The 128,171-nt window shown below is 38.9% G+C and overlaps 9 protein-coding genes and 1 long non-coding RNA gene across 25 annotated transcripts; 5 read left to right on the top strand and 5 right to left on the bottom strand.

Annotated features, from left to right (window-relative positions):
* Positions 1 to 15,909: 15,909 nt before the first annotated feature.
* Positions 15,910 to 21,814, bottom strand: LOC139637134 (uncharacterized). The gene is made up of 2 exons (XR_011694542.1): positions 21,241 to 21,814; positions 15,910 to 20,307 (listed from the first exon to the last, which is right to left on the bottom strand). It is a non-coding gene; the product is annotated as an uncharacterized lncRNA (long non-coding RNA).
* rnf24 (ring finger protein 24) lies at positions 18,297 to 50,130 on the top strand. Of its 5 annotated transcripts, XM_071505685.1 has the most exons (7): positions 30,426 to 30,534; positions 31,135 to 31,324; positions 33,460 to 33,609; positions 37,401 to 37,443; positions 38,250 to 38,291; positions 44,126 to 44,205; positions 45,694 to 50,130. In XM_071505685.1, exons 3-7 carry the CDS (start codon positions 33,467 to 33,469, stop codon positions 45,833 to 45,835), a joined length of 450 nt encoding a protein of 149 aa, XP_071361786.1. In that variant the 5' UTR covers positions 30,426 to 30,534; positions 31,135 to 31,324; positions 33,460 to 33,466; the 3' UTR covers positions 45,836 to 50,130. The 5 variants fall into 5 exon arrangements, with proteins under 5 accessions (XP_071361785.1, XP_071361784.1, XP_071361783.1 ...); XM_071505684.1 differs by lacking the exons at positions 30,426 to 30,534; positions 31,135 to 31,324 and adding an exon at positions 18,297 to 18,872; XM_071505683.1 differs by lacking the exons at positions 30,426 to 30,534; positions 31,135 to 31,324 and adding an exon at positions 18,910 to 19,606.
* An 11,085-nt stretch (positions 50,131 to 61,215) lies between these two features.
* Positions 61,216 to 63,443, bottom strand: ccdc86 (coiled-coil domain containing 86). The gene is made up of 4 exons (XM_071504856.1): positions 62,823 to 63,443; positions 62,319 to 62,448; positions 62,114 to 62,188; positions 61,216 to 61,392 (listed from the first exon to the last, which is right to left on the bottom strand). Exons 1-4 carry the CDS (start codon positions 63,329 to 63,331, stop codon positions 61,249 to 61,251), a joined length of 858 nt encoding a protein of 285 aa, XP_071360957.1. The 5' UTR covers positions 63,332 to 63,443; the 3' UTR covers positions 61,216 to 61,248.
* Positions 63,444 to 63,760: 317 nt separating this feature from the next.
* Positions 63,761 to 70,345, top strand: glb1 (galactosidase, beta 1). Its single transcript, XM_071504855.1, has 16 exons — positions 63,761 to 63,974; positions 64,514 to 64,683; positions 65,280 to 65,430; positions 65,813 to 65,873; positions 65,956 to 66,050; positions 66,141 to 66,321; positions 66,705 to 66,763; positions 66,861 to 66,982; positions 67,571 to 67,611; positions 67,722 to 67,834; positions 67,995 to 68,069; positions 68,225 to 68,314; positions 68,429 to 68,542; positions 68,826 to 68,957; positions 69,215 to 69,454; positions 69,573 to 70,345. The coding sequence occupies exons 1-16, from the start codon at positions 63,912 to 63,914 to the stop codon at positions 69,825 to 69,827; spliced, it is 1,962 nt and encodes a 653-aa protein (XP_071360956.1). The 5' UTR covers positions 63,761 to 63,911; the 3' UTR covers positions 69,828 to 70,345.
* Positions 70,346 to 71,082: 737 nt separating this feature from the next.
* cldnd1b (claudin domain containing 1b) lies at positions 71,083 to 76,550 on the top strand. 3 transcript variants are annotated; one of them, XM_071503275.1, is made up of 5 exons: positions 71,083 to 71,236; positions 71,679 to 71,967; positions 73,006 to 73,113; positions 73,385 to 73,522; positions 74,993 to 76,550. In XM_071503275.1, the coding sequence occupies exons 2-5, from the start codon at positions 71,682 to 71,684 to the stop codon at positions 75,211 to 75,213; spliced, it is 753 nt and encodes a 250-aa protein (XP_071359376.1). In that variant the 5' UTR covers positions 71,083 to 71,236; positions 71,679 to 71,681; the 3' UTR covers positions 75,214 to 76,550. The 3 variants fall into 3 exon arrangements, with proteins under 3 accessions (XP_071359376.1, XP_071359375.1, XP_071359374.1); XM_071503274.1 differs by having other exon boundaries at positions 71,086 to 71,236; positions 71,648 to 71,967; XM_071503273.1 differs by having other exon boundaries at positions 71,087 to 71,236; positions 71,526 to 71,967.
* Positions 76,551 to 77,016: 466 nt separating this feature from the next.
* Positions 77,017 to 84,088, bottom strand: LOC139635799 (N-acyl-aromatic-L-amino acid amidohydrolase (carboxylate-forming) B-like). Of its 3 annotated transcripts, none has more exons than XM_071503272.1 (7): positions 84,066 to 84,088; positions 80,906 to 81,129; positions 80,573 to 80,765; positions 78,887 to 78,980; positions 78,665 to 78,772; positions 78,194 to 78,306; positions 77,017 to 77,640 (listed from the first exon to the last, which is right to left on the bottom strand). In XM_071503272.1, exons 2-7 carry the CDS (start codon positions 81,127 to 81,129, stop codon positions 77,446 to 77,448), a joined length of 927 nt encoding a protein of 308 aa, XP_071359373.1. In that variant the 5' UTR covers positions 84,066 to 84,088; the 3' UTR covers positions 77,017 to 77,445. The 3 variants fall into 3 exon arrangements, with proteins under 3 accessions (XP_071359373.1, XP_071359371.1, XP_071359372.1); XM_071503270.1 differs by lacking the exon at positions 84,066 to 84,088 and adding an exon at positions 82,745 to 83,074; XM_071503271.1 differs by lacking the exon at positions 84,066 to 84,088 and adding an exon at positions 82,951 to 82,975.
* On the bottom strand, positions 77,017 to 127,843 carry acsl1a (acyl-CoA synthetase long chain family member 1a). 7 transcript variants are annotated; one of them, XR_011694291.1, is made up of 22 exons: positions 127,745 to 127,843; positions 116,953 to 117,165; positions 116,077 to 116,191; positions 115,934 to 115,998; positions 115,742 to 115,843; positions 115,342 to 115,441; positions 115,049 to 115,224; positions 114,783 to 114,815; positions 114,533 to 114,584; positions 114,371 to 114,444; positions 113,362 to 113,439; positions 112,256 to 112,390; positions 111,949 to 112,083; positions 111,556 to 111,651; positions 111,386 to 111,458; positions 111,176 to 111,264; positions 110,547 to 110,663; positions 110,277 to 110,420; positions 110,040 to 110,141; positions 109,893 to 109,964; positions 108,197 to 109,407; positions 77,017 to 77,135 (listed from the first exon to the last, which is right to left on the bottom strand). XR_011694291.1 is itself a non-coding variant. In XM_071503265.1 (21 exons), the coding sequence occupies exons 2-21, from the start codon at positions 117,145 to 117,147 to the stop codon at positions 109,267 to 109,269; spliced, it is 2,094 nt and encodes a 697-aa protein (XP_071359366.1). In that variant the 5' UTR covers positions 117,148 to 117,165; positions 127,745 to 127,843; the 3' UTR covers positions 108,141 to 109,266. The 7 variants fall into 7 exon arrangements, 3 of the variants coding, with proteins under 3 accessions (XP_071359366.1, XP_071359365.1, XP_071359367.1); XR_011694289.1 differs by lacking the exon at positions 113,362 to 113,439 and adding an exon at positions 113,221 to 113,298; XR_011694292.1 differs by lacking the exon at positions 127,745 to 127,843 and adding an exon at positions 119,915 to 120,032.
* tacr3l (tachykinin receptor 3-like) lies at positions 88,983 to 95,816 on the top strand. Its single transcript, XM_071504968.1, has 5 exons — positions 88,983 to 89,592; positions 90,355 to 90,543; positions 90,734 to 90,884; positions 93,952 to 94,148; positions 94,251 to 95,816. Exons 1-5 carry the CDS (start codon positions 89,225 to 89,227, stop codon positions 94,471 to 94,473), a joined length of 1,128 nt encoding a protein of 375 aa, XP_071361069.1. The 5' UTR covers positions 88,983 to 89,224; the 3' UTR covers positions 94,474 to 95,816.
* On the bottom strand, positions 95,872 to 99,160 carry LOC139636700 (ecto-ADP-ribosyltransferase 5). The gene is made up of 4 exons (XM_071504969.1): positions 99,041 to 99,160; positions 98,673 to 98,771; positions 97,855 to 98,564; positions 95,872 to 96,413 (listed from the first exon to the last, which is right to left on the bottom strand). The coding sequence occupies exons 2-4, from the start codon at positions 98,730 to 98,732 to the stop codon at positions 96,338 to 96,340; spliced, it is 846 nt and encodes a 281-aa protein (XP_071361070.1). The 5' UTR covers positions 98,733 to 98,771; positions 99,041 to 99,160; the 3' UTR covers positions 95,872 to 96,337.
* Positions 102,223 to 109,180, top strand: primpol (primase and polymerase (DNA-directed)). Of its 2 annotated transcripts, none has more exons than XM_071503268.1 (14): positions 102,223 to 102,476; positions 103,002 to 103,354; positions 103,483 to 103,577; positions 103,685 to 103,823; positions 104,952 to 105,099; positions 105,207 to 105,309; positions 105,402 to 105,550; positions 105,701 to 105,863; positions 105,955 to 106,052; positions 106,213 to 106,299; positions 106,805 to 106,913; positions 106,996 to 107,072; positions 107,186 to 107,232; positions 107,342 to 109,180. In XM_071503268.1, the coding sequence occupies exons 2-14, from the start codon at positions 103,181 to 103,183 to the stop codon at positions 107,573 to 107,575; spliced, it is 1,623 nt and encodes a 540-aa protein (XP_071359369.1). In that variant the 5' UTR covers positions 102,223 to 102,476; positions 103,002 to 103,180; the 3' UTR covers positions 107,576 to 109,180. The 2 variants fall into 2 exon arrangements, with proteins under 2 accessions (XP_071359369.1, XP_071359368.1); XM_071503267.1 differs by having other exon boundaries at positions 102,224 to 102,476; positions 105,399 to 105,550.
* Positions 127,844 to 128,171: the final 328 nt, after the last annotated feature.

The raw sequence follows: 128,171 nt of genomic DNA, 5'->3' as shown, positions 1-128,171 counted from the left end.
CGCCAGTGAATCAAAATGCTAAAAGAGTCATGATTTGTTAATATATTTCCAACAGTAAGTTGGGTACATATGTAAATGTAAAGTATATGAAATGGCAGTGGTAGTTTATGCGTTATATCAGGAGGATATGAAGTAAATATATAACACTAAGGAAGACGGAGTTAAGGTGAGAGGGGGAAAAACAATCCATGAATGAAAGATGATAACCAGAAATGTTGGAATACAACAGCAAATAGAGAAAGAGTTCTGTGCATAAGGTCCAAAAGTTTTGAACTTATTTTCTGATCATTTGTTTTTAATCAAATAACAATATTCAAGCTTTCAATTCAGTAAAAATGACAGTTTACTGTCCATATCTGTTTAACTAGTGATTTGTTATATTCAGTGGCAGTGTACTTGACAACTGAACACCACGAAGCAGCTAAATGAATGTATAGACACAGTTTGGATGAAATGAAGAGCTCTGAATAAATATTTAGCCTCCTTTGCTCAGATGCATGATACGTTTTAATTCTAAAATAATTGTTCCACTTTACCAAAGAAACTGTCCCACTCAACCAGAAAATTACACTTCCACAAAAGAGGGCGAGAGATAGAGTTTATGTAGATACAGCTTATTTATATGTGAAGTTAATAACGTGTAAATATTATGTCACATATGAAATATGAAATGAACATGGTTTTTATAATTAAATTATTAAGAGTTGTTATTGCTCTTGTTATTACCTGAGATGAAAGACGTATTATGATCTTTTATTTCAGTAAAATAACCATCACAATGTAAAGACAAGTCCTGCATTTAAAATTCTACTCAAGCACAAGTACAGAAATATTATTAGCAAATTTAATTCAAAACATTAAAGTACTCATTACGCAGTAAAATGGCCCATATCACATTATTGCATTATTATCTTTACACATATATTACTGTGTAAGCAACATTGCTGGTTGAGGCTGATCTAACTGCTTTATATGGGTAGTTTCATTTACAACAAGGCATCACATTTTAAAAGCTGATTATATTTTCTGGAGGTCAAATGGTCAAAGCAAATAGTAGCTGTAGCTATAAAATAAATGGATTAAAAAGTGTAATATTTCCCTCTGAACTGTTTCGGAGTCACAGTGTAAAGTAACATAAAATAGAAATACTGAAGTCGGTACAAGTACTTTAAAAAAAAAAAAAACCACACTCCATGAGTAATTATACTTAGTTACCTTCCGCCACTGGTGATTCCACACTATCCTGTGAGTGCAGTCCTTGTGATACTGATTATCGCTAATGCTGTAGTCCAGAATATTACAATAAAGGCAGAATGCAGAATTTTCTCAAATCATTGCTGTCAAGTGTATTTTAAAAAATGCACAACATGTACAGCCTAAAATGCATCATTAATTGGATTACCATAATAATTATCATTGAAAAAACTACAACCAACTACAACCTCACGTCCATCCTGCAACTGCAACAAAACCACAAATTGTAATCGAGATAAATAATATATCAATCATCAAACATAACAATCAGAATTGTTTCGATGGTGGGTGAAATAAAAGTGTTAATGGTGTCTGTGCAATGACAAGACACGGTGTTTTAAATTGATGATGCTGCCTGTGGTGGATTTGTTTCATGTTGTCGAGCAGGAAATCCCTTGGGAAGCAGGCAGTGTTTGTTTAGGTGGGTTGACCCTTTAACTTCTCCAAAAGGCCACCCCCAGCTGTTTTGTCTACAGGTCCAAGCCCATAAATCAACAGGAAGTCATGTGGATGATTCAGTGGTGCGGTGCACCTCTCGGATGTCATCAGCATTTGTCTGTGTTCGGGCCAATAATCGCTGAAGTTCATCTTGCAGGTTGCCTCCCTTCCTGTTCTGAGCTTTGTCTGTGCTTTGTTAAGAAGCGGGGAAGTTTGTCAGACAATCATTTGAATAATCAGCAGAAAGTGACACAATCTGCTAAAGAAACTAAAGCTCTTTTCATTCAAGTGAAACCAAGTAACAAGAGTGACAATACAGAAATAAATAACTGTGCCATAATGCTATTGTTACTGGAACAGAAAATTAAGACACAGAGGGTGTGTTCCTAGGATTGTTTCTGGGGAGTATAGCTCTTTAATTTACATGAAAATTGAATAGAGAAAAATCGTCACAAAATGTAACTGAACAGTTAAATGAATAAATATTATGTGAAATATTAGAATGATCAAACGTTTTTACAGACAGGCTACCTGTAACTGGCCAAAAATTTCTTAACAGAAAGCTTGAACTCATGACCTCGGTGTCTCTGCGAGCTCACAGCCTATAGCCCTGACATACACAATACATAAAGCCTTTTGAAATTATTCCGTTTCTCAGTTTTCACATGCATCTTGAAATCTGCCAGTACCGTTTTGAAGCAGTGGAAATCCTCTTTACTTTCTGCCGGCAAGCGCACTGTATCATACCTGACGTCTGATTTATTCTACAACAACTGAAAAAAGCAAAAGCACTGGAGGCAGATTAATTTGATTGAATTCAAGGAAATAAAATCATTGCAGTCACGCATTGCAAGACACAGCAGCAAATGACTTAGCTTAACTTGACTACATAATCTATTTGATGTCATTGTCCTGCTGGAAAATGAGCTCTTTTTCAGCTGGAGGACAGAGCAGTGGGTCTCTTTGATCAGCGGATCATTGATTTATGAAAACATATGACTTTTCCGCCAGGACGACTGACTTTTGGTCTCATGGCGATCAAGGAAGCATCTTCTCATATAACCACATAGGAATTTAAAGTCAAATTAAAAAAAAATTTAATATTCCCCTTCCAATAGTGAAAGTCTGATATTGTTTGGCTCATGTTAGAGTTTAGATTTGTTTTGCCAGTGAAGAAGTGGTGTGGAAACTGTAGCTCTCCCCATGAGGCCACAGTTTTCACCTTTCATCTTGTCCTTTACTAGCTGGGGTAGAGCGCTCAGTGGCTTCAGCTGGCTTTGTATTTTAGGTTGTATGGTCACTACACTGGTCTTTAAATGACGGGGGTTACTTTAGGTCAGCTTGATTGTCACGTTTTAGATGAAATAGTTTGGTTCCCTAAAATCTTTCCAGTGTGGACTCCTCCTCTTCCCTCGAAACCCTCAGTTAGGCTGTTGTTTGGAATAAAGATAAGATGATCAGGCACACGGTGTACCAACTTGGAGTGATGGCTGGGTTTCATGCATGTTTAAGAAAGAATGAAGTTATAACATTCTTGTCTTCACATTAGGTGCACCATTATAACAGGACACGTCTAAACAGGTGCTGTCTCGGCCTGCTGTTTGATCGGAGTTAAAAAGCACAAACAAACCGCTAAGTAAAAGCTACCTTTATTTGCACTCTTATGGGCTACAAACCTCCCCCTCTCCTGCCAATTCAGCTTTTATTTGTTACCAAACTAACTGCCAGCCATTCCAGTGAAAGCATATACAACCTTAAATACTGCTACTCACTGACATGAGTATTGTTACTGTATGAAAAAGTGTAGCTTTAAACAAGGCAGGTGGTGACTGACTGACACAACTTTTCCCTCGGTGCTTACCATTGCTCAATGAGCAGGTCATTTCTTATTTCAGCTGACTTCAGTCATGATACAACATACTCACAAGTTGGTAGAGTTTTGTTTATTTACTATAAACCCACACAGGTGGCATCAGCACAGTGTTATCACCGTAAGTTAAGTAAAAACACATGTATGTAGCTTGGAGCTTAATATTTTGGGAGGGTAATGAAGCATATTATTTTACTTCTACTTGACACCAGGATATCATGTTAGTGTGCCCTGCAGTCATGTGGCCTGAAAGGTGCACAACCCTCAGTACTTGAAAACTGGAAGTGCTCAATGCATTTAGTGGAATACACTGAGGGAAAACACCTTAAGAAACTTGTGTAACAGAGCTACCTGTGTTCATAGAACCAAAGTCGCAGTTTGTCACTGCAATTATTCTCAGGAGCCTTTCCTATTAAAAAGAGACCATAAGCTTCTGGGGCAAAGTATTATTGCTTTATCTGCCTGCTGTAAATCCTGACAAACCATTGCAACAGGTCAGACAGATAAAAAAAAAAGCTTTTTGTAAGCATGTCCAGCATATAACATTCAATAAAAGACAAGGCATCAACCACAACGCTACTGTAGAGATCTCTGCTACACCTGCCCATGCTGCCGTGTTACTCCTGTGTTTATAGATGGGGAAATTGTTGTCTTCCTGAGAACCTGCATGGAAACTTCAATGTACTGAAATTATAGTGCTCAGAGCTCAGTCTTGTGCAATAAATGCACAACTAAACACACCCTATGTACGTAACATACAAGCACTTACATAGTCAAATCAATGTATCATTGCCCGAACATTTGTATATGAACTGACACTTTGAAGTAACTTTTTAAGCCAAAGCAACACAAAACTTTGCAATTTTATCTTATCTCCTACAGCACAATAAGGCATTCAGTGTGCTTCACAGAAGACATGAATACACGTTCAGACAAAATGTAAAAGAGACACAGGGCAATATGAAAATAATATATGAATGATACTTTTATTGTAGTCTGAATTAATACAATAAAATTGATGATGATGATGATGAAAAATAAGCTTAAAAGAAACAAAGCAGAAGAATAAAAAGGCACAGTGTAGAGGAAGTTATAAATAGATACCTCCAAATTTTATGATTAAAAAAATGAAGTGTAAACAATATATACATCAGTATTTTCCTCACTGTGTAAAAATAGAGTATTTGCATTGATGAGATTATTGTTTTGACATGGAGTGGAGCCATACTGTGCTCACTGAAGCTAAAATTGTAAGGGCACAGCAGCACATCCTGCTACAAGATACATCAACCCAGGTTAAACAATCAGCCAGTCTTTTATTGACAGGATTATGCAATCACAAGACTGCTATGTCCTCTCTATGTTACTGGTGCCCTTGGATCACGTGATTCTTTTGCTATCTTAATTACGTTACAGGGTGTCCTGGCCGAGGTGACGTGATTAGCACGTGAATATGCATGTGTCTGCTGCATAATTAAAGTTCAGAGGAATGCTGGCGTGGGATTGGTGAAGCAGTTGGATCATGAGAAAGGCCTCTCTGTCTGTTGGTCTACCAAGGCACAGAGACCTCACATTGTGAGTCTGGCCAGCGTTGGGTTACTGTATTGTCCATCGTTTTCCCACCTCCCTTTCACTCTCCTGCACAGCCACGCACCAGAGAGGGGGAAGAAAGTGGCTTTTCATTGATGGGTCAGTTGGAGCATGCACAGGAACTCAGTGAGGAGGGGAGTCAGTCAGCTGCTACAACTGCCTTTCATGATCCTCAGCCATTCCCCAGCAACAAGCAACCTGCATGAATGCTGCAGAGTGACTCATTACCTCCAACACTACCACGAAGCAGTGAGGAGGGTGCAAAGGGCCAATCAGAGTGGAGTCATTAATGGCAGTTTTATTGTTATAGTGTTACCTGCTTTGGTCAGACTTCAAGGTCCTGTATGAGTGGGAAAGTACATCCACTACTGAACTTCAGGGAGTCAGCGGCAGAGTTCAATGCAGGGCATTTTGGACAATAAGCATTTGAACTTATGTGAGAGGAATGGATATTGTCTGAAGCAATTAAAACCTTTAAAAGCTGAATTTCATGTTGTTGAAACTTAAGTGTATCTCCATTAAGTGGATTAAAGTATTTTAGATATATTGAGGTCATGAGTCCAAATCCAAGTGCCCCTTCACTAAAGCCAACCTCCTCAGTTACTGTTGCTTTTATGAGCTCTAGCTAACTGAGTAAGCTTAACATTAGCTCCATGAGTTGGTTGAAAACACTGCCTCCAGTTAACTTGTTTTCAAATAGTAATATTATAAAAGGGGTTTTAAATATGAACCTGATGGCTATATGCGTGATATGGTGCTAAAAGACTCAGGCTACAGGTACAAGAAAAAAGGTCATGATTGCTGGTTTATAATCAAATGTCAAATGTCAAAAACATGAGAATAAAGAACCTCATTGCTCTTGTATCATGTTGTTGAATGTAGAATCTGACTCTTCTTCCTGGTTACGAAACCCCCCAAGGCCCCGGTGGTGTGGCCCCAGCTAACAGATACTTAAAACAACAGTTATTCCTAATATCTCTGCATATTTTGGGAATTTGAAGAGAAGTCACACAAACTAGTGTCATTTTTGCTGTTGAATGATTACGACTAAGCCATTGAAATGTTAACTCTAGCCGATAAGACATTTTTTAAATATGTTTTTCACATCACATTCATGAAAGGTGCTCTGTGAGGAGGGTAGATCTTTTACTTGATGGTAACTGTATCTGAGTGAGTCATTTGTGAAGTCATTTCATCACCATTGAGGAAGTGAGACATCTGTGAGAATTTAAGTGTGTAAGTGTTAATAAGAGCAAACAAACAGCACATTATAATATTCAAGACATTTCACTAGCATTTCAAGATAGCATTTTCCCCTCTTATCCCTCCATTTCTGTGCCCCTTACTCTATTTCCCTCCCTTTTGTGTACACTGTCACACCACCGGTTGCGCAACAGGTCTTGGCCAGAGGTCTGAGTTTTCTGTTGTTATAGTGTAACAAGGAGCCCTGTCACAAAGTGTTTTGGCCAAATCCTCCCTGCTCCCTGAAACTGATTCACCCTCCACTCTCAAGTCTCTCTTTAAACGCACATGTTAACTGGTAAGCTGCCCCTTTCACAGAATAGCCCGAAGGACAAAGCAGCTTATCCTGGTATAAGGCTGAGTGGTGTTAATAATCTGCATACACAGAAGTGTAAAACATAAACTATAAACCATAAACTTGCCTCCCTCTTATGTTTTCTGTCATTCTTCAATGAAAAAGCCAATATGTTATTACCTCCACCAAGAAGGTTGTTTTATTTATTTGTCGGGATTACACAAAAAGCACTTATCTGATTTGGACCAAATTTGGTGGAGGAATTGTGCATAGGCAAGGGAAGAACCCACCAAATTTTGGGGCAGATCCGATTTCTCTGAAGTCTGCTGTATGTTGTTTTACATTGGCCTGGGTAGAGGTCTGCACTCTGAGTGCCCTTCTGGCTGGAATATGAGAATCATATGACAAGGACACAATTGAAAGAATTGTGCTGCTACTGTGCAAAAGTTTTACTTCAAAAAAGAACAAGTCTATGAAAGTAATGCCACTGTAATTCCAACACTGAGTCGGCCAAGATTATCTGTATAAGTAAATATTTTTGCCATGCTACCTTGATGTTCTGACTAAATTTAGCCTTACAGACCACTGCATTCCCATTCAAATTCAATTTAATGTGGAACAAACTATAGCCAAATACAAGAAAAAGCACGAGTTCCTTATAGATTAAATGACAATTTCAGTGATAAGTTCTGAAATGCTTCCTGCTACTGTGCACCGTGGCTTTAGAGACAAGTCAATATCTTATTTTTGTCAACTGCATCATTACTGGACCTTTTTAAAGAATTTAACAGGGCTTATATTGTTATTGTTATATTATTATTATTTATCTTTCTTTTCCTGTTCTCTGCACTGCCACTTTGTTGCTGTATTTCCCCACTGTGGGACTAATAAAGGCGATCTTATCTTATCTTATTTTACAAGCCGGAGGATTATAAGAGTTTCTACTGAAACCACATTAATCTCCTCTGTGATTTCAGTGGAAGAATAAATCAAAAGGACTTAAAGCAGAAAATGTTTTATCCTAGCAGACCAGATCAGTCTTTTGCACTTCAAGACAATAAGGACCACTCACAAGTTATGCAAATCTTGGTTTACTTCTGCCTCAAGGCTGGCTAAACATTTGATTTGAAATCAAACTCAGCGTATATGTTTATTTCTGAAAAGTATTTAATAGCCTAATAGAAAATCTGTTTGGAATTTTAGTAATCATCAACCACAGAAAAAAACAATGGGCTCCTTTCTGTTTTTACAAAGAGATAAATATCTAAATTATCCATATGAAAGCTGCAGTGTATCTTGATGGTTCCCTCCTCCCTTTACCCCTAAACCCCCTGGATGCCTCAGTGCTTTTTTTCTCTAATAAGACTGAGGTCACCCACTGAAAGTTATATCAGGCCCCATTTTTTAGCTTCTCTTTGTAATTTCCAAGGAAACCGGTTCTGTTTCCAAAGAATTTGAAAAGCAACAATTACGCCATAAATCACTGCTAACAACTAGGCCTACGCTTTCTGTGGCAATAGACTAAAATGGCTATGCAGTCGCTTATTGAGTGTGAACTATGTGGATCAACTAGTGGGTGGCTTTTTGTGTGATGTCCACTTAGTGCGGCGTTTAGCATGTGGTGTACCACAAGGATCTATTTTTGTACATTTTGAACTTCCTACATAGTTCACTGATGATTCTTACATCATGTAAAGACTAATGAGGGAATAGTGAGAGTCACTAAAAGCTTTCAACTTTCACTTTCTTTCATTCAGTGTAAAAGAAATCAAATTTGATTACATTTAAAGGACAAATATGTAAGGGGCACGGTTTGAGTAAAGTCAGTTTACCGTACCATTTTTGTCAACGGCCCTTGTTTAATTCTGCACAATTCTATGATTTATCCTCATTTGCTTTTCTGTGGGCCAAAAATATGACAAAAATTCACTTTTTTTTATTAATTTGCTCATTTCATTGTTATTTATAATTATTATTATTTAATAATATTTATAATATTTTATATTTTTATCTATATCTATATTTTTAACTCAAACATTTATAACTCAAACTTTGTCACTTTGTCAGTGTAAATCTGATGTCTTTTTGCCTGGATTCTTGTTTTATTCAGCATATTCAATTCCTTGGTCCATTTCCACTTCTCTATCTGAATCAGCGGAACAAAAGGCTGCAATCCTCCTTGTGCTGTGTTTTTTAACCAACTCTGTCTGGTTTGATGGAGGAAATAAACTTGCAGACAGGACAGAAAAGATTGCTAACAAAAGAAGGAACTTTTCAAGTCCAATCCTTCTGACTTTTATCCCAATCAACAAAATATTATTTTTAGCTTGAAGCTAGGAGTATATCATGTTTTTAACTCTTGTCTTCTCCATATGCACTCATCATATTTCAGCTAATGTTGTGGAAATTATTGAAACTCCCTTCTTTAAGATATTAAAAATGTACAAAAAGAAAAAAAAATAGCACAAAAAGTTGGTCTAGAAGTAGACCATGGGCATGTGGAGCAAAGACGGTCACTCGATTTTCTAGTCAAACTCTTATTTTTATATACACCACTTTCATCCATACAGTAAATACAGCTGTCAGTCAGCTTAGATTAACACAAGCACCGGAAACAATGGTAAACAAAGGTAACAAAGTTCTCCTACCAACATCTCTGCAGCTCATTAATTGACATATTTTAATGTGTCTCTCATCCACATAAAAAGCAGTGATAAAATGACATAGATTTACAGACTTATGTGCTGGACTATTTTTCACCAGGTTCACTTACTTCCTGGCGATGACAAGACTCCAGAGGAGTCTTTTTTTTTAAACATAAAGAGAGTACAGTCCTCATCGGTTTACATTAAAAATCTTTCTGCAAGCATGTAGATGATATTGAGAATCTGGATATCAGAAATTTGAAAAACTACACTTTGGTTTCTCCTTGAAAGTCTCAAATTTGAATACATTCTCTCATATCTCAGATGTTGGAGATGATTTAAGGCTACCTGGGAAGCACATGGCCACAATCTCCCCTTGTACTCTATTTCAATCACATCCACGCATTCTCAATTTGCTCAGTGGAGTCAAGAAAGTATGATGAGTTAGGACTACAAATAAAGACAGCTTGTAGGTGGTAGGAAGCAGATGAAGACAATCATGAAGCAGGAGGACCGTGATAACATATATCACTTCCTGCCTTAGCTTTGGCCTGAAGAACAAAAAAAAATGACGCATGATGACTACATTATTGTGCAAGCCCTTTGCTTTGTCTCATCCGGTGGTCCTACAGTGAGGATAACCCTCTGACCCAACCTATGCACATGTGGAGGTTATTTTAGAAGTCCAGGAAAGGGATGAGAGACCAACGCCTAATGCAGTCATGACCTGCAGCTATGGGTACTTTTTTGAATCACCAGTGACCGGAGGGGACAACACCTCTGGTCTTTTGGTATTACCGCTTCCCTAGACAATGAAAGGTTTGGAGCAGCAAAATGTGACATATAAACAAAGGGTAAAATGTTCAAATTATTTTAGTTAAAGCAACATTAATTGATTATTTTGGCCTCTTGGATGAGAGGAATAATCTGTAAACACAACGCTGACATGTTACCACTCTATAATGTTGATATGTTGAATATGTTGATTTGCCATTCATTTGGAGTCCTGTTTCTGGACACCCGATTAATTGTGGGTCTAATATTTACTCTCCTTTTGGCGTAGTTTTTGTTTCTACCAACTCCTAAGAGAAAACTACAATGTGGTTCTGGGATGCTAATGCTCATAAGTTAGCCACTCACTTTGTCTGCGTGCCACTTTTTCACACTAATGAAAGAAATATATCAATTAAAGAGCTGTCATTTCGGCTTACAAGATTTACCACAAATTGTACAACCGCTTTAAATATCATCCAAGCTTGTTGCCTTGTTTCCATTGCCTTGCTAACTGTCTATACAGGAAAATGACATCCCCATTACTAATCCTGCCTACAAAGCTCTGACTGGAACAGTAGGTTTATCACAGATTTCCACTGAAAACGGCTGCCTGCTCTTGCTGGAAACAAGCTTGCCTAGAACTTTAAAACAAAACCAAAAGAGTAAAGTTGAGGGCAGTGAGACGAAAAATACCGGCGCTGAGGAGACTGACTGTTGAGTCATGACTATGAGTGGGTGTTTTTATTACAAATTTCAATTAAAATGAAAACACTGGTTAGTGCACCTTTAAGTTTGAGTTGTTTAATGCTTTACTTTATGAAAACCATCACATGAAGCAAAGAAAACAGCCGCGCTGCTTCAGTTGCTACAGTTATACATGGCTCGCAGCAATCCTCCTCCGTAAGTTGCCCTATGCGAGCTCAGCAAACACACGATTGTTTCTATCTCGCCTGTGTTTGTCACTGGATACGCTGCCTTGTCACAGGCCACTCTGCTGTGTGTGTCTCGGTGGGAGAGCTGGGGGAGTTATGTGACCATCGACCTCTCCTGTTACAAAACATACACTGCAGCCCAACAGCCTTGCTGATTCTAAATGTCACACAGTCCACAGGAGACGCTGACTCTCTCACACATGTAAGATAATTTTCAATCTGAGGTGGCGGGCTTGTAAACAGTGAACAAAGTCTTGTCTGTGGCTGATCTGTAACAGGAGTTGATTTGTTGTGGAAAGAATGTGGACTCCTATCGGCCTCTGTGTTGAAGTTAGTTAATAACCTCAACAATGTTCTACTGTGATAAGAAACAGTGACATGTTGTATCTCAAAAAACTCATATACAATAAGAAAATACATCCAGTGCAGCGTTTTGAAATATATTTGAAAAAGGTCAACTAATTCACTGTTCTGATTCTACTATAGTTGTACACTGTCCTCTTCTCATTCAGTGTCAGGTTAGCTTGGAGCTCAAGTGATGGCTGTTGGCTTTATTTGTTGTTGCTACATAGCTTTAAGCCATATAGCTGATGTACATTATCATAACAATAAGGCTATGATAACTGATCAACTCAAGCAAACAGGGCATCAATCCTCTGTCTGAACCAAAGCAATGCTCTGCTTTTTCCAGACAGGCAACTCATACATATATGATACATAATATATGCAAGAAAATCACCTTTGATTATTTGTGATATCTGTAGTTGTATATTAAAAAATATAGCCTAAAAGGTGCAAAAAAAAGAGCCTTTTAAAAGCAGAAATCATACATGTTACTTGTTGCATACCAGTAACGTGAACACATAATACACACTAACTGTCAAACAACCATAATATCTAGTTCACATATCTAGGAAATTAGGGAAATGCCTTTACCTCAGTAATGCAACAGGATGTAATACAATATTGGTGCCAGAGTACTGTAGTTTCTTCTGTGCTTCATTTTCATAGCATACTGTATATGCAAAAGAATACAAGCATCTGTTTCTAATCTTTCATAATCTTTACTTTTTGTTTGTAGTAGGTCAAAAAAAGCTCCAGTAGTGCATGTTGTTCTCATCATTTCATCGGTCATCATTTCCAGTCAGTGTATACAGTGGCTTTACTCATGCAGTTGACTGAGATTTAGAATTCTTCTAATTGTGCAATGCACTTTGGTAAAAACTTATGTTTGTTTACATGAGGATAAATTTAGGCATGAACTACACACCCAAAGTGACATGTCATGGGCAGGGCAAGTTTATTTTTATTGTACCTTTGAAACACGTTTACACTTCAAAGTGAATATCAAACAATGAACTTAAAAATAAAATCCAATAACAGTAGAATTGAACAAAATAAATATATCTGAATAGAATATATTGGATATGAATATATTGGAATAGAAGTTAGAGCTCAGACAGCCAGTGCAATGATCTGAGAACCAGGATAATGAACGCTGTTTTCTTTGTCCCAGTAACTCTCTCAGCATATTGAGCTGAACTGTCTGAATGCTATGAGAGTCCTGGACACTAGTCCAGTACCTGTAACATAATCATGACATCTGACATAAACGTATTAAATCTGACTAAGTGGGTGTCATTTTCAGGAGACTATACCGGTATCCTAAAAAAAGTACCACTCTGGCCTCTACAGGTCAGCTCCATTAATACAAAGCACAATCCACATGAATCAACCTCTACAGCCTTCTTTTATCAAATAGAAAAGAATGCATATAAAACAGTGAAACAAAACAAAACAAATTCGCTGAAGACACAGAAATAAGAAATCCCTTCTTCGTCACCACTTTGTGGACTTTACATGTTAGGAAATCCTGAATTGGGATTATTTTTAAGGAAGTTCATAAATGAACCCCACATCTTGGGTCGGGGTCATGGTTTTCTGTGTAAAAACACAGAAACTGTATATTTTGCATGTAGATAACAAAATATACATTTTAAATAGTAATTATTAAAAAGTGAATAGAAGACATAATTATTAATTATTATATTATAATTATTATGTAATGCTTAATTAATTATTTTTTTAATAGTGTGTGTGTGTGTGTGTGTGTGTGTGTGTGTGTGTGTGTATTTTTATATAGTGGGATTGTGTTTTTATATGTAATTTTTCTTCATTGTCCTGCACTGATCTGCTGGAATTTAAAGTAAAATGATCAAACTCATATTATGCATTGTGATCACCACTAGAGGGTAGCAAATACATATTAGTGCATTAGCATGTCTTCGAAACAACAGCTCCACTAGAACATACATTGGCAGTCACTGTATCTCCATTCTGTGTTTCACAAATGCAATTTTAATGTGAACAGACAGTAAATTAGGTGTGTGGCATTTATTTAACCCTAGGAAGAGGAAAGGAAGTGAACAGTTTTGAGGTTTGATGTTTTGTCCTGTCAAAGCTACTTTTGCTTGCAGTAGTGTGCAAAAGCATTCGGACTTCTTTTAACTGAAATAGGTACTCACACTTCACTGAGAATGAAAAGCCAACTAACAAGCAACACGATAAACGTCGAAGACGTCAAAGTTTCAGTTTTGCTTTAAGGTAAAGTATGATATATAATAGATGTATGGTTTATAATGTGAGCTATCGATTGTATTACAGTAACTGCACTATGCCTTTTTGATTGTGTAATAGTGCTGTTACAGTAAGTGCTCCTGAGGAATACTCAGTCCCGCTTTTCACAATGAGTGCAGTATTCTCACAGTCTTGCTAAAACTCTATACGGGCTGTACAAACTAGGCAGGTTGTGCTAAACGACTGTCCAAAAAAAAAAAAAAAAAACATTTACTTTCCACAACATCTAAAACTTAATATTGACTCACTATTCCTCAGTCTTCTTTGTTTTACATATGTCACCTGTTCCACCACTAATAATCTTTATTACTCTATTAGGTGCAGTCCAAGTGAATGGGAGAGTGGACTTTTTAATCCCACTGTACATACATTAGTGTGTGTTTATTGTAATTCTGTTAGAATTGTGGGTAATAGTGTTTTTTCTAAAACCCTGAATATGTGGCTTTATAACCAACCTAACAGGTGTTGGCAGCATTCACGCAGTCATATCCTGCTCTCTGAAACAAGAGACAAGAGCCTATATCATTTTATTCATCAAAGAATTGGAAAAACAGGACTTTTCATATGGAGCTGCTGCACACATTATGTTTGATCCCAGTGAGGGAAAACTTTTGGAGCCTATCATTAGTTGCCTTGATTAGGCAGTTGTCCTTTTAGCGGTGCTAATGTTGGTGGAGAACATACACCGTCATCAGTTTTGCTTCTTCTGACCATTATTTTTTTGCCACTGAATTAAATTGCAGCATGTGCCTGAGAATGAACGGTTATATCTTTGACGTTTGTCAAAGAACAAATCATGTTTGCATCTTTTGTCCCATTTTATGATGTTATTTATGTTTTGTAGTGCTGACAAGAGAACAGCCTATTCTAGACTGTCTGAGCAAGGCACAGTGGTTAATCATGCAAGACAGTAGTGTATGTGCAGAAGTGGACATAATGGCCATCAACAGACTGAAGGAAGTGTAGCATGGTGATAATAAACCTCCTCTCTCCAATTCTTCTGAAATAATCCCTCCATTCAGTCAGTACCAAGCAGCAGCCTCCTCCTGCCGTCCCATGGAAGGGAAGGAGGACCAGTGCCAGTCTTGTACCTAGTTTGCAATCCTTCAATGGCCCTTTGTGGATGCTGCCATCCTTCCCTCCCGGCAGTCCATTCAGGAGTGTCACATGGCACTCGGACTCTGCGCCCATCTCACAATGCACCCCTGTCATTTGCACCTCATTGACATGCGCTCATAGTGATGTGCATTGGGGAATGGTCGTGTTCTTCCACCAGTTTCAAAGGAAATGAAGTGCCGGGCTGGGTGGCCAAAGTGTGGCTTCCTGGATACGGTATTCATATTTCTCAGGAGGAAGTGCTGAAACGTGTGAGTGTGTGTGTGTGTTGGGAGCTGGCAGTGAGTTTTAGCAAATGTGTCACACCAACCTCCCACACCTTTAGCTGTCAGGTACCATGAGAAAACGTTTGACTGATATTATAGTTATTGAACAACAGTAGTTTTAGAAACACCATAGATTTCAAGGCTGAATGAATGAATGTTAGTATGGAAAAAGTTATATTCAAATGATTGTGCTACATTTCCAGTAATGTGTGGAAACCCTTGCCTTTATGTGAGCGATATAGTAAAGTTATAAAATACAAGTGAAGTTCATCATGAATAAAGTACAGAAATTCAGTCTCATTATCAGGTTAAAGAAATTCATGATCTTAATGGGAAATGTACTGACAAGAAGATTCCCCATGAAAGGCCCCTCCAGAACAGGGGTTACTTCTACTGAATTCAGTTTTTAAGAAATATTGATAAATTGTCTGGATTTTCTTTTTAACCTAAATGCACTTGAATGACATCTAAAGAGCTGTGTGTGAGTCAAGCCAAGTGCTGCTCTATGTTGAAAAAAAATCAGAGGTAAGCTTGCAGCTCCCAGCTTCCTGTCAATTAGTGCTAATCTTGTTGAATGTGGTCTGATAAGTGATACTCAGTCTGCACAGTCTGCAACGTCAGAAGCTTTCACAATACAGTGGAACCACTGTGAATGAATGTAGTGAGATGTAACACTCTAATACAGTCTTCAGGTCACCTGACATTGAAGGTACTGACAACTAAGACGAGCTGGAGTCTGAATTGCCTATAAAATTCTCTTGAACTCAATATATATATTGAGTTTAAGGTAACATATATTGTTTAGTTTTTGAGTACAGGCTTATTTTAGTTCCATTCCCAGAAACAAGAACAAAACAACATTGCCTTTATTGTACAGTAATTGACAAAATAACTTGGAAAAACGTTCCTAAAAATAACTGTGATGTCAGAACATGTTTAATGAGGCAGTTGGGAGATATCACTGCTATGCCTGACTCTCTTTCTCAGGCCCTGTTGAAAGAGACAAGAATCAGCATCATCATCACATCATCGTCACTGAGAAAGACCCACAGCATTCAGTACACTACAGCAGGCAGGCATGGCTAGACAGGCTCGCTGCTATTTCAACGGCTACCCTTAAATACAAAGGTTTAATTTGGAACCTGTGGTGGTTCCGTTTGTTAAAAGAAATGAACTCTTATTCATTCTGTGTTTGGTGCTTGAAATAACACGTATTATTAAGCGCTTTAAACTCACATAGCCCTTAACAGTGATGTTTGATATTTAAGCCATTTTCCTCATCATCACAACCCACTTTAGTGCCTCTTTCACCTTTTAATAAGGCAACATTTCCATATTGTAACTAAATGAATTCATGATTAATTATCCTTTGCTTTGAGATACTTTATAGCTCAGCTGTGAGCCATTAATAAAAACTACTTTGGATCGTTTGGTTGTGAAAAACCCCTTTGGCTGGTATTTATATTTTATTTTGATAATGATGCAGTTATAAATGTTGGTATACCATAATTCATTCTAGTTTCTCATTTCTCCAATAAAACATCTACAACAAGTCTGCAGTTAAGTGATTACAGAAGGTCACTGGTTTCTTGCTTTCTAAAAAGCTGGCGTAAATTAAAGGAAGTTAAATTTTCAAGCTGTACATGAATGAAAGTGGTAATTAAAAAGATAAAGCATCACCCTGGAGAAAGATAAACACAAACTGCAATGAATTTTTAAAACCTGGCAATCTTAAACTTATTAAAAAAAAGCATTAGTGAATGACTGTAACCTTAAAGGTTAAAGTCATATTTAAGTGCTAACCTTTTATTTTTCAGTAGTGGCAAGTAAGTGCATTTACTAAAGTGCAACACTAAAGCACAGTTCTGGAGTACTTGTACTTCAGTAGAGTATATACATTTTATTCTATTTCATACTTTTGCCCCACTACCCTTCAGTAGAAAATATTATACTTTTTATTCCATTAGTATATTTTTACATACAGAACATATGATCAGTGAATAAAACATGTCTGTAAAAGATTACACTAACCTAACAGTATAGAAAAAAATGTAAAGCTTCAGCATGACCAGTTACAACAGTAAAATGCTACTTACACATTAATACATATTAATGATATTTTGATAAGAATATAACACTCTGAAAAGGGTAATTGTGTATACTTTTACTTTTTGATAAAATGCATTTTTCAACAATACCTCTGTAATACATTTTGCTGACAGTACTTGCTCGGTGATACCATGCCTATTCAAAATAAAAGAACAAACATAGGAATTTCACAATTGCAATTTTATAATCACAGTAATATAGGCTAATAACAATAATTAATGTAACTAAATAACTGAAACATAGACTGTTAAAAGCATTTGACTATGATCCTCTTCATAGTGGTGAAAATCGATTTAGTCACCCTTTTTGGGTTTGCCCAATCCTGGAGACATTTTTTGGAGAACGTAATTAGAGACACTATAAACGTTATTAAAGAGCCTTTTGTTTTGGTGTAGAATTTGTATTACTTGATATAATACCAACAGAAACCATGTCTAAGAATATTTATTTACTGAAAATCCTAATGATAATTACTTGAAACGCATCATGTCCACGCAGTCAAGCATAGAAAGGTATATGGAAGATTCAAACCATTAAGCTTATTACTTTTAAGTTAAAAGTACCGATACAACTGTAGAAAATTATTATATTGATAAGCAAATAAATGCTTGAATTTTCATTTGTAGAAATAGACAGAAATACAATAATTCAATAAATGAATGTGCATTGTAATAATATTTTTTCATATACACATACATTCTTATTACTACAATTTATCTACACAGCTAACAACATAAGCTAAAACACTTTCATATCTATATCTTGATATTTATGCCTATTGGTATCTTTCATTTTGATGAAATTGCCGTGTCTCTTAAATCTGTTTTTGTAACTTGTACAAATGATACTTTTCCTTTGTCATTTCTGTCTAGATTTGTGTTATATTGCGAGCTTTTATGTGTCGCCACGTTATTGTGGTTATTAAATATAGAGTATTGGCTGCTTTAATTTGGTTCATTGCAAGTTTATCTCATTGCATCACAGTTAAAGAGTATCGGTGGTGGTTCTTACTGGAACCATTATTTTGAAGGATCATTTGCGATCAGCTACGTGACCATGTGCAGCAGCAGCAGCACCACCACCACCCTCCTCCCTCTCTCTCTCTCTCCCTCTCTCTCTTACTAGCATCACTCCCCACGTACACGCTGTCCTCAAAACCATTACCCGCCTCGGCTGAGCCTGACTGGAAGGAGGTGGGATCTAGCTACTGGTGGTCGTGGGCTTGCCGACGTTTACGTGCGCACCGTGCAGATTGCCAACGACGGGGCTTTTTTTTTTTCCTGAGGAGGAGGGGGGGCGGGAGAGAGAGAAATCACGACGAGAAAAGCTCCTCTTGGGATCCCCTGCCTCCCTGCCAGCGACACACATTCACCCGCCGCTGTCATCTGCCCCTCTTCATTTATCGTCGTTTTCCTGCCTCTTGTCTCCCCACTCAGACCCAGCGAGCTTCCCGCTGACCACAACCGCCACCGCCATCCACACTGCAGGCTGGGGCTGTGTGATGAGGTCGCCCTGCCGCAGGGGTTTCGTTGTTACGTTAAGATAAGGCGGAATTTGTTGTCAGGATAGTCGTCGCTTTCAGTTTGGGTCGACTTGTCGCTTTCGAAAGCCTTCCAGCACCCCGAGTGTGTGAAAAAAATAAAAAATAAATAAATACAACAACACAGGCGAACGTAGCTACTACTGGGGCTGAGGGAATCGCTGGTGAGTGGACGGTTTTTATCTTTTTTATTAACCGTTAGCTTCTAACTGTTAACTGGTGTGTTTCATGTGCCGAACTTGCAACATAACATTGATGCTGTCAAGACCGGGCAAACGTGTAATTCATAAACTTCTTTAGCCTTTGAGTCGTTATGTATCATCAAAGACTTTTCAGAGGAATGTGTGAATGTGTGTGTTTACTTAACGGTGTTTAACATGACCTTCTTTATGTTCATTTGGTCCCTCTCAGGGATAGCGTTAAGTAACGCTATGTCATTCGCGGCTAAGGTTAGCCGTCAACGCTGCTAGCTACCGAGCCTACGCCCAGTAGTCTCCCGTCCTGTAATAATTCACAGTTACCCCACCGAGAATTGGTCAGTCGCCACGCAAAGATGCCAGGTTTCCATTGTGTAGGTAACGCTGGGCGAAATGATTAAAGTCAGCTCTCACAGCGCCCCATTAACCGACCAGAAATCAGCGGACTCAGTGATAACAATCGCTCATCAGAGTCATATCTGTGTTTTGCAGTGACATGCACAGAAAGTGCAGCTACTGCGGTTTAAACCTCAACACGCCTCGCAGTTAGTCAGACAGGGTTGACCCTTGTGAAAACGCATGGTAGGGAAACAGTGGGGCTTTCTCTGTGTTTCCGTCAACACTGACAGCATTGTGTGGGCTGTATCACGCCAGAGCTATAACACGCTAATCCTCGGTGGGCATCGTTGGCAGCAGTGCAGGTATGAGACCGTTTGGGTTGAATGTGTATGCATTCATCCACCTATGCGCATTGATCACTTTTGTACAGTTGTATATGGGATTGAAAATGAGTGCTCTGTGGTCTCTGGGATCCACATTGTATTGTTGCAGAACCATGCAGCCCTGATCATCATATTTTGTTGTACCCTGAGTAAGCAGCTGTCAAGTGGGGAAGATATGCGAGGTTCTTCCTCAAATTGTTAATCTTAATAGCATCTGTGGACAGAATATATGAAATCACAATATTAAACAACATGTTTTTCACCCTTCTTCTGCCATTTAATTGTCTAAGGGTATCATATGCCAAACAGATTGTAAAGCTGTCTATGGCAAATCTATGCCGTCTGATTTTTGACTGTGTTGAAAGGATTTTGCTGACTGGTTGCAGTCCTGCACTGAAGCATGTGGTGGACACCAGAAGTTCAAATTTATGGAACTGTCTGTGCTCTGACCTCTGACAACTATACTATTCATGGCCCTGTAGACATGACTGGACGTCCAGAATGGGGACTTCAGTTGACTAGTAGTTTAAGTGAACTTCCTGAGCTCTGTGATAAAACCCACCTTAAGATGCAAGTAGTACTGTTTATGAACCATGCAGTACTGAGGGTGCCAGAATGGTGACTTCTTACTGTGGAAGCAGCTGTCAGTAGCCTTAGACAATGTACAATGTCCCCAGATCCTTCAAGTATCCATAGAATGAGTGTGTTAAAATTACAGTTTTGAACAATTTATCTTTTACATTATAATCATTTGTTAATAATTTATATTTCTACTTCCTCTGTCATTTACACGGTATACAGATTTTTTTTGTGATTTGGGACTATATAAATAAAATTTGCTTTACCTGTTTTGAAAGGAGGTTATATGATTGAAATGTGGTTATATGACTGCACACTTTGTTTTGGACAGTGGGCTGCACTTCATAAAAGTTTAAATGTGTCTAGGCACAAACTTATGAGAGGGATATTCCATTAAAAACCCTGTACACATGACTGTACCTCCTTTCCAAAACGGAGGAAAACTCCTGACTTGTATCCCCTCTGAAAAAGCAAACAGCTTTGTTCATGTAGCTCTTTTCTAAACAGAAATTACAATATAAAGTACAACTCTCTTAGAAGAGAGATGGAAGCTTAAAATGACTGAACGCCACACTATACTTTTTTTCCCTGAAAACATGAATGATTAATAAATACTTTGGGTTTAACTGGTACAACCTCTTTGATGGAAATTAATCCGGAAGTCAATAATAAACACTAATTGAACTAACTAAAATGATTATGTCAGAATTTTGTCTCTGTTTTTCCCCATAAAATGCTTAAAATAAAGTGTTACAGAAAAGAGAGGCGAAAGTCACTCAAAAGCTGACAATGAATCACCCGAGGGTTGTCTGCCCACGTCGTAAAGCCAATGTGTTTATGACGCACTTGAAGACAGAGTGAAAAACTGGCCCTAAACTGGCCACATTTGATAATAGCACACATTTTCAGAGTCTCTCCTGGAAGACATTCACAGAGTTGTGCTCGGTACTACACATGAAAATGCCACAAGTAGTTGTATAACCAATAAAAAAGAGAGCTAAAGAGAGAAGTTCAAACCCAGTGCATATTCTCACCTGTGCACAGCTGGCCAATCACATCCTGATGTGGTTGTCAATGTCAGAATTGTCAGTTTTGTAAAATCAGTGGTTGGAGACAGCCCCCTCAATCCGACGTCAGAAAGGTGTCAAGCAGAGAGAGTTACTGAAGCTATCCGACCATCTGAGAAGTATTACTGACGCAGTATACTGGCCCCTGCAGTCAGTCAATCAGAACCTGTCACTGAAGGCTGCAAACAGCTCAGGGTGTTTCTGTAACAATAAGGCGCTGGTCTTCCTCTGACTTCACTGTTCTTTTAAAGCATTGTAAGCGTCGCAAATGTTCATCCTGATATTTAGAAGGCCTCTGGAAAAAGTCTTTAAATACTCTGAGGGTCCGCTGTGTTTCGTGACATCCAATATTAGCTAATACAAAAACACTCTCCTGTGAGTGAAGGGTTTATTTATACTAAAATAATCTTGCCGGTGAACAGCTTGTAAACACCCACTTCTAAAACCCTCTAGTCAATGACAGTTTAGGGAATGCAATTTCATACCGCCTGTGTGTTAATACCAGTTGTGTAATTTTCCATCAAACAGGAAATGTGCATTACTGAACACTCATGAGGTGTAGGGAGCTTACTTGGGGCCACATTGAGGGCAAAGGTTAGTCAAACACCACATTATATAACAGATTTAAGCATCCTCTTAAACATGTAGAGCCAGTCTAACGTTTCCCAAGTATATGTTTCTGATCCAGGAAAATGCAAGCTTGGTGCTTGCAGCACTGGAGATGTGGGTGATCCAAGAGTGCTCCTTTTGACTTCAGTACCCGCAGTGCTGACATATAATAAAAGTATATTATGCAGAATTTGTGGGGAAGAACCTAAGGGTGTTTGTTCTATTTGCAATTTCTGTTTCATCAGGATTTAGAGAACACTTTCACGTGCGTTAAATGCAAGCATGTACATGTGCAAGGACCATGTACATGTGCAAAGAATGTTGATCAATAAGTGGTCCCCTTCCACGTCATCTTGTGGCGCAGTTAGTGTCTAACTTTTGACATCGTGTACTTCTGTTTCTCGTAAGTTCCATCCACGATTCATCAGGTTGTTGCTCTTGGCCTCAGGCACAGGGCACTTTGCCATCTCAAACGCTCATTTCTCAAATGGTGTTATAAAAGTATTGCATTAGTGAAGTTGACAATAGGTTCACTGTGTTTGCGTAGTCGGTGTTCATAATGAAATAGAGACAATAGAATATTTCAGATTTAGTAAAAGTGTGTGAACTTGACACCTTTTCACATTTTGTTTTGTCTGCCTTCCACTATGTGTTTATTTCCTACAGTTCAATAGCAGATAACCCCAAGAACTGATATGACTTGAATTCAGGTTCAGGTTGTTTTCATGTTTCAGCTTGTCTTACTCACCCTCACATGACCACAGGTTTTATTTTTAGTGACTGTGACCCTGTACTTTGTAGACCAAGGGTCCTGTTTCTTTATAGTACATAGTGGTGGAAAGACATTGCATATGATGAGGCTTGTTACAATTTCAGTTTCATCCTGTTCAGCAATGTCACAGCAAGCAAATTTATTTCATTTTCAAATGAAATAACTCACCACTCTTGATTGAAATGTGTAAGTGTGTAAGTGTGTAAATGCGTAAGTGTGTTTTAGACAAAAATCAACATAAACAATGACATAAAAGAAGATTACGTTAAAAAGTAAGTTAAGCCTTGGCCGTCAGATGGCAACAGTTACTGAGGTGACATAGAGCATTGAGAGAAGAAAAAAAAAAAAAAAAACCTTCCAGAAAAATGTGGCACTGGATACGGGAGACAAGAGTGCTATGAGACAGCTGTGTGTGTCAGTTCCTCTTGTTTGTGTCAGCTTGTGTTTCTGTCAGAGTCCACTGAGGAAAGATGGGCTTCAAGGGGAGGGAGAAAGAGCAAATACAGAAAAGGTCACAACAGACTTTTTCATTTTGGTTCCTTTTTAGATGAGTTTGGTTGATGATTGGACCTCTCCTCCGCGTCAGTCAAATCATAGGCTTGTTAAGAGATTAATTACTTTTCTGTTTGCATTTATTTATGTTTAATTACCTTCTATTCAAAATTTGATGTCACCTTATTCATGACTTTTGTATCTTTTAGTGAGCTCTTAGCCTTTCTTTCTTATTCATTTTAACATCTCCAGGTCAGACACCATTCTATAGGCGATTAATTACTTGCCACAAAAAGCATAGATGGTTGTTGTTAATGAATCACATCAGATGTTTAGTTGGTTTCATCACACAAATCTATGTCTTGTAACAGCCTTACTTTGTTTTCAAAGTTTTACATAATTATAAGTGAAATACTTTTCTGATGTATTATAAATAAATTATTGATTCTTCAAAAACATTCACTTATTTTATTTCATTGTATTAATGAATAATACTTTTTTATAAAGTAGCTAACTGTCTTGAGTGTTGGTTACTAGTCAGTTAGCTTAGCATAGATAGCTAGAAGTTGGTCTGAAACTAAATTGCTTTGCTTTTGACTGTATTGTATTCACAGTTCAGAGTTAGGTCCTTTTACTCAGGGACTATGACACACTTCCATGTCACTGTGACTCAGCTTGATAACTTGTGCCTTTGATGCATGCAGTAAAGTGGTAAAGTAAAATGGCATCAGTAAACAAACAGCACAACACAAAACATTTGTTGCACTGGAAAATAGGCTTTTAAATGAATTACATTTCACTGTAAAATCATGATAACATGTACTATTTATCATATGCCAAGGTTTGATGCATGCTTTGGACAGCGCACGGAGTCCGATGTAAATCCGGTAATTGGAATTCTATCAGCAGCCGACATTAGGTTGACCTTGTCAGCTCTACTCAAGTCCAGTGCCTCCCACTTCTCCATAACTGGAGTTATAGTTACAGCGACCTACTTACTGTAGAACTTGGCCCAACTTTGGAAAACAAGTTTTGTGTAATGCATATTTCAAGGTTTGAACTGGAAACACAGTGGGCTTCGTTTAAAAAAAAAAAAAAAAAAAAGTAAGTCATCAATTTCATCTTCACTTCTCTCAGGAAGCAACATAATCCAACTCTGTGCACTGTCTTGCAGTTTAAACAGAAAAGTTTTTCAAAGCTCTCTACACCCCTAAATCCTAGGCCTGCATTTTGTATGCTTTGTGACTGATCTGTTTTTCCTTGCCTCTGGCTAAAAGGAGGATTTAACTAGTCACTCTTGTCATAAAACACAATAACTGGCGGCAATTATGTTTAGACGGATGGATCGGATAAGCAAGTGGCCACTATGCCACAACATCCCCCACTCAAATTGCTGAAAATCTGGTGTGTAGGTTCAGTATCATATGAATGTGGGCATTTCACTTACCACAGCCAGCACATTTTGAGGACTCTCTTGCTCTGCCTCTGAGGCGCTGGTGTTTGTTGCTGCCCTTTGGCATATTAAGTTTCAGATGTGCAAATCTCATGGCCAGCCGTGGCTGCTAGTGGAAATTTCCACTTCTCGTTCGGACAGCATCTTGCAAATGTGATGTTGTGGGCTTATTCACTAGAAAATCTTGAACAGAGCTAATGTTTTGGAGTTGTTTTAAAGGTGATATGATATGATATTTAAAAAGATGATAAAACTTGGAATTGTTAAAAAAGAAAATCATTAAAGAAACATGAAGTACATAAGTATAATGGAGAGGCCATTAGAAAAATAACGGACAATGGACAAGGGTACGTTTAGTTAACCTATTTAGGTTAAGCATCTGGCAAATTTCTCCTCAGATAAAAACCTTATTCCTCAGCAGCTGTCTGAAACTTAATTTATCGCATGATAAAATATTCAGAAGTCATTATAAGTCCATGTGATGTGTCTAACAATTGCTTAGTCATTATTGATTATGAGTGCAGTGTAGAAGAGTTGTGCATGTTCGTTATGTTTGATTAAGCTCCACAGTTATCACCGTTCGATGAATTAGTTATGTAATGGCTGAGCAAGGAGAAAGTGAGGGTTGTTCGGTCAGACGTTTAAGAATAATAATGAGCTGTCTGTTGAAAACATCAAGCTTGCTAATGAATTTTCTTCTCACCTGGTTAAACTGTTACTAGCTAACCACTAGTGGGGAGATGACTCACAGAACTGGTTTAGTTGATGTAAAAGGTAAAGGTCAAAGGTTTTGTTTGGAAAGGAAACTTGTATAAAACTACCTTGGGCAACTAATTATTATTTTCATTATTGATTAGGCTACAGATTAATTTTTCTACCAATCATGTGGCATATTTAAAAAAATGTGAAAAGTTGATGATATCAAAGGTCTTGTTTTGTCCGACCAACAGTTCAAAACCCAAACATATCCAATTTAATATAATGTTAGACAACATATGACAGCAAATGTTAACATTTCAGAGTCTGATAAAGCAATTATTAAAATAGTTAACAATAATTTTCTTTTGATAGACTAATTGATCAATAAATTAATTGTTGCAACACGATGTAGTTAGGCTACAAACTAAGTCTAGTCTTATTTAAATTAATTGGTCTTGCACACATTGTTTTTTTTATGCTCTGTATTTATTTAAATGATTTGATATCAAGCTGGTATCATATATGAAACTGAACTTGGATGTGAATGTATTTTTGAATTGATTTGAGGAAGTCTGCATACTTGTTTGACTTGGCATAAGTCAAATTGAAACCATTCTGTTACACAAATAAGTAATGACCTACTGGAAAAGGTATTTCGAGAAGTCTGTGGCTGTACGCTGAGTTCATAGATACTCAAACATACGAACAGTGAAACTATTACCAGCCAACAGAGGGAAAAGTGTAATACTGAGGCCTTGCCTTTGTTTCACTTACTTTGGGAGTGATGCTAACCCCAGTGGAGGCAAAGAGTTCCAACACATGGGGCACAGCAGCTCATAAAACTGTTCTGTGGAAGTTTCATTGGAAATGAAAAGCCTACTATCACCTTAAATTTCCCTTGAATCTGAATCTAGCTTGTGTGTCAGACTGTTTCTCAATCTCAGGTAGGGGAATGGCCTCTATTAAGTTCAGCGAACCCTAAAAGGGATAGAGTGTACACAAATATGAGGGATGAGGGATTTTTATGTACATTGTGTGCCTTGGTGCACTGGCTAAATAGTTTTACTTGCTGATTAGTGATTAGCTTTCTAGATATTTATTCGTAGGCTTCTTGGTGATGCCTAAAAGCTACCTCTGCATGCATTCGTGTAAGCGTAGCTGTCTTTCTTGTCCAGATGTACGTATAGCAGCATACTCCTTATGCATTATAGTTGTGATGAACAGTGGAAACTCTTCTTTTTCTGCGTTGTTCCCTGGTGATTCATACATTTTCTGTGTCAGTGCAAGCTAAATTTGTCATTTTAATTTGTCCGCCACAAAATATGTCATGAGATACTTCCCCTTAACTTAATAAAAATGGTTCTGGTATGGAAAGATTGTAATATGAAGACTTATGTGATCATTAACATGTCTTGAACAATGGCATGGTGTGCAGGTTTTTCTAGCCCATTTACATTTGTTTTTGTAGAAAACTGATGTAGTGTATGTGCACTTCCATTTTCAGTTTCTGAATTTGTCTGTTTTGATACTTCCAGTAGGAATGGAGTCAGACAGACCTTTGGATACAGCAGCTCAAAAAAGTGTCCTTTACAATGTCCGTATATTATGTCTCACACAAAGGTTGGGCTTGTAGCTCTAATTAGTGGACACACTGCCTTTGGCACATTTTTATTCTCTGTTTTTTTACAATTTGGGCAAACTGTAAAGGCTAACATTTTACCTCGTTAGGTTTCTCTTGGGTCGTTCAAATCCTCCCTCCCTTCTCTTTTGCCCTTTTTCTCTGCCCTTCATTTCACAGTAGTTGAAAATTAATAACACATTTTTTTTCTGTGCCATCAAACCACAGGAAACAGTGCACAATGAATATGAACTGTGACCTTCCCACTCACTCATTTCCCATGAATGTGATGTGCTGTGCATGGTCTTGTTGCTGGTTATGTAACTGGATGAGGCCATGTGAAAATGTCTGAATGAGATAGGCAGATGGTGGCAAAAAAAGATTGGGATGAGGAGAACAGATGCAAGTCACATCTGCCCTGTCTGATCAGAAGACACTGTATGTTGCCCAACCATCACATCCACTCTGAGTGCTGGATTATCCTCTACATGAGATGTGTTCACAATAACATCACATTTTTAACTGCTATACATTTTTAATGCCAGGCTTTACTTTTTTTTTTTGAAAAAATCGATCTGCATTTGTTATGTTTCTCCACTAAGTCATTCAGGGTCATTTTCCTGCATGTCTGTGATTGTTACACAGCAGTAACTACAGTAATTTACATACTGAATTGTTCAATGTCTTTTTACAGGCTTAATTCTTATTGGTGAATTCTTGTAATCCCTTTACTCTGGCAGTGTAGCAGTTCATGTGGGCTTACCTTGTAACAGACCCCTGTGTTTGACGATGTGACACCCCAAAAGGGTTTTTGTGGGTTGTTTACTGCGAAGGAATTGGATTTCTAGATTGCTTGATGTACCTAAGATCCTCTCGGTCAGCGAATCTTGATACCCTTGGGGTGTTGCACAGAGTGATGGGGACACAGAGAAGAGGACTTTTTAAAATCTGTCCTTTAATCTGATCTGTATTTGCATTCATTGGAATGGTTATTTCTTTTATTGAATTGCTGATAAAATAAATTAATAAAAAAATGCACTACTTTGGCTCTAAAGCAGCTGCCTCTCCCTGTTTGTAGTCACCACTCTGTGGTAGTGTCCCATTACCAGTAACACAGAAACGCTGGCAACCAGAAATCGATTACTGCAGATAAGAAGCACAGGAGTACAACAAAGTATAAAGTAAGTCAGTTAAAATGGACTCTGTATAAATGTTACACTGTCACATTTTTGGCTAGCCAGTGCCACATCTGTGAATGTCTGTGCCTGACTGACTAACTGAGTGATTGAAAGTTAAAGTTACTGCATTACACATGAATACAAATTCAACACTTCCTGTAACCATTTTCAAATAAAAACCCGCAAACGTTTCAGTGGACAAAACCCTTTATTTCTCTGTTGTTGCTGTTATTGCAGACATGCTGCAGCAACACTATTGTCTAATTTCTAGTTGCTGGCATTTCTGTTGTTTACATGCTATTCACATCAGCGAGTAGCCAATGGCTTCTCTTTCCCTTCCACTCTCGTGCTCTCTCTTGCTCGGTGTGTGGTATGTTTAGGTATTCCTCTGCCTCCTTTAGCGATAATATTCCATGTAATAAATGTAGTTTATTTGTTGAATTTATAAAAGTGGTAGAAATGTACATTATGCTTAACTGGTATGACAGGCACCAGGAGTTTATACCGCTCTGGTCTATATATCCCTGTCTCTGCTGAATTTTATCCTCAGTTGGAACAAAATTTACCCCCCACAGGCATCAGGTGTATATGTAGGTGTACATGCATTGGTATTTCAATGCATATATGCCGCTCCCAGGTGAGAACAGCACTGAAAACAACCAATAAATTCCACTGAGGCACTTTGCAACTGGTGGATACAACTGATAATTACAAATACACACTCAGTTGGCAGTTTATTAAGTACATTTAGCTAAAACTAATGTAGTTCAGTTTTTTTAAAACTGTTTCAGAGGGTCATTGATTCAACTGTATGATCATTTTGGAAGATGCAGTGTGTGATGCTGTTGAGGTGTATTGCATTATACAGAGAGGTGTTCTGTTACTTAGCCTACCTTCATATTAATGATCCACAGTCTATCCATAGCTGTCCCTGAAATTGTAAAGGAGGATTTATGTGGCTGGGTGGTACAGCAGCGAACCTGTAGTTACCCTGGGCGTAGGACCTCAGTTATAGTTCAGCACAAGCTTACCATTCAATAAGCAGCCTGGAAGAACCATGCCTCACTATTTAAAACTGATAATGTCTACATCTCAATGCAGACTTGCTTTTACACACCAAGGAATTAGCTGTTGCTAACTTGGATGGCTGTAGGAGCTGCAGCTGGAAGCTTCAGTGGAATTAATGATAATGATTTTATCATTATGGAAATAATCAGATATTGTCAAAAAGGCACACACATGTCTATATAAGGTCTCACAGCGGAGACATAAGATTGTGATGAGCCACAGATCTGGGGAAGGCTACAAAAAAATCTTCTGCATTGAAGGTTCCTAAGAGCACAGCTCTTCATGGTTCTTAAATGGAAGAGAGGTGGGACAACCAGGACTCTTCCTGGAAGTGGCTGCCCGGCCACACTGAGCAATCTGGGAAGAAGGGCCTTGGTAACAGAGATGACCAAGAGCCTGATGGTCACTCTGTCTGAGCTCCTGGAAAAACTTCCAGAAGAACAAACATCACTGAAGCACTCCACCAGTCTGAGCTTTATGGCAGAGTGGCAAACGGAAGCCCCTCCTCAGTGAAAGTTTTCAAAAAAAAAAACCCCAAACAAATATCTAATGGACTCCCAGACTGTGAGAAACAAGCTCTCTGGTCTGATGAAACCAAGATTGAACCGTTTGCCCTCAATTTTAACTGTGATGTTTGGAGGAAGCCAGACACAACGCTAAGTATTAGTTGTCTTTCTGGAAGTTTATCCCATCTCCACACAGGATCTCTGGAGCTCAGCCAGAGTGACCATCTGGATTGGTTTTTGCTCTGATATGCATTTTTAGCTGTGAGGCAAATAATCAAGAAGGCTGTGAGCTACATCTCCAGTATCATGGCAAGGGGTCTGAATACTTATGCCAGTGTGATATTTCAGTTTTTCCTTTTTGATAAATTTTCAAAAATTTTCAAAAATTCTGCTTTCGATTTGTCATTATGGGGTATTGGGTATAGATTGAGAGGGAAATGTATTTATTTATTTTTCCGGCATTAGCACAGCAACATGACAAAATGTGAAAAAAAATTGAAGGGGTCTGAACACCTTCTGAATGCACTGTATTTGCTATGGAAGATGGATTGTCAGTACTGGTCTGTTTCCAGAGATGTTAATGTGCCTGCAAAGCGTTTGCTCTGGAGCAGGTTTGTGTGTTCACACAAGCAGGGGGAGGTTGTCGTGGCTGTTAAAAAAGGGAGACACCATAAGGAGTTAGAGAGAGGAGAGAGTTTGGCATGGAGCCTTTATGAATGCAGCAAAGAAGGGCTATGGTCCATATCACTCAGCAGGACCCAATCCACTGACAAGGATCTCAAGGACACAGTTATGTCATTTTTCAAAGGCCTGTATGATAGATCTATACAGAGATTTCTGCTCTTCAGCATGAAGGCGCCACTTGGGTATGTGTATGTTATAAGTGTGTGTTTCTACATGAAAAAAATAATGATGTAGTTGTTAGTTGTCTTGTGAAGTCGACACCAGTCCTTGTTTTTGGACCAGCTTGAGAAAATTTAGCTTCAAGGTAAATTTAGTGTGGTAACAGGTTGTTGGCTAGTTTTTTATTCAACTGGAGCTTAAACTGTATAGTATTTACTCTATTTTGTCACTCTGTGACTTAGTAGTAATTGGTTTCATGTATCTCCAGAGGTGCTTGTTGGTTTTATGAAAGGCATGTAGGTCTGCAGCATGGTTTTGTGTTCAGATAAGCAGGGGGAGGTTGTGTGAGCTGTATTTGGAGGGAAAGACAGATAGAGAAGCAAGGCTTGAGTTTGGCATAGAGGCTTGAAATTAGGCAAAGAAGGACTATCAGAATTACATCATTGCATGATTTTATCAACAGCTGATTAAATGGTCAGCAGCAGTTAGATAGTTAGCTGTCGGAATCAGCACCTGAAAGGGCTCTTGCTGTTCTTGCTGCTCTTGTAGCTATTGTGATATAAAAAGATTGAATAATTCATCATCCTTGCTATACTACTGTCTTATTCTTGTCATCAAATCAGTTGTACTCATCTGTGGACACTACGCTGTTTGTATATGAAATATACTGGGTAATGCTTTGTTATCAACTGGTATTGTTAACAATAACAACAACAAGCAAGCAACAACGATAACAAGCTTCCGACTTGTTGAACTGGAACGCGGTCAACTTGACTGTGACGTCATTCCCAGCTCTGACATCCGACTTCCAAGGTAAATGGAACGCAGCATGTGTCACCTCATGGGAGCTGCTGGATAAAACTTTCATGGCAATCCTATTAGTTTGTGGGTTTAGTACCCTCTTGTTTGCTGTTTCTTGAAGGTAGCACACTAACTCCATCCCCTGTGTAAGCTATTTGTTCCATCAAAAGGGTAATCTTCAGTGTTGAACACAGTCTTCCAGCCTCCATTTGAACCTCATGGATGTGTTGCTGTTGCTTTTGACTGTTTAGTTTGGCCCCTGCATCGGCAAAACATGCCATTGATATTTGCTTTCAGTGCTTGCGACAGTGCACTCAATTTGCACAGGATAACACAATTTTGGGGGCATTTACCCCCATCCTTTTTCCTCTCCTGCATACCCGTGACTGCATATGTTCTGTACAGTGAGAGCCTTTTATATTTAAGAAGTAAAGAAATATAAAAACAAACTTATCAGGTGATACTAAAGTCATAGTGAGACACTGAAACATATGTTGGAAAGAGAACTTGAAGTTACTAATCCTGTCAGCCCTGGCTTCTGATATCATGAGCCAGGTGTGTTACCAAGAACACCATCCTTGTGTAAAACTAGAAAGATGTGAACATATCTTAAGTGGCATTTGACACTTTGCCAACCCCTTTAATAGGGAGGACGAGTGGCTCCGCATTGAGGCGCCCATCATGACTGCCTTTACTCTCCTCCCCTGTTAGCGATAGTGTGACATGTCCCTTATGTAAGTGAAAGCAAGGTTTTGAGTCACTGTGATACACATATGGTGTAATGATAAGCAGGAAAGGACTTTAATGGCCATGGCAAAACCTGCAAAACTTTCCACTACTGTCCAGTGGAGTGTAGTGGAATGAAACTCTTGGTGTTTGGGAAGGGGAGGGGCACAAGACAGGATCCAAAGGGAGCAAGTTATTCCTGTCCTCCCCTCCCCCTTCCCTCGGAGTAGGCGTAGACATGTCTAGTCATGTCCCCTTGATATATTGAGTAAGAGGGGTTGACCAATGGATCCTTGCTGGTGTGTCTTGGGTTTTATGCATCAGTTGTTCAGAACATTTTTTTAAGGTCTACCGACATAATGTGAGCAGATACATGTTAAAATGTAGCCTTTATAAACGTTATATATTTTTAAACAGTGTATTTTTAAATAATAAAAAACAACATTAAATGGCAACTTGTCTTCTTTGTGGAAAATAAGGAGAGCATACTAGCGAATTTGCGAAATGTCACTAGGTGATGTAATACGCTAATTAGCATATTAGCGTATTACGTCACGCTAATATGACGTAATCATCTAGTGTTTGCTGTCTGCCTAGTGTCAGCTGGTTTCAGCCCTATGTGTTTGTTTGTGTTCTCTCCTGCTCTCTGTGCTCACATATACAGTGTTTTATTTCAGCCAAATTCCCAATAAAGCTGTTCTCATTTACACATTTTTCTGTTTCTGCTGTCAGACAATGGAACACGTTTGAAATAGTGACTGAAATGCAGCCCATTAACACTACATGTTAACCAGCACTTACTTCCAAGCTGTTTCCAAGAAGCTCTATGCTGCTAAAATCCTGAATTTATAACCGCAACATAATTTCTCAAACTCACCAAGCACATATATTAAAGACGACTGTACTGTGATATTGTAAAATGATCACTTAGAGAGGAAGTCAGAGGCTCATTCACATCTTTGTCAGAGAGAGTGGACTCACTTTGCTCTTCCTCAAATGCCACTTGAGACAATTTCCTGTGTGCTCATGCCCATGGTTACTAATGCCCATTGGTCTTTTTTAAACTGTGAAATCCACAACAATGAAAAAGCAGCAAAAGTAAGCCAATTGTGTTTTCAGAATAATGTCAACAGAGATCTGACATCCGAAACATTTCAAACATTTTTGTCAAGTCATAAAAGGCAGAGCTCTAACAGTTAAAGTAAAACTAAACCGAAAATGAAACCAAACCCTTTAATGTGCTCCTGTAATACTGAAAATCAAGCCAATTTGAAATAGGAACTAATTACACTTGTTTCTGTTTTCAATTGTGTCATCTAATGCTGTTTCATTATTGGTCTAAGTTTTTCTCTGTCCACAGAGAATGTTGAGGTGTGGGGAAATTCTTATGCATTGTATTTCATTTGTCTCTCTCTATCCAGACTATCCATGAGCTCCGATTTCCCACACTACAGTTTCAGGATGCCAAATATAGGGTTCCAGAACCTTCCCCTTAATATCTACATTGTGGTGTTTGGGACAGCCATCTTTGTCTTCATCCTCAGCCTCCTCTTCTGCTGCTACTTAATAAGGTAACATCCATGTGCCTTTTAGCTTTGGATTTGGCTTCACTTGAAATTTGAATTGCGTATGATGTTGCTTTGTTGTGTGGGTTTGTGACAACAAGTGTCATACAGGTGTTTCCGAGGCTAGTCAACGTTGTCTATTCACTGGGAGCAACAAATCATGAATCTGGTGCAAGTGCAACACAGGTTGACCTTAGCTTTTAATGAACTGTGTGCGCCACATTATCCTGTTCATGCATAGCCACTTTCCAAAAAGCCAAAAAGGCCAGACTGGAAAACACAAATATATCTCTTTAAAGAAGCAAGTTTTTAGGCTGGCATATTGTCAATTTAACCCTCCACACTGCCACTGCACGCAACCAAAAATTTACTGCATGACTAAAACTGCTGTGCTGAAGCAATAACTGCACGCAAACCAGTTATCCTGAGAAACCAAAATAATCTGGAACACACATTATGACCCCCACAAATATAACAACATTGATTACAGACTGCAGACTGTTTCGATGGAGGGACCAGGTGCCTTGCAGATTTGTTTGTCCTGCACATTCAAATTAAAAAGCAAATTCTATTGTTGACCCACTCCTGTACGCTCACCTTTTTATACAGGTTTAAAATCTGACAGCCTGATTTAGAAGACCATAATAGCTTTGAACACAGTGTACCTCTTTTGAGTAGCAAACTGTCAGAGCCATTACTTATGTGAGACTTGAAAATAATAATGAGTAATACATGTTAATTCTCACAGATCTCATTATGCAATAGTCTTCATAACACATCCTTGTACATTTCAGGTCACTTTGGCTCATGAGTTATTTATTCAAAAGTGTCCTTGTGTACTGTTTCACTTGCTGGCTCTATTCATATTAATACATAAACAGGATACATTGTCAGATACCAATGTTTCATAATGTTAATGGTTTAATTCTAATGACAACTTTCTAGTAATGTAAAAAACACAGAAAGACCACAGTGAAGGTCAGTACTGAACATGTCTTCACTTGTTAAGTTCTTGAAATCTATGTAAAACAGTTAATGAAAAGCTAATAATCATGTAGTTTCTGTCCAACATACTGTATGGCACTTGTCGCTATGGCTTTTGGTTTAGCCTCAATTATAAAAGCTGTCTTTTTTTCCTTTTTAGAAATGTGTGTTTTTGTACATGTCTTGCTAATAGTCATTTCACAAAAGGGCGAAATGTTTCAACAGCACAGTTTGGAGATGGTAGCTACGATACAATAATTGGTGACTTGATAATCTGAATTGAAAAACAGTAATATGCTGAGATTCAAAGCTGCTTGTCTACATTATTATGATCATGGCACTTGGCGTCAAAGAAACTAGTTATAACACTTTTTTTCTTATAGCCACTTAACCTCCCAAATATCCTCACCACATTCCTACATTAATTAAATTTAATTCTGGATATTCATTAAATTTACATTTAGATGTTTAAATCTCTTGTTTGTAACAATTTATATTCATTTTGTTAAAACAACCTTTTTACGCATAAAGACTTGAATGCAATCCAATAATTATGTCCCCTGAAGGAAAAGTAAAGGTGGTTACTCGTCATTCCTTTGCCCCCATTTTTAACCCCACTGGTTGAATAGAATTGTCCTGGCTGCTGTTGCTGCAGGGGTTTTCTCCTGGCAGCGACAGACTGAACAGAAATAATGTCTAGCATCTTTTATCTAAGACAGTGAGAAGCAGCAGTTCTCAACAAAATTCACCCCTCGCCACCCTGTCATATCCTATCTTGCAGGGCAAATGGTAAGTTGGTTAACTACTACTGTGTTCCTACAATTCCTTCTAAATGTAAAGAGACATTCATGACTTTAACGTCAAGGTTGCCAGTTTACTAAAGGCAAAAAGAAGAGCAATTTTGCTCTATTAAAGGCATCTAAAGATGCAGTCTCCCAAAGGAAGTGGCCCAAGATGACATAAATCATATGTACCATCAGGCATACAGAATATACAGTTCAGTTCAAATTCATATTATATTGGTCTCAAAAATGAATAAGACTGACAGCTACATTTGATTTTTTTTTTTTTTTTTTTTCATTTAAAGGTCCCATATTGTATAAAGTGAGATTTTCATGTCTTGTTTGATTATAAAGCAGGTTAAGGTGCTATATTAATACTGTGAAAGTATCAAAGCTCTCGGTCCACAGACAAATGCACACAGCCCTTATTCAGAAACTGGGCCTTAAAACAAGCTGTAGGGACTTCTATAACTTTGTGATGTCACAACAAAGCAGTAACCGTTCTAGGCTTCAAATAAAACACCAGAAAAGTGTAAAATATGGGACCTTTAAACCTCAAAGACGACCTGAAAGGAGAAGTCCTACGGTTTTTATCCAGTAAGCATCCCTGCTCTTTTTTCACTGATAGGTGAATAAAAGGACAGAGGAATCTGCATGTTAAAGTTGACATGTGACAGGTCGTTATTTCAACAACAACAGACTTGCATACATGGTTTTACACAAAAATACTCAACCACCTCTATCAGTGAGTCCTCAGTCTTTCACAAACATATATATGAAATATGCAATGCAGTATGCAGAAGCAATTCCTACATCAATGAGATCATTCTACAGTGTATTCAGCACTGTATTTAATAATGTTTAATAATGTACAGTGTTCATGAATCATCAGCACAGTCAAAAAGTAGACCAAACCAACTGAATGTTCTACACTATAATGGTGGCTGACACACATATTTTACATTTTGAGTCGATAGTCTTGAGAGTCAAGGTCAATTTGGACACAATTTGGCTTTTCTGCTTGCTGTTCTCCTCACCCTGTTTGACAATGAGTCGAAGGCCATTTGGTAACCCCCACCAGCCTCCCACAGCCCACTCACCCATGACCCTGTCCCCTACCTACCCTTGGGAGTCTCTGCACCTTTACCTGCTGACCTCTTTCAAAATGTCAGTTTCTCTCCTAGACTGTGCTGCTTGTTTTACAGATCCCTCTCACTCTGCTGCGAGAGGTTAAGGTTACTTGTAATGGAGGTAAATCTTACAAACCTATGAATTTCTCCTATCTTTCTTACTCTTGTTTTCTTCCCTTTTTCTGCATATTTTATCCTCATTCTCAATACCTAGACTCTCTTCCGATCCAGTTCTCTTCCTGTCTTTTTTCACTGAGTTGTTTTGTTTTTGCTCATTTATAAGAGCAGTGTTTATGAGGAGTTACACCAAGAGTTTGATGTAAACCATAAACTTTGGTTGTATCTGTCGGTTCTCTCCTTCTAACTTGGTGTTTTGCGAGCCTTTGTAGAGTGCCTTAACCTACAGTAATGCTTGTTTAATGTCTGATCCAGTGTACTTTGGTTGATATTGTGAGTTGATATTTCACTGTAAGTTTAGTGTTTGTTTGGTCAAGAAACCAAGGTTTAAGGCATTTTAAGAAGATACCTGTTAATATGTAACTATCAAATTACTGAGCAAAACAAATATTTAACAGAGTTTCAGCATCATTGTATTATTATAGCTTCACTCTTTCTGTAACTGGTTAATCCAATTAATATTTATTCAGTAAGTGGTCTCATGATCACTTTGCCTTAAGTGTGGACTGAGAATTGCTTTTAAATGTTAACACCCATTTGGTACCACAGAGATACACTAGAATAGACTGATGTCAAAAGGCAAGTATTTATAAGGAAATGACATCCATGTTTGTCATTTGTGTCTCTTTTTCCAGGATGTATGGATAGTTTGTCTCTGTTGTTTAGTTAGCGGGAGAAGGTCACTTACTAATCAAAAAGATGTTTTGTCTTTACGTTTCCCTAGGTTACGGCACCAGGCGCACAAAGAGCTATATGCATACAAACAAGTAAGCACTCCAGTGACACACACACATACAGTGCAATTTGGAAATTTGAAATCATATGCAGAAATGTAGTGTGAGAGTTCTGTATATGTACTTGTGTGGAGAAAATCATGAAGATTCCCACTGCTTCCTAAATGTGCATTCAAGCTGGTGCATGAATTCATTTGCTGAATTTTCTGGCAGCTACAGGTATTTCCAGGGTTATGCTGTTCAATGGATTTAGCTCATTACAAAATACCATTACAACCGTAATATCAAAACTTCTGAAATTCACTTAAGCAAAGAGGAAGCAAGTGGCTCAGATAAGTTGGGGCTGAGCGTGTCAGCGGGGTATAGCCCGCAAAGCTCGTCAGAGGGAGTGATGGCGGGCATAACCATGACTGTCATTTCCTTCAATTATGTAATACCAGAATGCAAAACCACTCAGACATGTCAACGTTAAACACATGGGCACACACACACACACACACACACACACACACAAACTGATAGGAGGTGTTACAGTGATAACTAACTGTGTTACATGTCTCCCATTACTACCTGCTAGCTAAAAACATTAATTTTCTCAGGTCCTCTGTGAGTTATGTTATGTAACACACAAACACACACACACACACTTGTGTTTATGCAGCTATGTTATGGTAAATCTTGTCTTTGTGTCCTCTAGTAGCCTCACTGGTTGATTTTTCATAACACACTCATTTTTAGCTATTAAGTCTTTAGTGTATTTCCAGAGGAAGTGCTTTCTGTGACGGTGTTACAGCGTTGGTGTTAACTGGTGACTAATCTGTCCTCATTATCCCTCTTAGGTCATTCAGAAGGAAAAAGTCAAAGAGCTAAATTTGCATGAGGTAAGCACTCGTCGTTTTTGTTCAGTTATCAGTTGATGACACTTTAATACCAAAAATTGTTCCTTTTTAACAACAGGGAGTATCTAGTGGGCAGAACATTCTGTAATGTGACCTGACAAGTACACATTATACTGCTGTATCACCCAATTTTGGACTAACCAGTCATGTGTTATTCAGACTTAACAATGCTTCAGCCACAGTGTACGCCATCCTTTTCATATTTCTATCCTCTTGGTTGTGCAGTAATATGGAAGCCCATAATGCACTAGGCCCCTCAATTGATTTAAAATAAAGTGCTTATCCCTGGGATTCTGTCATGGCCATAATGGTTCTTAGCTTCAAAATGGATAATAAAACGTTCTGCAAAATGGTACAAACTACTGTTATGTAATGTGCATCAGGAACAAACATATATGCTTCTCCTGAACATCTCAGGACACATGATAGTGTGTGTGCAGTTCTTGACACCTCTGGGTTTTTGAGAATGTGTTTCTGAGTGTTTTGTGGTGTTGACTTGTATTGCAACAGTGATGACAGATACATCATCTGTCAACACTGAGCACATCTGTCTTGACACACTGTCATGTGAAAGCTAGCATCTTGTGGTTAAGTCATGACTGTCCTTCCTGCCATTATTACATAACGCTGTGTGCCGGCTCCGCTTGGTTGGAAAATTACAGCGAACAGCGTGTAGAGCAACAGCACTGGCTTTGCAGTAGAGAAATGATGGTCCCCAGCCAAGAGCACCATCCCTGTAACACTGCAGTGCAAATGAAATGTTAACAATAGCATCTTCGTGTGTGCTTTGGCATGGGGCTGAACACAGTTTATTGTCAGCAGCGTTGGAATTTCCCAGTGTCCCATCAGGCTTCAGGCTTTTATTGTTTATGTTATTCGAAACTGAGAGAAAGCATCAGAAGGTGTCATGTGAGTGAAGTCCATGACAGAATAACCAAGCTGTGTTTGTTTAAGTTCAATAACATACACACACACACACACACACACGCATATTAGCCTGGGTGGATGACCCAGTTTTGAAGACTCCCACACCAAAGGATCACATTGGAGACATGAATATAGATGGAGCTGCACAGATACAGTCTAAGCATTTTAATGGAATATCTAGGATAGGGGTGATAATATGGGGTCAGTTTACTGTTCAAGTCATGTTCAGGTTTGTTTGATGTGTAACTGGACCAGCTGTCCTAGATGAGAGCTCTTTTTTCTCTATGAGTTTGACTCCTATCTTCCTTTAACTCTCCCATATGTTGCATGTAAAGAATACTGTTGTAAAGAATCCACTTCATACGTTATGGCACCAAGGTTTACAGTAGCTGCCTGTGGTCACAATGTTCCCCAACATTTCACCAGCATTTTTTTTTTTTTTTTTTTTTTTGCAGTTACACATAAATGTACATTTGTGTAAACAGTTTCCACATGCAACAAATGCTCAACCCAGCCCTCTAATCACCAAGTACTTCTACTGTTTATAGGATGGCCTGGCAGTCACAATCTTATTGTAATTAGTGTCTGTTTTACTGAGGCAGCAACTCATTATGTAATCAGCTACTGGGACTAACTGCTATAATGATGAGAATGAAGGAGATCTTAAAAGGCACAGTCCAGTGGTGGGATTTGCCTTAGAACATTGACGTCATAAAATATGTGGTAATGCTGAAATAGAAATACTTTTTGATAAAGTTTTTCAATATTTACTAAGGCTGAATACACCACTCATTAAATAATTATATTTAAAAAAATCAGTATCCACTACAATTACATGTATTTATCTAATTATAGAAAGACTTGTGAAGCTAATGCAATATCTTTTAATAAACTTCCAATAGAGAGAAAAAGACTAAACTGGACTGATTAGAATGACACATAAAACATTGCACCCCAGTGGATATGAAGGTTGCAAAAGGACAAGATTGTGTAGTTAAATTTCTTGTAGCCTCAGAAAGTATTCAGATCCCCTTCTTTTTGTCACACTTGATTTAATTTTAAATGGATAAAATAGCAGTTTTCCATCAGTCTACTCTCAATAACACATAATAACAAGTAATGATAAGTATTCAGACAAATACAATCTGTGTTTGCTTCAATTATCCTTGAGATGTGTCTAGAAATTGATTGGATACCACCTGTGCCAAATGGAATTGATTGGACATAATTTGAAAGGCACACACATGTGTATCTAAGTTCCCACAATTCACAGGTCAGACTGTTGGTCTATTGTTGCACAGTGTCCATGTGTCAACATCACATAACCTATGGCATTTTGTATGTATAGAATTACCTGACTTGCAGGCCTGAGTTTCATAAATGTTCTCTGGACACAAATACAAGTGTGTGGAAGGACCCAAATGAAAGCAAACAGATGCAGATCTGTAAATGGAGAAAATGAGAAGCACTTGGCATTCATTTACTTGGTAATTGCTCTTTACGCAACAGAAAGTAATAAGAAAGTGGGTGGGACTGATGTGAAAGTGGTGCCAAGGTGCCAGGCAACGTGTCCTCATCACTAGAGATCCAGAGAGAAAGGACCTGTTGTTCTGAATTCAACCCCACGTAGGTTAACCAGTGCCTATTCTGGCCACAAATTGCCTTTGAGAATTATTCTGAGCCTTGGTTCTTCTCTCACTTTCACTCTAACTTTAATCTTGTTCTGTTGCTAAGCTTGTTTGGATCAAGCTTTTTGAAAATTGCATTATTTTGTGATTTATTCCTGCTCAAAGGTTGAGCAGAAATAAGTCACAAAATAGTACGTTCCACATATTTTGTGCTTGACAGAGGCACTATATTGATTTGTCTTTAGAGGAACGATAAATTGCGAAACATATTAGTCTTGACAGGCATAGGTTACGGTTTTTTCTTTGATCAAAACCATGATCTGTTTTTCCACCAAATGAAGTCCATGGTTTTTTTTAGCATAAGCTTACAGGATTAATTGACTTAATCAGGAAAAAAAGCGTTTCTGTCAAAAGTTGGCGAAGGGTGCTAGATCTCAACTGTGAGTGTGACACCGCAGACAAGGCAATGAAAAGAACAAAAACACTGATCTATTCACCAATAAAGAGACCAAAGCAGACATCTTAACAGAGGACTGTTCTGTGTCCAAAAATCCTCAGGATAGAAAACGAAGAGCCTGCATGCTGTTCTTTTCATCCTCACTCGTCCATTCACTCCCCATAAAGCAGAGCCGAGAAAAAGAAAATCTGTGTGGCTAAAAGGAGTAATAGTTGCAGAGTACGGCAGCCAAAACAGTTTGCCAAATTAAAATCCCTCTTTCCCCCTTTGGCTGGATGAAGTTTAGTGGTGGGAATGCTGTGTGATATTTGCCCTTTTTTTTCCTCCCAAATTAAAACGTCCAGTTCCTCATGCATATTGTAACATACTTTCCTTGTCATCACTGATCCTAGTACCTGTCTGGACAGGGTGTTGTCAGCTTTGTGCTACTTAAGTTATGTGTATGGTGTGGTCATCTACCCATTAGCCAGTGATTGGTTTCACTTGGAGGCTCACACTACTTCCCCCAAGTTTCCACCCCCACTGTCTATTTGCTGCAAACAAGGAGTCACTACTGGAGCGACGAGGATGAGAACAGTACAAGGCATGAGTAAGCAAGAGATACTAATAACAGGAATACAACAACCTGACACCCGTATGAGTTTCATTTATTTCCTGACATCAACATTTGTTACGAATAACCTCCAGTAAAATCTGGCTAAAGGTAATCAGTCTTGACAGGGAAACTAGCTGATCTCTAACAGCGATAGTCCGACTCCCTTCCATCATCACTTCCTTAATAAGCAGTTCTCAAATACCCTGTCCGTTGTCAGATCTGACAAATTGTCATCTTGCTATACTGATTCACTTTGTGCAGCCCTGGAGTAATTTCACTGAGGCAGTTAGAGTTGGCAGTGATGCGTTTGATGGAAGAGTCAGTTATAGTTTTTTAGATTATTGTTGACATGGTTGGGTTTGGCAGAATTGATTTTGACTACAAGGACAGCATTTAATTCTTTTTGTAACTGAAATCCTCGAGACTTGAAATGATAGCGTTTGAGAGTGAATGGATTGATCAACTTTGGAACCAAATCAGTTCTCTTGATGACAAAAGGTACAGAAATAAGGACCTGGTTGAGAATGAAATTTAAGACCTAATTTTTCAACAGCTTGAGTTATTTTTGTACCTCATGCATCATCCATCATGTATTCTTATAGCATTTGGTGTGACATGTCTTCCATTCATTTTTGGTGTTAAGACACAGAGACGTTGTTTGATACATTAGGTGGCAGGTAAAGACAGAAGCCCTGGCAGTTGACCTCTAGAAAGGGAAATTGAAGATAGTGTAGGACAACAAAGTTTGTAGTTTTAATTAACCTTTGTAAACCTGTAAAATAAATCAGATAAAGATTTGTATTTGTAGAAAAGATTTGTATTTGTTTAAAAAAAAAAAAAAAGGACTAATAATTTATATAAAATGGGTTTAATTTATGTGGTGATGCTGTAGAAAATAATGGTTTACATGTAACGTGTATGCAAATCCACCTGGGTTGTGGAAGAGCCCACGTTGTTGTCCATCTTGAAAATCTACTACATCTTTCAGGACCTGCAGTGGAAATGAAGGTACTGGAACCACCTGCCTTGTGATTGGACTCTGCTTTTTGTTTGGATTGTCATTGTCCAATCAGATTCGGGGTAAAAATTTGTACTTGTAACGCCAGCATCACACACTTTGAACTTTGAACTCTGTATTTGTTCACAGATGTTCACAGAAGCACTTAATTTTTTTCTCTGTGTAAATTCACCACTAAAATTTGTTCAGATTTTTTTCACAGTCTGTATTTTTTTTTTTTACAAATACAAATCTTTGCTACACATGTACAGACTGGAATTTCTGTTATTTAACAGGTTTACAAAGGTCAGTTCACTTTACCTACTCAAAATCTTTTTTGACCAAAATTTCAGCCCATAGACACAGGGCAGAGCAGTCACCCAGAATTTAATGTCGTGCCTGGCTTGTTTCAACCAATGATTTCAGGAAATGCTGGAGGAAGTGGGTGGCAAGAAGGATGTCTGCTTGGCTTGCCGTAACTGCAACCTGGACCTGGAAAAAAACACAAAAAATCAATGGATTGCCAAAACAATTACTAATACTAGCTAGCAGGTCACAACCTGTTCTTACTTGACCACGAGTGTTTAAAACAAAAGCAAACAACCACAACCTGTCCATCAGGATTTCCTCAGTGACCCTGGAAAGATCACCAGCCAGGGGTACTGGACTAAACTGACAAAAACTAGAACAGAAAGCCATGAATTAGAAAGCTTGGAAAAACCTATTATTCTCTTTTGTCTTCAGAGATTAGGCTTTAATATGCATCAGTTGTCTTAGGTTGGTTTGGATGTCCATTGTGGTGTGGTTTACTGTTATGGCGCTTAATTCTTTCTGTCTTTCTAACACTTGTACTTTGGAAACTCAGTCTTAAAGAAGTTGTTTTTTTAACTCCAGTAGAGTGATCTCTGATAGTTTTTTCTGTTGAAAAGAAAAAAAAAACATTGCCACTAAAATGTAGCCTCTAAGTCCCCAGTGTGAGTTAAGTCAGAGTTACATAAGAGCAGAGTTGGGCAGTTACTGCTCAGTTGTTTGTTTCAAAATTTTTGCAGATGTTGGCCAGTTGTCGTTTTCCATGTGGACTTGACCTTTGCTGTTTGGATAGTTTGTTTTCAATTCACCAAAAAAAAAAAACACCAGAGAACAGCCTACATATTCAAAGTTGTTGCATTTTCCCCCTCAGAAAATATATCTAACTGCCCCTCTGCCTTTCAGATATGTGCAGTGTGCTTGGAGGAGTTCAAACAGAAAGATGAACTGGGGATTTGTCCATGCAAACATGCCTTTCATAGGAAGTAAGTATAATGTTTTTTTAACACACACACACACACACACACAGAAAGAGAGTCAAGTACACACGGATCAGATTTCCATAACTAAAAAGTACATTTTCATGTATCTTTACCTGCTCTTAGACACCGTAACCCACAGTGAGGAGATGTAAGAGGAAATTGAAAAAACCAAGACAAATTTTTAGTGGCTAACATGAAAAAGTCATTGCACAGGTGGAGTGTGCGTTAGTGTTTAAGACAACAACAACAAACAGCTCTACATATATTTGTGCATAAAACTACAAAGTCAAGTGTGTATGAAGAGAGGAACTACACAGGACATGATAGATGCTTGAGCCAACTTTATCCCACACCTCCCCCCTTGCCCTGACCATTTCAACTGAGTTGTTTATATCAGCACGACACCTCCCTTGGCCTAGTTTTCTTCCCCCAGTTGCGGCAAGAGTGGTCACCATTCACTGAATCCGCTGTATAAACACTCCTTTTAGGGTGTGTGCAAGTAAAGCCATGTTGTTTTAAAGAGAAAACACACATTCCAAGCAAACCACTCCCAAATAAAAATTCAGCACTGAAGAGCTTGCTATCATTTCATACTTAGAAACATAGACAACAGTACATTCATGAATAATATATAATGAGTGCCTGTCATCGTGTCCATTTAATGCTCATTTCCCATGCTTTTGTAAGTCACTACTGAAGTGTGATGAACTTATATCAGTAGCTACATTACAACTTTGCTCTTATGAGCCTCATGCTAACTCACGCGTACTCACACAATCACAACAATTATTTGCATTATCGTTTAGTGTGTAGATTATTTTTTGACCCAAAGACTCCATTATTTTCTCTAGAATAACACCATGTTTTGCAAATTGGGCTTGAAAAAAAAAGTGACTCGAACTGATTGTCAGAACAGTTGTTCATTCAATTTCTGTCAGTTGATAGTTTCAGCTCTACATCCCTCTAATGTTAATTACTGTGGTTGTACAATGTAGGATGAAAACTTACTTATCGAGCTTCAGTGAGTCCTGTCCCTGAATAGCTGCCTTTTCTTAAGCCCATGTTTCAGTACTACTGTAGGAGATGAGAGGGAGAGCTGGAACCATTATGGACTACAAGGTTAAGGCTGCCTACAGGCAGCTCACGGGAGTGTATATGCCACTGATCATCATTAAATTGATCTTTCATATTAAATCTATGAAACATTCAGCTTCATGTCTTAGCATTCCTGACATACTGCACGTGTCAATACAATATGTTAATAAGCTGAATTTGATCAGAAAAATTATTTATTGCAAAATACGATGTTTCCTTCTTGGTTTGCACACATCACTAAGTGTAGTATGTGTCCTTACTGTGTACAGAGGCTAGAATAGTGACTTTGAATAACCTTTGAGACTCAAGCTAAACATGTTTACATGTTGGGTGTCCTCTGCTTATCTCTGTCGTCCTTGCCTTAACTCTATCCCCATTGCCCCTTCTTTCCCCCAGGTGCCTCATTAAGTGGTTGGAGGTGAGAAAAGTGTGCCCGCTGTGCAACATGCCCGTCTTGCAGCTCGCCCAGCAGGCTGGCAGCACAGATGCTGCTGTGCCAATACAGCAGCCTCTGCCTGGCATCGAGAACCTGGTGTAGCAGACTCAAACCCTCTCACACAGTACACTACAGACACACAAACACACATCCCAACATCCCATCACTCATGCTCTCACCTGTACAGGTACACTTTGGTATGAGTCTGTGGACAGACCGGAGAAAGTGGAGTCACTGTGCAGATGCTCACAAAAACAGTGACTCGGCAGCCATCGTCACCTCTGTTATCTTTGCATTGGTTCACAAAAGGATTTTTCTGATATCAGTTCCAACTGATAATCAGCTGTTTTCATGTTTTTCTTTTCGCGGACAATGAAGAAGAGTTGATCTAGAAGAAGTTTCCTTATTGGCCATGATGTGGTCGATAACTTTTTCACAACCAAAGCACTTTTCTGGGGACACCAGCTAAAGACCAGGATGAAAAAAAACACAAAAGCCAAGAACTAGAATACACTAAAATCAATTTTTTTTTCTTTTTTTTTTTTTTTTTTTTTTTAAACAAGCACTTTACGAGAAGTCAAACCTTAATTGCTTGTGATCGTAGTAGCAAGGTCATGTTTTATATTTTATCATTTACTATTATTTCTGTGCACAGTGCAAAGCCACATGGGTTTTCATTTTTGATTAGTAAACTTAAATTTTTAAAGTAAATATATCTATATATATATATCTCAAAGGGACAACAATGCTTGTGTCGGTAGATGTCAGGAAATTTGGACAATAATTTCTGTTCAAATTGCACACACACATACATGAGAAAATAACCTCTAAGCAACCTCAAGACTTTGTGTCTGACTAAATGTGAAAGGTTTGAATGTGCTGAAACACAGAATTTTACACACAAACATGAACACTAACACACTTTATATGAAGCCTATAAAATTTGTTCTCTCATCACCTGTTAGTCATTTCAATTCATAACAATGTTATTGTTGTTATTATCCTTTTTTTTTTATTACTCTGTCAATACAGAGTGGTGATACAGTGAACAAATTATATTTTCACTTAACAAATTTACTGGTTAACATACAAGTGATGTTAGGCAGACACAGGCTATACGCTGTCAACACAATTTCAAAATAACTACTTCAACTACTGTGATTATCTAAGTAGTATTCGTGGGTATAACCTGGTGCTTTGTCTATCAAACAATTTTACAGAGCAAACACCAGTAATAAGGCAATATTAAACAAAAATCTATAAAAACCATAAATGTTCCCATTGTATCTTGCTCTGCTGCTGCATCGTTTTGTTTTTATTGGAGCTGAGCTGTGTGAATGATACAATGGCTTAAGACACAAAGCAACAAATGTCAAACTGTTATTTTGATCTGTAATAAACTAGCATCACATATCCAGCGAGGAAATGATTGACAATTCAGTTTAGGAAGAGATCAGAATGAACTCCTACTTCAATTGTGCTGCGCACAGAGTTGCAGTTATCTTTGCTTCTACCCCAGTAGAGTATTTCTATTTATATATTTCTTTTATTTATTATAATTTCTTGGTACAGCTGCATTGAGTGAATGAGTTAACGGATTGACAGCTGCATCACAAGTACTGCTCTCAGCCTGTCATCAGCATATCCTTTGGTGAAGATACACACTACAAAAAACACACATACATGCACAGAGGGAGGGGCACAAACCCCGCCCCCCGCCCCCCTGCCTGGGCTGCCAGAGAGACAGTGGTCAGCAGGTTGTAATGAAGCAGCATTTTCATTCATACACACACACATACAGGGTAGTTCAGCTTTTTGGCCGCAGTATTCTGGTGCTTTCGCCTCTCTCTCTCTTTCTGTACGGTACAGGGTGCTTTTTGTGTTGTGTCACATACAGTAACTCTGAGCCCTGCTTTTGTGTACATGTTTTTTTTTTTTTTTTGTCCTCATCTCTTTTTAGCTGCATTTGGTAAATGTGTTGTGGGAAAATGTGCTGATGTAAAAGGGGGCTAAAAAAAAAAGCTGTGCTTTACAGTAATGGCCCTAAGATAAATAAGAGGTTATTGTTCACCTGTGATATGTATTGTCCAATGACAATCATACATTATCTTTAAAGGCACAATCCGTGATCCAAGTGTAAATAAAAGATAAGTCTGACTGTATAAAAAAAAAAACTGGAATCTGTCAGGACTAACGTGAATAAATACCTTAGACGTAATTTAAATCAAATTTTTGTAGTGTGTTCTGGTGCTGTAAAAGGCTTGTGTTGAAAAAATCAACAACTTAACAAGTTTATATTTGGAATTCTGATGAGAGAAAATTACACCAAAATCTCATCATCTCATCTCATCTTCAATTATCTTTGTGAGTACACAGTACATCAAATCTAAACATTAAAAAATTACAGATTGTGCCTTTAACAACACTATGTTTCCAGATACATTTTGTTCTCTAACACCAAACACTGTCATGGACAGAGTTTCACAGGTTCCCAATGCAATGCATTTCACCCTCTGTGGCAGAAAAGCATTGTTACTTTTACCTCTGCGGTTTGAATGTTTCATCTGTGTTGGATGTCTGTGCACACCCCACAGTGATGACCTTTGTGGTGGGGTCAGAGCATGCAGCAAGGTGAAAATCTCAACATTTAGATTAGAGCAAGAGCAGGATTTCTCTGCCCTGTGTGTAGTGTTTTAGTCAGTTGTTACATGCCCTAAAAGTCCTCATATATAATGCAGTGCTATGCTACCACATATGAGAAACTTATTAACACTTCAAGCTAAAATTCAAACAAACATGTTGTCCACATTAGCCTTATTTGAACAAAATCTGCCTCAATTACAAAAAAGACCAGGGCTTTGTAAATTGGCAATATCACAACCTCTTCACTCTACTGTGTATTGGATGATTTACTTTGTGATTGAAGTACATCATCTGACCTGCCACTGAAAAGGTTGTGGTTTTATGTTGAACAAAATATGCAACGTAAAGGCCTCCTTCAGTATGCTGTGTGATGTACTGTATTTGGTACCTTCTTACTTCTCAGTCTTTGGCTATGAAGATGTTACAAAATGAGACCCAACACCCTTGGTGATACATTATTACCCCAAACTTCACTGATTAAACTATACAATAGCAAGTACTTCTGCCACTGTCCCCAAAGTATGACGCATTTTGTAGCTTAGTGCTAATAACACAAGTCTTAAAGGTTTGTTCCTGCTAATTGTTTTGTCTTTGAATGTATGGTTTACGAGAGAAAGAAATGAAAAAGAGATTTAATGTGAAAGCATGCTATTTTGCATAGTCAAGTTGCCACTGATATCACCATTGTTAAACGTATGTAGAGAGTAGTGTCAGTAGTAGTGTATTTATACATAAGGTGCACAAGAAATGCTCCTTCATATAAACTAAATGGCAGCTGAACACTTCTGCCATTTGGCCATCTTAAGTGTTGTGTTTGATTGTAAACACTTTTAGCCTTTTCACCTGTACTTCCCTCTTTACCTCCTGTGTGCCGTCCTAATCCCAATTAAAACGAAGTGCCAACCCAGAATGAAGTGTTACGAATCAAAGTCCGAGCCAACAAGAAAGAAAAGAGAAGAGGGGAGATGCGCTGTTAGATTATGGCCAAAAAAAGAAAGGAAACTGAGCCAGTCATGAATATAGTAATAAATGGCTTCCCACCAGTGAAATCACCATTGACGTCAGTGCTGCTTCTGAATGGACTCCACTATAAATAGACAAGACACAATCAAATGAAATGCAGCAGTCAGTCAGAAACACCGCTTCACATCAAATATTTACTGATACTCAGAGTAGAGAATTTCTGAATGATGGCATCAGAAAGTCCTCCATATGATTAAGTGAGCATTTGAAAAAAACAAACAGAGAAAATTGGTACACTTTCCCTTATCGATGAGGGGTTTCACCATATTTCCATGGTTGGTTTTAGCGACCAGACCATTTAGGTTTTTCTATCACTGCCTCCCTCAAACGAACTTTCTTCTTGTTTGTACGGTGTTATTTGTTCCCCTGTGGCTCTCATAGTGTCCTTCCAATTCAAAAATTACTTCCCCCACTTTGTGCAAACAAACCCTCCCACCTTTACCAGTGTACCTGAGTACACCCTCTGCCCTCACCCCCATTTTCTGTTAACACTGATTATGTTTGTGGACTCTCACAGACATTGTTTGTAAAACTAAGAATTCTGCAGCAGAATATTTTTGGAGACAATTGCTGTACAGTATTTGTAAGCTCTATTTTTGTATATTGCTTTTTTGGAGAAAATAATATGCATTTTTCTTTTCTTGTTTTTGCTAATTTCATGTTTATTCATTTTAAGAAAATGTTGCATGTGACTGACTTGAACTGTAAATAAAATTTCCAGGTTTCGGAAAGATTTGAGTGTTTTTTTTTCCTTTCATACATTTTCTAAATGTCTTTTATCAAAACTGTCACCTTGATTATGATCCAAAGATAATACTTAACAGTGTGTTAAAGTGACTTAGGGTATAGGATTTTATTTTCATACTAGTGACCTCAAGGCCCCAAGTCCAGCACTCTACAAATACTGAATGATACATTTCATTTTTGATTTTGAATAACTTAAACGTGTTTAGAAATATACTTTTGCTTTGTCATCATGGGGTACTGCGTGTAGAATTAATTTCCAAAAAATGTAACTTAAACCATTTTAAATTTCAAACACAAGGTTGTAAAAAGTAAGGGGGTCTGAATACTTTATGAGGCCACCAGATTCACATATGGAGTCATCTCGGATAAACTCCCAAGATTAGCAAATATATTGCACTTGATAAAAAATTACTATGGCAATGTAGATATACAGTATCTTGGATGTTGTGGAATTGACCAGAGGGACAATTTACAATATTGAAACAATAGAGACATCTGGTGGTGATAACCTGAAGTTGAAGAGTGGTTCAACTACTGTTCAACATTATACCGTAAGCCTACAACTATAGATAGTCTACTGTATCATTTTCAGTAACTGCTTATTGTAGGGGGCATATTTCTCATGCAAAATCCTATATTATTGTTAGTACGCCACCTATACAGCAGTGCACTTCTATAGCACGTATAACACGCGTCACGATGGACAGGTAAAGAAAAGGATTGCAACCCTATGGTTGCAACCATGGATGCATTTCAAAATATTAGACGACACAGAAACACAAAAAATAATTTTGGTTTGTTTGGTTTTTTTCTTTCTTTTTTTCTTTTTCTTTTTTTTAATTTCATGCGCTCAATCCATCATTGTATTGAGCGCCAGCAGCACTGCCTCTTTTAATACCAAGAATTCAACTGCTGACATCTATGTTTTTATTCAGAAACACACCAAACTTGGAAAATTGGTAATGGGTTAAAAATGTTTTATGTTGTTCGTCGGACAAAATAATTGGTTTGAATGGTTAGAAGAGTCTTCGGGGATTCTGGAAATACCTTCAGAACAATGTGTATGTGTTTTAATGACTTCTGTGATCAGTAACTAACTTGAGAGACAAGCTGGGGCTATGGCTAATGTAAGATATCAGACCTCACCGAAATAAAACTAATAATCATCAGTTCATGTCAAATGCATACCTGTGTAAATATCAGTCTACAGACAATAATGCTAAGCTTGTTGGCTTAAAATAAATGTACACATAAATTTAGCTCTTTTTATATACAGTCTATGATTTAGCTCCATCACGGGATTTGAACTTCTGTTCTTCCACTCTTGTCTTTCCTGCCATAGCATTATGTGCCTCAAGTTATAAACTACTTTTTTTCTTTCTTTTTTTTTTTTTTTTTTTTTTGCAACAGTAGGACCAGCCCTATAATCTGGAGTGTGGCTGACTGACTGTCTGAGTGACGATAGTTCCTTATCACTGAGTTGGTGTTATTGGCGCAAGCAGGTTCTATTAAGGTGGTGTTTAAAGCAGTGTTGCCAGCTTTTTTTTCAAACAAACTGGGTATAAACCTGGTACATGACGGGACCATCTATTTTTGGGTACTTGGGGCTACACCTCTTGTTATGGGCAGTCTGCCTAGCTGCTCTGGTTTCCACTGCTTGGAAACTGCAGAGAAGTGGAGGAGAAGCTTCCGAAACACTGAGCCTCACCTCCATTGTAGTAAATAAACCACTGTCATTACATGTATCATGATTACTAAAGAAGGTAGAGGAATATGTAACATCATCACATTGAGCAGAGAGAGCAGAGAGAGGAAGGTAGAGAAAGTCACAGATAATGCTTCATACTAACCGCTATGACCAGTTCTACATATAAAACAGAGAAAGATAGACATTAAGACTTCCCTCGAATGAAAGTCTGTTACATTGTGGAGTTGGAGGTAAAATCCAGATTTATACATTTATAAATATAAGATAAATAAATTCTAATCCATCAATCTATTTTATTCAGGTTGCCCATGTCCAGGTTGCAATAATTCAATTAATTATATCATTTATTCTTATTCAGTGTCGGGAAGTACTAAAAAATGTAAGTAATAAGTAATTCATATGGGCAGGTATGATTCTGAAACAAATATTAAATTGCCCTCTACGGTATTAACTTGGTAGAAACCTTGGTTAAGCTCACTTCTTTATAACCCCACACCTCCAGTATTTATCTTGTACTCTTCTGCTCCAGCCAATGCTGCTATCAGATTTTGCACAGCTATTCTTCTGAAACCAAAAGGGCTCCATTCAGCTTTTTCCACATATGCAGTGGTACTCCCCAAGACCTGTAAAATGTGTGTGTAAAATATGTTGCCCATTCATTCAATGATCACTGACATACAGTAAGACATACTGTGCCTTTGCAGGTGGTTTCACACCCATTCACACCTTCATTCCTGTGACTAAGAGCTTCACATGACTTCCAAGTGACATCAGGGAGCCTTGGTGTAAAGATGGCTTGCTGTTACAAATATTTCATCTTAGCAGCATGTCTGCTTTAAATTATTGTCTCAATGTTTCCACATATTTTTCTATGATGTGTTTATGTGCTTTATGTTCTTATTCTGTTTTTGTCTAACTTCTGTGACTGATGTTTTCATTTTGTTTTTTTCTGAACCCAAGAACATGTTTCATTTTGAGTAACACTCTTGAGCCATTCTTTTAACGTGAGAGAGGTCACTTTGGCAAATAGTCTCGGTCTCAACAAGTCATTTTGATGTATGGTTACACACCTGGGATGTATTTAAGGTCATTAATCAGAACCCTTTCTCACTGCCTGATTACAAAGGAGGAAAAAATGGACATAAGAAGAAAACTAATTGTGGAAAATATCTGAATGAATGTGTAAATAACGCATTTTCCATGTAATTTCAACGAAAACTTGTCACACCGCGGTGAGGTCAAGTTGGGTTTTTGTCCTGTCTCCATGTCTTGTCTTGTCATTTCCTGTTTAATTTTTGAAAAGTAACTCTCCTCTTGTTTCAGGTCACTTGCCCTCCCTCGTGTGTCTTGGTCTGATTGTTTGAGTGTTTCCACCTGTCCTCGTTACCATGTGTATAAGAGTCTGCGTCTCCCTTTGTCTTGTGCCAGTGTGTCGTCTATGTCGATATCTGTATGCGATCATCCTAGCCTTCCACAGTCTAGTCGCAGGTCTGTAGCCTGTACCATGTGGTTTTTGTTCTAGTTTGTGGTTCTAGTTCCTCCTCGACGAGTGATTTTTTTTTTTTTGTTATTAGTCTCAAAGTGTAGTTCCTCCAGTTTTCAGGAGAGTTTTTGTTTGTTCGATTTCTTCTGTTATTTCTTTTGCCTGCCTCAGTTACTCGGTCTCGGAGGATTCGAGTCCGAGTCGGTAATAAAGACTTTTTGTGAAACTATCCTGCGCCTGCGTCCTGAGTCCTTGCCTGGTTGTGACAAAACTAATTGTTGTATTTGCACTGGATTTTTAGACAACAAATTAAGACAAAAGTTTACCAGAATACCACTCCAAAAATTGGAAACACTGGTACAGCTTTAGCCTGGGTGAAGTATCTGAAAACAGTCATTTCAACATAATTTTTAATAGGGAAAAAATGCCTGGTCAACTGGGCAGGAGGAGCCTTGAGAAATAGCAGTCATGAAAGAATTCCTGAAACAGTGGCAACGAAAAGACACAAACCTAATTGCTTTGAGCTTCACCAGACTTTTATTACAACATTTTTACACTTTGTATCATCTAGATTCTTTACACCTATCAACAGTAGTGCTTCATAATATGATTATTAGGTTATAGATTTTAACATAAATTAGATACTATGTGATTAACAATAAGTTTGTGAAAACAGATAAAGCCAGTAAAACCAAGTCACATCGTGAAGAAAAACTTGAAGAAAACAACGCCAAGGTAACAGAAAACCAGACTGCTGGTGTACATGATCCCAGCATGTGCATCAGCACTGTTAGTGGTGGTGGTGTTTGTCGAGTTGGTTGTTATCAGTGCTGTTGTTGATGCTGCTGCTGTTGTTGCACCAGCAGTCGTCGTTGCACCAGTGGTTGTTGTGGCACCAGCGGTCGTCGTGGCACCAGCAGTCGTCGTGGCACCAGCAGTTGTTGTTGCACCAGCAGTTGTTGTGGCACCAGCAGTCGTCGTGGCACCAGCGGTCGTTGTGGCAGCAGCAGTCGTCGTGGCACCAGCAGTCGTTGTGGCAGCAGCAGTCGTCGTGGCACCAGCAGTCGTCGTGGCACCAGCAGTTGTTGTTGCACCAGCAGTTGTTGTGGCACCAGCAGTCGTCGTGGCACCAGCGGTCGTTGTGGCAGCAGCGGTCGTCGTGGCACCAGCAGTTGTTGTGGCACCAGCAGTTGTCGTGGCAGCAGCAGTTGTTGTGGCACCAGCAGTCGTCGTGGCACCAGCAGTTGTTGTAGGTGGTGCAGTCGTCGTCTGGGCATTTGCTGATGCTAATAATCAATTAATAAAATGTCAATTTAAGAGAGGACTGTATCCCTTTCTCGAAAAATTGCAACTCTCTGTGACAGGTTTTACTCACCGATGATCAGCAATTGTATCAGAATGATCAGAAGCATTTTTTTCTTGTCGACTAAAAGAAAAATGTAAATGTTTCTTTCAAAATAAAATAGTTAAGCCATTTTCTACACAGTACTAAAATATAGGGGGAAAAATGTACTTACAATACTTCTCTGGGTTGTATTTCTGTCACCACCTTTAGCTGTGATGTTAAAGCTGCTTTCTCTTGTCTCAGTTTTAAATCAGTTCACTGTCAGATTTAACCCAACCTCTGAGTTTGTCACAGCCTTTATATGGTGAATGACAGACAAGAAAAATCACTTTGTTTACCTGTGCATTTTAAAACAAGTCAGATGATTCTGCTACAAGTGGAAAGATTTACAAAGCAAACAGGCTGGTGACACGCTGAAGGAGTTGTCCCGCCGCGTGACACAAAGACAGCAGTGTGTACATGACAATTTTGAATTATTTGTGCAAAGGCTGCTTAGGCAGTACTCCAACAATGAATGTGCCATGTAAAGTCCATGGAATGAGAATAAATGTGAGGAAAAAGCAGGGTGCCTTTGTATGCAACCTGCTCTCCAAGTTCACTCTGCTATTTTGGGTGAACACATAGGACTAGAACTATGTCTCTATGATTCATTCATTTATGTAGATTTTGCAGCATAAAGTTATGTGTCATGATCAATACCAATGTTGCTGGTCCACAGACAGTACCATTTCTGAACATTATTCAGAAGTTCTTATTCAGTTTGATTCTAGAGATGTTTGATACCATTTCTTCCTTCCTGATACCGATTACAAAAACTGAGCTCTCTATCTGCTGATTCAGAGTACCAATCTGATATTATTGCATTAAAAACATTTTTTAAGAGCTGTAAACTACTAACCATGTATGGATGTGATGTGATTGCTATCACTGGTGTGTGGCATGGGTCACAGTAAAGGTCACACGTTACCTTTTTACTATTGGGACTTGGCAGTGTAAAGTATTGCCAAATTGCTGACATTTTGATAACAGCTAATGTTACACTACTTATGGGAAATCAATTCTTCTTCATTGCCCTAAAACAACAGTTGCCAGTGGCTGCACAGTGCAACTTCCTGTGTAGGCCACAGTTTTAAAGTGGCAAAGAAGAATGGATTTCTGGGAAAACGGCCATTTTATCCAGGTGTGAATCTATAGAGTATATTAATAAATTATGTGCTATTGGATAGATGCATATGTGTGTACTCACTGATACCCAATCCAGTATTTTAGTCAGTATTGGAGGCATTTCCCATACTAGTGTCAGTATTGGAACAATTCTATTTGATTCATATGCTCATGTGGTAATTTCAGTCAACCTCATATGTAATAGAATAACTTTGAACACCTCAAATTAAAAGAAAGGAAAATTGAACTTCCATTTCTTTGCTGCTTAGGTGCAGTTTCTTTTCTTTTCTTTTTTATTTGTTTTACTTATTTGTGACTTTTAAAAATGAGAGTTGGAAAGTCAGGATTCAGTATTGCCAGTTACACAGCAACATTTATCTAAAGTTTGCTCATGTTCAGTCATACCAGTAGGCAACTGGTCATACCAGACCAAGTTAGAATGTAGCAGCAGAACCTTTGAACTGAACTGAATCAGGGTTCGTTTTATTGTTTATGAATTTAACTTTGTATATGTAAGACATAGATTGTGTTACTTCCTCTGTCAAAGTTAAATCTCATAGTCTTTTTTTTTTCAGATCAAATGTGTTGCACAGACCCAAACGACAATAGAAATGTGTTATGGCCAATGTTTGCACTGTAAATGCTGTGAACTGTAGACCAAACAGTCACTTGGTCCCATGACAAAAGCTCTTAAACCCCACCCCAAACTCCCACACATTTTAGATCTCAGATGAAACCATGAGACTGAATATTAGGGCTGCAACTCATCATAATTTTCATTATTGATTAATCTGCTGATTATGTTCTCAATTCATTGTTTTGTCATTAAAAGAAAAGAAAAAAGTGGAAATGCCCATCAGTTTCCCAAAGCCCAAACTGACACCTTAAAATAGCTTGTTTTGTCCCACAGTCCAAAACATGACTGAATTTATTAATTATTAAAATAGTTGCTGATTTATTTTCTGTGGATCGATTCATTTCTGAATCAGTTTTTTCAGTCGTTTGACACAACACACTTAAAAGAGAATGCAAAAGGACCACAAGTCTGTCTTTAAACAATATTCAAGGGCATCTGCGTCGCCAAACCCATTTTACTGGGGCACATGCCCCGGTATATATCTGCTGTGCCCCAGACAAATTTCCTGATCACATTTCAGAAACAGTGATGTCTTTGGCACTGTGGAATAACCGTATACGACCGAATCGCACCCATTCGTCTCTATTAAATTTCTGGCGGAATACTCATCACACAATTAACATATATATTTCACATGAAACCACATGACTTGGGCTTCCCAGCGGTGATAACCACTAGTTGCTGTGATAAATGGTTTAATTAACATCAATGAATTCACATCAAATTTAATCATATTTTGCATACAGCACTGCGTCCATCTCCACACCCATTCTTGTCGGCGCAATGCCTCACTAACTCCCACTGTCATGATATTTATGTTGCCAGATTCCAGACAATCCACACAAGTGTGAAAAGATATTTCATTTGCCATGCTTCCTATAGTGGCATTCATTCAAGAGCATGGCGAATTCAAAAACGCAAAATGTTTTTCCTTGATAAAAAAGTCTAATGTAAATATGCAAAATCAGGGGAATACTTTGTTTACTTTCAGATCATATCAGTTATACCATTGTGAAAGTCATAAAGTGACTTTTTTTTGTAAAGTTCCCTTCTGCAGTACTTGATTATTTTTAATGTGAAACATAAAAATAATAAAGAGGAATGCAAAAATTCAATGGCTGGAGTCAGTGGTTGCTATTATTTGCATACAGATATGCTTGCTACCTGTTGAGGTTCATGTTTATTTAAATAAATGCTGTCATACATTCATGAATGTATCTTTGAATTTTTACCTTCACCAGTGCTTTTGTCAGTATGAGTTTAGCTTTAAAAAAAAGATTTGTGTGTGTGTGTGTGTGTGTGTGTGTGTGTGTGTGTCCATCCACATGCAACTCTTAAGGATGTTGTTTAGGGTATAGTGCTACATTGCTATCTCTTTCTTTCTGAAGCCTTTGTAAATGAGAAATTCAGTTTCTTCATGTAAAAAAAAATGTGCTTGTTTTGAAAAGATTTGTCTTTGTCAGTGAGCACTGGAGGTCACCCTCTGAAAAAAAGCCAACAGAACTACATTGTCTGCAAAAACAAAAAATGCAATTCTGAGGTACCCAAAGTGGACACACTCCTTGCCTTGGCTGCACCTTGAGATCCTATCCATGAATATCATAAAGAGGATTGGAGACAAGAGGCAACCTTAGCACTGAGCAAAAATGTGTTTCTTTCTGCCAAGGATGCGGACACAGCTCTCACTTTGGTTGTACAAGAACCAAATGGCTTGTAGCAATGGGCCTGGTACCCCATACTCCCACAGTACCCCCCACAGAGCCCCTCGGGGACACTGGGACAAGCCTTCTCCAAGTCCGCAAAAAGCACATGTGGACTGGCTGGTCAAACTCCCATGACCCCCTCAGAACTCTCACAAGGGTAAAGAGCTGGTCCAATGTTCCACAGCCAGGACGGAATCCGCATTAATCTGAGGTTTGACAATCGGTTGGAGCCCCCTTTCCAGCACCTTGAGTAGATTTTCCCAGTGAGGCTGAGCAGTGTGAGCACACCCTCCAGTCCCCCTTTTTGAAAATAGGAACCACCACCACAGTCTGCCACTCCACAGGTACTGTACTGGACCTCCATGTGACATTGAAGAGCCATGTCAGCCATCACAGGCCGACATTGTCCAAAGCATTCAGCATCTCAGGGCGTATCTCATCCACACCCGGTGCCTTGTCACAGAGGAGCTTCTTAAGTACCTCAGCGACCTCTGCCAGGGCTATGGATGAGACTTCCCTCGAGTCTTCAGACTCTGCCTCTTCTGTGGAGGACGTGTCAGTCAGGAGTTGCACAATCAATTGCTATTTTTGCTACATCACGCATCTACTTCATCAAACTTTCCAGACACCTAGGGAATGGATATGTCCTTGCATTTATTCCTTTATTCACTGCCCGCAGTGTCTGCATTCTTCCTGGATCTTGTAGCTGATTTCACAAAGTCAGTGTATCCACAAGCTTAAAGTTCATCCTCCAGGTCTTTGGGTTCCCTCTGTTGGGCCTGGACATTTGTTGGCACATGATCAGCTCTGTGTTGCAAGGTTCAGATAACTCCTAGCTTGTGTTCCACTGGACCACCTACCAAGGCGTCTGCCTCGATGGCTTAAACCCAACTGGTCGAGGCATACAGCAACCCACCCTGAGCCCGGTTCTGTTAGAGATTTCTTCCTGTTAAAGGGGAGTTTTTCCACCCATCTGTCACCAAGTGCTTGCTCTTTGTGAGAACTGTTGGGTGTCTGTCTATAATAAAGTAAGTTCCTTGACCATGTTAAGTGCATTGACATAATGTGCTGTATATTATGATTTGGTGCTATACAAATACAATTGAATTGAATTGTTGCAGGGTTCTGATAACTCCTAGCGCGACCATTTCGAACGCTGGGCGCAGGGCACACTGGGATCGAGCTAGCTGCTTCCAGAGACAACCAGCTCGATGGCTGGGCACAGGGCCGACTGGGGTCAAGCTGCACGCCTCAGGAGGCAGCTAGCTTGACCCCACCTCCCTGTGCCTAACCCCTTTTGTGTTTTGTTTTTTTTCCTTACACTATTTTTGGGGTGAGATCCTGTGTTGTATAAGTATGTAGGACCCCCCGTCGTACTGGAAATAGGTGGTGTTCAGGCAGAGGTCCAGGAGTTCTCAGATCTGGTATGGGTTGAGGCTGGTTCTATTGTGAAGGGTGCTGTCACGTAGCAGGCGCTGCCTTACGGTTTCCACCACCTCCATAATTGGCATGTATGAGAACAAGTTTTGTGTGAAGGCTGTTCCCACTAAATTTTTAAGTTGGGTGAGTGAAATGGGATTTACAGTTCAGGTGATGCACGAGGAAGTGGAGCTCAGTTTCTCTCTGTGTACGTCAACTCACTTTCTCTGTTTCACCAACTTTGCCTTTGAGTCTTAATTCGTCTTTTGAAATTCTGAATCGATCTGTTGCTGCAGCATGCTGGTTTGTAAGACAGGAGTTTTGTGTGTTGAATATAATCTGGATCTCCTTCCAGGTCAACCTGGTTATGGTGCAGCATCATGAAGCAGGTCATTTCTGTGATAAGCAGCAGGATAAGGACTTGGCCATGTTCCACTTGGAATAGAGCGGCCCTGTGTGGGGAGCTGGAGGCTATTGTTGCCTTGGGATAGTGCTGTCTGGAGCAGCCTCATCACATACTGCTAGACATGGAGCTAGAGGCACCATGCATTGTTTATTTTGCCTTTTATTCCTCGGCTGCATTCTTATCTCATGTAGTCTGACATTTTTGTGTTGTTGGCAGGATAATGCAGGAAACAGGATGAAAGGTTTCAAGTATCTTATGCTGGCTTCCGAGGCTGGGGACAGATCGTCTATGATTATAGTGGCCAGAGCCTTTGATACCGGCGTCAATCTGTCATCTGACAGGTCAGTGAGGGTTGCTTTGAGTTGAAAGGATGATGAGTCCTGGTCCAATAGTCATGATAATACTGCCCCCTGGTGGGGTGAGTTTTAGGACAGGATAAATTTGAAGCGGAGGCATTTTCTTAGTTTCTTCTTTTAGTGTCTGAACCACTATTATACTCATACACAGTATTTATTTTTTAACATAAATACATGACATAAAGAAAGGAATTTAATAAGGATTCTTTGATTTCAGTTGTGTTTTACAGTAAATCTATTGTGACCTTAATAGAATCAGTTTTTATTTGTTTTTTGTAATTAATGAAAATTGTGAAGATGAGGGCAGTGTCACTCTAAAGTACTTCTGCCATTTATCAAGTGTATTTAAATGACACTATACCCAGAGCACCTAGACTTAAAATGGAAAAGAACTTGTTCCACTTTAACGCTATAGTTGAGCTAAAGGTATAAAAGTCGGCAAATCTTTGTCATACATTGCTTTACCTTGTGAGCAGCTTTCCTGGCCATCAATTAGCATGTTTGATGCACAGTAAGAATTAAAATGTTATTTCATGTAAGTGAAACAAGGTTGGTTGTATGTGATGTTTTAATAGCAAGATGACAGGGCAATACGGAAAACAATAATCGCAAAAGTTGACTTAACTGTTCTTAGACGATCACCTTAGTTCCCACCCGATCAGCAGCAATCATACGTACCGCGCAGCATGTTATATTTATTTATCTATTTTTACAAATTTAACTGTAATACTATGTCTGGATTTAGAAAACTTTTCTTGGCTTAATGTGTAAATAAGTCCTCTCAGAGAAACATGTCTGATTGTGGTCGTTGCATTTCAGACATGCAAATATAAGACTCTTACGCCAAATACTGAACAGATGCATTTTTATTATCTTAGTCTTTAGGTTAAATCTTTGTTGTTTGTTTGCCCTTTGGCTTTTACATTCTGCTTCTGTGACTTCTGCAGCAGAGCCAGTGTATCTCTCTTCTCTATTTTTCTGAGCTGCTTCTTCTTCATCCTCTTGATCTTTGTTGTGTTCCGGATCTGTGACACAAACAAGACAGGAGAAAATAAACAGGAGGTCAGATTACCAACAGAAAGACGGTGTGCTCATGTTTACTAATTATTCACTGTTTTTCATCTTCAGTATGTCCGTTTATAGCTTTGATTCTCACTTGGATTTGTAAAAAATGATGTGAAAAATTAAATCATACCTGACCTCTGTTATTTATGGTATTGAAAATGCATACTGTGCTCATTCTCATTTTTTGACAAGAAAAATCACAACATTGTTAAAGCAGCTTGTCACATTATTTACAAAGGTGATTGTTAAATTTAATTTAACAAGCATCTTATATACTCAGTACTAATTAGAGGTGTGCAGGTGACTAGTAGGTGACTCTTCCCTGTTTAGAGCTGATTGGCATGGTACATTCAGTCCCTTTTTTACATACCATTATCTCTTCACTACTTTACAGTAGTCTCTCAGCTGCCAGTGCTCTTTCTAGAAGCGGTATGAGTTTGTCATGCATCAAATCATCCCTGTGAATATTTAGCTTCCATTCATGGACCTGTGTTACCAGTCAAATGTAGCCTGCTGCTATATTGCTAAAATGATACAATATGAACCTTGTATAATAAAGTTTGTCTTTTACATTCTGTAGACGGTATGTAGAAAATCAGAGATGGTGTGTATCTGGGGGAAGGTCTCCCACAGTGTTTTGCCATTTGACTGAAAAAGCACTTGTATGAACTGTTGACATACCACTTGCACAATCTCCGCTTTGCGTTCATTCTCCGCACGCCGTTTCAAGTTGTCTTCTCTCCTTTTCCTCTTTTCCTAGCCAGGCAGGAAAAACAGAACAGGTCAAAGGGTGCAAGAGCTTTCATATTACAACGGTCAAACAGACCTGCATTACACAGATTTAGTTTAGTTTAGTTTCTCCTGCTTGGCCTGCAGTTTCATTTACCTCCTTCTGCTTGGCTTGCTCCTCTTTCAGCTGCAAAGAATACCGTTTCACCAGCTCCTTCTCTCGCTTGGCCTGCATCTTCTTTTCCCAAGAGGAGCACAACGGCTTATCTCTTACCAACGCAGAGAACCTGGCCAAAAGGGAAGAAACACACACATTTACCAGGTTAACTGATAATATAAGACTTTCTGAGTTTGAGTTTTTGTACCAATACCAAAATAATATAACATTTAAAAAAACAAAATAACACCAATCTCTCAATTTACTAAATTGAGAGATTTTGGTGAAGTAGCCAATTTTGAATACATGACAGTTATTGATACTTGCTGCTAGTGACCTAATGCTGTCAGCACCCAATAGTAATCCATATTCCGGCAGCAATTTTGCACAGTAAATGACTAAAAAGGGCTCTCAAACGCCAACAATCCTTGGATCTGACGCGTATAAATAATCTGACAACACCGAGGTTTGCGCACTGAATCCTGGCTCCATGTTTTAATTCACCTCTGCTTGCTGCGATCCTTCCACACTCTTCCAGATTTCGGTTTTCCCAGCGGAATGGCCGGATTCTGTGTCCCACTTGGAGCCAGACGAGGCTTCTTCTGTGGCGCGGTCTGTGAACTGACGGGGGCCGTCTCTGTCGGCGCAGGCCTGGGCGGATGAGCGTCTCCGCTGCCGGTAACGGCGTCTTTGCCTGCTGGCTCTGACACGGTACACGGCTCCGGCTCAGCAGGCATGCTGGGCTTCTCCTCGGGCAGACTCTCGGCTTTCCGCTCTGGCTCCTCCGTGTTTTTCTCTTCTACCGCCGGCAGCTCCTGCAGCACAGACCTCCTGGTCCTCCGGCTGGGAGTCCTCGCCGGCGCGTCAGAGCCCAGCAGTGCGGCAGGAGGACGCACTGTGCGCCCGCTGCGGGTCCGTCTGGTCTCGGGCGGCGGATCCACTACCCCCTCCTCCGTGTGCCCCACTTCAATAGCGCTCTTTTCTTCTGGAATAGCTTTCTGCCTCCTCGACATGTTTTCTAATGAAGTTGACAACACCACATTAGTCTGATAAACTTCCGTACCCACGTGTGACCACCGCCTGTGTGTGTGTTGACCGGTTTCCGATTCAATAACGGATGGTAAACAACTGGGGGAGCGCAGTACCGCCCCCCGCAGGCCTGGAGTGGGAACTGCAACCATAGCCTGTATATAGAAAGGCATGAACGATCTTTTCCCCCTTGCTGTTATTGGATCACTCGCCCATCGACTGCATTTATTTATTTATTTATTTTAATTTTACCGATTTCCATTTCTATTATATATTTTACTTCATTTTTTGTAGGTTTATCTGTTCCCTCGATTTATACTGTACCTATGCTATAAAGTGCACAACACTGACACCCACGGAAGCATTTTGACACTAACAATACAATAGTATCACATGACTTTACTTCCGCAACTCATGATGCCACACTCATTCAAAACAGCACAGTGCACTCAGGGAAGCAAGCACTGTGGCTGACCGTGTCCGAGGAGAAGCCGCTTGTAAAGTTGGACTGATAATTTCTTTTTGCGCTTGAAACGGGACAACAGGACGCGGGGAGAAGCCGTCATGTCCCCGCTCGGTGCAAGTACAATGCTCCTGCTGCTGCTGCTGCTGCTGTTTGGACAATCAGTGAGTACTTACAGGTTTTATACGCAGCTCTTAGCCCCACAGCCGCAGATGAGCCTTAAGAAAACAACAAACAAACAAAAAAACAAGAAAAAAAAATAGCTCCATCAAATAATATAAAAATAACTATATGCAAATAATAGTTGCAAATCAGATGTTCAGTTATTGTCAGTTGAATAAAGCAAACCGCATCTGTTGGTCAAACTTTTAACTATATGTGTTAATAACCGTGTTATATGGTCCACAGTACTTATCAGCCTTTTTAAAAAAAAACATCTTTAACGTCACAGTGTTTTCAAATATGTTGGCTTACTGTGGTTACTTACACTGACATGTTGGGCATAACTTTTACTAGACAGCCATGGCTGCCATGTTTGAGTGGCACATCATGAAATCAGCTGACATGTCAGCCCTGTGCCATAAAAATATGACATTTTGATCACACAAAGGAACACAATACAAACAGAGCTTTCTGCTAATGATGATCTCTGCAACACCTCTGAATGCAGTTTTGATTCAAATTGCACTGTGTCTCTCTGCAGCTCAGTGCACCTCGTTCATTCAGCGTCGATTACCAGGGTGACTGCTTCCGGAAAGATGGGGAAAAGTTTCGTTACATATCGGGAAGCATCCATTACAGCAGGATCCCCAGAGCCTACTGGAAAGACCGACTGCTCAAGATGTACATGGCAGGACTGAATGCCATCCAGACGTAGGTTCAACCTCATGTCTCGATCCCTGAAGGCTTTGCTCTGACTTTGGTCTTTTGTTTCAGTCTAAGACTGCTGTTTAGACTATGTCTAGTTATGTTGAGTTTGGGGATCTCTGAGCTGCACATCTAAAAACAGACCAGACTCTGAAAGGCCACATTAAGACTGGTATTAGCATATAATGGTGGTCAGATCTGAATAAACTGTACTGACATTGGTCTTTAAGTAAATCTGTATGTAACACTGCCCCTCTACACCTAACATAACGGTCGCACAAGATCAGCAGCAAAGACTTTGGACAGGTGCGATTCACATGGCCATTAAATCCTTGCAAGCAAAAATCCTGCATTAAAGAACAGTCTGCAGTATAAAGGTCCCACTATCTGGAATCATGCAGGCCTACAAGGCAATAAAGTAGTCTACATGTTTTTAATATATAAACCCTGGTCTCTTTGGAATCCAACATTGGTAGCTAGTGGATTATTCTGGTGAAGTCTGATTGCAATTTTTACAAAATATTGAAGAAAGAACATTATGGGGTTTTTTTTATTATTAAATCTATCAGCTTGATAATACTGACACTCGGTTCATCTTAAAGGTACATTCCCTGGAACTTCCATGAGGAGTCTCCTGGTCGGTACAATTTTAGCGGAGACAGGGATGTGGGACATTTCCTTCAGCTGGCCCAGGACATTGGTTTACTGGTCATCCTTCGGCCAGGACCATACATATGTGCAGAGTGGGACATGGTGAGTAAGGCAGTCAGAAAGTGTATAGAGCTTGGTGTTTAATGGCAGTCAAAGCCAATGAGGAAATATTGAGAATAATAACAGTTAGTTTAAAGTATCAGTGCTGCATTATACTGTTTTAACAAGAGCTAAGTCAAACATACCAAACATACCACTTCGTCTACAGTGACTTCAATTCTTTATCGGTGTTATACCATTTGTACAGAAGAATGAACGTAATTTAGAGGAAATGAAATGAATTGTATCTCAGTCATTTTTGTCCTCAGAGCCCAAAAGTATACAGGTCTTAAAAACTTCGTGATACAGGATGTTTTAAAGTCTAGTAATCACCTGAATTTACAGAAATACTTGTTGTCATTGTTTGCGTAACTGTGTCAAACAGGGTGGGCTGCCTGCCTGGCTTCTCAACAAGCAAAAAATTGTACTGCGGTCTTCAGATCCAGGTGAGAATCAAAGTTAAACAGGAGGTGTGACGAGCGGGTTGCATGCTGCAGTAAATACAGCATTTTTATTTGTGTTTTTCAGATTACATCGCGGCAGTAGATAAGTGGATGGGGAAGTTGCTGCCTATGATAAAGCCTTACCTGTATCAGAACGGTGGTCCTATCATCACTGTGCAGGTGAGTGAGTTTGTGTTTGTTGTTGTTCATTACGTATCATCGCACTGCTTTATTCATCATAGACCATAACGATGTGGCCTTGTTTGGTAGGTGGAGAATGAATATGGCAGTTACTTCGCTTGTGACTACAACTACCTGCGTCACCTGACCAAGCTTTTCCGGTCTCACCTGGGTGAGGAGGTGGTGCTCTTCACCACAGATGGGGCTGGGCTGAACTATCTGAAGTGTGGCTCAATACAAGATCTCTATGCCACTGTTGACTTTGGGCCTGGTACGTGACAGAAACATTTTTCTTCTAGAAATCTAAAAAATCCTCTTCACATGGGTGTGCTTTTGTTTATATGGGTGTTCTGCAGTTTATGGAAAATGCTGCACATACATTTACACTTGAGTTGGGACTGAAATGTTGACGGAAAAGACAAGGGAAACGTGTATTTCAGGTTACATGTTTTAATAGTGATGGTGCCTTTGTATGTTGGATATCATCTGGTAAGGCTGAATTGTGTAAGCAACATGAAATGAAATGCATTGTAGTTTTTTCAAACGTCAGCTTTCGGTTTTTTCTCTACATTGACTCATTTTCACATTTTATTTTTGTCAGAAGTGATGAGGAAGTTGCACAAATAAAGTACATGTGGTTGTTTGTTCTTCTAGGTGGAAATGTAACCGCTGCCTTTGAAGCGCAGAGACACGCTGAACCTCATGGACCTTTGGCAAGTATTTCCCTTGATGCATTTTGCAATCTCTGATTTTAACAACACACAGTAATTTTCTTCCAGCAGCTTATGGGGTTGCTTCTTTTATTGTCAGGTGAACTCTGAATATTACGCCGGTTGGCTAGACAACTGGGGGACACATCACTCCGTCGTGTCGTCCGCAGCAGTGGCCAAGTCCCTGAATGAGATTCTGGCCATGGGAGCAAATGTCAACCTGTGAGTCTTTAGATTCCTGGCTTTATCTGTGAGCTTATCAGCTAGTGCAAAAATGTAGTTAAGGTATATCTCCAAAATATACAAGATTATATTCCTCCATCCATTCTAACAAAGTGAACCCAAGTTCCTGCGATCTCTGCTGACATGGTTGCAGGCAGCTGGGTATTTTATTCATTCCAGCCCAGCCTAGCAGTCAAGTTCTTCCAGATAGAAGAGTTCAATTCAATCTCAATACATAGGAATATAAATCGCTCACCATGTCCTGTTGTTTGCTTGCTGGGGTTAGAGACAGCTTAGGTCTAAAAAAAAGAAAAAAAGCAGACATCTTGATATAGAAAGAAATATGGAATATTGATTGTTATCCTGGAATAAGGCATCTTGTATTTGTTTTTAAGTTTGGAACTTGATCCCACTGCCAGGTCAAGTAGACCCTTGATAAACTAAATATAATGTTAAATTATGTAATACCATAGTGTAGTTGTGCCCTGCCATCTCCCCTCCAGTGTGTTAACTGTAAAAATAAAGGAGAAAAGGGGCCCCATGTCTTTTGTTTGTAGTTTGAAGTGGTTCAACTGTCTCTCCTCACAGGTACATGTTCATAGGAGGAACAAACTTTGGATACTGGAATGGTGAGCGCACTTACACAGACTGGTTTGGTTCTTAGTGACTCAAAACAACTTGTTGTCACTTGTTGCAAAAAAAAGTTATTTACCCTCTTATTGCCTCTAAATACTCTCAGGTGCCAATGAACCATATAGTTCACAGCCCACGAGCTACGACTACGATGCCCCGCTCACAGAAGCGGGAGACCTCACAGACAAGTACTTTGCCATCCGAGAGGTGATCAAAATGGTACGTACACTCTTCTTTTGGACAGTTTGCCAGTGAACTTCAGGTTATTATAGGCGTTATTAACCAAAGAGTATAAAACATTTAATGTCATTAAATCATGTTTCTGAGCTTACATACAGTACATGTCTTCTAGAAGAACTAATGTGTCGTTCCACAATAGTACCGTAAGATACCAGAGGGACCGATTCCACCAACAACACCAAAGTATGCTTACGGGGCTGTCGGGATGAAGAAGGTAGGTCCTTGGCTGTCGTTGTGTTTCTATGAACTATTTGTATTTGAAGTTATTAAAGCCTTTGCTTTTTAAAACTTCTTCAAAGAATTACATATTGTTAATGCAACCCACCACTGAAAGAACCAACGTTAAAAAGCGACCCTCTCCCACCGCAGCTCCAGACCATATCAGATGCCTTAGAAAAACTGTCTTTCTCCGGCCCGGTCAAAAGCATGTATCCTCAGACTTTCACTGAGCTGAACCAGGTAGCCTTTACTTGTTTTATGTAGCAAAAAAAAAAACATACAGTTGATTTTTATTTTTCATGTTTATCAGTGATAATCATTGATCTTTATTTATTTTCCCCCTCTGTCCTTTAGGCTTTTGGTTATGTGCTTTACAGGACTACTCTACCGGTTACCTGCAGCACGCCAACTCCACTTTCATCCCCACTGAACGGAGTCCACGATAGAGCGTATGTGTCTGTGGATGGGGTGAGTCTGCCTTTGCATGTTTCTTTATCATATAATAAACACAAGTCCACACACCGTCCTTCTCATCACTGACTGTTAAACCTAAACACTATCCAAAATGTCTTTGTGGCACCGTCATCATTTTACTAACTTTAGGCATTTTTATTTAGACAAAGTTCTTGTGTGGTAGATTGTTTTAGACAACACAGAACACTGAACATGAAAAGTGCTTTGTGAAAAAAACATGTTACAAAAATTGTATAAATTTGAGGTCTGTCCACTTAACTGCTGATTTCTTCTCAAGGTGGCTGTAGGGATTCTTGAGAGGTATAAAGCCATAACGGTAAATGTGACCGGGAAGGCTGGCAGTCAGGTGGACATACTGGTGGAGAACATGGGCCGAATCAACTATGGGAGCGGGATCAATGACTTCAAGGTTTTTTTTTTCTCCACATGCTTTAAAGTTACTGTTTGTGTGTTGAATTATAGGTGTATGCTTAACTTTCACAAAGCTTCATTTGTGTTTTAATGTTTGAAATGAAACAAAATTCTATTATTCTGTGATGTAAAGTGCGAATACTTAATTACAAGCTGGTGGGATGAAGGTGTGAATAAAAAGTAACAGGTTATTTCCTAACTTACCACTTACTTGGTCTGGGCTCCCTCTCTGCTCTCCCTGTCTTTCTATGCAAGGGTTTGGTGTCCAACATGACTCTGGGGAGAGACACACTCACTGGCTGGACCATGTACAGTCTCAGTATTGATGAAGCAGTCAGCCGGGGCCTCCTTGGAGAAAAAGAGCGCAAACCAACAGCTCCTCCTCAGCCTGCTGCTCTTTCCCTTCCAGCCTTCTACGGGGGCAGCTTCATCATCCCGAATGGCATCCCAGACCTCCCTCAGGACACCTACATCAAACTGCCCAAATGGAGGAAGGCATGTGACCCATACACGATATTTATGCTTGTTTTGGTCATCTCAAGAGATTGAGATGTGTCCTTAAAAGCACATGAAAATCAACTACTTAATCTGTCTTTGAATTTGTGTTTTTCAGGGCCAGGTCTGGATTAATGGCTTCAATCTGGGACGTTACTGGCCGGCTCGAGGCCCTCAGGTGACACTTTTCGTTCCTGCAAACATCCTCAGCACAGCCGCACCCAACAATGTGACTGTCCTGGAGCTGGAAGAGGCTCCCTGCAGCTCGGGGCCATGCACTGTAGAGTTTACGAACACCCCCATCCTGAATGCAACAGTCACCTCTCATTACAAACAGCACAGGCGACTGTTTGCTAAAGACGACTTGTTGTGATAATACGGGAACTCACTGCTGCACAAAATGAATCAATTTGCACTATTCGCTGATGTACAGTCCCAAATCGGCACTTGTTGTGTGAGCTTGATTTAAAAAAAAAAAAAAAAAAAAAAAAAAGCCGGGGTATGAAAAGCTGATGAATAAGGGATTTGGCATCAACGATTGAATGTGTCTCCATGAAAAGTGAAGATATGTGTTTTTTGCCAAATAATATATTTTACAGTCACATAACCTGTGGGTGTCTCTACCTCACTGATTCTTCCTCTCTACACAAAGGGATTATTGCTAATTAAAGCTCTTCAAGGTGCACAGCAACCCATGTTTCAGAGAACATTTTATTTTTTATGTGAAAAACTCATCAGGGAAACATTCGATGTATCTACATTGTGTGACTGCTGATTTGTAACTTATATCCATTTTTAAATGATCTTGCATACAACCTTTTGCATGATTTTAATGCCTGTCAAGCAAATGCCTTTCATTACACAAAATAAAAATCCAGAAATGCTTGTGAAGTTAAGTCTTTTGACACGATTTTTCTTATATATATATTACTGGTATGTGCACTGTAATCTCCATATGTGGTCTTACATTTACTGTAAGACAAACACTTCCTTGATGTGAACTGATTAACTATTTTATTCAAAGGGGGAAAAGACAGAAAACTCACGATATTCCTCTAGACGTATATGAGCTTTATTTTATTTATTTTTTCATGAACATTTTGACTAACAGTTGAAGACAGTAATACTTTCTAAACTGAAAACAAATGCATGGCAATGCAAATAATGGGAAAATCTGCATATAATTATCACATCAAATTCAAGTCAACATTTAGAAACATAGATTTAGGAAAGAAGGTTCATCTTAAACAGAATAAGTCATCTTCACTTCAGCAGAGAGATAATAGGAAATGGAGCCTGTCTGATGCTGGATTTTTAACAATGAAACCAATACTAATATTTGAGAGTGATGTTATATCAGTGAATATATATGTTGCGAATCTGTTATTAATATAACATTACATAAACTTTCTGATGAAGTAGTAGTTTTATGTGTTGATTGATTAATTTATTGATGTAGCTGTAACAGTTAGCTACTAGTAATTATTATTATTATTATTATTATTATTATTATTCACAACATGCAGCAATATTTTCTTTGACCTCATTAGATGAACTAGCTGCCTGGTGGGCCTCACTTTGTACCAGAGGGTGGCGGTAACGGCAAAATGAAGCACAATGCTTGGATACTGAGCCTGTGTGTTTCCCAACCGGCCATCAAACCCAAGAAGAAGAAGAAAAAAAGAAAACTTAAGAACAGTGAAGAAGAGGGCGGAAGCCTTCTGGAAATTTAATGAACGCCGCCGTCCACGCTCATATTAGGGCGTATTGTCCAGCGATGAGGTAAAAGAAATACCTTAAATCAAATATTCAACCCTAAGCTCTCAGTTAAATGTTTCGGTAACTGTGCAGCTAGCTGTAGCTACCTATGGTTAGTGTAAGCTAGCTAGTACGATGCTAACTTTGTCATACAACCGAAGGTGAAGCTATCTTCCTTATTATAACCGGTATGAAACAACTAAAACAAACTCACTGTTGTATGTGAAACAGACGGCCAGCGGGCTTTAGTACAGCATTTGTTAATAAATGAGCTAAACATGAACCTGTGTGTGTTTATGGTTCTTCTCGGCAGGTTGTGAGGAGCGCCTCTTTGTTTGGGACATTCTCAAAATGCAGCACAAAAGCAAAACGATGAAATGAAATACAACGCTAGGATACTGTGACACTTTTTTTTTTTTTTTTTTTAATCATCAGTGACCTCTCAAAACGAGCTGTCTTCTTTTAGACCATGGTAGATAATCGGTACGCCACAGCTCTGGTCATCGGCTCAGTGCTGAGCCTGCTGGCCACAGTGTACCTGTCCGTGGCTGTGGGGACTCAGCAGTGGTATCAGTACAACAGTCCACCGGTTAAACATGAGGGCAGCAATGCCTCCGAGCTCAGAGACGAGTTCATCCATGGAGAGTTTGATGAGAAGACCTACAGTGACACCATGTTCCGGCTGAACGGCACTCTGGGATTGTGGTGGAGGTGCATCCTAGTGCCCAGTCAGTCGCACTGGTTTAAAGAGCCAGGTATGGACCCTTTCTGCAGTTTTGTCATTATAAGCTCTGGTTGTGATGACAGACATTCACCTTATCCACAGCCTTCTGTTTGAAATTCTATAACAGAAAATTAGAAATCATACTAAATATGAATTGCGGGGACATTTTCAAAGCTGAAATCTTTTTGGTAATCAAATAATTGCTTCAGTAAATTTCAAGCAAAAATTGTGGATACGTTTCAGGTTCCAGATTCTCAAATGGCAAGGTTTGCTGCTCCTTTTTCTCATATGTCCTATTAATGGCTTTTGGATGTGTTGGACGGCTGTCTGCAGACAAAACGTTGGACTGGTGAAAATGAAAATGGTGAAAATGTGATTGCCATTTTTTGCCACAATTCTTTTGACATTTTGTTGACCAAACCAGCGATAAAGCAAACATAATGGGACAATGGATGTTTTGAATGGCTTAATTAAAACACATGATCAGACGGAAATGGAGTATGATGATTTAAAACTGTTGAAAAAATTGTTTCGTCAAACTCTAAAATTATTCTAAGGGGAAAGTTATGAACATTATCCTTAAGATGGACACCATATGGATAAAATTTTCAATCATAGCCTTGTTATACACATTGCAGTTTAGTAAGTGTTATGGTGATTCAATTGATTCATTTTCAAATAACTCGATGTGAATGTCTGTTTCTGGCTGAATGAATTTTTTGGTAATGAAATACCCAAAATATCGAGATACTTAACAACCTTAAGGCAAAAAATCCTGTGAGCAGAAATGCTCATCACTCCTGCTCTTTGATGCATTGCATTACCTCCAACAACAATAAAAGTTGCTTCAGTATAAATATCAGAATCAGAATCAGTTTTATTGCCAAGTATGTTTTCACATACAAGGATTTTTTTCTGTGTATGTATATATATATATATATATATATATCAGTATATCATCATATTGCCCAGCTTAACATAATATCCTATATATAAGTAAACGATATTTAAACAGTATCACTGCACATGTCTTTAAGACAGCTGAGTGGGTTTTTTGCTCTCTCTTTAGATCCCAAGATGGAGACCCAGTGTGTGAGCTTCACTCTTCCTCAGCAGTTTACTCCAAAGTACAAATACCCTGGAAACCACAACACTGAGGAAGATCTGCTGAGAACATGTAAGTCTACCCTCTGAGATCACGTTTTAGCTTATCATGTCTCAGTATTCACCCGGTTGCTCCAGCCTTGAAGACCAACACAGATTTTTTTTTTTTATTAATTTATTTCTTGCTTTAAGTTGTTAAATCTACATCCAGCAAATGTCCGTTTACCTCAAACTGTGACCATCCTGCTCTGTTTCCTTCCCTTTACTGTCTTTACATGCACCTGCCATCTTTTTTGTACGTGGGTTTGAAGAGTTTAAGCTGTTATTATTGTCGGGTTGTGCAGATCTCTGGAGATGTCAGTTTCTCCTGCCCCTGGTGTCTCTGGCCTTGGTTTTCCTCAGCGGCCTCGTTGGGGTCTGCGCCTGCCTGTGCCGCAGCTTCACCCCCACCTTGGGTGTGGGGGTGCTCCATCTTCTAGCAGGTGAGAGAAATTCTGCGCATTACAAACCGTTATTCAAACTGTAGGCTGGTGTTGACCGACATGGTATCTCTCACGTCACCCATAGGTTTCTGAAGGGTTGGGTTTAGTCTTAGTACTCTCCACCATTTCAGCAGGTACATGAACAAGATAAGACAAGTTTAGGCAAACGTCAGCCTTCACCATGAACTGTGAGTCAGTCAAGCAGACTTCCTTGTAAACATACAGTACCGTGTTCGATGGTAGAATCTCCCATGGGGTATTTGAGAACAGATGGAGAGGTAGACCCGTTGCTTTGTGCTCTTTAACATAACTGCAGTTGACACAGATCTGCTGACAATAAAATGTGTTTGAAGCAGTAACAGCAGTTTGAAGCCTGTAGCATTCCCCTGTACATGGTACATATGTACATGGTAGGTGGGATGTGCCAACCGGGGGAGTGAATGTGATAAAATCTCAGCTGTTTTGGAGTGATGACATGTCAGTGGTGGAACAGATGGGACGGTGGCGTGTCCTCACACGTCGACTGTGATAATGCCTGTCAGGGAACTCCCAGCGAAAGGGTTCACAACCAGTGCTTCTTGTCACCAACGGTGTCACTGTCCGAAATTCGCTCTCCGACACCTTTCCAATGTTAAAACTTGGGGTTGCATCCAACGGTGTTGCGTCATACGTGTGCAACACTTTTAGTGACCTCTAGGAACGACTGTCTGAAAGTGAAAGTGTTTGCCAGCTTCTCACCCAAGCTTCAAGTGTGGCTGTTCGCAGCAGTTAGAAAGACTTTTGCTTTTCAATGCGGTTGACGACACGGCGTACAGACTAGTTCATTTTGAGCGTCCCCCTGCTCTAACGTGTCCAGCTGGTGATGATCAAACTTCAAACTAACTTCAGCCTGGTGTTTGATCAGCGGTGACACTTCTGTTTGTGAGGTGAGTTTTTATGAAAACGTTCACACCAGACTGTGACTGATTAGTCCATTTTCCTTTACTTTCCCTAACTGAGAAACCCTGAAGGTTTTCTTATTTTCCTGACATCATGATTTTTAACTGTGAAAGGAGCATACAATGTAATCAATCGATGGTTGTCACTTTCTATGGTGAATCAAACAGATCCTAATGCTTCTCATGTTTCTAAACAATCACTTTGTGGCCTTTGCTGTGTGACGTATCACCTCTGTACTCTTTCTTAGGTAGATTCATGTTAAGATTTCACAAAACTAATGATTTTATCTGACATTAGTTAGAGTGGTCTTCATTTGTGAGGAGGTGGAGTTCCTCTGCTATGATGCAGTGCGTGAATGAAACCTTGTGTGTTGTAAATATAAAATTAAAAGATAGGTTTGGGATTTTCTCAGCGAGTTTTCTTGAAGCTATAGTTCAGACTTTTTTTTTTTTTTTTTTTTTTAACCTGTGTTATTTGGACCCAACTTGATACAACATTTGAATTCATGCAGTTTCTACTTCTACTCATCAGGTCTGTGCTCTCTGGGCACTGTCTGCTGTTTCTTGGCGGGGGTGGATTTGCTACACCAGTACTCCGTACCACCAGATGGGGTGCATGGCTCGCTGGGCTGGTCCCTCTACCTCGCCCTCATCTCCTTCCCCCTGCAGATGATGGCAGCTGCTTTGTTCCTGTGGGCAGCCAGGAGTCACCGCAAGAACTACACCCGCATGACTGCGTACAGGGTCGCATAAAAGAATAGAGGGACAACTCCAACAACAGTGTGCAGTACCTTAAAACAGCCTACTGATCTGAGGACTTCGTCACACATCTTTTGTCTTATGAAAAGAGGTGAAGTGAATGAAGAGACTCTAACTCCTCCTCTGTAACAATACTTTAGATAGAAAAAGCAATTACATGGTATCACAGACCTAAAAGCTGAATAAACTAAACCAGATTGCAGCTAATCATCATAAGTGCTCATAAATAGTTGTAATATCCTTAAGTTTTGTTATCTCACCTTTGTTTTTGTTTTCTTAGCATCTTCAACCTGTATCTTACCCAAAGCATGTTCTTAATGTATTTTAACTCCCAGATATTAGGGATCATTTGTTATTTCGGGTGTTAACTGTGTTGCTGTGCAGTAATTCATTGCCTTCTTTTCGGTTGCCATTGCTTCTAAAGCCGCTCACCACATTGCCCTTAAATCAGTTATAAATGTGCACTGTCACAAATAACACACCTGCAGTTATCTAATCAGGATATCTTCGCTCTAAAAGTGCATGAAAAATACGAAATGAAACTATAGTTTTTATTTTTGGATGTTTTTTGTTCTGTTCTAATTTTGCATAGTCTTAAATATCGAGCCTTTACTGTGCATGCTTTTTAAGATGACATTTCCATCATCTGTGGTAATTTTTGATTTCTGTCTGTGGTATGGGTTGACTAAATGTCACTAAATGTCACTCACTAAAAATGAAACCACTCATCTTCCATTGTGACCCTCGTTTATAGACGTAATATTTATTGAAACTGTTAATTTGAATGTTAAAAAGACTAAATTGATTTGATGCCACTCGAGCAAACCCGTGACCTCTTTGTAATGTCTAAATTTTAATGTTTCAGCCCCAAATTATACCACTGCCTTTTCACTGTTTAAATCTAATGTATGTTAATCGCATAGTTAGCTCTGTGTTCCTTCAGAGCTCATTTTCAGCAGTTACTTGACTGACTGGTTTGACTGCCAAATATAGGTTTTGAATCAATAAAAGTCTTTCAGATGTTTGTTGGTGATACCTCAAAGTCAAGGAGACTTTGAAGAACAATAGAATTTGCAAAATCTTCATTGGTAAGTGCAAATCCTCCTGAATCTACATCTTTATACATTTGTGTGGAAAGTGATTGAAGTTACTACCTTTTTTGTGTGTGTCAAATTCCAAAATTTGCTCATTGTACCAGCACCAGAATACAGATTGTGATATTTTTGTATCACAATGATTTGTTACACTTCTGATGTGTGTACACTATGGCTTTTGTAAATGTTTATATGTATTATGAAACACACTGTATTAATAAATTTGACATTTACTCACTTCTGTAGTTATTTTTTTTAATTATCATTATCATTTTATGAAAAGAAGTCCTCACTGCACAGTTGATTATCATCAAACTGCAGCATTATATTAATATCTTTATACCATTGCAATAGTTTTACTTGCACATTTTATCCCTTTCATTATATGATGGAATGGAATAATGTTTATTTACAGTGTATTGTCTTGACCAATCAGTGCCAGTTTTAATCCACCAGTTTTAATTATGATCATTATCGAAATGATGATTCAGCCATTCTGTTGTATAGTTTAACATGCCAGACTAAATAACTGCTTTTAAGACACCTTGTTCTCTGTACTCTGCATAAGAATGCCTGAACATTCATTTCCTTTGACTGACAGCCACATTACCTTTACAGCGATTGTGCAGGCACATGAACATTCACTTTCTGTAAAATCCTAAGAACTTAAAAAGATCGGAGTGATGTCAAAACACACCGACTGTTTAAAGTGACCCATTTATTCAAACATGGTGTTTTGCATCATTGCCGCAGTGCAAAAAAGGTGAATGAACAATTAATACTAGTTAATATGCTGGAGATGGAGGATTGTAACTCCAGCACCTGAGCAGTATCATTTAGTCAAATATGTCAACAACAACAACCCGAGTGTCATACATGAGCTTCCTTTTAAGCCTCACAGAGGTTGTACTGTTGCACTGCTGCTTTATTGCATTGAATTGCAAGGAGGTAATCACGTTATTGTGTCCAGCACCTGCAGAATATTTAAAATTCATTGCATACATTTGTGTATTGCTTCATGAATCATTTGAGATGATTAAAAACATCATATACAAGTACTGTGCATATTATCTGTTAAATTGTAATTGGAAATCGCTACAGTGTATGTTGGTCTCATTGTGTCTCTCCACTCTCAGTCCTTCTTCACACTAACGGACGGGAAGGTCAGAGTGATCTTTCGAGCTAAATGGAAAGCAATCTTCTTCTCATAGTAGGCACATTCATTGACAAAGAAAGGGTAGAGTTCTTCTCCCTCGTGCTTCACCGTCTCCCCAGAAAATGACAGGAATATGGGGTCACCTGGTTGGAGGAGCTTGAAGTCATTATCCTGGAGGCAGACAGAGAACACTAACAGGTGAGTCATTATGCACCAAGGCAGCTTTTGAATGCATATGTGGCATTTAATGTTTCCCAAACGGGGTTCCTTGCTTTATGGATTTATGTTAGCATGTAAAGGGTTCAAATGGTGTGTACTATTGTTTCGAGGGGTAGTTCAACATTTTGGGAATACGGGTGTTTGCTTTATTGCCGAGTGTTAAATGAGAAGCAGCACCTCAAAAGTTTATTAATGAACATGCTTTATCTGTTTTTTTTTTTGTTTTTTTTTAATCCAAACAAATATGGAAGTAAAAACAACAATTTGTAGTTTTACAGGAGGTTATTTTCCAGACTTTTTCTTGGAGCCCCTGACAACCTCTCAATGATGACAAGGCTCCAGCTGCTTGCTTTAGCTTTCTGTTTGGTGTACTGATGTAAGAGTGGTATCAATCGTCTCATCTAACTCTTGACAAGAAAGCACATAAGCATATTACCTGAAATGTCAAACAGTTACTTTAAGTGAAGGCTTATGTGTGCATGCATCTCTCCCAGATGTCCTGTACCTGTAGCTGGGGGTGAATGGCAGCAGTAATCTCATTGGTCGTAGGATCCCTTGGGTAGTCTACGCTCTTCGTCAAAGCGTATGCTTCAACTTCACCTCCTTCAAAAGTGCTTCCTGTTGGCAGAGCACAGCAGTAATGCTGGTGCACTCCAGGAGGCTCACAGCTACACAGTTACAGAAGTCATTTAAAAAGTGCAACCAAATTTCAAGAAGGCATTTTATCACTCATCACATGTAGTGTCTTGCCATTTAGATAGTTGTAGTTTAAGTCGGCTTGGTTTTGAAATATCTGCTTCTTAGATTTGTCCTGGAATGTCAGTTGTCGTGGGGTGGAGGCACAAATCTCAGAGGTACAGATAATTTAAAACCTGAACCAAAATTATCTCCACGGTCAGATACCACTACAGGTAAGTGTGTGTGTATAATTAACGTGATCCTGCCTGTTAAATATCAGTGGTTGTTTGTTTCTTACCAGAGTTGAATAGCTGAAGCCATTCTATTGTGAGATCCACCGCCTCTTTCACCATGTTAAAGATATCGGCTCTGAGCACACCGTTGGGTTGAGGCCCGGCCTCAATTGCTGCAGAGAACAAGACGAACAATAGCAAAATGTAACGCTTTAATCAATTCACTAATTCAGACAAAAGAAATCCCTAACCTTTCTGCAGACACATTCAAATATACATACACCTACCAAAGCCATGCTTGCCCACTGACTCTAAGGAGTAAGCCTCAGAGATGGGTATATCCAGCTGGATTGCTCTCACAGGCACAGAGGTTATCTTGCTCTGGAAAGCAAATAGATCAACTATTTACAGCAGCATGCTTCAACACAACCCTGTGAGCTTTAAAGGGATAGTTTGGGTTATTTGACGTGGGCTTGTGTGAGGTGGTCGTGCATAGTCAGTGTATTACCTGCAGTAGATTCAGATCAGCATTTAAGAGGCATAACAGGGAACATGGCACACTAGCAGAGAGATGTGCCACTGTGCACAGGGGCCAGCAGAAAAAAACGTGTTTTAGACACTTTTAAAAGACGCACACAGAAACAAACCAATGTCCGTTTAAATGCACACATCATTTTGAATATTTTCAGCACCTTATCTTCCAGTCAAAACAGCACTTTCCTTTGGTACTGCATTTTTCTCAGCAACCGAACTAAACTACCGTATTTCTGCGCACCTATGACGTGCACTATATTACACCAGCCGCAGCTAAACTTCACTTTGTTTTGACAGGAAGATAAAGCACTGAAAATATTCTAAATGAAGCGTACATTTAAACAGATATTGGATTGTTTTGGTGGGCAACTTTTAAAAATATCTAAGACAGCACATCGCTCTGCTTGTCTAGACTGGCAGCACACTGATCTGAATATACTGCAGGTAATACACTGACTATGCATGACTACCTCACATTACCCCACTTCAAATAACCCGAACTGTCACTTTCACATGCAACACACAGCTTTATGGTGGAAGTGAGTGAAGAGCACATTAGCTTAGTGACAAAATAGTGGTACGTGGCAGTAAAATTACTGGGACAAAAATGACTTAAGCAGAAGCAAATAAAAATTTGTTTGGTCTGTCCACCACACAGTTTTTCCAGTTTTTTGGTTTATGACTAAATACCTGCACAACTAACTTCAACTGTACTTTTGTGCAAATTAGCAGTTGTTGGCATGTTAACACACTAAACTAAGAAGGTGAACATAATAAACATTATACCTGCTTAGCATCAACATGTCACCATTGTAATTGTGGCAATGTAAGCATGCTGGCATGAGCTTTAAGCTCACTGAGTAGCTCCAGAGAGCAGCCAGCATGTCCCGCTAAGCATATCCTGCAGGTCTTTAGTTTAGTTTAAGGGTTCCTTATCAAACACTTTTATATGTTTATGTAAAAAAAATATTTTATTTGAATTATTGTTAAAATAATCCACTGTTCAGGCTGTTGATCATTGTACATGCACTCCTACATTAACAAAAAAAACTTTCATCCATGTCTCACTTTTATTGTTACTACAGTGATTAATCTTATTCCTCCAAACCATCTCCACATGGTGTTTGTAACAACAGTTATTGTACAAAACTGACTTATTTCTCTTTTCATGTTTTCATGAGCACAAAGATCACACACTGACTTTCTTCATAATAATTAGTAAATTCTTAATGTTACAGGTAAATAAAATGCAGTAATGAATCGAACATATTTAAAGATAGACATCCATAATGAGACCTGCAGTCCCAGCACTTTTTGCTCTGTGTTCGTTGTATTACATGCATACTTTGGCGCCATTGCAGCCTAAATCAGAAAGCGGCATGTTGTGAAGTGAAATTGTATCCCTAAAATTGTGTCTCTTGAATCAGTGAAGCTTGTACCTGTATGTATTTGTAAATGTGCAGGGTGATCCAGTCTATGGAGTAAAAGATGAGGCACAGGCCCATGTTGGCAGTGGTGTTGTGGAGATCACAGAGCATATCCACAGCCTCTTCACTTCCTTTGGGTCCAAGCTGAGCATTCAACTCCTGGGCTCGCCTCAGCTCATACGGCGTTGAATCAGTTATGGGGGCACTGGAAGCCAGAACATATAGTAGTTAACAGTTAACAAGAGTAAGAGTTTACTCATAAACTAGCACTTTCCAGTTTCTCTTTAGAGTTAGAGGTATTGATCTGTTCTCTCAAAAAGTTTCTATAGAACTTTTTCAACTTACTTCAGCAAGGTGTCTGTGAAACAGCGGTTGAGATCTGTATCTGTGTATCTTTTGCAAGCATCCACAGCACGTGGGTTTGATAGGACAGTAAATACAGAGACAGATCCAGCTTCTACCTTCTGCTTCTGTACTTCTCTCACCATATACACTCCTGACATCTCATTTCCATGGGTGCCACCACAAATGGCTACACGGGACAGTGGCGGGAAAGAGACACACTCCATCTGTCAGCGGGGAAAAAAAGAGACAGTTGGGTTTCCTTTATGTTTCCCTTAAATGTCTTGCATTTAACCTTTCAGCAAGCCAGCAAGTTTAAAGGTAAAGGCAAAATTTCATGAAGTCTGCCAAAACCTGTTGACAATGGCAAACATGTTATACATAAACACGACAGATGAGAGTAATCTGTGACCTAATGTCAGGTTCTGGTCAGAAATTGGGGTGAAAAGGTCAAAAGTCATGGTGGATGAATGATGACAGTGAGTCATTTCATTTAATAAGTGACTTACTCAGGCTTAGACACATTAAAGGAGTTCTCAGAAGTCTCTAAATAAACATTGTGTAAAGGTGTAAACATAATAGAATTTAGGGGCTGTTAAAGCAGCTTTCCAGTTTGTAACACATCACTGCACAGTCACTGCAGCCTAATTTGTGAGTGAGCATGCGCCATTAAGAAAAAAAGAAAATCCCAAACACACATTTAAAAGCTGCTGCATAATAATGTTTCTTTTAACTTACAACGAGTTCCTGTTTAGTTCTAGAATTTGAATTGACTTCAAAGTCAAACAGTAAATGGAAAACACATTTTACATTTCTAAAATGAATGAAAGGAATTATAACTGACTGGGTTTGAATTCAACAGTATATTCAATAATCATATTAAACCTCCTATTTTTAAATAGCCAATGTAGATAAATATTTTTCAACCATTTGATTTTGGGGAAATAGGAAAACAAAACAAAGTTTTAGCCCGCTAACAGGATCCAAACGTTTTGATATCTTCATCATTACCTTCCCTCCTGTTTTTAACTGGGGGTAAATAGAACATTGTCCCAAACCTGGCAGTACTGGGAGAGTGTCTGCTGAAATTTATTTAATACTGTTTTTCCTTAGAGGCGTGTTTTGTCCCTGAGGCAGAAACAGGTCAAACAGGAAGACAGATACCTATTCAAGCTGTTCAAATACAGCAGAGTTTAATTATGTGGTACATAATGCATAGAAACTAATGGACACTATGCAGGGGTGCAGTTTCCCGAATAAAACTAAATGTGACAGTGATTGGACATAGCTGGATACCTTAGTTTGTTTTCTACGCTCATGGCCTGTAAAGAGTTATCAGTGGCTTTGTTTTTTCTCTCTCCAAGATTATTGCAGTGTAGTGTCACCGAAATAAATATTGGATCCATTTTTCACAAGCCACAGATCTTCCAAACATTCTAACATTAAAATGGCAAGAAAACCAAAACCAATTCTGTATTTGATGGGAAACCCCTAAAGACAAGCTAGAATGAACTCCTGCACATTGTCTGCATTAAGTCTGATTCAAAATGTAATGTGATGGAAATCATTCAATGGTGGGCTGAAAGTTAGACAGTCCCAGGTACAGCAGGCTGCCTTAATACAGAGGTTGACTACACAATCACAGATTTGAAAATATGGGCATTTATTTATTTGTCATGTCCTGCTGACAACATATGTTAGTTTCTTGCATAGAAGCGGAGTGCTGCTCAACTTACATGTTACAGCACAGCAAGAAAAACATTAACATGTCAATCCATTCCACCAAAAGAATGTGAACAAACTACAAGCAAGTAACAGTACTGAAGGCCGCCGGGGTCTTACCTTTCTGTCAAAACTCCCTGTTCTGCAACCACTGAACGTTAGCAACCTTTGAACTTAGACGGTAGGTGGTATCAGGGCGTAAGGTAGTATTTCATAACCTGCAATCGTAGCAATCTGGGCACACCACCAACTACTTTCCAGTCATAACCCTTTCACATACACAGGCATAAATGAAGGCAAAGTTGAGCAGAAACCAGACCACATACAGATGCAGACTGCTTTGATATACAGCTGGTCGTCCCACTTCTCTCTGTTTCTTGCTCTTTCCCGTGGCCCTCCTCTCTCTGTTTCTTGAGATCAAATTTCAAGCAGTTGGACACGATGTGATGTAACAGCAACTCGCTGTTTTCTACCAAACCAGCAGGAGCCGCTCTCAGTGCTCTGTGGGCTGTGGTGCAACTATGAGGTGTCACAACAAGAACAACAACAACAACAACAAAACTATGTGCTATGCTAATTGCTTCACTGAAGCTCTTCGGATATAGATGGCTGGAAAAGAATGAAATAGATGTAACTGATTTATGATTGACAATAATGATCTGTTGTTGTTGCTTTCAGGCGGGGGATGATTTAATGTTTCTGTGACCAAAGGGGGAAAAAAGGCTGCTAACTTCACATCTGGTTAAAGATCTAAATAATAAAGTGACAGGTTGATGCTCTACTTGAAATTTCATATTCACAGAGAAGTAAAAATAGTTGCACTCCTTTTTACACTCATACTGATGTAAATGTATGCATACCACAAGAAAGTCTAAGAGCAGTTTGAGTGTTGTTTACATTTACTTTGGGTTTAAAAGTTTGTTATTGAGTTAATATTCATATCAGATTCAAATATGTTGCTAAGGAGACCAGGCCAACACAGCAGCATAAAAAGTAGTAGACAAAGCATCAGAAACATTTACAATCTATGTCCTCTCTTGATGCTCAGCCTTGTACTTCCTCAACATAGCTCTCATCTCTCATGATTCGGGGCTTTCTCGTTCCAACCTTTGTCACTTGTGACCTTTCAAAGTGAAGCAGTGTCTACAGGTGACCCCTCATCACAGGTGTCAGAAATCTGTGAGTTACATGATTTCACCTCTAAACTTTTCATAGTATGTCATTTTAATAAAGGCTCAAGGCTTCAAGATTAAAACCATCCAATATTTCTCAAAAAACAAAGCTTAGAACAGACCAAAACTATTAATTTAAAATGATGTAGCAGAAAGTGTATTTCTTTTTTTCCTGTCTCGTCTCTCACGTGTATCCTTTGTTCCACTGGAGGGTTCCTGAACCATAGGTTGGGGATCACTAATCTAGTAAATGTTAAAATGTTAATTACCTTTCATGTCTTTCCCTTCCATATAAGCCTTCAGGTCTCCCCCATTTCTCTCTCTCTCTCTCTTTCTCTCTCTCTCTCTCTCTCTCTCTCTCCTTCAAGAGAAGTCCTAAACTCCATTTAGACGTGTAATCCTATCGGATTAGTCACTTCATCATAAGCTGGTTCCTCTCCCTCACTCGTTCATTCTCTTACTCAGTCTCTCATCCGTCTCCTTCTCTCATTTCAGTTCAATTCATTTGAATTATTTTCACTTCAATGTGAATTGAAAAAATACAAGAGAGGACAGATGTCTTTGTTCAACTGTCACTCTCTGTTGACCTTTGACCTCTTGATACTTGACATTCAGCTGGTGACAGTGCTTTTTTTCCCCTATTATTTTCTTATACAGTTACAATGAAGGTTACAGTACAAAAAACAGAACAAAAAACAGACCAAAAACTACATTTTACAGCTTTTGTCCCTTATTTTTATCCACAACTTCTGTTTAAGCTTTCAGTTTAAACATTCAATAATTTGTGAATGAGCAGTTGGAAGATTTCAGTCAAGGATGACAAAAAAAATTCCAGATCCAGTCACTCAGTAGGTTCAAAAAGTTAAAAAGCCTTTATTTGTAAGGGCTGAAACAAAGAAGCCAGCAGGTAATTATAGCTGCAATCCAAGACAGGTGTGTATGTATCGGATGTCTTTGGCCACTGGGGGCAACAGTCAAAACTGTAACATTTTCCTTCTGGCCTTCAGAGACATTTGAGGCAGATCCAGCATATAGGTAGTTACAAAAAGATAAATTTCACAATAGATACATGTTCCAGAAAAAATAAATATGGAATAAATATAGCTAATTAAGTATACTGAGTGCGTATCTTCAATAAATATGAATAAATTAGCCACATATCACAATTCATAGTAAAGATATGGAAAGTTTTGGACAACATGACTCAATAAGTGGATAGTCAATGGCAACCACTAGGTCTTTTCCATTCAGGGGCAACAGTCATAATTCACAGGTGACAGAGGAAAACCCGGATATTATTTTTGGAACTCTCCAAAGAAAATCATAAATCAAGGAAATCGCCCCTGTTAAAAAAGGCAGTCGTATTAAGCTATCCTGGGCTCAGTGAGGACAGGATTTCCCTGGTTTATAATTTTCTTTGGAGAGTTCCAAAAATAATAACAACAAGGGGAGGGATAAAGAGGTAGACACATTTTGGAAAGGATGACTTGACCTGACAAAAGGACTGAACACATTTAAGGTTCAAAAATAAAATATTACACAAGACAAAAAATAAAGAACTTGCTTTATTATTATAAAAGTAACTGAGCCGTCATATTATAATTTCTGATGAATTCCTGAAGTAATGCCTCTGACTGTATAATATCATAATGTATTTATAGCTCACATGACAAAAATAGCATTTGTTTTTTTGAAAATCTGTACAAAATCTTTTTTTGATTGTTGTGCTGTTGTGGAAGATGTAATCATATCTACTTTACTCAAAGTAAAAGTAGCAATACAACAATGTAAAAAATTCTCCAATACAAGTAAATGTCCTGCAATTAAAATTTATTTCAGTCAAATTTACTAAAGGCATAAAAAGTAAAACTAGTTCTAAAACTAATCAAACTAGTTTTATCACTATAAAACAGCTGTTGTGACTGAAATATTGTTATCTGACGTCATAAGATTGTTAATACTGGTGCATCAAGCAGCATTTTACTATTGCAGCTGATTGAAGTGGAGCTAGTTTTATTATCTTTAGCCCAGTGGTTTCCAACCAAGGCATTGGTCCACAAGATCAATGGCAGGGAATTCAAAGGGAAATAGTTTCCTCAGTGGGACTGCTTACTACACATCTGAAATCACTTCCGACAAAAGGCCCAAAATAAACTCTACTGTTTGTACGAGACAAAATGTTTAAAGATTAAACCAGTGGTCTAATGCCACACGGACTGGCATGCACAGACCATAGTGGAGTAGGAGGATAAAGTAACAGAAAATGCTTTAGTTGAAATATGCAACTAAAGCACATATACCTCAAAATTGTACAGTACTTGAGTAAATGTACTTTCCACCACAGATGCTGTAAGAGAGATCTTTTAAATTATGAAAAATATATTTAAATTAGTTTATTGTTGTTGCAGTGTAATGACATCCCTGCCCGCTGCTTCCTGGGATTTGCCATTAACTTTACAAACCAGCTAGCCGTACAGGGTTGCATGCCAGTCTGTTTTTCACGTGCAACAATAAAACTATGCAAATTTGAAACTTTTGCTGCTGATGAGCTGCCAGAGGAAGAGAAAACCATCCTATTAAGCAGCAGGGGCATCATGGGGAGCTTTGTTTAGACACATTTCCTATGAACAAATGTGATGCAGATGGAAAAAAAGGAATAAAATCTAAGCAGTCGTATCAAGTGTGTCATTTCAGGAGCTGGCAAAATGATTTCTATCCATGTTTGTACACGGTTAATGGTCTTGCTAAGGACGTAAAATGATTCAAAACATCTTTACTTTTCTCCGCAGGATTGTGTTGACTTGACTGCACAATTATATCAAACCCCTCTTGTCAGTCAATTTCACTGTTATTTGCTTTGCACAGATTAAAACTTCATCCTGTTTCACACAGATCAGACACCAGACAAAGACACACACTCATCTCCCCCGCTGTTACCCCCCTTGTGATTAAATGATACTTGAATTATTCATATAAAATAGAGGAAAAATAACTTTGGATGCAGCTAATGATGTTATCAGCTGTTCCTTAATAGCGTGTGACCTTTTTATGATGGAGGGCAGGGCGTGTTTAGAGTTTTGAGCTGTGACATTTGAGCTAGGGAGTGGCCCAAAATAAGGCGACCTCTGGGTAATGAGTTCTTGCTGGGAGGAAATAAACTTTTAGACCTTCCTGTGGTCTCTGTCACAGTGTGCACAGCTTGTCAGTGTTTGTGTGCTGTACGGAGAATGACCCATAAACTCGCGAATATTTTCATTGTTTTTAAACCCTACAGCCAGAACTGACAAGTGGCAGTGGTAACCAGCAGGAGTAAAACACATTAAATGGGTATTTTCTCTTTGAGACAGATGCCCTCACTGTCTTCAGTTTGAATTATAATTCTACTACTATCTGATTTGGGATATCTGTGTGATACTTTAACGACAGGATCCAGACTGATCTTGGTTCATTTTTTCTGATAATTAAAGCAAAGACATTTTTTTGTCTCTCATTTTGTTGTTGTTTTTTTTTTTATCAGTTTAACAAAGTATAAAGCTGCCAGGAACCCAAAATACAAAAATGTTCCTATGAAAATGAACAAGTCTTTAAAAAATATGACTATAAAACATTTCACATTCTGAAATATTGTTTCACTATTTGTGCACACAAATGCATCTTTTTTAGTCGGTTAACTTTTCAGTTATACTTGCTCTAGATTTTAAGGTCAAAATAGTGCTTCAATTCAATTCAATTCAATTTTATTTGTATAGCGCCAAATCATAATATACATTATCTCAAGGCACTTTACAGGGTACGGTCAAGACCTTACTTTGTTACAGAGAAAAACCCAACAGTTCCCACAAAGAGCAAGCGCTTGGCGACGGGGGGGAGGAAAAACTCCCTTTTAACAGGAAGAAACCTCCAACAGAACCGGGCTCAGGGTGGGCGGCCGTCTGCCTTGACCGGTTGGCTTTAGGAGGAGAAAAAAAGGGGGGTGGGGGGAGGAGAGAGGAGAAAAGAGAGAGAGAGAGAGAGACCAGGAACAGCTGTATAGGTATAGACTTGATATAGAGGTGTCGATTAAAGGAAAAACTTCTTTGAACAGCCTTGTTGGAACGGGGTCTAGAAGACAAGTCGATGGTTTAGATGAAGAAACTGTTGAAGTGAGCTCAGAGAGATCTAAAGGAGAGAGACAGTCAAAATATAAACCAGTGGACTCTGAGGCTGCTGAAGTGAACAGTACGTCTGAGTCAGCTGTGGGGAGGAGATGGTGAATTTTTTCTGAAGGGCTAAAGGAGCTTCCAAAGCTTTCCCACACTGAAAAATATATTTTGTTGGAAAATGTGTTCATTATTTTGTTTGCCTAATACTCACATTTAATCTTGACTGGCATTCAGACATTTTGACAAAATTTTATTTCTATTTTCCATTAATTTCCTAATTTCTGTGTTGTTTCAGTTATTGTTGAACTTTAATGGCAGTTTGAATTCCATCACCATGATGCGAATAAAATCAAATTTTTTATTAATCATGAGTGATATAGTAATTCATGAATGCATTATTCTTTATGCTTAAAGCTTTTCTTTTTGTGCCTCACACTTGCTTTTTATTAATTCAAATTTGCCCTCTTATCATGAGTCAGTTGTAGACAATTTTGACATGAAGAGGCCTCGCTAGATTACACTGATAAACACTGAGAAACAGCGAGCGAAAGACTTTTTCCTTATGTCCAACACTTAATGGTTTTGATCTGCGTCACTGAGCTTATGGTTACATAATACGGACAAACCTGCATAAAATCCTGAAGCTATAAGCTTTCCTTTTCATGTCAGTGCTATTAAGGATTAACTGTATCACACTCGGACTGATCCAAGGCTTCAGACAGCTCTAATGCAGGACATGATGGTTTCATCTCTGAACTGAAAAAGCATTATGAGGTCAAAGTCATTATTGGAACAGGAACAGAATCTAATATTCTCATAACTAAAATACACACCTGTTGATCAGGTGTGTATCTCAGGTTGAGGGATGAGGATGAATGAACTTGGATGCCATTGCCAATGGATGTTTTCTAATGAAACGTGATTTCAGATTTGTGAGCCAAAGCTGCTTAAAATCTCACATCTCATCATCTCATATGATAAGAACGGAATAAAGAATTCATTTTGTTTTATAACAGCTCTTACCAGCATTTGGTAATTTTATCTGATCAGCGATCGTATCAGGTTAAAAGATGAAAGTACCTGATAAACTGGTTTTATATATTTTTCTCCACTTCCTCTCTGGCAGTGATGGCAGGGAGTGGCCGCATCAGGACCATTCTCTCTGTCTCACTGGTCACATGTTAACACTCTTGCGCGTATACATGTTGCGCATCAGAGTTGCCAAACTGATTTATGTCGCCTTCCGGCAGCGGTCTGACACAGACCCGACTGAGGACACTTGAGGAATGGCCTCTGAACGGGTTGGGTCCAATTCAACCAGAAATCTGACCAACCAGTTCGTGCAGCCGGCGTGGCGCATCGCGCTGTGGTCGGTGGCTTACAGCACCGTGCTCGCAGTGGCCGTTTTCGGGAACTTGATCGTGATTTGGATCATTCTGGCGCACAAGCGGATGAGGACCGTGACCAACTACTTCCTGCTGAACTTGGCTTTCTCTGATGTGTCCATGGCTGCTTTCAACACGCTTATCAACTTCATCTACGCGGCTCATGGAGAGTGGTACTTTGGAGAGGTGTACTGCAGGTTTCACAACTTCTTCCCTGTCACTGCTGTGTTCGCCAGCATCTACTCCATGACTGCGATAGCCATCGACAGGTATGGCTGAGTGAGGAACTTCATATCGTACAGTGGGCACAGAAGTGTTTTTGGAAAGATTACTTTTTTAACATAATGCGATGATAACTTATATTTTCTTCTTTTATAATTTGGGTATGTTTATTTTGCTTATTTTAGGACAGCATGAATTACATGTTTGATGGTTTAGGTCACGTTTCATTTGAAGGTTGTGGCAGGGCTGTGAATGAACATTAAAGGATTTGTGACATCTGTTTATGTAAGATTAATTGCAGTATAGTATTGACTATTCATAAATTATATCATACTGGAAAAAGGGTTCTATATTATCTGTTATTTTTATGTTTTTATTTATGCGGTGAAGTCTTGTAAACTTGTAAACATGAAAAACTTGAATCAAATGCATCATTTTAAAATTTTAGCAGTCATTAATGTCACTTTATGAACCACAAGCTGAATGAAAAGTGACAGCTAGTGTAGGCTACTTGCAAGCATTCATGCATAAGATCCCTGAGCACATCTAAATAAAAAAATATTATTAGGAGGAGACAGTAATGTTTATACATCATATCAGTGCTGTGATTTCAAAAGACGTGACACATTTTATTGAACAGTTTTGAATTTGTCTTTAAACAGATATTCATCTGACAAATATAGTAAGTGAGTCACAGTCACCTATTCTGTAAAATGCCCACTGTGATAATGGCCATGTCTGTAAACCGCGTCTGCATTTGTTTGTATTAATTCACAGCCCATGACAGTGTTGTAACCTCTACCCTGTAGGTACATGGCCATCATCCATCCTCTGAAGCCTCGTCTGTCGGCAAAGGCCACTATGGGAGTCATCGTGTGTATCTGGAGTCTGGCCGTGGTTCTGGCCTTCCCTCTCTGCTACTTCTCCACCACCAAATCTCTGCCCCGCAGGACCCTCTGCTATGTGGCCTGGCCCCGCATGGCCAACGACCCCTTCATGTGAGAATACAGACACAGTGACTAGATCGTGTCAGGCTTCGTCATCATTATCATGGCAAAACTGGGCTATAATCTTGATTTTTGTATTAACATTTCACTGTGCATCATCTGATTGTGTCTATCCTGAACCCAAGATCATATTCTTCATTATATTAAAACATACTAATAATTTGTTTCCTCACTTGTGCAGGTATCATATCATAGTGACGGTTCTGGTCTACCTGCTGCCTTTAGTAGTGATGGGCATCACTTACACCATCGTGGGAGTGACTCTGTGGGGAGGGGAGATCCCTGGAGACTCGTCCGATAATTATCATGGGCAGCTCAGAGCCAAACGGAAGGTATGAACACCACATTTATTGAATGTATTTACACTTTCCGTGTTTATCTAGGTTGTGTTTTTGGAGTGGTAGGCGTGTACATATGGTTTTGCCTCAGATATAATGTATGAATCAAGGTAAGTTTTATGGTGTATACCTGGTAGATATAATAATATGTTTCTACTCACCTGGTAGTCAGTAAGACAGTTTGTGCTTGTCCGAGGACAGCCTTTGCTGATGGGACAGTATGAGTACAAGTGTGACTAAACATGTAGGCTGATCAAGGACTGAGGTTCAAACCCTTTTGTTGGAAAGCATCTGCCCACTGACAAAAGGAAAGTAGGAAAAGTAGAGCAAAAATAATCACAAAAAAGACCCACAAAGAGTTTTCAAGCTGGCTCCCTTCCTGCAGGAAATAAAGACAATAAATAACCTTAACATATCGCATAATAATAATTAAAAAAAAAACAAAAAACACTTCAATAGATTCTCTTGTTATTATTTCATTATAATCTCCCAGCAGCATGGACACCAGTCCACAACAGTAATAAGGGTCTATATGTTGGGAAAACCTCTGCTGTCTGGGGAAGAAGCGAGACATAAAATACAGGCAACTAAACCAATGTGACCATCAGTGTAACAAACAGTGTGGACGACTTACAGCTGAGACCAGTAAAATGTGTCGTGCAGTGGTGCAAAGCACATTAGTTCAGTACTGTGAAGGGAATTCACATTTTCCTATAATTCTAATTAATTCTTTATTATCTCCAAACCACACACAGAGCAAACTTAATCAGTGCAAGTACACTTCATGCTGTCATGTGGCAGTACGCACAGCTTGTTGTTCAGTTGCAGCTGCAGTGTAGATGACGAGGAAAGCACCCAGAGTCACTTGTTTCACTGTAGTTTGGCATCATCAGGCAGACTACGTACACAGTGAGTTTTGCAGCAGCCACTGTGTGGGTCAGGTTAAACAGGGATTAAGGTCATCATGGCTGTCATGACAAGCATCGATTGAGACGGCTCTGGGATTACTGCCAAAGAATACAATTTACCGATAAATATCAAATACTGCAGATAATTCAAAAATGACACAAGGGTTTTGCTGCAGAAGTTATAAGGTGACAAAAGATTTTACGATCTCATATCAACTAAACTCATATTTATCCCGTAAAATGACAGTGACAAAGTGAGTAAAAATGTACATTTCAAAAATAAAACTAATTTGAGAATAAATTTCAGCCCCAGACTTTTTTTTTTTTTGGTGCCACAAACACAAGCACACACATTCAGTAGATGGAAATAGAGACAGCAACAGGTGCAGTTTTGCCATTTATAATCTTTTAGAGGGCTTCATTGTTTTCATTCATTATCAGAGACTCAGATTTCTGGCAAAATTGAGCCGAGGAAGATCAAAAAGATTTATAAATATCGGGAAACAAAGGTACAAGCCAGTGTCAGGCTTGATTCAAAGGCTGACAATGACAAGATTCCATCTGGACTGGAGATAAGAGGAAGTCGCTCTCGCTGATGGTCTGATAGCCGCCTGCTTCTTTTGAACCCTCCACCGCTCTGCATTGTGCTGGAACATACTAATGAATTCTGTGGCTCTCTCATCTGTCCTACCTGGACCCTGCTGGCTCTGGTGTGTCATCACTGACCTTTCCCTCTCTTCATATGGCAGCCATTCTCATTGAATGGAGATGTCATTATGGTCACAATGAAGGGACACAGACAAAAAACTTGCAAGTTAAAGAGCAGCTGCAGCTTCAAAACATCCTATCTATCTATCTATCTATCTATCTATCTATCTATCTATCTATCTATCTATCTATCTATCTATCTATCTATCTATCTATATATATATATATATACACACATATATTATCACCTGACTCTGCAGCTCCTCTCCGCTTTACACACTGTTTTAGCATCTGTCAGCTCATTGCTTTGGTTTTACAGCCTGCAAAGGGGTGGAAGGGGTAAACAGAGTTTTAAATTAAATTTATGTTGAATTTGTCAGATGTCACGATTGTAAAATAAACATATTTATCAGTACAGCACAACATCTTGGGAATGACTCCTGTTTAACAAGTATTATTCATGAGATGCAGTTATGTCATAATGTGTTTATGTCTTACTCGCTCTGAAAAATATGTAAATGAGAACAACTACATAGTGAATTCATCTGAATTAAAACACAGTGTAAGTGTTCACAGAGCAGAAAGACTCTGAACACAGGTGTAGGAGAGTAACTGTGTGTAGCCTGGTCATAGATGGAGGCTGTGTGGCAGCAAAGTTAAGAGGCTATCTATTCATTCATTCATTCATTGCGCAACCGAAACAAACCTCGTCATTCATTATGACAGAAGGTTTTATGCTGTCTGCTAAGACAATGTCCTATTTCTCTCCACGTGACTCTCTACACACAGGTAGTGCTTACTATATATAATGTATAATGCTAACAAGGTGGTGATTTATTTCTGTCATAAAATTACAATGGCCAGACATTTCAGCCCTTATAATTGATATCAATGTGCTCCATTTTATGGAAAAAAACTAGAGAGAAAGTTTTGACACACCTTGGGTCATGAATGAAGATTTCTCATTGTCTTTTTTTATGCTATACTAACAGATGTGTTCAGAATAATGTTGTTAGCTCCTTCTACGTTCATTATTTTGATTGTGTTTGTTTTGAATATGGTGCCCAATGTTGTACCTTGTTACGTTAAAAAACTGACTGTGGTTGCAGTACTGTCTGCCAGAAATGTCTGTATGTAAAACAGCCTTTTTTCTTTCAGCAGACATTTGGATTTTCCAGAGGGTCACTAATAACATTAACAATGGCTTGATTATATTCAAATGTCCCAGTAAGTCATGACAGTGTGACAGTGAGCCAACATGTACAACAACAGGACCCTGGAGCTTGAGCAGCTAAATGGAATTCAGTCATCTTTAATTGTACTATATATCCCTGTGCTTTTATTGTGACATGTAAAAATGTCTTTCATGTTAAAAAAAAAAAAAAAAACCCATAGTAGTGCTCTCCTGCTGATAACTTTTGTATTTCTCTCTTTTCTCTTTGCAGGTGGTGAAGATGATGATCATTGTAGTTGTGACCTTTGCCCTCTGCTGGCTGCCCTATCATGTCTATTTCATTGTGACGGGTCTCAACAAGAGTCTGAGCAAGTGGAAGTACATCCAACAGGTTTACCTGTCAGTGCTGTGGCTGGCAATGAGCTCCACCATGTACAACCCCATCATCTACTGCTGCCTCAACAAGAGGTGAGTGCAAATACACCACAACCCAAAAATCACACATGTAAGGAAGCTTACTGTATATAAGCACAACAACATATTTACACATCAAGGTTTGATTTGGTGCAGGTTCCGTGCAGGTTTCAAGCAGGTTTTCCGCTGGTGTCCCTTTGTGCGATTCTCAAGCTATGATGAGTTACAGCTTCAAAATACAAGACTTCGCCCGGGTCACCAGAGCAGCATGTGCACCCTCTCTCGGGTGGACACCAGCATCCTCAGCAAAGACAAGAGCACTTGTTCTCGTGGAAATAGGTCAGGGCTCAACTCTGAGCCCAGTAATAAAGACAGTTAGTTGTCTCCACTGAACACACTCCAGGTGATGGTCACTGGGTTTTTTCACACTTTATCATGAGTTGACAGATGCTGATTTAAGTGTTTTTTATTTACTCATAGAGCTGATAAATATTAATCAACTCAGATGGGTGTGGTGAAATCTGGGAATAGTGTTAATCTTTACACTACAACAGCAGTTTTCAGACTGTGAGCGTCCCCAAGGGGAACACAGGAGAGTTCAAGTTATGTCTTAGAGCACATTTCATCTACACGTGTCGGAAAAATGTTTCCTACTGTACTTAAGTTTGAAACCAGTAAACCAGCAATTGGGCCTTGTGTAAAGCTGATTTTAGCTCTTTTTTGCCTCTGCAGTGTCTCTGAGTGAGGAATGTCAGCAGTGATAAAGATTCTTCATCACTTTATTAAATATTTGATTAATACAATTGAATCTTTCTCAGTTTTGAGAAATTATTTTTTTGTATTGCTGTGTTGTATATCTTTTGACATGCCTTTCTTTGATTTGAAAATTCATTTTAGAGCTTTGTTTGTTTCTTATTATAAAAATGCTACTGTTCATCAGTCAGAAATCTTATTTTGTTGTTTTTTTGTATATAAGTGGGCTTATTTGTGTAAATAGAGAAAATGATGTGAGGCAATTTTACAAAATCCAAAAAAAGAGTTCAAGAGTCAGCATGAGGTTAATGTATGTGTGGAAATTTTAGTTCATTCTTGCAGGAAAGTGTTCAGCATTTCATTAACACATTTGTTGCAAAATATATTAATCTATATATTTCCATTAGGATATGCTTACGTGCTTTTGTTGGGTTTTGATTATAACCATTTTTTAAAAACTAATGATGTTTTGGTAAAACACGGTTGATGGTTTGAGCCATGTATTTTAAATGTCTGAATGATTATATTTTATATGTTTCTGTTTATTTTACTTTTTTTATATTATTTTTGTGTCGTACAAATTTCCATGATTGTTAAGGAAACAAGTACCAAAACTATTTATAAATGATATTTCTGTTATGTTGGTAAAATAACCCACTGAGCTTAAGGGAAATCACTTGTCACACATCATATTATTATTTGTTAAGCTGCTTTAGACATTTTGTAATCACATTTGTTTAATGTTATGTAATGTATTTGACAAGATGTTGTACTTTGTAGAGATACTGCATATTTAATGCCATCAGACCATTACTCACTAGATTTCATCAACAATAACTGCAGCATTGCTGCTCTCTGTCTCTTAGTTAGAGAAAGCGTGTGCCATTTTAAAATCTACTTTTTGGGAGCTTTTAAGAGTTACTCTTTACTATGTGTATCTATGATTTTTTTTTTGTACAGTAAACATACAGTATCTTATAATATTGTGATATTTCATGCAGACTCAAACACACATAGACACAAATTATATGTATATCCTTTATTCTGAATTAGTGGCTTGTTGTCGCAATATGATGTGTAAAGTACGATAAAAACTAATATTGTCTCTGTGAAAAACCTTCTTGTTACATTTTTATTTGTAACGATAGTGTTGTCAGATCAAAAAGCATTTACATATATATATGTATCTATTGACCAACACCATGTTATAACCCCACCCCCACCCTCCACCCCCATTCCCCACCACTTTATACTGTGATAAGGGAATATTTTCGGTGATATGTGTAAACTACACAGGGCATCAGCTCAAAATATGTGGAGTAATTAAAAAAAGACTATATTTTTGCAGGCAACTATAAAAGCTTGCAGCACCTTTGATTGATAGACATTACAGCAAAACAGTTTTCCATTGTTTAAGCTGTAAAAAAACAAAGTAGTGTTGTTGCATTTTAATGACTCTCAGCTGTCTGAGTAGTCTAAGATGTTTTTGCTCAGCAGTTCAAGAAAAAAAGGGATAAAGCCACGAGCATGAACACAAGCCACTGGTTGGAGACGTCAGCTGGAGACCTAGAGAGAGAGAAACAAAGACAGAGATGAATATATTGTAATATCAAAATATCTTAAAAGTCCTGAAAATCTATTTTTTCAATCAGCTCCACAGTAAGTGAGCAACATGGTCCTACATTAAGAGTATTGGTTCTTTCACATGAAAGATTTTCTGTGTGTTTTCTTTGTTCTGCACTCGTCGCTGCCTTAACAATGAGTCAACTGAAGTTTAATTGGTTTCCTTAACATTGCGAAACTTTCACAGGCATTTTTCTGACATTTTCATCAGTTTCTCAGAAAATAATGTTTGGATCTTGATTTTAAAAGATCAGACATATTTATGGCGTCGACCTTTTTTATCAGCATTTCATTACACATGCAACTAAAAAGATTACAATAAAATTACACAATAACAAGAGTTGCGACATAGCAGTGGCACAATTCATACAGCTGTAAATCTGTATGAATTGTGTAATGCTGCATGTCATCAAGAGGTACCATACAGCTGTTTTGCATAAGGATTAAAGACAGTAAATAGATAAATCTATACTTGAGAACAAAAGACATGATTGTTGAAGATTGATGCTGACAGGATTGTTTGAAAAGATCAATAATCTTTCGAAAAGATCACTAAACTGTGTCTAACCATCAAAATCCAGATGGGAGAAGCTCTGAGTTTTAAAAATGATTAGCAGAGAACTGTTTGCCCTAGGTCAGGTGACGTACAAGCTGCAATGTACTTTGCCAGCGGAGGCTGTTGTAGCTGCGGCTTGGGAGTTCTGGGTACAAAAACTACTCAGGACTGAAAAAACTCTGGTACATTTTTGGTTTAAAAAAAATTACAGATAATTCTCCTGAAAAGAGTAAAAACTGATCACCAATCAAAGAGAATGCTGTTAAAGACAGTGTTCTTTGTAGTATAGATAGAAATGAATTATTATTTGTATTTAAAGGCTCATTGCCGACAGTGGAAATGGTAGTTTGAATTTTATTTTATACAACATCAAAACAATATCTATTAAAAAGTGTCAAGTCTCTATCAAGGAAATTAGGTGATTATCGGGTTGCAATAAAGTGCAATAAAAAAATTCTTAAAATGTTTTTTTTTCAAAGTCTAAGTTTGATTGTTGTTTATTTAGTTATTAATATTAAAGATTTTAGAGAATTTACAAAGATTTAAGACCAGGTTTTCAGGGCCTTTAAAACATATTATTTTCCATTACATGAGCTTGGAACTTCTGGAGACTGTTTTGGGTGAAGAGCAGTTCAAAATCATGGGATAAAACTATCTGGTCTTTTTATCTATTACAAACATACATAACTGTGTAACTTTCAAAGATCGCACAAAAGGTTTTGATAAAGAAATCACATACAGCACAACCTCATGATTCAAAGCTTATTTTTGGTTAATAATCATGGCAGCAATCGAGCAACATATTTGATTTCAGAAATTGTATCTTACCTTGAAATGTAACAGTTGTGAAAGCTCTTCTCTCCTGAATGATTCAAAACAATCTCAGTGTACCCAGTATCATCGTCAAGCGGTCTGTAATTTATACTTTCCACAGTGAACACTTCAGCTGGAGATAGCAAGAATTCCTCACCAGTACTTCTAGTGCAGTTGTTGTCACTCAGTTTGAAAAAGAAGCAAGACGTGATGTTAAAAAGTAACGTGCCCTCCAAATCCTCAAATTTACGTAGTCTATCAAAGCTTCTCTCAGCTATCCTGAACTGTCCAAGTCTCACTTCTGAGCCTAGTTGTGCACTGTATTCACCATCATGTAAAAAATACATGGTCTCGCAGTTCCTTTGCTGCAGCATAATGGAATCCATGAGCAGGAAGTGAAGAGACTTGAAATCAAAGTGGTTTTCATACATGTTAACATTTACACCCATTGCCTTCACTTGATTGTGAAATTTGTCTAGAAAAGCTTCACCCCCATTAACATATGCAGAAAGTGCAACAGCATGTTCTTTTGTTCCTCCTGGCATCCTCTTTGAACACTTGCTATCTGTATTCCATGCGTCCATGAATTCTTTATTGAGGTCTAGCTCGTGTCTTAAGACTTCTGATTTGATAAGCTTCTCCATGGCCTTTTCACGGCAGTCAGTGTACTGGTCATCATAAGCGTCTTCGGCCATGTTCAGTTCTCTTGTATCCTGTGCAGCCAGCTTTAATGAAGTATGGAAATTAAAACATAGTTTCAAGAGAAGAGAATATTTTTCCGAATGTAACATCACAAGTTTCGGATGGCTATTTGTGAGAGAATCAATACTTACTCTGTTGCAGACAGCTGTGAAAACAATTGCAGCAAGAAGCAGTTTTTTTCTGTCCCACATTTTAAAGGGCTTCTTCTTGCCTCTGTCTATCTACACAGACTGTAACAGAAATGAGGGAAAAGCATTACAGGACCAAACTTGAATAAAAAGATTAGTGATGAAATTCATGGTTCAGGAATGGGATGGTCTGGTTTGCTGCTCAGATACACTGTTTAGACAAGCCCTTCTTTTATCAGTTTTCACTCCTTGGAATACGGCAACCACCCCCTCCTCCAACCCCTACATACCCACAAACACCCACATACTAGATAAAAAATTAATGTGACCAAAGTGCAAAGCAGATGTTGAAAATATTGAAAGACGCTTACCTTAAGCAAGTAAATTTATCTGTGGGAGCAGGAAGCACTAAAAAAAAAGAAATCAAGTCAGTGTATAGTGCAAACTGCAGGGGTGTGATCATTCTCTGTAGAACACACCTCTGGGAAGTGAAAAACTTATCTTACCAGACAGCTCCTTGTCCTTTCCTGTGAAAGGAAACTTCATTCCATTGGGAGTCGTAATGTCTGGTAATTTGTTTCTGTAGTGTTAAAAGCTGTTGTCAATTTGTTGCTGATGTTTTTGTAACCAAGACAAACCAACAAAATTCTTTCTGTCTTTCTTTTTTTCTTTCTTTCTTTCTTTCTTTCTCAATAAATAAATTCACCAACTGTAACCTTTTATTTTCATAAAAGATAGGTCCCCCTGTCTAGCCATTATGAGCAGGATATAAATATTTAATGAATAGTTTATAACACACCACACTGTAGTTGTCAGCAGATAAAACATATAATCCTGTGGACACACTTAAGTTGGGGGTGCTTTATAAACAGATAATGAATGGCAACATGGTAAGACACAGTTGTAGTAATAAAAATTATGTCTTTATAGGAGAGGTTATAGTTGCTGAGAAATACTTTATATTAATAAACACATAAAAATGTATTTATAATTTCATACATCTACTTTATTCTGTGTTATAAACCATTTATTTGTATATAATGTTTGCATACCACATTTTGTCATTTCTTCTCAAATGATCATATGAATATTGAAAGGTATTTTTTCTTGCTGTAATCATCCCTAAAACTGTCCATTAAAACATCCCTTTCTTATGTGCTTCCAGTGTAAATGATGGGAGAAAAAACCCTGTCCTTTTCCTGTGCAAAGTTTGTCTGGAGTTAATATGAGGCTTCAGCAGTCTGAGTTTGATAAATGAGGTGGGTGTCTTCGAGAGTTACATGAGTGAAAACGTACCAAACTGTTCAGGATGGTCCACCCACACCCAACTAAGATGTCAGGGAGTGGTTGTCCAAACTGGCTCATTTAAAATGTTTAATAAATCAGAATAAACACTAAAAAATCAGTTACACATGGGCCAAACTGAGCAGGATTTTTTATGAGACACATCAAGCTAACTTTGCCTTGATTATGAGAAACATGATAATTTACATATATCAAAACTTTTATTTTCCTTGTGTCCAACTAAATGGCTTGACTTGACACCAGTTACTTTATTGCATGTAGATGTACATTCATATAACAATAACAATCTTCAGTCCCATATTCTACAGCTTATAAAGTAAAATAACATTTATGACTGCACAAGTACTTACATGATGACCATATGAATGGTCTCAATCCTTGGTATTCCCTAGAGATAGGGCTTGTGAACAGCTACTTCCTATTTAACAAGGCCATGTTCAATCTCCAGACCTCTCTCAGTTCCTTCCTTCCTCACTGCTACTCTGTTAGTGTGCTAGAGCTCAATTTTCCAGAGCACTGTACAGAGCACTGACCCCATAGCTATTCTGGCTGAGCAGAAGGAACAGGAAGAGGGGTGCTTGATTGACAACATCCCATATTCTCTGGATAATAGTGTCAGGCTGAACTAAAGGGTCAGTGTATGGAATCTGAAATATTGTTACAATTTTTCTAATTTATAATTAAGATTGGGTTTGATAAGAGAAACACCTGAAATGTAATGCGAGTAAATACTGTATATTTAGAATAATATTTACCTATCAGGCAGGGTTGTGAGTTTGACATGGAATTCCCTCACATGCATGTAGTTCAAGTTAAATTCTGCAGCACGAGTTCATAGAAATGCACTTAAATTGTGTTGGTTATAAGTCCTCTACAGGTACAAGAGTGCATGTGTATGTGTGTATGTGTGTGTGTGTGTTTCAATTTTGAACAAGGTAGCACTAATATATGAAAGATTTAAAATGATTTAATAAAAACAAATCAAACCAACAAATAAAGTCAAATAGAATACACATTGTCATAATTATTTGATTTGTGTGTCCGTATTGACAAACGTAATTGAATGAACAACATACATTAAATGACTTGACTTTAATATCTGGATGAATTGTTTTTCATAGAGTGGCAAAGTGGGAGGAGTTTTTTTTTTGTGACCATTGTTCCTTAAGTAAAAGTCCCATTTATTTTTCCTATAGACTACGGTAGTTATAACACTTCTACTACTTGGACCAGCATGAAACTCTCCCAGTTAAATCATCAGTGTAATGATTAATAAAATAATCAAATTGGCATTTAAGCAAGAAACATACAGTCACAGAGCTTACAACTCAGTTTTATGTACCACCAGCAGCAGGTGCGAGCTAAAAATGACAGTGTTGAGAAAACTAAAAACACAATCTGCAGCATAATCAGTTCACTTTTAAATTTCTCTGGGTGAATTCTGCAACTGTGGCGTTGGGTTTTGTTCTCAACAAGTGTTTTGAATTCAATTGACTGGCCATCTTCCGTACTGCAACTATGGTCAAGGCTCAAGAGCATTGTAGTATTTACCCATCTCCATGACACACCCCATGCCGAACTGAAATAATATGATTTGACTGCCAACAATTTTGGGAATTCACACTCTTACTCTCTAATGTAGATATGCAGTACAGCACAGTCAATAGTGGTGTCCCTGCAGCCAGTAGCCTACAGAACACTGTTTTACTGTAATGTGAAAGGCTGTCATCAGATTGTATGATTATAAAGGAGACAAAGTGGCACAAAATGTTACAAATGATCATTAAATAAGCCAATCAATAATTCCCCAGCAGCAATGCAGACATTAAAGTGAATTTGATTTAAATCCAAACACAATTTCAAAGATTTGTACTTCATACTTTGTGACTTCACAAATAACTTTAATCAAACTTCAATTCTTCTGAGGAAACTATGACATGAAAAAAGAAATACTGTCCACAACATTGGAAAGGAAGCCTACATACAGCCAACTCTTCCGCCAATAATTAGCTGACCTACATGCTTTGGTATAAGTTGTTATTACAAATATCTATGTAATATATGCGCCTTAATATTTATTTCGTTTAGTTCGTTTCGTGTATGCTTAGATTTTACTGTCCTTTTATTTTAGGTAACTCATTTATAATAATGGTGCTTTTATTTTGAAAATAAATTATCCGGAAGTGTTCGTTTTCTTTGGTCGATATACTGAAACAATACATAGCTCGTTGTTTAAAACATTGGATTGCACTGTCTTGTATCTAATAAACAGAACAGGTTGGAATAAAAAAGCCAGTCTGGTCTTGTATCGTTGTTTGATACAGTCACATGGCTCCGTTTTGGGACCGGAAGCAGTGCTGTTTCCGGTTCCATAGGCGCCAAAAAGAAAACAAGCTGCAGTAACCGAAGCTGCTGTGTTTACGTTTCTGTTTCAACAGTTTGATATGAACACACCATTAAGAAAACTCACTGGACTGTTTTATCACAGCATCTCAACTGATGGTGAGTCATACCCGACGTACTCCCGATGACACCACGTTAAAGTTAATGCTAATGATGCTAAATTAACCCAGACACGCAAATCTAGGTTCAGCTCTGTAATTTAGCCTACAGACCGGAAGAAGTAAGCTACTGATTATTTATGTAAGTCCTACAAGTACCACACTGTAAGAGATAGTACTCAATTACTAGTAAAGGAACGAACTGAAAATGTCACTCAAGTAAAAGTATGTCACTATTAAAATGTACTTAAAGCAGCAATGGTTGAAAGTACCCAGTGTGGGTGGGTGCATGCAAACATTCAGTCACCCCAGGTGAATTACACATTTTGTTGATTTTTCAAATAAATACAACTCCTGCAGTAAACAGACATTAAAAATAGCCGCCTTCAAATACTATTTGTGCTGCTGTTGAACTTTGGTGTGTTATATTGACAGGAATTTCTTTTATTTTCTTCACCACATATTTATATCGGTTAGGGTAGACTAAAAAACAGGAAGACATTTAAGTATAATACCCTTTCTTCAGGTGGAAGAATGAGAGGAGAGCCATAGTTCAAGCATCCATTCCCTGAGTTTCTCTACCAGCTGAAGAAGATTGTGCTACAGCTGATCTCTGGCCTCAGTTTGGAGGTGGACAAATGATGAACAAGTTGCCCTGTTGGTGCAGTAAAAGGTCTCATATAACTGGTTAACAAGCACTTGAGGATGAGAAAGTGGGCAGACCGACTAAAGAAGGTTGAGCAGCTTGCTCAGTCTTTTCACCTCAGCCCTCTGGCCACACGCTACAAACCTCGACTGCTGCTGTGCCAGCCGTCTTCCGTCTGGAGGCTCTTCCCTCGACAAAGTCTGGCTATCAGCTTCGCCCAGAGCTGCAAAGAGGTAACACAAGATTCCACTGAGGCTGGACTGTATCGTCAGTGCATTCCTCAGATTTTTCATCCTGTGTAGGAAGTCATTTTCCGTCTTATCAGGAAAAAATGCTTACATTCGTACCTTTTTTTCTCTAGGCTGTTCATGTTTTTGCACTTGAAAAAGAAAAGGCAACTCTAGGTCAAAGGATCTACCTGGTTACCAGTTACAGTGAGCTGTGGCATTACTACAGGTAAATATTAACATTACATTGCAAAATGAGGTGCATTGTCTTTCATGTTTTGTAAACAAATGCTGAAATGTGAAGTGATGGTGATTTATCTCTTGATATTTTTGCAGGACTTACACTCAGTCCTTGATGCACTGCTATGAGGTGATTCCAGAGGGCGCTGTTTGTAAACTTTACTTTGACTTGGAGTTCCACAAGCCCTCAAACAAGGGAGTGGATGGGAAGACTATGGTGTCTTCTCTTATCCAGGTAGCTTCACTCGCAATTCTTCCTGCTACTTTCTGTTCAAACATTTTTTAATGAGCAGGTTGCTTCACATAGAGATAATGATTCAGTTGCTGCTCAGTTTATCAGTTGAAAAGGCAAAAAATATGTTGTAAAAGTGTCTACTTCTAGGCTGTAACTGACAATTGTTTTTGTTATCAATTAACCTCCTTATTATTGTATTGATAAATCGTTTAGTCTATAAAAAATCTGAAAATTGTGAAAATGCACCGCAGTTTTTCAGAGCCAAAGGTTATAGTTTCATATCTTGTTTTGTCTGACCAACAGTCTAAAGTCCATAAATATTCAGTTGACAATTATATAAAATGGAGAAAAGCAGGAAATGTTCGACTACATTCTACTATATTTTAGAGGCTCTGAACAGCATTTTCTTAAAATTTTGATTAGAAAAATTTGACAAATGGCAATTATGTCAATTATTGTTTATTAACTTATCTATTGACCGACTAATTGTTGGAGCTTTAATCCACTTGACATTTAATCAGCAAGCGGAAAACAAAAAAAATTAAAAGGCAACAAAGAGTCAAGATAATGCCACTCTGTCACCTGAATCCACTCGTTTCCTTTATATCTCTCACTAATAGTTGCATTATACTATGAAGTATTACAAAGCTGTGTAATGTAGATGTGTGTTTTAATTTCAAGTTCAGGGACTTAATTAGGAGCTTCCCAATTCTATCAAATTGAGATTGCTTGTTTTTTTTGTTTTTATTTTTAAGCATAACAAATCTTGTCTACTTATTGTGTTAAATCAAGTTTTACAGCCACATTTAAATGGATGTGTATGTAGTTTTCTTCCAATATGCAAGTGTATTTTTTTCTTTGCTTTAATGAGAGAATAGGAAAGAAAGAGTTTCTGAACTGAAGTAAGAGGATGATTGGTAAAAGGTCTTGTTCTGTACTAGAGGCACTGACTTTAGAAATAATGTCAATAAATATTAAAAAGTGAAGATTTACAGTTGCCTCTTTAGACTGGAAACTGTCCTATATGGGAGAATCATCTGGATAGATATGATAAATGTGACGTTAATCTTGTTACTTTCTTACCTTAAGGATGCAGCAATAACCTGTCTGTGTTTTGTTTGTTGACAGTATGTCTGTGACAAGCTAATGGAAGTTTATGGGATTGAATGCGCCACAAAAAATGTCCTGAGTCTCGACTCCAGTACAGAGGAGAAGTTCAGTCGACATCTCATCTTCAATCTCCAAAATGCAGTTTTCAAAGACAATATCCATGTTGGTATGTTAAGTGTTGCATGTAGGCAACAAAAACTTTTTGTTTGGCATTTTTACCATATGTAATTTATTTATAGTATTATTTATTACTCACAGTATTATATTTTTTAGGTCGGTTTATCCATGCAGTTCTTAAACCAGTGCTGAGCAAAACCGAAAGTGGAACTTGCCTGGATGCTGGCATGAACTCAGCAGCAGAAAACAGCGAAACAAGGTTTGTATTTACAAAATGTGAAATCACATATTTTAGTTTCTGTGCTGTCATCACTTTGTTTAACTTGTAACTCAATGATTAACTGACAGCAGAAAACCTGCTGGCCCTGAGAGGGAGCCAGCACAAACAGGTGTGGTGGCTGAAAGTCCACAGACCAAGAGGCGTAAGCAGGACGAGACAGACCTCAACTTCCTCAAGGTGAAAAACAAGGATGGCCAAGACTGTCTCTTTGTTGATCTTGGTAAGAGGAACCACAAGCTTCAATTTTACCTTTTTTCGGACACATAAACTTACATGGGTTAAATAAATTCAGGACCTATTTCACATATCATTCTGTGTAAACCATGCCAGTTTGTACATATGGACATTGACCGCAATGGCTATAATGCAGGTGTCTACACTAAGAACAGAAATTTCCGCCTTTACAAGTCATCAAAAGTGGGAAAGAACGCTGCGTTCACTGTGGCAGATGACAACCAATTCATTGCCAAACCTGAGAAGGGGATCTCTGCGGAGGAAAGTGTATTCTTGGCGTCCTTGGTCTGTAACGTGAGGTACGACAGCCACTTGCAGATTTTTTTTGTCCGATGTAAATATTACCGTCATCAAACCACAGCATTAGAGCTTATTTCTGTATATCACCAGCTTCACAGGTCAGAGGATTCTGACGTGGGACGTCCCAGAAACAAAGGAATCCAAGACCACGAGTCTTCATTGCCAGCAGGGATCAGCCACAACTCCAGGTAACACTGAGCTGACAACAAGGGCTTCTCTCTGTATTGTATTGCATATGCACATATTGTATTATATCATCAGTTAACATGTCAATATTTTACCTAGATATTTTTAAACATAAATAATTTTTAGTTGATGTAACTTTTTTCCCCCATGCATCACTTGCAGGCTCGCTCTCTGGCTGCTTGATGTCTCCTCATCAAGAAGTGGACAACTTTGTACTAACGGTGGTTAGAAAAGATGGAGTACAAGGAAGTAAGTGTTGGAGCTGGTACAGGATGTGCCCTTTTCAAAACATTTGCATATCTAGTTTGGTAGCAGGGGCAGCAACTACTGTTCATTTTCATTATCGATTAATGTGCAGATTATTTTTCTGAATTAAGCGATAAATCTTTTGGCTTATAAAATATCAGAAAAGAGTGAAAAATATCTGCTCGTGGTGATTTCATTTCACAGTGATCTGATAAATGTAGTATTATTATTATTATTATTATTATTATTATTATTATTATTATTATTATTATTATTATTATTAAGTGCAAATTGGCACATAATATGTATAAGAACGTGGCATATGGTCCAAAATATTGTATATTGTGGTACTTCTCTTTTCTCTCACATATTGCCAAGCCCCTTGTAATAGTGCAGGTTCAAGCATTTGATGAGTTGCAGTGTGTGTGTGTGTGTGTGTGTGTGTAAACTGTCATTTATCAGAGAGTGTACACAAGATCTTCCATGTCTCTTATGTTTATCTCAACAGGCATCAGGCGGTGGAACTACTTTGTTGCAGAACAACTACTCGTCTACGACATTGCCAAATACCGCTGGTGTGAAAATGTAGAAAGGTTTCATAAAAGTAACAACATTATGTACGTAAAGTATGTTTCATGTCCTGTAGACGGTCTGTGAGTGTGCTCCACCTGTCTCATTTGGTCTAATCCTCCTCTGCAGGATTGTTGTGGATTTCAAAGAGGAAGTGTGGTACCAGAAGTGTCACGATCCTGACTGCAGGAACTTTAGATCCTCAAGTATGTTAGATGATGTATAAAAATCTTACTTTTTATATATTTAAAAAAACTCATAGGCACATTATCTGTCTGTGAGGTGATGAACTGCAACCTGAACATTTCTCCTGTCACAGGTTACCCACTGCCACAGGAGATCTGCGTCAGCTACATCATGACACTGGTTTGTTTGCTTTATTTTAACTAAGATCCTCACTCTGTTTATGTTCAAAGACATGGTGTTCTTCACAACATGCAGCATGTTATGATCATGTTAATGCGTTCCCTGACAGGATGAGGAGGACCAGGCGTACTTAATGGACGATGATGGCAACATTGAACCCAGGCAGGCAGTGAAGCAGGCCCCACAGAGTACAGTGTGTCCAGAGGAAGGATCTGCTGATGTCTGGGGAGATGGACAGGATGACCAGGACTATTTAGAGAGCCTGGACCAGTTTGAACAAACCAGTGGGGAGATCTCTGATCAGCTTCTGCTCAGTTGCATGGCAGAGTTTGATTCCCAGTAGAAGGTAATGTTATCTTGCACTGGCTGTATAACAACGTCAAATCGCTTTACTTTAAGTCCTCCTTTCCCAAGCATTTATACATATAATAAAAAACATGTAATCAATGGTTTTGAATACAACATATTGAAAAGCAGATATAAATGTTTATAAATGTATTTTACAACAACTGTAACTCCTCCTATAGGCACTCATTAGTGGAGGCTTCTGTATTAACCTATAGTGAATGGCAGTATAGCAAACAAAGCTGTAATGAGATAAAATGTGACTTCATAAGATAAGTTATAATTGCTAACAAATAACATACATTAATAAACTCTTAAAATGTCCTTACAGATGCAAGAACAACTATAATATAGTGTTATAAAGCATTTATTAAATGTTTATATATTGTTTATTAATGATAAATAGGAGGACTTAAAGTAAAGCAAAACCAAGAAAGCTATTAATGCACTTTATTGGCAATGACAACAAAACAATCATAGGTTTCTAGCTACCAAAATATGGCCCTTTTATGATTCTATCAAAAATATATTTTGAATTATAACAGACAAACTAAATGCCACAGTTCTGGAAGAAAGTATTTATTTGGTACGGCGGTTGACAAATATAGATACTGTACACAAAACTGCACTGCTGCCCTTTTCATATTTTATATAGCAATGACAATATGGCTTGACCTGTGAAGGAGTCCTTGACACAATAAGATGTGCATAATGATCACAATTCAGCAAAACATCTGACTTCACAACAAACCTGTGTGTTAAAACAGCTGTAGTGCTGTTTCTCACAAGACTGGTGGTTTCATGGACCATCAGTGAAAGTTAATGTAAAGGGACCTGGAATTCATTTAAAAACAACTGGCTCTTTCATATGAAATGTGACACCAGTGTTAGCATGATATAATGCACCCCGTATCCCACACTGAAATTTGAAAGGAGGAACTGCATGGTATTGTAACATTCAATATTTTCCACGCAATGTTAAAAGAAAACAAAAACAACCACAAAAAAAAAAAAGCACAAAATGTCTGTCAAGCAACATGATTCCCAGAAGGCCATCAACTAAATTGTGCACTAGAACAGGTTTTCAGTCCTTTAGCCTGCAGCACTGAGAAACATGGGAATGCAGGGAATTAACAACGATGAGTATCGGGCACAATACTCTGCATACACATTTTCAGCAGATACACTATTTACAGGTTTAATGATTACATTAAATATCATCTTAAATAGATAACCGAAACATTAAATAGTCTGGTATATAAATAGGCAATATTTGTCACTGTTGTAAAAGCATATTTATAAGATTTCTTTCCAGCTCCCAAGAATTAAACCTGACAGAAGTGTTGCAGAGGTTGGACCTTTCTGACCATGAAGGAGTCTGACTTATTGGCAGTTAAGGCATGAGTCACATTTCCCCTTGGTGTTTTTTTTTAGCCCTCTCTCTTGTACGAATTTTACCAATAACACAAAGACATGTTTATTAGCCAGTGACAGCAGGGAAAATTCAGCCATACAATCATTAATTGAAGAAACTGAGATTCATTATCCAGTCTGTTTGAAAGAAGCCCCCACAGATTTGTTAAAATGGTCACTGGCAGAAAAATCAAGGGAAATCCCTTTTACTAGACTATTTGGTTCTGGCTGTCACTTAATGATTGTCACCTCCTTACATCACTCCTATAGCCCAGTTTAGATCTTAATTTTAGAATAAAGTTCATCTATCTGCTCTCTGAAGCGGCTCCGAAGCTCAGCCCTCTTGGCCTTCAGGGTGGGTGTCAGGAGACCGTTCTGGACGGTAAACATCTCAGTGCGTAATGCAATATCTCTCACCTGCAGAGGGGAAACAGACCACGAGAAGAACGAAAGAAAAGAGGACAAAATAATTATGCAAATATTGCTGCAGCTACTGATTATTTTTTAGATAGATTAGTCCTTTGGTGTCCTAAACTAGTGAAATGCCTACCACATTTTTCTGACGACCAAAGTGATGTCTTCAAATTGCTTGTTTGTCCAACCAATAGTCAAAAACCCAAGGATTTTCAGTTTACTATCAAATAGTACAATGAATATAGTGGGACTATGCTATTTTTGCTTGACGAAAGCTTCAGACAACGAATCAATTCTCAAAATAGCTGCTGATTTATTTGGTCAGTGAGTGAAGTAGATTTATAGACTGATCATTTCAGCTCTAATTTGAAAATGAGAATTAAAGAATTATTGAATCAAATATGTTGTTGCATGTAAAGAAGTTGGCTTTCCCGGGCCAAATGCAGCAAACAGAAAAAAGCAGAACTTATAAACATGGCAGCAGTCACCTGTTCAAACGACTTTAGCCCTGCTTCTTTGCCCAGCCGCAGGATGTCCTCCAGAATGGCGTTCTTCACCTCCTAAAGACAGTCAGAACTATGTTAGGCACGCACAGAGAGGGGGCTGTTTGGACTGCTGATGGTAATAAACCTGACCTTGCTATTGCATAATTCAGAGTAGGTTCCTTCAGTTCCCTTTTTCTTTGCCCAAATAGGTAAAAAGTCTGGATCAGGCACCACTATCCCCACCAGGCATGCCTTGAAAATACAACACAGATAACAGGAAGATTATAAATGTTGCAAAATATCAAACACATATTAGTGCAGATACAAAAAAAATCTGTGGTTTAACTTCTTCACCACAATCTTAAGTAAGATTGATTAGTTACTGACCTGTAAGCTATCACCATGTACAAATATCTGGGCCACTGGATCACTGCGATTATAGATGGTCTCTATTTTCTCGGGGGCGATGTATTCACCCTGTGCCAGCTTGAAAATGTGCTTCTTTCTGTCAATGATCTTCAGACTGCCATTCTGCCACACACCAGAAGAGAAACTCCACTTGAAATGAAAGTGCGACCTGATGCTTTGCCACTCGTCTTAACCATAATGATAATCAGATTTTTAGGTCAATATTGCCATTCAGCCCGGTTTGCTTACAGGAAGCCATTTCCCAATGTCTCCTGTGTGCAGCCATCCATCCTTGTCGATTGCCTCGGCTGTTTTCTCGGGGTCTTTCAGGTATCCCTGGAATACATTTGGTCCTTTGACACACACCTAGAGCAATGGAGAGAACAAGTAAAAAATATTTAGATTTGTTGTAACCCCCTAGGACACAGGCATTTTCACATTTTATTATTTTCATTCTTATTTGTTAAAAAAGCACCCCCCCCCCCATGATGTGGAAAAGGGGTTTTCAGGTGATGTTAGACAAAGTGAGAGGCACTTTATTTAATGGATACTGGAGTCTAACTCTGTCCGACATACAGCTGCTGTTCAGAGATGGAAAATGGAGACATGGAGTTGTTGTAGAATAAAATGCACTAGCCATGTTCACTGTGATGAAGGAAAATGTCACCCTCTTTTATATTTTATATACATTTTATGTTGTTTTTTTTTAAATCAACAAAGTTCTATGGTATTATTTAATGTCAGATTGAAATAAAACCTGCTCCTGTAAGTCAAATTTAAAATTCTACCAAATTCTGTTTGTGTAAAAAGTCAAAGCAAATAAATATTGTTCCCCCATCTACTGTAGTGTCTTATTGATAATGAAGCAAACTCCTCACCTCTCCCTCTCCATTGGCTGCCAGGTAATTCATTTCTGCTACATCCACCAGTTTGATAATGTTGCAGGGCAGAGGAGGCCCGACGTGACCTGACGACAGAATACCCACAGTTCCGTGTCATTGGTTGAAAGAAATAAGGAAAATAATAGTTGAACTATTACACACAGGTTATAGTACACCAGAATGGACAACAGTTAGTGGATGTTCTACCTGCTGTCCAGTCTCCAGGCATTGACATGGAGCACCCAGCTGTACATTCAGTTTGACCATAGCCTTCATAAAACTGTAGCCAAAAAAAAAAAAATATTGGTTACTTGGGACATTCATGGAAACAAAAACAGCCAAACAATAAGTGAGATGCACATGTTGATGTGGCTCACCTGACAGCCCAGAGCAGCTCGCAGGAACGTCAGGATGGTCGGTGACACCGGTGCTGCTCCTGTAATCATCAGTCTCACACGACCGCCCAGACTCGCCTGCACAGTGTGAAATTTAACAGTGAGACTGAAACACTGGCCATCACTTACTATGCATCAAATAACACTGAGAATGATAATCTAATCTTTAGAAAGAAAGATGAAGAAATAACTATTAAAGAAGTATAGGTTATAAAAATAGGTATCAGTATATGTACCTGCTAACAGGATCAAACCTCATTCAAAACTAAATGTGGCGGATATCTCAGTAATATCCCAAATTTTCAAGTCCTTTTGAAGTCAGAGGTGAACACTAGAAAAACACTAGATGCTTTTTATAGAACATGTCACACTTACCTGTACTTTTCTGAAGATGAGTTTGTCCCACATGCTGTCCTTTCTGACCACGCCATTTTTCAGCTCTGCCTCCTTCCTCCTGAAGGCGAAGTCCAGCACCCATCTCTTCAGCGGTGTATTGGCCTGACCAAATACCTGTAGAGAAGTAAGAAAAGTTTGTTTTAAAAGAGCCTTGCCTCAGGCAATCAACACATTTTATATTAAACATTAAATGAGAAGAGAAATGGGACTAGAAAAGTGGGCAATTAGTAAAAGTATAATCACAGAGAAGAATGTTTCTGAAAAAAATGATAGACTGATGTCTGACCTTATCAAACATGCGGTTGAGGAGACGTGGGACCACAGGGAAGACTGTTGGTTGCAGAGTCTTCAAATCGTCCATTAAAAGCCGAATGTCCCCTTGGAAGTAGCCGATTCGGGCCCCGTGGATGAGGATGACCCCCTGATGAAGAGAGAGCTGCTTATTCCTCCTTATGCAGGTTAAACCAGTGTGATGTTTCAGCCACTAGGGGGCGTTGTTATTGCACTTGGAGACTGCACACGTTTGTTATTCAAACCAAATGCCAACTTTTTCCACATTCAGGAGCTCAAGAATCAAAGGCTCCATGATCATTTATGAACAAATTTATTAAAACAACTAAGACGGACATGAAGTTGACCAAGTGTGTGGTTGTCATAACACCACACACAGCTTCATGCTGTCTTTTAAAGCGGCACATGTTTTAACACTGGTGTTCACCCAAGCTTCACTACTGATGACACAGTCACGTTTTATTTAATGTCTCCTACTTTGAGGAGTACAAATATGTTTTTCTACAAAAAAATGTTTTATATGTAAGGTTTGTAAAAGTATAATAAAAATAACCTTTCCTGTTTATAAATAAAACTGTCAAAAAAATTAACAGAATTACTATTTAAATATGGAAAGATCTGCTCAAAGTAAACAAGACTAGCAAGTGTGGCATTTAATTGCAACTGTTGGTACTTTTTGAACTTTCAGTTGTTACTCAAAATGTATTGAGATGCAATAAAAGCTGCAGAAGTTAAGTTAGCAGGAATCCACAGCAACATGATGGCAGAGCACAGGTGCTGGTAATATTCCCAAACCTCTGACACATACTTTCTCTCATCTATTTACAGCTGCTTTCAAAATGCTCTGAAAACATTTTCCACAGACTTAACACTCAAAGACTTAATGCTGTTTCCACAGTAACGCTGATTCTTTCATTTCGTTATGCAACAGATCTGGAGGTAAACAAGTCCACAACATACCTGTACAACCCTCTCAAACATGTGAGCTAGGGGGAGATAGGATACATGAATGTCATGGAGGTTCAGCATGCAGTTTACCTGCGGAGGACACACAAAACAAAACACGTGCACGTATGCAGATCAAGCTTTGGCGTACTGTACCTCCACCACCCTCTCAAACATATGGGCCAAAGGGAGGAAAGAGATGAGCACATCTTTGGGGCTGGGCTTCAGTGAGCCCTGGGCGACACCATACACAGGGATGAAGAGGAGGACAGGAAAATATAAAAGAGTCAGAGAAGGCGAGACAGGATTTTAAGAGTTTCGCAAGCCCGTCGATCAAACGATGCTTCTATTATTTTTGATCTCATGAATGCAAGGTAGGTGCGCTGTAGGTTTGGTATTAGAAGAGGGGGAGGCACAATCCATTCACAGGTCAAAAAAGGGTGGGATATAATAATAATAATAATAATGATAATGGATTTTTTATTCCTGTAATAGTAGTGGTATTATAAAAATGTGCTGATGTGTAAATATCTACATTATTAATACACTATTGTAATCACATTTAGGTTCTGATCTTTTATGATAGATAATATTGTATTTACATCTTTGCTATAGCAAACACTGTCCAATGATTTTTTTTTTTTTTTTTGGTAACAAAAAATATGCAGAAGAAGTGAAGTACTTTTTTCAGCCCTGAGTCTTGCCTGCAGGCCCCAACAGCCTCCAACCAGAAAAGGGGCGCTTCCATGTTGCCTGACATGCAAAGACTGGGGCAAAATAAATTCTGTAAATGACTCTGATGCTTGTAAAGCTTATTACTGTGAGCATGCAGGAATGACAGAAGGTGTCTCTTCTCTCATCTGAATGACAGCAGCACTGTTTAGAGAGGTTTTATTGAGTGAATGAAACTGTCAGGCAGGAGTCAACCTGAAAAGTGAGGGGGTGGGTGCCGCCAATGGAAATTATGTCCTTGCATAAATGAATAAAGATTGTAAAGGAATAGTTCTGAAGGAAAAGAAACAGAAGCATCCACCTTGAAAAAAAAAGGGCTGGAATCAGATGCACACTATTAGAAAATGCATTTTGCTGTATATTGAGGGTCATCACTGAAAAGTTGAACTGGTGTGTGTTTGTTTGTTTGTTTGTTTGTTTGTTTGTTGTTTACCTCTGTTACTTTAATGAAAGCTGCAGTGTTGGAGATTACATTTCCATGAGTAAGCATTGCACCTTTCGGGTTTCCTGAAAAGCAATAAAAACTCATGATTATACATGATGTTAAAAAAAAAAATTCTAAAAAGGTTAAAGTTGCAACAAGTTGTCTCATTACCTGTGGTTCCAGACGTAAAGCAGATGAGTGCGAGGTCCTCTGGCTTAGGGGGCTGCAATCAGAGCACAGATCTACACTAATGCACATGAAGCCTAAATTGTGACTGCATTAGAAGTGTGCATGATGCTAAAGTTTGCGGTGGTTATAAACACTGTGAATGTTCCAAGCTGAAAAGCTGATTCTCAGTTTAGTAAGAATAAAGAGCCTTTTTTGCCATAATCAACAAATGAAGTGTACTGTTCCTACTCACCACTGGTGTCTGGTGGTTTGCTTTACCCAAGGCCTGGAAAAATACACAAAACGTAAAGTGAGTCACAGCATGTCTGCAGGACGTGCTGATAATGATCATGCTTTAAACACACAACACCCCAGGGTCTAATTTCCATTTAGTTCTAACCAGAACATGAGGGATGTCGACGGTTGCAGATATGCTCAGTAGATACAAGTTGTAATACGGCACAGAAACGATAATATAGTTGAGGGACCTATTTTGAGGATGTAACATAAAAACCTCACCTCAAAGTCCTTCAAGCTCAGGATCTCAATGCCGCACTCCTGTCCACGGGTCACCAGGTCGCTGTCAAACGCCTCCATGAGCACGATCGTCTTGACAGTTCGGGTTTTCCCGCTGATGCAGTCCAGAATCATCCCAGCCTTTTCAGGCACATCGCAGATCACGGTTGAGATGGCAGCTGAAAAACAGACGCCACTGAAATGAGCTGCTTAGTTTGTATCAGTGTCCTCGATCTAAAGCAGCGCGACAGAACTGCAGGAGGTGGTTAATGTGTGAAGGTGCCCACTTTGTGTACCTTTGTCGATAATGTAGTCAATGGCCTCTGTGCCGAGTGTGTCGTACAGTGGGACTGCCACCAAGGAGTATGTGTAACAGGCCAGCTCTGAAATGGTCCACTGAGAGACAAAGAACCGATCAACATTACGAACAAAAATTACTTGTAAATGCTCCAGCATTAACTTTGTAAGTGATACATTTTATTTCAATAATATTATCATCAAATACTGATAATATGGCTACAGTAAGGGTCAACGCCAGCATGATAGGGAAACAGTCTAACAGACATTGACACAATATTTTCAGTGCTGATTTTTTAGTTTTAAGTGCCCATTGTGTAAATTTCAGATTTATCAAAAACATTTACAAAATGCTGAAAAAGTAAAAAAAAAAAAAAAAAAAATGTAGAATTTGTTTACCTCTGGCCTATTCTGGGAAAAAATACCAACGAACTTGTCTCCTGTGTGAGAGTGTCCTCGGTGAAGGAGAGCAGAGCCGATGTACTCTGCTCTGTCTGCCACCTATGTGAAACAAAACAAAAAGTGAAGTGTGGCCGTGCGTTTGTGAATGAGCACGATGCTGAAGTCACACGCCCGTGGTCCGCATCTCACCTCTCTGTAAGACTGCCACTCGTATGGCTGGTTTGGTTTTCTCGATCCGAGACAAGGTCCATTATCTGTGAGGGGAAATAAGGCTCACATTTAAAGGTGGTCTTCCATCTTCAGGGACTCACTCACATTTAGCTGCTACTCACTCGATACTCTGAGTCCTCGCCTGAACACCTCGTACATTGTGCATGCATCGCTGTAGTAGTGCGTCATGTTTATCTCACTGTCGTTCAGCATTGATCTTCGTGCACGTTCTCCACCCTACAAGGACAAAAATATAAAAGTCATGATCAGTATGGACCAAACCTACCACAGGACTACCATGTGACACATTATGGCAAAATTCATTATGGAGAACACTGATTTAATCTGTGGCACATCTGCACTGCGGAGAATTTGTTTCCCTCATATGTAAACGTGGATCCTGCACAGTATATGATGCAACAGCTGGTGTGTGGCCTAGAAGAGTGAGGAACTGGAAGCAATAGTTGTTGCAGGTCATGTACCCATCTTAGTCATTTTGGTTATAGGACTCCTTCCTCTGTTTGAAAATTCAATTTATGTTTGTTTTTATAAAATACTGTTGTCTTTGCTGTGCATTTTTCCCACTATTTTTTGACATTTCATAATAAAAAAAAAAACCAAAACTACTTCTTATCAATGTCTTAAATGAAGCGTTGGAAAAACATTTATTTGCCACACATAACAATATTAATTACAACTTACAAACCCTCATAAAGGGTGTCTCATTAGTAAGTGATACCATAGTAATAGAAAAACAAACACTGATAAAAGCTATTTTACCAGCGCAGTCTGCTTTAACCAGAACTGCACCCACATCAGCCGTGATGAAGTTCCTGGAGAAGATCCCACTGACATTCCTGCTGAATGAGATCTGCTGTCCAGCTTTTTTTTTTTTTTTTTTTTTTAAATCATTCTAGTAGTTGGGTCATGCTTCAGTTATTCCTCTAACAAACAACATTACGACAGTGGAGAGACATTTGATATTACAGATCACCTACTGGGATTTCCACCGACTGCAGACTGAGGTCACAGGGCGGTTTGAGGGCTTTTGGCCGGGTTGCAAACCAGTAGGTTGTGATGGCAGCGAAAGCACCCATACCCATGAGCGCGTTGGTGGGCAAGCCGCGCACGTACTGCCGAACGTCATCCAGCTCGGGAATGCGCAGCTGTCTCAGGACTTCCTGAGCCTGCATGGCTGTTCTGCACTGACCCTGCAGGAAACCAGAGAGGGGGACATTCAGTTGGGAAACTTTGAATCTTTATTCTGCAGTTCTCGTTTTTCAGCATGTTTGTCTCTGTTCCAGTGAAGCTGGATGTGTTTACTAGAAAACTGCAGTTTTCTTTAATAATCAAGACAATTCAATGTAATCTGAAAAAACTGTAATGTCATAGGAAGCCGTCAGCCATGTGAGGGGGTGTTTGTGGTTAATGCTTTCCTTCAGAGTTTCCTAAGGATGTGGTGATACAGCAGGATGTAGTATTTTATCTTTTTATCAATGGCTCTCTTGTTTTAGAGCATTACATGCCAACATGAGATCCCGCTCAAACTGAAGATGAAGCACAGTGGTCCCATTGAGAGTTAAAGGCAATTTACTACTGTCTGTGCTCACATATTCACATGAATAAACGCAATTTGATCTTTTTTATTCTTAATTTGTAGTTTGACTATGAAGGTACAGATAGGACAAGAGACAGAGGGGATGAGATGCAATACAGCTGCAACAATAAGACAATCAATTTATCGATAAAAAGAAAAGGGTATCATTTTATAGCGGGAAAAAAACGAAACCTTCTCTTGTTAAAAGATCACAAAAGTAAAAATGTGCAGTTTTTTCTGATCTTAAAATGATGGTAAAATGAATATTCTTAGGTTCTGGACTGCTGTTGGACAAAGAAGGCATTTCATGACATCTCAAAGCATTGGGACAACCCAATTTAAACTTTTCTAAACCGTAACAACTCTTCAAATAATAGTTTGAAATCTGAAAAAACAGCTGCTCCAGCCAAGACTATTGTCCTCAGTACGGGCCACATGCCAAAAAGTGATCAACAGTCACATTGTTTTGTTGTACTATTTCTTATCTTTCATTTTCTTCCTGTGAAAAGCAAAGATTTCATAACGACACACCATCATGCAGTTTACAATTAAAATAAATAAATCTCCACAGAGAGACCCACAGTGAATCATTCAGGGCAGGCTGATGCAGCTTCAGTGTTCAGTCCTGCGATTCAGTGATGATCCATCACTTCATATCTACTGTGTTGGATTATTTGGCCTAGCAGATAAATCCCAAATATCAAATCTTCCTCTATCTTCACAACAACAAATCTGACAGTTTCATTTGGCCCTTCTAACGGCAGACACCTTAGTTTTAAAGCTCTTAACACTATATCCTTCATTATAAAGAGGTCATGAAACACCTCTTGTAAAAACTTTAAGGTTTTATTTTTATGTTTTGATCTTTTAATTTTCATTTTTTTAATCTTAATACTGATACACATCATTAATCTTTTTTCCCGGATATCTCATTTTATCCTCTTATTCCATGTTCAGCTATTCTTGTTTTATCTGTTTGTTTAAGTGGTCTATTAACTCCAAGTCATTAAGTAAATGATAAATATAAAGACAGTCAGCATAACATCAAAAATCCTTGTATTGTTTTATTTATAATAATAGCAAGAAATACAGGTCTTTGAATGAGAAAATGAGTATTTCCTCAATTTTTAAAAGATTTGCAATAAGCTTTGTTTGAGCTGTCTTTATCTTCAAAATCCATAAAACCAAAAGACTGTTTTCAAAAACACACCTCTACCATAAATCTAACAATTCAGTGAAGAAACATGCTGCTCGAAGACGAGTGTGTGTATGTTTGCCATTTTTTCTTCCAGCATGTCTACAAATGTTGTATACAAAAGGAAGATGTGCTATCCCATTCAACAGCTGTGCGTACTTGGAAACAAAGGCGCAGGAAGGGAATATGACTCCACGCATATTTCCACATCACAAGCCCCCAAGGAGATGATAAGGACACCCCCCCCCCACACACACACACACACACACACACACACACACACACACACACACACACACACACACACTGCACTCAGCCATATAATGCTCATTTGTGGAGGGAACTGATGCTCACATGCTGACCAGAATTAAACCACTGAACATGACTGACTTTAATTACGTGTTAATTTAAAATGCAAATGACATGAGTCTGTGCCCTGGAATAAAACTCTCTAGACTAATTTATCTAACTAGCAATTATTTTTCAATTATTACACCCGAATATGGAAATTCATCAATTAATAATTCCCTCCCTGAACATTTAATGTTTCATTTAATGTTTAATGTCAGACTGGCCGGCTGTGTGTGCATGAACTGCTCAACTCATTTGACCTCTAGATTGGAAGGGAACTGCCCCGTAGGTGAATGAATAAGTGAACAGCCACCACAGAGGTAACAAGTGACTTCTCACCTACTTCTATTATAAACACCAAGCCCATGACATATGGGACTGGTGCCAACTGGGACAAAGTGTAGTAGAAAAGATTCCAATTACATTTCATTAGCCTATAATTACAACTTCAATGCGAGAAATTGTGCTCAAATGAGGTCATTGTAAATCCTCTTCGTTTTTGGATTCAGACATCCAAAGAAAAAGTACCAGTCGGATTAATCAAGGCTGTGTGGATCAATTTGAAAATAAATAAATAAATAATAATAATCAACAATAATAATCAATAATAGTAATAATAATAATAATAATAATAATAATAATAAACTCCACATCAAACCTATTGTTAAACCTATTTTAGCTATGTTACTATTTGCCATGGTGAAAGACTAGTCATGATCAGACCACTTCTTGTCGTCTTAAAAGCGGTTCAATGGATTTTTCTGATGATCTGTCAAAATTAAAGCTGAACTAAGAGAAAATAAATCTCTCTACTCACAGTGTTTATATGAGGAAAGGTAGAGACTGTGTCCAAAGGTGGAGAGGTGTAGCTTAGCCCTGTGCTGCAGCAGTTGCTATTAGAAGGACTCACACTGACCTCTAATAGACCTCAGAGGTTCTCACAACTATGAATAGCAGAAACACGCCCCTCTCAAACAGCAACACAGACGCATGAGACACGGCTAGCCATTCAGAGAGCAATTCAAGTCAGAGATTGATGTATTGAGATCTATCTGCTACTTGATATCAATATCTAAACATATCTACTGTCACAAGCATTTTGTTCTCAGGAGAAGACAACAAAAGTACAAGTTAGCTATCACTTGATATCGGTTCAAATTCATGTGTCTGTGTGTAGTTTCAATAACATGAAAGAAAGACCGGTTCAGAAGGAACTGGGAACTGATCTGAGTGATTCAAGCATTTTTCAGTCATGTTTATTCGAGAGTGAGTGACCAGCACCTTATCACACATTATCTGGACACAGTGTGTGCGATTCTTGTGTTGCCGAGCGTCTGAACTTCTGAAACTAGTCGAACAAAGAATTACACGCTAATTACGACAAAGTCTGTGTGTTCTAGATGATAGGTATGTTGACAAATCCCCTTGTTTTTACACCGATATCCACAAATACGTGAGCAATAACACTGACTTAACCGTGACACGCACAAAGGTGAGAAAATGCAGATTCCCTGGAGCCTGAGATACTTATTATCATTTCCAGTTTATACACTAAGAGACAACCTACACCTCATTTCACCACATTTTCAACTGATGAGACAAATGAAAACTGTGGGAAACATGAGGACAGCTGTGATATGTGGATTTACACGTTTCCTGCTGAAGCTGTCTGCTACAACAAGGACAGAGTGAGAGGTGGTGAGCCTGAGAGTGAACTAAGTGCAACCAGCTGTGAATGTGGCAAGAGCAGTCCAACAGAAATGTGTATTACAATGTTGAAACATAGCGGTGGGTCATACCCCATCAAGGAATATATAACTTTATGCCATGATGTCAATGTATATTTTGTCAGTTGTCCTGATATTTTCTGGTATTTATAGATACAAGAATCAAACAGATCAGTCAGATCAGTTTTTGGACAATTCAGCAAATGAAATACCTGAAAAAAACAAAAAACAAAACAAAAACTGTATTACCTCACTGTAGTCCTGCTCATTGATTTTTAACATTGTCTTATGGTATATATCTTCATGTGTCTGACCCATACCAACATCATCAACAGAAATGTAACTAATAAAAGTTTTTAATTAATCATGCAAGTCATATTACAAAGCGGTTACTTAGAGCTTTGGAAACATCTGAATGAAATTGATTTTTCTTTGTTTTATATCATCATGAATTGATTGTGTTTTTGTATTTTTTTTTTTACTGTTGGTTATACAAATTTAGGCACTCGATCGAAAGAATAATTAGAAATTGATTAAGAAAATAGGTGTTAGTCGCAGCTTTCCTATGCGTGTGCGTCTTTCTGTCAGATGGCCCACAGCAGGCACATGCCACTGGTGTCATGCTCAGCTGAGAGCTGTTTGAGGCAAAAGGTACTCCACTCCAATAACCCCTCCACCACCACCACCACCACCGCCGCCCCCCTCCTCCACCACCTCTACTCTCCATACTTGGCCTGGGAAGATGACAAGCCAATGGCAGAGCCAGCTCTCCAGTCACCCCACACCCAAGCGCACACAAGACGCTGGAAAAAAGAGGTGGAGAGGGCAGCTGGTTCATTTGACACATAACAGCACGTCAAGATTAGTTTGCTGCAGCCCCGAGGCGGCGCAGCAAACTACAGACAGTAGCTTTTGAGAAAGAGTCACCCCAAACCACAGCCAGGAAGTTACAAAAAAAAACAACAAAAAACACATGGTTGGTCAGTCACACTCAAATCTCTCTGTAGCGTTCCTGTTCCTCTTTCTCTGAAAACCAAGAGCAGTGTGACACTGAGCTGATAATCGGTTAGGGTGTTGAACGTCAGGTCAGATGATTTAAGCTCATTATTACAGCCTTACCACCGGAGGATTAGCACATGGAGCCTTCAAACACACACATTGTAATCCCATCATGACAAGACGGACGCTTTCAAATCTCTGAAGTAGCTTTCTCTCGGCTCCCGCATGAAGCTGCGTAATGTGGTATATATATCACGCAAAACTGAAAAAAAAAATGCTGGTGAAATTGATGAAACCAAATCAGCATATTGTTTTTGATTAATTGCCAAGGTCATTTATGAAGCCAAACATTGTCTGGTCCCAGCCCTCTCAATTAACTCTCACTAAGATCATAGTGGGCCTAGGCACAGATCTGCCAAGTTTGGGATTTGTGAAAAAAAAAATTGAAAAAATTGCTAAGACTTTCAAGTGTTTGTCCCTGGTGTTGTGTGAGAAAAGAAAGCTTGACAGGGGTAGCGGTAGTACCTAAGGACAGGCTTATCCTCCCCCTTCTCGGCCACTGCGTTCCACCAAGGAAAGTGGTCTGGCATTAACATCCATCCATCTCTACACACAAGGCAGTCTCAATCCAGACTGTTCTCGTCTGTGGTTCCCCAATGACTGAATGAGCTGGTAAATACTGTCAGAGCAGGGGCGTCCCTCTCATCTCTTCCAACACCTCTAACACCCTAACTGGCCTAACTAGCGCTTACTGTGCACTTCCTAACTTGATCTTCTTGCATTTATTGAATAGATTTAGTACTTTGCACGTACACCACGGCCTCCTGCTGCACTGAAGCTCTAGTGTTGTCCCTCACATGTTGCTTTGGATTAAAGCATCTGCCAAATGAGTAAATATAATGTAATGGAGTAAGGAGGGAAGGGCTTAGAGCAAACTGTTGCTTTTCTTTGTTTTGTGACTGTAAACTGAGTATCTTAAGGTTTTGAACAGGATAGGTGTAGATAATGGATGAATGATACTTTCGTCCTGAAATTAAAGTTAATCAAATCATGTTAAGTCAGTGTCGGTATTTGTAGCTGATGAGGCTACCGTGTTTTCTAAGTACAGACAGGACCCTTTTCACAAAGAAATATGTGTTATTTTCTCGTTTCATAACAGGAAAGATTTTCCTCACTGATGCAGTTTACAGTGATAACATAGACAAATTTGCCACTTTAAAAAATTCTTAGTAATTTGTCACAAAGGGTTTTTGATTTCAAACAGAGATACACAAAAGCAGGTCGTCGTCTCTAGCCAGGGACCGTTGATGTCACCAGATTATAATGACGACAGTCTGGCAGGTTTCATCGGCTGTAGCTAGCTATCCAATTTAGATAACATTCGCTCTGGGCTGGAAAAGCTGTCTCTGGTTGACTTTTTAATGTTTCCACCTGACTTGTTTTAAATGAGACTCTTGTCGGAGGATAGAGAGCAGCGGCGCAAACAGCTCCAAATCTTGAACAATGTATCCATTGCACAGTTGTAGCAATCTGAACTGACTAACAACATACTGGCACACAAAGGATTTTTGATACTGCGGGGCACAAACGAATGTGTTTCCGCTCTAAGCTATCTGCAGGTCATGTATGTCTTTAAAATCAATGGCTCCTCCACATCCTCGTTGTACGTCAATGAGTGCCTGCCACAGACTTTCTGCTTAACGTAGCTTCACTACAGAGGAAGAAAAGTTTTTGAAACCAAACGTGTTCAGACAGCGTTTGCGTCTCACTTCTTCAAAAGCGGGGGAAATTAAAAAAAAAAAAAAAAAAATCAACCCAGACACATTACAGCACACTTAAGCTGCTGCAGTTTAAACTTTTTAATTCTTCGGACTTGTCCACACCTCCTGATATGTAGATGAGTGGAGGCACGCACAGCGGTTCCCTATCGATTCAGTTCTAAAAATGCAAAATGTTGACACGTGAAATTCATGCGTTATTGACTTATCCGATCTTGTTGTTGGATCTGCTTCTGTCCAGCTGCCAATACCTCATTGATAATTCAACAGTTTTACAGATAGTACAGCATGCCCCGAGGGAAGGGAGCTAAATAGGACGATGAGTCAATAGATGTAAAACCATTTAAATCTCGGTTTACACGGGTTAATTGTATCTTGCCCGAGGTACCTTTTCTTGAAAAGGATGGTGGATGAGCAACACTCTAAAGGCATGTTGAACAGGAAGAGACATGGGCTGACATGCAGCAACAAGTTGTTTGTTTCTGCACGGCTGCTGGAAGGCTGTTGAAGCTCCTGTGGCTTCACTCTGCTTCAGCCGTCTGCCTGACTCGTGTCCGTCCTCCTCCGGTCACATTCAACACAAAGGCTGACCTTGCACAAGACAACCACGCTCAAGACTGCAGGTCCTGACCCCCCCCCCCCCCCCCGATGAAATAGCACACTCTCGGTCACATGGAGAAATGTACATGGGGAGGGAGGGTGGAGGATGGGATTTGTGAAGTGGAACAAAGGTCACAAACCCGTCAACTGCTGCCAACACAGCATCAGGACACATGACCTCTATACTGCAGGTCAGAGAAAACACACAGTCATTATGAAACTCAGTCAAATCTGGGGAGCAAATCAGACTGATCAGCCAGAGTGACTGAAACTCAGCTGCATATGCTCGCCCACTGTGGGGATTTTAAACCACATTCTACTTTAAATAGAAGTGGAAAAACACCTGGCACTTGGTCGCTTACCGTTTTTCCTCTTTTACTAAAGGAGTCATTTCACATTTTGGGAAACACATTTATTTGCTCCAACAGTTATTTTCTTGATTAATCATTCAAACTAAAACACCATCACAGCAAACTAAAGCCCTACTAAAGCCCTCCTCATGACTGCTTCTTTTTTCACCTACCAACCACCCAAATGTTCAGTTTACATCCACACATGGCAAAACTTCTGGTATTACCCCGGGAAACCATCAACACCTGAACCGACACTACACCCAATAGAAGCAGAATGAGCTCGCATAATAAAAAAATGCTTCAAGACATGAAGTCAGGTTTCCATCATTCTACTCTGGGGTCAACAACTTCTTCATCTGAATGATATTTTCCAAGACGTTCCAGCAGAAAATCATCTGGTTTAGTATTTGTTATTACAAATTACAAGAACGGGAGAGTTCGCTCCGTAGCAAAGTTTTAACCCTCAGTTTTGACTCAAGCCCTGATTTAATGAGGCAGGTGCAAACAGATAGATTTAAAAATAGTTTTTATGTTTGCACCTAAGTCAAAACACACTTTCACTGAGTGGTAAATAACTGGATTATGTGAGATGTTTTTCCTTTGGCAAATCAGGTGAAGGGAGCTACTGCAGTAAGAAGGATGAGCCCATGACACTCCTTAAAATACATATTCATCAGTTCTACGGCTCAATTTGATTCCTGGGGAAAACCATGCAAATAAGTAATGAATAAGAAGTAAGTATTCTCTATGCAGAGACACCGGAATTGTAGTGCGTGTACGTGGCAGGGCACGCAGGCCAAACCCTTGTGGAACCAGACCCTCAGTTTGCAACTCTCACAGGATTCCTTTAAATTCAGTTTTGACAGTAACTACAGGTTGGTAGGGATGAGCTGAAATTCCTGCTCCGAGTCAGAGCGCTCTTGACTGTTGTGTAAACATCAGCTAGCTCACATCGTTTGCTTGCCATCAAAACCCCAAACAGACACAGGTTGATGGCATAGCATTCTCACACGACCACAGCAGAGTGACAACAGGGGTGGTGGTCTGCAGTGAAAGCTACTCCTGTGTTCAAAGGCAAAAAAAAACAAAACAAAAAAAACCACACAAACATCCCATGTCTGTCATATCACTGCTCATGTGACTGCGCTGCGTGGCCCAAAGATCATTACCTAATTTTCCAAAAAATGTCGGTTAAAAAGGGAGGAAAACGACAAACACAGCGCTCGACCTACATTCCACGGATTCCTGGAGGAGGACGTTTGCCATAAAATGCCTTCAGTACCGAGCGCACCCCTGCACTTCACTGCCCCCTCCCAACCCTACAGCACACGCATACTGTACCTCTGTCACCGAAGCAACAACAAACAAGCAAACAGGCCGCGCAAGAACACACAGAGAGCTTTTAGATGTGCCGAAGTGTTTGACATCCTCTCCCTCATTATAGAGCAGGCCAGGGCACCACAGAAGAAGTAGCTGACCACCATCTGCCTGTTACTTTCACTCTGATAGTTTCTGTTGTCTGTCTCGGCTCCGAGGGGAAGTCACAGAAGCAGTCACAACTTTGATCCGATTAACGGCTGTTTCTATGATGTTCGCATTGAAACTTCAAGGGACCACACCTTTGTGTTGCTGCAAGTAACGACAAACTCTGTATATGTCACATTTTTGTGCAAATACGTTTGAGATTTTTGTTTTGAATGCACCTTTCCCGCTGTTCAGTTTGTTCCCTCTTATCTCTGTATGGTTTGAAAATCAAACAATCCATCCCAACGAACATCAGGTTCGCATTCATTTTCAGTAGCATTGGTCTCCTCCCTCCATCTTGTCACGGTAATGAAGAAGGTGAGAGAGAGGTGAGCTCCTCATGTGGTGACCAAAAAAATAAAATAAAATAAAAATTATATATATATATATATATATATATATATATATATATATATATAAAGCAAGCATTTGCAGCAATTTCTCCTGTAGGGAGATTTGCACCAGGCGTCAAGAGTGAACTGCTAGCATTATAAAACATAAGGGCAGTGATGTCTTATCCAGTTTGTCATGGAACACAGTCATCCTTAGTGTCCCTGCGCAGAAAGACGCCTTTTTTCTCCCTATGACTTTTGCCTCAAGCGCGGAAAGAGATCTAAGCAACCACTTAGTAAATCATGTTCTGTAATACTCTCTCTCCAAGAAAACCTCATGTTTAAAGTGTCACTGATTTGTCAAGTAATATTTCATCAAACGTGATTAAAACAAAAAAGATCATTACTGAACACCCTAATAACCACTAAAGGTGCATGTTTAGTTGTTATTTAATTTATCTGCACATGCAAGAACTGATGAAGAGGTGAAGGAGCCGCCTGGAAACAGCATATGCACAGCGCCAAAGTTTTCTGGCTGTGCCTCTGATTATGTGTCCATGTAAGAAAAAAAAAAAATCCATCAATGGCCAGACAATGCAGAAGAACAGGAAAACTCTACACTACCATAATTCACAAGGATAAATGAAAGTAAAAGGAGTTTGGGCTCCGATGTTGCATGAATGGAGCCCGCTGAGTGCATGGGGGGGGGGGGGGGGGGGGGGGGGTTACAACATCCTCAGCGTGCAAACTCTAACTTCCTCATGGGTGTGTGCTGGAGAGCACTGCTTTGGGGTTTTGGGGATGCCACCACATGATAATGCTTACATTGTTCCGCTCGTTATAATCTTATATTGACTAACAATGGCGTCAGTGTGCAGGACAGTTTTATACAAAGCAGATAAGGCGGAGATTAGACCAAAAAAAAAAGTTTCCAAAGTGTCTAATCAGCTCTGATGCTGCGTGTCCGCGTCTGTTGTTATTTCGGCTTTAGACAGACGCTTCTCAGTGATACCGACGGACACGCAGGGAGTGATGGACACATTATTCTGATTGAAGTCATCACGGTGACTGAACATGCTGTCGACGTGAACATCAGGCCTATTAGATGAGCCTCAAAATAAAGATATGCTGAGGAGAGAAAGACGCACAACGTGGCTCGGCTCAGGTCTGTCTCAAGGCACCAATAAAAAAAAAAAAAAAGAAAAAAAAAAGAAAGCGAAAGGCAGCCTGTTCCTGAGACCTGACAAACATCTGCAAGCGCGTAACAGTCGACACTGATCCACAGCTGGACGTCTGGGGGGGAGGTTTAAGTGGCTTAAAATGTTTCAACTGACCTGTGTGCGGCGGCAGATCCGGAGACTTTAACCTGCGTCTTGAAGGAGCAACAGCAGCAGCAGCAGCGGGAGCAGCGAGCCACACTCTGTTCAGCTGGGTGCTGATCTCAGCCAATCAGAGGCGACGTTGCTTTTCCTAGAGTTTGAGAGACCTGCTGTCATTGGTCAATGTCGTCGTGACAAGAAGGTTGCGCGTACACAGCATTCAATGTACAGCATGTAATGAGAGCAGGCGCAAGCAGCCACGTCCTGCACGAACTGGATGTTACTTTACACACGTTACGCGCACTTACAAGTACATTTACTCAAGTACTGTGCTTACCAGCAGTTTGGAGGTGCAGGTATATTGTTTGAGTGTTTCTATTTATACCTGCCTACTTCTTCTCCACTACATGTTGTACTTTCACCTCCACTGCATTCATTTAAC

The sequence above is a fragment of the Trachinotus anak genome, unplaced genomic scaffold (assembly GCF_046630095.1).
Source record: "Trachinotus anak isolate AG129_WGS33_773 ecotype Australia unplaced genomic scaffold, CSIRO_AGI_Tana_v1 ptg000019l, whole genome shotgun sequence".
Classification (NCBI taxonomy): domain Eukaryota; kingdom Metazoa; phylum Chordata; class Actinopteri; order Carangiformes; family Carangidae; genus Trachinotus; species Trachinotus anak.
This window is presented reverse-complemented; position numbering and strand designations above follow the sequence as displayed.

Excerpts from the sequence above, each read along its gene's own strand:
- LOC139636700 (XM_071504969.1), bottom strand. The coding sequence starts at position 98,732 with ATGTGGGACAGAAAAAAACTGCTTCTTGCTGCAATTGTTTTCACAGCT. Across the intron at positions 98,565-98,672 it reads TCACAGCTGTCTGCAACAGA|CTGGCTGCACAGGATACAAG; the intron begins GTAAGTATTGAT and ends ACTTCATTAAAG. Across the intron at positions 96,414-97,854 it reads CACAACTGTTACATTTCAAG|GTCTCCAGCTGACGTCTCCA; the intron begins GTAAGATACAAT and ends CTCTCTCTCTAG.
- ccdc86 (XM_071504856.1), bottom strand. The coding sequence starts at position 63,331 with ATGTCGAGGAGGCAGAAAGCTATTCCAGAAGAAAAGAGCGCTATTGAA. Across the intron at positions 62,449-62,822 it reads AAGGATCGCAGCAAGCAGAG|GTTCTCTGCGTTGGTAAGAG; the intron begins GTGAATTAAAAC and ends CCTTTTGGCCAG. Across the intron at positions 62,189-62,318 it reads AGCAAGCCAAGCAGAAGGAG|GAAAAGAGGAAAAGGAGAGA; the intron begins GTAAATGAAACT and ends CTGCCTGGCTAG.
- glb1 (XM_071504855.1), top strand. The coding sequence starts at position 63,912 with ATGTCCCCGCTCGGTGCAAGTACAATGCTCCTGCTGCTGCTGCTGCTG. Across the intron at positions 66,051-66,140 it reads GTCCTATCATCACTGTGCAG|GTGGAGAATGAATATGGCAG; the intron begins GTGAGTGAGTTT and ends CTTGTTTGGTAG. Across the intron at positions 66,322-66,704 it reads CACTGTTGACTTTGGGCCTG|GTGGAAATGTAACCGCTGCC; the intron begins GTACGTGACAGA and ends TTGTTCTTCTAG.
- primpol (XM_071503267.1), top strand. The coding sequence starts at position 103,181 with ATGAGAAAGTGGGCAGACCGACTAAAGAAGGTTGAGCAGCTTGCTCAG. Across the intron at positions 103,355-103,482 it reads TCGCCCAGAGCTGCAAAGAG|GCTGTTCATGTTTTTGCACT; the intron begins GTAACACAAGAT and ends TTTTTTCTCTAG. Across the intron at positions 106,914-106,995 it reads CATAAAAGTAACAACATTAT|GATTGTTGTGGATTTCAAAG; the intron begins GTACGTAAAGTA and ends CCTCCTCTGCAG.
- acsl1a (XM_071503265.1), bottom strand. The coding sequence starts at position 117,147 with ATGCAGGCTCAGGAAGTCCTGAGACAGCTGCGCATTCCCGAGCTGGAT. Across the intron at positions 114,445-114,532 it reads CTTTACGTCTGGAACCACAG|GAAACCCGAAAGGTGCAATG; the intron begins GTAATGAGACAA and ends ATTGCTTTTCAG. Across the intron at positions 111,459-111,555 it reads GAGCTGCTCTGGGCTGTCAG|TTTTATGAAGGCTATGGTCA; the intron begins GTGAGCCACATC and ends TTTTGGCTACAG.
- rnf24 (XM_071505681.1), top strand. The coding sequence starts at position 30,143 with ATGACAAAATGTGAAAAAAAATTGAAGGGGTCTGAACACCTTCTGAAT. Across the intron at positions 33,610-37,400 it reads TTCTGCTGCTACTTAATAAG|GTTACGGCACCAGGCGCACA; the intron begins GTAACATCCATG and ends ACGTTTCCCTAG. Across the intron at positions 38,292-44,125 it reads AAGAGCTAAATTTGCATGAG|ATATGTGCAGTGTGCTTGGA; the intron begins GTAAGCACTCGT and ends TCTGCCTTTCAG.
- tacr3l (XM_071504968.1), top strand. The coding sequence starts at position 89,225 with ATGGCCTCTGAACGGGTTGGGTCCAATTCAACCAGAAATCTGACCAAC. Across the intron at positions 90,885-93,951 it reads AGCTCAGAGCCAAACGGAAG|GTGGTGAAGATGATGATCAT; the intron begins GTATGAACACCA and ends TTCTCTTTGCAG. Across the intron at positions 94,149-94,250 it reads TACTGCTGCCTCAACAAGAG|GTTCCGTGCAGGTTTCAAGC; the intron begins GTGAGTGCAAAT and ends GATTTGGTGCAG.
- LOC139635799 (XM_071503272.1), bottom strand. The coding sequence starts at position 81,129 with ATGGAGTGTGTCTCTTTCCCGCCACTGTCCCGTGTAGCCATTTGTGGT. Across the intron at positions 80,766-80,905 it reads TTCACAGACACCTTGCTGAA|TGCCCCCATAACTGATTCAA; the intron begins GTAAGTTGAAAA and ends TCTGGCTTCCAG. Across the intron at positions 78,773-78,886 it reads AGTGGGCAAGCATGGCTTTG|CAATTGAGGCCGGGCCTCAA; the intron begins GTAGGTGTATGT and ends TGTTCTCTGCAG.
- cldnd1b (XM_071503275.1), top strand. The coding sequence starts at position 71,682 with ATGGTAGATAATCGGTACGCCACAGCTCTGGTCATCGGCTCAGTGCTG. Across the intron at positions 71,968-73,005 it reads GCACTGGTTTAAAGAGCCAG|ATCCCAAGATGGAGACCCAG; the intron begins GTATGGACCCTT and ends CTCTCTCTTTAG. Across the intron at positions 73,114-73,384 it reads GGAAGATCTGCTGAGAACAT|ATCTCTGGAGATGTCAGTTT; the intron begins GTAAGTCTACCC and ends CGGGTTGTGCAG.